Below are 144179 nucleotides of genomic sequence, written 5' to 3' on the forward strand. Positions count from 1 at the left end.
AGAATTCATGTTTTGACCTAACTTACAGGATGTTATTTTTAATGCAAAACACTGCTGTTTTCTAGAAAACCGTTTTCATTCCAGTTTGTCAAAAATGCACACAGCACTTGGTCCGTTTTTAACAACATCTGTGGAGTTGCTCACAATCCACTGTGAGTACTGCTGGAATCAAACAAGCAGGTGGAGAAAGTTTGTGCTACAGCTTAGCTGAGCTGCTTTGAGAATTCTTGTCTAGCATAGCAATGAGGAGAAAACTGAAGAGAGAAAACAATTAAAGGAGCTGACCAAAAGTGATGGAGTTAGTTAAAAAGGTAAGGACAATACTGTAAAAGTCCTGAAAGGTCAGGAGCATTTACAAGGCTAAATAATTATATTTATTGTAGTTTTGTTACTTGTGGTGTTGTTGATGATCATCTGTCTTGTCTGTGCATCAAACCAATCCTCGGCTAAAGATGGTGGCTACTTTGCCTCTACTCAGTCTGCAGAGTCAACCATTCCCAACCTCAGGAAACTTGTTTCTGTTTCCAGTCTGATTACAATACAATACAATACAATACAGTTTATTTTTGTATAGCCCAAAATCACACAGGAAGTGCCGCAATGGGCTTTAACAGGCCCTGCCTCTTGACAGCCCCCCAGCCTTGACTCTCTAAGAAGACAAGGAAAAACTGGAAGAAACTTTGGGAAAGGCAGTTCAAAGAGAGACCCCTTTCCAGGTAGGTTGGGCGTGCAGTGGGTGTCAAAAGAAGGGGGTCAATACAATACAATGCAGTACACAGAACAATTTCTCAATATAGTAAGAAATAAAAAATATAAATTTTAGAAGTACAGAGCAGAATTTAACAGTAGATGATATATCCCATAATAAGATTTGGATTTGTGTAGAGTCCTGGAGACCTCATCCTTCAAGCTGCCTACCCCATTTGGCCATTCCACGGCTGAAACAGTGCTAGGCCAGCCATCCAATGAAAGGATCCCTCTTTCCCACGATTCCTGCGATCCTCCATCTGGGATGACTTTTCCTTAGGCAGGCAAAACAACTTGGCAGGTGGGCCATGGCACCAAGTGCCACATTTGAATACCGAGAAGAAAAACAGAATAAGTGAGGGTTAGTACACAATTATAACTGTCATGTTACTTATGTTTAAGTGCTAATGACTAACAACAGAGATGCAGTCTGTACAGTTAATCAGCAGCTCTAGTCAGGATATGCTAAACTGAAGTAGTGAGTTTTCAGCCGGGATTTAAAAGCTGAGACCGAAGGGGCATCTCTTATAGTAGCAGGTAGACCATTCCACAGTTTAGGGGCCCTGTAACTAAAAGCTCGACCTCCCACTGTTATTTTATTAATCCTTGGAATCATAAGCAGACCGGCATCTTGAGATCTTAATGTGCGCTCAGGTTTGTAAGTCATGATCAGTTCAGACAAGTAAGCCAGACCTCGACCATGTAATGCTTTATATGTTAAAAGAAGGATTTTCAAATCTGCCCTAAACTTAACCGGGAGCCAGTGTAAGGATTTAAGAACTGGAGTTATGTGTTCGTATTTTCTTGTTCTTGTAATAATTCTTGCAGCCGCATTTTGGATTAACTGGAGGCTGTATAAAGAACAGTTTGAACATCCAGTGAACACCGCATTGCTGTAGTCAATCCTACTAGAGATAAGTGCATGAATTAGTTTCTCAGAATCCTGTTTATTTAAAAAGCACCTTAATTTCCTAACATTTTTAAGATGGAAGAAACATGTTTTGGACAACTTTGTAATATGCGCTTTAAATGACATGCTAGAGTCAAAGATAACTCCTAGATTGCGGGCTGATTCAGTAAAATCGACTGAGATTCCAACTGAGTTAAATGATGACAAAATATTGTTGTGATCAGCATCATTCCCTCCAACAATTAACATCTCTGTTTTATCTGTATTTAAAGACAACTAGTTCTCATTCATCCACTCCTTTAATTCACTAACACAACTAATTTAAGACAACATTCATTTGATTTAAATGAAAGGTATAACTGGGTATCATCTGCATACGAGTGAAAATTAACATTATGTTTCCTAATGAGAGATCCCAGTGGAAGCATGTACAGTGAAAACAGTAAAGGTCCTAGTACTGAGCCCTACGGGACACCATATTAAACTTCTGTGTATAATGATGGAGTACTGTCAGCACATTTCTATACATATTGGAATCGATTTGATAAGTAAGAACTAAACCAAGCGAGAACGGTGCCTGTAAGCCCAATATCATTTTCTAGCCTGTGCAGTAAAATAGAATGGTCGATGGTGTCAAATGCTGCACTTAAGTCCAACAACATAATTACAGTGGAGTTTCCTTCATCAGAGGATATCAGAATGTCATTTACAAACCGTGTTAGTGCCGTTTCTATACTATGACCAGTGCGAAAACCAGACTGGAATTTCTCAAATAAATTGTAATGCGTAAGGTGTGTCTGAAGCTGACTGACAACTACTTTTTCTAGTATTTTAGAGAGAAACGGTAAATTTGAAATAGGCCTATAATTATTTAGTATATGTGGGTCAAGGTCTGACTTTTTAAGTAATAGTTTAATGACTGACACTTTTAGTGTATCAGGTACTGTGCCATGCAATAATGAACTATTGATAATGTTTAGGATAGGCGCTGCAAGAACATCCATTGCACTTTTTACTAGTTTTGTTGACACTGGATCTAGGGAACAAGTAGTGGGCTTCATTTTAGAAATTAAACTTAAGACTTCCTGCTCAGTTACAGGATTAAAATTACTAAAGTGCTGAGTGCAATGTGAGACAGGGTCTGCTAAGCTAGTATTTGGTTTGTACTGTGATGCAGAGATCTGGGATCTTATATTTTTAATTTTCTCATTGAAGAAGTTCATAAAGTCTGTACTGCTAATGTCTCTTGGTATTTTGCACTGTTGATCTGAATTTCCATTTGTTAATTTAGCCATTGTTCTAAACAGTACCCGAGGATTTTTATTATTGCTATCTATTAATGTAGAATAATATTCTGACCGAGCTTTAAAGAGGGCTTTTTTATATTTATTAACACTCTCTGTCCATGCAATTTGAAAAACATGTAGCTTTGTTGTTCTCCATCTGCGCTCCAGTTTTCGACACTCTAATTTAAGAGCTTGAGTGTTTTCATTATACCAGGGAGAGTTTCTATGTGCTTTGATCACTTTTGTTTTAAGGGGAGCCACTGTGTCCAGAGCATCTCTCAAGGTCACATTATAATGTGATGTTAGCTGATCTAAATTGTTTTTCGTGTTTACATTTGATGTTAACTGATCTACAATTACATTCGACTTACTCAAAGTATCTATAAATTGAAGCAGAATTACAATCTAGATGTCGCACTGTCTTTGTTTTAATCTGGGAGTGTGTTGGCAGGGGCAGGACTAAATCAAATGTAATTAAGTAATGATCGGAAATAACTTCATTTAATGGAGTAATAATTAAATTTTGAATTTCAACTTTGTAAGTTATAATTAAATCTAATGTGTGGTTATGATTATGAGTTGGACCTTTGACATTCTGACAAAATCCTTCTGAATTTAACAAATAAGTAAAATATTTGCTAAAAGTGTCAGTTTCCACATCAATGTGTACATTAAAATCCCCCATCAGTACTACGTGATCATAATTTATAGCCAAGTCAGATAAAAGGTTGCTAAATTCAGACATGAACATTGAATACAGCCCTGGTGATCTATAGACTAGCACTATAATTGTGTTGGAATCTGTTTTAATATTTAAAATGAATGCTTCAAAGGATGTAAAGTTGCCTAAATTTTTAGAAGTGATTTGCATTTTGTTACAATGAATTATTCCAAGGCCCCCTCCTCGACCAGAATCTCTAGACTTATGAAGGAACGAGTATCCATCTGGTGACGCCTCAGCTAGGGGAACAGTGTCACATTTACTAAGCCAGGTTTCGGTTAGAAGACACAGATCAGATTTTGCACTTAATATAATATCATTTACCAAAACAGCTTTAGTGCCAAGAGAGCGAATGTTCAATAAGCAGCATTTAAAACTGTATGCTTCTTTCTGAATTGGTGATATACTTTTTGTTTTAATTTGTAGTAAATTTCTATTACAGATGCCCCTGGTGGAGGGTCTGGTTTTATCCCTTGGTCTAATTAAACACATTATTTTTTGGTTATCAATTAATTTAAGGTTTGTATCAAGACTAAATTTACTGGATGCCCCAAGACAAGGATTATGGGTAACAGCTTCAGGAAAGTAACAGGTGGGATAAACGTCAGCCTGTGATTTAAGATCACACAACTGCGGCCTGGATGGTGCTCTAGTCAGTCAGCCAGGAGTTTTGCTGCCATATTTCGGGATAATACATAAGATCCCCTCCAGTTAGGATGAAGACCATCTCTTCTGAAAAATCCAGGCCTTTCCCAAAAATCATCCCAATTGTTCACAAACGCTATGCTATGATTACTGCCTTCTTGGGTTACTGTAAAGTCAGATGCCTGGTTCAAATGGCTAGACTAAATCATATTGACATCCTGCAATTGACCTTTCTGAGCTTTACTTTTTCTTTTGCTTGCACTTGAGCAAAATTGAAAGTGTCAAAGGGCCTGAATACTTTAATCAACTTGACATTTCAGTTTTTTATTTTTAATAAATTTACAAACATTCTTAAAATTCTGTTTTTGCTATTGTCATTCTGGGGTACTGTGTGTTGCTTGATGCAGAAAAAATTAATTAAAAAATTTTTAGCATAAGCCTGCAACAAAACAAAATGTGACAGGAAAGCATAGTAAAAGACAATGTGTTGCTGTAGATATACAATTATTGTACACTGTTGTTGTGATCTGATGGAACACAAACCAGAGGGTAGACCTCATCCCAGGGCACCTGACCCAAACTCCATAGTCAGGCTTTGACCTGCACAAGTCCAAAAAGGAGTTTGGGTTATAATGTTAAAAGATATACTTTAAATGTTCCAGAAACATAAAAAATACACAAAAATGCAGTTCAATGGAGAGACAACCATGAAACCTCTGTCTTAAAAGGACATGGCCAAATACAGAATTTTCATAAATTATATAAATGAACAAAAAGAGGACAAAAATGGAAAAAAAGTAAAAATGAGGCAAAAGGACTCCCTAAAAGGGCAATCCAAAGCAAACAGGTCCAAAGCAAAATCCACAATCTAATTCCAAAACAACAAGAAAAAAAGACCATGACATTTCTCATAATAATCAACTTTCTCCAGCAACATCAAAGAACATCTGAGGGACTCACTCTCCAGCCTGAAATATTTAGACAGAGGGCAGCCTACAGCAATAACATTATGGTGGTGGTTACACCCACAAAAAAACAATTTACCCTTTAAGCACGGATCCACAATACATCAATTTTAAATATAACTACTGACCAAATTAACACAAAATCAAAAAACACATGAAAAATAACAAAAAAGACAATAATAAAGGAAATAAACATAAACCAAGGAACAACTGCTGGCTGTAACACAATGCTGCTTACCACCAAGTCTTCATTTTCATGCTGCATCCTCATTTAACAGTTTAAAAGATGCCTTATTAACAGGCCATGCTCACAGGCATATTTTTCTTATGGTATTAATTTTTATTGTTTTCCAAGTAATCTTATTTTCTTCTCGTTTCCACAGTAAACAATAGTCAGATATTTATTTTAATCATCTGATCCCAAGTATTCTAATCATACTGTTATTCAATTTTAAATATTAAGAATACCATACATCCCATATTATCAGAAAATATATTTAGAATCCTCATACTCCCCCTGTTTCTCACAATCTATCTGTGTTTTTAGGATTATCTTAAAAGTATTTAGTTGCCATTCTTAAAAGGGAGAGAAGGTCATTTTTGTTTAATTACCTCAAACTTAACTTCGTCTGAACCTGATGAACCTTCCCTTCATCTACTAATATTACTTTCATTATTTAACCTTCAGTTGTGCTTCTGTATTTGCCCCTTAGACAAGGTGGGCTACACCCCACCCCACAATTCAATATAATATTCCACAAAGTTCAAGTAGCATCCATCTTTCAATAATCTTTTACAATCCAACAGAGTTTTTTTTTTTTCTGATGTGTTGGCACCTGCAAATCATGTGAACAATTTATGCTGAGGACTGCAAGATTCGTCCTTGGGCAGAATACTTTTCAGTCCTGACACAACTTGATTTATTGGTTTTGGGCGAAATTATTTGCCTGAGTAGTATTAGGAGAGTTAAAGGGAAGGTATTTTCTAAAATGTATTTCGGACTGGGTCTGCAGCAAAATATAACCATGTTATTCACTCATAAAAATAAAATTTAGTCTCCTGTAGCCTTTTTTAAAGTGGTCCCTGTTTGACTATGTTAAAAGAAAAAAGACCAAATGTCTTAAAGGATTGGGGCACCACAAGGCAACCATATTTAATAACATAAGGCACTGAACTGTGTAAACTATTCTAAAAGAGTACTGAGCAGAAGAAATGTGACTTCCTCACTCCTCTGTAAAAGGCAGACACTATGATAAGGGTGCTATAGTTTTTTCATAGTAGGAGACCACAATTTGATGGATTAGAGCTAGTAATAATAATAAAATAATTCATTACATTTATATAGCGCTTTTCACAGTACTCAAAGCGCTATCCACACAGGGAGGAACTGGGAAGTGAACCCACAATCTTCCACAGTCTCCTTACTGCAAAGCAGCAGCACTACCACTGCGCCACCTGTGAGGACATAGTTGAGAATGTGTGCAGGAATATTATTACAGGATGGCTTCTCTTGAAAAAAGAGAAGTGGCTGAGTGTTTTCTGTGGTTTGAGAGTTAAAAAAACATTTTGCTCCTAAAAATGTGTTCTTGTTATTTGTATTCAAACTAGCGTAGATGAGGCAGGGTAGCAAGCAGCATCGCTGTAAGTAAATAACAGGCATTGAAGTGAGGAATAGTTATAAGTAACAGAAACAATGCATCATTAGTGGGGAAAAAAGGGCAGTGGCTGACTTCAAAGCAGTTAAGAGAAGGGCTCTGCGGCACATAGAAGACTAGTGTTAAGATGCCTAGCAGACACAATCAGCTATAGGAGTAGACAAGACAGTAAGGAATTAACTAGCAGCAGATATTCATTAAGTGAGTTTTTCTAGACTGAACAGTTCTTAGCGGTCAAGAAAGTAGAGCAGTTAAGAGGGCAACAGTGTAAGGGTTCATTAATACGAAGGAATACAAATGGAGCTCAGGGTTGTTGAACTGGAGGAGGAGTTGGCTGGCCAGGTTGTAGTAGAGAATTGGCAGACCTGGCCCAGGTGTCCTTTAGAGAGATAGAAGAGGAGATTCCAGACCAGACAGGTAGAGATATGTGAGTCACAGTCACAAGGCACAAGGTAAAAGGTGCACACTGTTTGGGGACTTCAATCCCAGAATTGGAAGTGTCAAATCATTTTCAATTCCTTGCACAGCTGAACAATATCTCTGAAGATTCTGGGGTGGTAGGCAGGGATGAGGAGCCCCAATGGGCCACCCCAAAACCAGTTGCCAGAAAGAGAGGGGTAGTGATAGTTGGGGACTCAATCATCAGGGGGACTGAAGCACAGGTTTGCCCCAGGGACAGAAAGTCTGGCACAGGTCAGAGACTGCCATAGAAGGGTTGATAGGCTCTTGACCAGAGCACTTACATCTAGTTGTCATTGTCCATGTTGGAACAAACGACATGCATATAGTTAGTATGTCAGTTCTGAGATCCAAATTTAAAGAGTTAGGTGTCAGGCTGAGGAGCAGAACTGACAAGGTAGTCTCCAAACTAATGCCTGTGCCATGCGCGAGTCCAGGTAAAATGTAGGAGATTAGAATGATTAATGCATGGCTCAAATTTTGGTGCAGGGTAGAAGGTATAGGTATAAGGGGCATTGGGTTTCATTTTGGAGCAGATGGGACCTGTTCTGCTGCAATGGCTTACATAACAACTGGAGGGATACCAAAGTGTTGGGTTGGCATATGAGTAGGTTAGTCAAGGATTGTTTAAACTGGGGTATAGGGGGGCAGGAAGTATAGGTCAGGCCAAGTTTAGAACTGCACATAGAAGAACAAACAATGATGTAAAATAAAAATGAATAGTGATGTAAATTCTAACAAAATTCTAACCTAATGTTTAAATGCAAAAGTAGTAAGACATTAAAAATAGCTTTCCTTAATGCTAGTAGTGAGTTGGAATTGTATGTAGCGGAGGCATTATTCTATTACAGCAACAACAGAAACTTGAATAACAAAGATGGGGTGATTATAATAGAGGAATAATTTTTTTTAGGAAGGACAGACAGAACAGAAAAGGAGGTGGGTTTGCTTTTTATGTTAAAAATACTTTAAATTAGAGCCCTCTTCAGTTGGATGATGAGCCCCATCTTAGTGAGGACATGTGGCTTCGCCAGGAGCACATTTGGGAAAGAGGCAGTATTTTAGGATTGTGTTATAGACCTCCCAATGCAGACAGTTACGCCTATGCACGTCTTTTTAGTGATATTAACAAAACAAGTATACAGGGGTATATTATATTCATGAAGGACTGTTAATTACCCAAATATTAACTGGGATAATCTCACAAATAGCAGAGCAGAGAGCAGGAGTTTTTAGAAGTAATCAGTGAAAGTTTTTTAACACAGTATGTTGAAGCACCAATACGAGGGGAAGCCTGACTGGATTTAATATTTTGTAATAGTCAGGATAGAATTAAAGGTGAAGAGGTGATTGAACTACTAGGGTAAAGTGACCATAATATAATACAGTTCTCAATGTTTTGGAAGAAAGTGGTTACAAAGACTAAAACTGTTAAGTTTAACTTTGGTATTGCAAATTTTGAGCAAATGTGGAAAAGTCTAAGAAGAGTAGACTGTGATAAGTTTTTAACAGTGGAGCAGGTTTAAAAATGTTTTACATGTAAAAAGTAGGAAATTAAATAAACTCTTCGGTGGGTTAATAGTTAAAAATGAAGCTGCAAAGAAAAAATAAAACAGCTGTATAAGGTTTATAAGTTCTTCTTCTTCTTCTTCTTCTTCTTTCGGCTGCTCCCGTTAGGGGTCGCCACAGTGGATCATCTTCTTCCATATCTTTCTGTCCTCTGCATCTTGTTCTGTTATACCCATCACCTGCATGTCCTCTCTCACCACATCCATAAACCTTCTCTTGGGCCTTCCTGTTTTTCTCTTGCCTGGCAGCTCTATCCTTAGCATCCTTCTCCCAATATACCCAGCATCTCTCCTCTGCACATGTCCAAACCAATGCAATCTCGCCTCTCTGACTTTGTCTCCCAACTGTCCAACTTGAGCTGACCCTCTAATGTACTCATTTCTAATCCTATCTATCCTCGTGTGATACCCCGTGTAGTGGGAAGTGGCCCCAGCCTACACTCTGGACATCTGATAGTTCATGAACCGAACATGATCAGTGGAGAGATGAGACATAGACAAAAATTGAAGAGTGAATGGTGCAAGTTTATTTACAAGAATGCTGTACAACCAAAATGCAGTAGTGTCAGGTGGGCTTTGAGACACAGTCCTTCAACACTGACACTTCTTCAGAAATAAATAAAAACAAACAAAAATGAAAAATATGGTGTATTTACAAAAACAGTGCACTCCTACAAAAACTACACACACACTCCAATAATGAAGGTTGTCTTCTTTTATCCCTGGCTCAAGATGTTCCTCCAGCAGGAAAGAAAAATGTACAAAAACAAGTGTGTGTATATACAAAAAAAAACAATTGCACCAAAATCAAAAACTATCCCAGTACCAAATAAGTATATAAACTTCCACCAAAAATAATCACTAGGAGATATATAACTCTATATACAAAAAGAACATATACAAAAGCCGCCAAAATCACAACTGCTCCTCCAAATAGCTCAGCAGTGCTTACTCCTACCTCGCTTTTATGTCCACTGACGACCCCTGTTGGCCGGTAACTCCAACTGTGAGGATGCCGGCGTGTAAAAATGAATCACATGCGGTGGTGCCCGTACTGGCTATTATACAGGCTCCACATGTGTCCAAACACGCCGCACCTCACAGCGCTCACCCGCTAGATGGCCCCGCGTTCCTGCAACAGTGTCCTCAACACACCAACGGTAAGCACACTTCCTTATAACCATATCAATGCTGCTGCTTCACTTTCAAGGCCTCTTCAACTTAAATTTGGTAATGCGCGTGCCGCGCATTGCCACACCTTGTCACCCCCAATGCAAATCTTAGCATCTTTAACTCTGCCACCTCCAGCACTGTCTCCTGCTTTCTGGTCAGTGCCACCGTCTCCAACCCATATAACATAGCTGGTCTCACTACCGTCCTGTAGACCTTCCCTTTCACTCTTGCTGATATCCGTCTGTCACAAATCACTCCTGACACTCTTCTCCGCCCATTCCACCCTGTCTGCACTCTCTTTTTCACCTCTCTTCCACAATCCCCATTACTCTGTACTGTTGATCCCAAGTTTTTAAACTCATCCACCTTCGCCAAATCTACTCCTTGCATCCTCACCATTCCACTGACCTCCCTCTCATATACACACATGTATTCTGTCTTGTTCCTACTGACCTTCATTCCTCTCCTCTCTAGAGCATATCTCCACCTCTCCAGGGTCTCCTCAACCTGCTCACTGCTATCTCTACAGATCACAATGTCATCAGCAAAATTCATAGTCCACGGGGACTCCTGTCTAATCTTGTCTGTCAACCTGTCCATCACCATTGCAAATAAGAAAGGGCTCAGAGCCGATCCCTGATGTAATCCCACCTCCACCTTGAATGCATCCGTCGCTCCTACCGCAGACCTCACCACTCCTACTGCAGACCTCACCACAGTCACACTTCCCTCGTACATATCCTGTACAACTCTTGCATACTTCTCTGTCACTCCCGACTTCCTCATACTATACCACAGCTCCTCTCGAGGCACCCTGTCATATAATAATAATAATTAATAATTCTTATGCTTTCTCCAGATCCACAAAGACGCAATGCAACTCCTTCTGGCCATCTCTATACTTCTCCATCAACACCCTCAGAGCAAACATCGAATCAGTGGTGCTCTTTCTTGGCATGAAACCATACTGCTGCTCACTAACCATCACCTCACTTCTTAACCTAGCTTCCACTACTCTTTCCCATAACTTCATGCTGTGGCTCATCAATTTTATCCCCCTGTAGTTACTACAGTCCTGCACATCCCCCTTATTCTTAAATATCGGCACCAGTACACTTCTTCTCCACTCCTCAGGCATCCTCTCACTTTCCAAGATTCCATTAAACAATCTGGTTAAAAACTCCACTGCCATCTCTCCTAAACACCTCCACGCTTCCACAGGTATGTCATCTGGACCAACGGCTTTTCCATTCTTCATCCTCTCCATAGCTGTCCTTACTTCCTCCTTGGTAATCGTTGCACTTCCTGATTCACTATCTCCACATCATCCAACCTCCTGTCTCTCGTTCTCTTCATTCATAAGCCTTTCAAAGTACTCTTTCCATCTACTCAACACACTCTCCTCGCTTGTGAGTACGTTTCCATCTTTATCCTTTATTACCCTAACCTGCTGCACATCTTTCCCAGCTCGGTCCCTCTGTCTAGGCAACCGGTACAGGTCCTTTTTTTCCCTCTTTAGTGTCCAACCTCTCACACAACTCATCATACGCCTTTTCTTTAGCCTTCGCCACCTCTCTCTGCACCTTGCACCTTATCTCCTTATACTCTTGTCTAACTTCTGCATCTCTCTGACTATCCCACTTCTTCTTTGCCCTCCTCTTCCTTTGTATACTCTCCTGTATTTCCTCATTCCACCACCAGGTTTCCTTTTCCTCCTTTCTTTGTCCAGATGTCACGCTAGCACCCTTCTTGCTGTCACCCTTACTACATTTGCTGTAGTTTCCCAACTGTCTGGTAACTCTTCACTGCTACCCAGTGCCTGTCTCACCTTCTCCCTAAACTCAACCTTGCAGTCTTCCTTTTTCAACTTCCACCATTTGATCCTTGGCTCTGCCCTCACTCTCTTCCTCTTCTTGATCTCCAGTGTCATCCTACAGACCACCATCCTATGCTGCTTAACTACACTTTCCCCTGACACCACTTTGCAGTGTTCATTTCTAATTCTCGGTTGAAAACCCTTTGCTGGCAAATACAGCCTGAAATCTTGAACTCATGGACATCACCAGATGCTGGGTTTCCTCCTTTTTAATGCTCTGCCAGGCCTTTACTGCAGCGGCTTTCAGTTGCTGTTTGTTTGTGGGCCTTTCTGTCTGAAGTTTAGTCTTCAACAAGTGAAATGCATGCTCAATTGGGTTAAGATCAGGTGACTGACTTGGCCATTCAAGAATTTTCCACTTCTTTGCTTTAATAAACTCCTGGGTTGCTTTGGCTGTATGTTTGGATCATTGTCCATCTGTATCATGAAACAGCCCAATCAGTTTGACTGCATTTAGCAGGATTTGAGCAGACAGTATGTCTCTGAACACCTCAGAATTCATTCGGCTGCTTCTGTCCTGTGTCACATTATCAATAAACACTAGTGTCCCAGTGCCACTGGCAGCCATGCACGCCAAAGCCATCACACTGCCTGCATCATGTCTTACAGATGATGTGGTACGCTTTGGATAATGAGCTGTTCCACGCCATCTCCATACTTTTTTCTTGCCATCATTCTGGTAGAGGTTGATCTTGGTTTCATCTGTCCAAAGAATGTTTTTCCAGAACTTTGCTGGCTTTTTTAGATGTTCTTTAGCAAAGTCCAATCTAGCCTTTCTATTCTTGAGGTTTATGAGTGGCTTGCACCTTGCAGTGCACCCTCTGTATTTACTTTCATGCAGTCTTCTCTTTATTGTAGACTTGGATATCGATATGCCTACCCCCTGGAGAGTGTTGTTCACTTGGTTGGCTGTTGTGAAGGGGTTTCTCTTCACCATGGAAATGATTCTGCGATCATCCACCACTGTTGTCTTCCGTGGACGTCCAGGTCTTTTTGCGTTGCTGAGTTCACCAGTGCTTGCTTTCTTTCTCAGGATGTACCAAACTGTAGATTTTGCCACTCATAATATTGTAGCAATTTCTCGGATGGGTTTTTCCTGTTTTCACAGCTTAAGGATGGCTTCTTTCACCTGCATGGAGAGCTCCTTTGACCGCATGTTGTCTGTTCACAGCAAAATCTTCCACATGCAAGCACCACACCTCAAATCAATTCCAGGCCTTTTATCTGCTTAATTTATAATGACATAACGACGGATTTGCCCACACCTGCCCATGAAATAGCCTTTGAGTCAATTGTCCAATTACTTTTGAGCCCCTGAAATGAAGAGATTGTGTTAAAAAATGCTTTAGTTGCCTCACATTTTTATGCAATCATTTTGTTTACCCCACTGAATTAAAGCTGAAAGTCTGCACTTCAACTGCATCTGAGTTCGTTTCATTTAAAATTCATTGTGGTAATGTACAGAACCAAAATTGGAAAAAAGTTGTCTCTGTCCAAATATTTATGGACCTAACTGTAAGTTAATAACTCCAATGTGAATCATAGGGTGTATGAGAACATGAGGGCAACCATTAAGAACGATATTAGAGAGGGTAAAATGCGGTTAGAAAGGAATGTAGGAGATAAGGTGAAACACCAACCAAAGAGATTTTTTCAGCATTTTACTAGTAAAAGAAAGGCCAAGGAGGAGGTGAAGTGCATCAGGAATAATAAAGGAGACTTAAAATTACAGACAGTGAATAGTGGTTAAAGGGACTACTTGAAAATTGTAAAAGGGAGAAGTGCTGATTAGATTAAATATGCAGAAATTAAACAGATCACCAGGACCAGATAATATTTACCCTCAAGTTCTTAAGGAGATTAGCAAGTACATATATAAACCCTTGATTTATATTTTTATTAAGTTATTGCGCACTGGCGATATTCCAAAAGACTGGAAAATGGTAAATATTATGCCATTATATTAAAAGGGTGACTAGGCAGATCCAAGCAACTATACCCAAGTAAGCTTAACGTGCATCACAAGTAAATTAATGGAATTAATGGAAGGAATTATTAAGAATAAGATTGAGCATCACATGGCAAAAACTAAAACTCTTTGAATTGTCTTTCCCTGTTAAGAAATTATCCTGAGGCAAGGCCAAAAACCTTTCTAAAGACACCTACACTGATTTTTAATGAAAGAAAATGCATTTAAAAGACAATTTAATTAATTCACTTACCAGCAAGAAGCGTTATCAATAATTCATCATCAGTAACAGGAACAAAAAAGAAACTGTTAAAGTAAACAAATAAGTGAATAAATTGAAAAAAGGAGCTGAGAAATAAATGGGTAGTAACAGAAAGATACTTAACAAATGAAACAAGGATCTTTCAAGAGGAAGAATTACAAAGTAAACCTTAAGCAACTTTAAAGATAGTGAACATGCAAATGTGTTTTCTATAGACATAAAACATTCAAATCAGCAGACAAAGAAAAGAACTGTGTAGAGTGTACATAAGACGGGTAAGATGCAGACACCTGTACAGCTTTAAAAAGTGAGTGGCAAGAGAAGTTGAGTTACTATCTTGGTCATGAAACTGTTATCTTTGAAATTCTTCATGGCAGTGTAGCTTATCACCCACGTTTCGCATTTTCTTCATGGGTCACTTACTTTGATATGCTGTGCTGCTTAGATAAACATGTGAACATTGGAAACACATTTTCAGGCCAGGTGTAAATGTAATCCAATTAAATTATATATAGGGACAATCTATATATGCAACACACATTAAATAGGGTCTTTGAGAAAATGATCACTGCAGGTCGGATGTAAGATTTTTCGAATGTTGATGAAGTGGGCCACCTTAAAAAGGTCCAAGGGCCAGTTCCAGTCGTCAGGCCTTAAGTTTACACCCTGTTCTAAGGAAAAAGGTGGAAGAACATTAAAAAGCCAACCAGAACAAAGTGAACTAGAGGCAGCACTAAAGCTCGAACATAAATAGTATTTTAATGGAATTTCTGCCTGTGTCTTGGCTTTTGTGAATATTAATATTTTTACCTACTTGTTTGTGTTGTGATTCTCTTTAATTTTTTTTTCTAACCTGTTGGATGTCCGCATTTGGATTTATTATGGGTTTTGGGTAATGCTAAATCCAATTTTATTATATTTTTAGGATTTGATTTTATTTTAATTATGTTGGTTTTTGCTAGCATTTTATTTTTCTTTATTTAAATTACATCATTTTGAAAATAGTCATATGACTGTGATCAATGCTACCAGTCACTTCATTAACTATTCCAGTATAATTATGACGGTGATCACACACTGCGTTATCTGTCAGAGGATAAAACTCTGTCTGAGAAAACCAAACTTTATTTACTTTAGCTTCTCAACAAAACTAGGTAACATTTTAGTTCACTGATTTTCCTCTTCATATTACTTTTGAATATTTGTAACACTCTGTTATTCTCTTCCTAGTATTAACCCTGCTTCCTCTTTACTATGTTTTGACCCACTCTCTACAAATCATCTCCTGGTCTTGCACTTCTTTTTCTCACAATCTACAATAATCTTCAGGTATTTACAAATACCCTTATGTGATGGAAACCCGGATGGCAGCAAGCCCAAACCCCAGCATGAACACAGAAGCACCATCCAATGTTCAAATAAAGGTTATTTATTAACCAAATTACCTCAAAAATGTGTCACAATAAGCATAAAATACAGGCTTTTTTTCTTTTCTTTTCTCTCTCTCTCTCTCTCTCTCTCTCTCTCTCTCTCTCTCCAGCTCCGACTTGCCTAGATAAGGGAGTGCGGTCCCTTTTATTACAGACCTGACCTGGGAGTACTTCCGGTGCCAGGGTGATAGCCCAATAGAAGCACTTCTAGGTCACACAGAAGTCCATTATAACAGGGAGCTTGTCTCCCTGCAGCGCCCTCTTGTGGCTCCCAGTGACTCCAGCAGGCCTGGACTGGCAAACTACATTTCCCGGCATGCCTTGCTGGTTTCCTATGGGGCACCGACATCCAGGGCTGCTGCTATCTTGTGTGCTGGTGGAATAAAAAGCTTCCAGCGATGCCTTTCTTTCCTAGTGAGTTTTCCGTCCATCCCTTTTGGTCCTCCCATCTGAGTAATGAACCATCCCCTCTTCTGACCAGGATGTCCATCCAGCCCATGTGGCATCTACACTTAACAGTCTGGATCTCCACTTTAAAAATAGTGCATGTTCTCCACCCTTCTCACTAAGTTTCTGTATCATGGGAGCTACTGAGGAGAAGTGATGCTGAGCTTCTGAAGATGTGGCTGGGTAGTGCTAGGATTTGTACTATGTCTCCCCTTTCATTTTACTTGGAGGTTTTTGTTTTCCTTCTCTCCCTTGTTGCTTCATTCTTTCAGGTTTTTCTTGTGTTTTTCAATGTACCAAGGTCATTTACTTTCAATTATGTCTTTGATTTGTAACAGTAAAAATAGATTGATGATCAGAACTCTCAAGTGTTGGGTTCGATTGACCTTCATTTATTTGAGAGCCCTATATATAAGAACACCTGCTTCCTTAGCCATAGTGCACTGGCATTAGCTCTTATAGTGATGTTCTTTAACCTTTTCTACAGGTTTATGAGTTTACAATCTCTTGATTATTTAGTCTTTTGGATTTTTGTAATTGTTACTTTTTAGATTAAGGGTACAGAATTTTGGATTATCTGCTTTGTTATACAGTAGTAACAATTTCATTTTTAATCTTGAGATTTCTATTTTTTAATTTTTCATGTGTTTTTCTTGATTTTGAACTTATTTAATTAAGTATTAAATGTTATCAGTTGGGAAGGAGTTTTGGCTTTCCGATTGGGACTCTAACCATGGTTATAACTAGAGTCATTGTAGCAGTGTGTATTCATGTGCCCTGCCATTGGTTGGCACACTAGCCACCCAGTCTTGTATTTTTTGGTTCATTTTTGATTTTAACTTTTTTGCACTGATGCATCACATGAGCTTGCAATGCATGTGACCGTGATTGGGTTGTCACATGATCCATTTCAAATCTGTTGGTTACAGTTGTGCTTCTGGGAACCATGCTCCCCATTGGTTAAGACACGAGCTAATATTGACTTTGTGTTATGGATCCTTTACCCAGCTGTGTAGTAGTTATCAAATAATAAAACAACTCAGTTTATTCCTTAGCCTTAGTACTGTTCTTAGTTCAGCAGCCACCTCAATGACCTGCTTTCTCCAAACAACAACATTTATTTATACTGCACATTTTCATGCAAACAACGTAGCTGACATAAAAATTCAAACTATGAGTAATGAAAGCCTTAAATAAATTGAATCATATATTGCGATAGCTAGCTTCAGCATGTAAAGAGTGTAATCAATACCATCAGGCTGTGTTAAGAGTTAAATATTAAAGGCTAATTCCCATACCTTTTCTCTAAAGTAATCTGGAAAGTCACCAATATCTACAGAAGCAAAGTTTAGGAATGAGCCAGATAAATAAGAGATTGACACTTCTGTGGCCAGAAGACAGCAATATATTTCTTGGGTCATAAGATAACAGTGGAAAGGTAATCATGTCCATTAGGAGATTATTTGAGCCCATTTAGCACAAGAAAACATTGATAGAATTTAACAGTCAGAGGGTAAGAATGGGACATGTAAATAGAAGATGGGGTTGCTCCTTTGACCAGGTGACTGATACGCCTTTTAGTTCAAGGTAAGAGTGGCCAATAATAGGGCAATTAAATCAATTATGAACTCATCAGTGTTTATTAGGCATCCGAAAATATTGATGACTGAGCAGAAATGCAGGAACGTAGGAATCAGATAATGATGAGAAAAGTATATAGAATGAGGTAATTTCATGTTAAGAAATTGTATTAAAACGAGGTACCACTTCACTGAACTGAGTCGGCTTTGTGCTCTAATAAAGGACCCCCCAAAAATAATAATAATGATAACAAAAAAAGCAATAAAGTCTAAATTCTGGTTGTTCATCCAGAAACTCTGCGTGTTTTATTCCAAGAGGGAAGAAATCTAAAGTGCTTTACAAGATGACAAAAAGAGAGTTACATGAAACAAAAAACAAATAAGATTAGGCAATAAAATTAAAGAATAAGTAACAAAAAAAAACATAAGAACAGATGGCTGGGAGAACAGAAAAAGCAAAAACAACTCCACTTATGCTGGATAAAAGAGCAAAATCCATAGAGTTTCCAAGGCTAAAAAGACTGGTAGTCCCCACTGGGCATTCTACCTAATATAAATGTTCTTAAATCAGTCCTCTTGGTTTTCAGGCTTCACATGATAGGATTTGATGACGTTGGCCTTGTGGACAGCTGGCATACCCTTCAATCCATCATCTCAGGGAGCCGGATGGTGCCTTGATCAGGTGGTGGTGGCACAGATCGCCACCACAGAAGAACCAGAAAAGACAGCAGATAATAATAGAGATTAGTACAGATTGTGAATCCCTAAAACATATGATAATTCTATACCCATATACTTTATCAGGAATACTAAAGTGTAGCTATGAAATAAAGCCACATTAAAATAATGTGATTTTAGCAGTTCTTTTAGAATGTTATCCATGGCTAGCCTGGTGAATTTCAACCGATAAAGCATTCCAGATTTTGGGTGCATAACAGCAAAAGGCTGCCTCACCAATTCCTTTAAGCTTTGCTCTTGGAATTATAAGCACATCTCCGTTTAAAAGTTTTAAGGTTATAACTTGGAGTGTAGGGGGATAAGCATTCCAAAATATAGGACAGAGCAAGATTATTTAAGGTCAGTTACGAATGATACTAAAACTGGTGAGATGTTCTCAAATTTTCATTTCCTAGTTAAGGTTAAGGCTGCTACTGCTTTCTGCATTAATTACAACTTATTGATGTACTGTATTTCTTAGGTAGTCCAGTTAGTCCAAAGTCTCAAAGAGGGTACAGTCCTACAAGAAATACAAAAGCCAGACCTGCACTACAACACAGGTATGGACCAAAAGAGCAGGCCTCACCACCTCTGGTAGCCTAGGCCCTATCTTAAAAAGCAAGCTTGCAGCCCCAAAATCAGGCAAAGGCTTTTAAATATCATAATTTCAAAATGTCCACAAAAAGGAGGAGAAGAAAACCATTAAATTTTCTATCCCAAAGTAAAAATGAAGTTACTTTAATACTGTTAAACATTCATTTTTTAAACTATGTGTTGCTGCTGGTGGGCATGAGTCACTGTTGTATTTAATGCGGATGGATTGCGTATGGTTAGTGAAGTGGGCTGTGGTGGGTTGCCGCAGGTTGATTAAGCAATCAAGATCCTTCAAAGAAGGAACAACATGATGATCGTCTGTGACTCTCTAAGGAGGACTTCCCCATTCTGACAATTATTTATGAATAGGTCTGGAAGACACTAAGAAGGGCAAGATTGAGTTGTGAAAAAATAAAGTTTAAGAAACCATGATTTGAAGAATCAAAAATATACAAGGAAAAGAAAAAGAAAACCAAATATGTTTGCCAACCAGGCAAAACCCAAAAGCAGTGAAACCCTAGTATAGTAACTTTTCTGCCTCACTCCGCACTGTCCGTGCAATGTGGCCGCAGAGAGCTTAAACAACTCAGCACATCCACATAAAAACGACAAGGGGTGAGCTTTCTTGAAGGCTTTCACTGGACGTACCTCATTGAAACTGAAATATGTACAAAATAAACATACAGGTATATTCAGGTGTACAACCAAAGACGATAAAGAATGATTTACAAAGCAATACATAGCAAAGAGTATACATTAAACAATAAAGCTTTAAAAGACACTTACAAGGCGAGTGATTTCCACAGTCCAATTGAGACAAAGAGAAGCATGTAGACAGAGGTTCAAATTGCTGCGTATCACAACTAACCAGACCCAGGGGTTTATATACCCAAAAGATACGCTTCGGACGTGACCGAAACAAGAGATAAAGGGGTGCCTACTTGAGACACATGGGGTGTATTGTATTCAAACGATTATTAGGCGACCTACATGTTTTATGTGTGTTTCATAGACATTTATGACACCACTGTGAGTGTGGGACATGACTGACAGATGTGCTAATAAATGACGAGATGAAGGGGGAGCACAGCTCAACAAATAACAGCTAACAACATGTGGGGCAGAACAACAGTAATTTATAGTGCAAACAATAACATGAAAATCCAAGAACCCCAACACAAATGCACAAGGGAAAAACACGTATGCCGTATGAATTAGTTCTGTTTCTTTAAGGTGGAGTCTGGGGGAGGAGCTGCCTGATGAGTCATCTGGTGTACTGATCCTTCCAACATAAATGGAGAAGCAGCACATTTATATTACTAGGGGCTGTACACCAGATGACTCAACAGCCAGCTCTGCCCCTCTAGAGGCCACACTAAAGACAAAAAGCAGAAAACAAATTAATGCGGCATTGAAATAATACAAAATATCAAAATAATTAATAAGTAACACAATATTAAATACATAACAATCAGAAGGAAAAAAAAACAAAGGCAGAATCAATAAAACAATATACCAAATATTTAAAAGTTAGCAAAATAATTAAAATGAACAACGACCCTGGCTGAAGATAGCTGCACTTGGGTCCCAATCCAGGTGGTTTATCACGTGGTGGGTGCGGCAGCACACTGTGATCAGCGCATGCTGCCAACCCTGGCTGAACCATAGCACTCAGGTAAAGTATGTACAGTGTTTATGCTCACAGGCAGTTCAAGCTGTCTCCTGTCAATCTTCTGCAATACACCCTTGATGAGGCTTTGCTTTCTCTCAAGAAAGGATTAACAAATGAATAACATAAAGGAAAAGGAAATTGTTGACAGTTCAGTATTACTGAATAAAAGTGCCTCAACTTTCCTTCTGCGTTTGAGTCATCATTCAAGTCTTTCTTTAATTAGTTATCCATTGCTTAGCTATCTGTCAATGAGTGTGACACCACACATGTAGCAGGCTGAATGCAAGGTTTGTAGATTTTTAGCTGTCTCAGGAGCTACATGGAAGAAGGAACCATGAATTTTTTATTTGTTCCAAGTGATTCTTCAGAAGGATGCTAGGTAGTTCTGCCAGGAAAAAATGGACAGATTCCCACCACAGTGCTGTGACTGATTAATAAATAATTATAAGAAATGTCTGATTGAGATTTTACTGCTAAAAGTTGTGCAGCCATTCACTGAATTCAAGATAACAATTGTTTCTTCAGATAGGACTTCATCTATGACATAACCTTCTTATCTACTTTACATTTAAAGATCCACAATGTTGTAGAGTCACCAAATATCTAATACATTTGCTGTGCATAAGGTCAGGCAGTGGGCAAACCTTTATTAAGTACCAACTTGTCATAAATATTGGAGGGAGCTAATTACAGGTCGATGTAAATTATTTTCTTAATACTTAACTTGAAGTGCTTTATTGCTAATGTGGAACGAGCCCCGGACACAGACAGGCAGACATGTTTTTAAGCACCACCACATGTTTATTTACACAGTTCTATTTACAATTCTTGTGCCACAAACCCCAATCTCCCCAAAGGCCAGGCCAACCACACTATGCCACTTCTTCGGACCGCCTCCTTCTCTCTCTCTCCTCTGACCTCGTCCTTCTTCCACCCGACTCCAGCCTCGAATGAAGGGAGGCGGCCCCTTTTATCTCCACCCGGATGTGCTCCAGGTGTGCACCGGCAATCTCCCACGGACACGCCCCTGTCTCCCTGGAAACACTACGGGTGTCCCCTCTCTTCTTCCCACCAGCACTTCCTGGTCTGGCGGAAGTGCTGGGGACCAGGGTCCTCCAGGCATGGGGATGCTCCCTGGCAGTAACCACGGGCCCACCAGGGGGCACCCTGTGCGTCGGGGAGCCCAGGAGATCGACGCTTCCGCCACAACTGGGAAAGTGGAGGAAGGACCTCCCAGGGAGTGCTTCCGGGTGCAAGGGCAAAACTTCCGCCACACCAGGAAGTGCTGCCGGAAGCACATCATCAAGCACCTGAAGCACATCCGGGTGGAAATAAAAGGGGCCGCCTTCCTACAGTCTGGGAGCTAGAGTTGGGAGAGGGAGCAGGACGAAGCTCCCGCGAGGAGAGGAAAGGCAGCCCACAGACACTGGGAGAGAGGCCCGTGAAGAGGGTGATTGGTGCTGGGAGCACTGTGTGCTGTGCAGGACTGTATTTTATTAATAAACCCATGTGTTTTTGTAAAGTGTTGGTGTCTGTCTGGTGGTGTTTCGGACCCGTGTTTCACAATGGCATACCAGATGGGATTCTCCACCTGTTACAAGGCGGGGACCCATTGTTAAAATAATTTGTAAAGTAGCCCGGCACAGCAGACGCACGCGGTTGCTGGGCGGGTGGAGGAATGCGCACTCCTGCGACACACACACACACATTTTGGCAAGCAGTCCTGTGGTTGGTCGCTGGACACAGCACCTCCCGATGGGCAAGAAGACAGCCAGGCATGGCCTGACGACAGCGGGTGGCCTACAGAAGCCTGTCGCCTACGAAAGGATTGGCGGGCCTACAGAACCATCCAGGCCATGGAAGCTGCCTCCGGACGTGAGGTTTCCAGAGGTAGGTACCGGACCCAGGCAAGGGTCGTCCTGGGGCGTGTATCGCGTTGTTCCGGGTACCTACCTGGTAGAGGGAAACTATCCAGAGGTGTTTGACTGGCCGGAGGACGTCGCTCCCGGAGCTGAAGACGGGGCAAAGTCAGAGGAGGACTGGAGCCCGCTGTTGTGGAGAAGATCCCGGCTTTTCAAGGTGCGCCTGGAGTCCCAGCCCATGGGGAGTGACCTGAAAGAGCAGGCTGCGGTGAAGGGCCTGGCGGTCCTTCGACACGCAGGTAAGGGGGAGGAGGGTGTGTGCCGGCCCCCTGCATGTAGTGTAAGGCAAGCAGGGGTGGTGAACCTTTTCCCATCATCAGACTACCCGACTGAGTCTGCGCAGGTAGCACAGTGTGGGTGTGGCTCATAGCCGGCAGGTAAGGGCAAGCGGTATGTGAGTCCTCTGTTGGCTAACTTTATTTCTGTGCTTGCGGCCATACGTGAGCTGGAGGAGGTCCTTCAGCCCATCCAGTTGCTTTCGCAGGTGATCCGTGGCCTCCGGGAGACCATCCAGAAGCTGGAGGAGAAGGCAGTCGCGCCTCTGGAAACGCTGCGAGAGTAGGCGGAGCAACATGGTGCTGAATTCTCCGGCAGGAGAGACGCGGTGGTACGGGTAAGTGAGACCTGTACCGTACATAAAAAAGGAGGGCAGAGCAAAGTGGGGCCGGTATCGTTTTGTTCCGGTCACCAAGTAGCCAAGTCGCCTACAGTGGATCTGGGGCGAGTGGCCAATCGTGCCGTAGGGGCAAGTTTGGTGTGGGAGTGTGCAAGGAGCCAGCTGAAGAGTGCCGGTTGTCGAAGCACACCACTAAAAAAACGGCGGCAGCCTCGCTTAGGTTCACAGGGACACAGACGGCACGGGGTCTTTTTTTATCCCATAAGGAGACCCAGATTGTCATTGTGTCCCAGAGTAGGAGGAGGAACCGGAGACAGAAGTCCAGACCTCCTGACAGGGGGCAGGCTGGGCCCGTGTGCCCACCTGCTGTCGAGAGCCGTCGAGAGCCCTGAGCCTGGTTGGGGACCAGGCGGAGCCCAGAAACCCATCCTGTTGCCATGTCCAGAGGGCACGGGGACATGGAGGGAAGCGCCGGTGCTTTAATTGTAATAAGAGTGGTCACAGGTGGAGGTGCTGCCCGTATACACTAACAGATGACGCCATGGAGTGGCCTCGTGGACACGCCTCCCTGCCCTGAGTGTGTTTGTCTTTTTCAGGGCAGAACTGTGACCCAGGACAGACAGGCGCCCCAATCTGTCGAAGGACAGCCCTCATGGGATGGGCTGCTTTGCCCTACGGGCTTCAGCTGGGGGAGGGGTAGTGTGATAGACGACCAGGAACCTTGCCCCGCCGGGATTCCTGGAGGAAGGAGGAAGTGGGAGAGCGGCGCTTCTTTTCCCTGGGCACTCGGGTCGGTCCTTGATCCCTGGGGGACAGCACTTCCGGGACACCAGAAAGTGCTGACAGACCAGGGATGGCTTATGCCCGGAGTACTTCCAGGTGCAAGGGCAGCATTTCCGCCACACGGGGGAGTGCTACCAGAAGTAGATCATCAGGCACCTGGAGTACATCCGGGACAAGATAAAAGGGGCCGCCTCATTCCAATCAGGGAGCTGGAGTCGGGTGGAAGAAGGACAGAGCTTGCAAGGCAGGAGTGGAGGCGGCCAGAAGAACCAAGGACTGCATACTTATAAATATTGTAAATAGTGGTTGCTGAATAAACGTGTGTGTTTTGGACACTGTGTTGTCGTGTCTGTCTGTGGCTGGGCTATCTTTTACAAAGGACAGTACACCATTAGAAACATCACATTTGAAATCAACAAAAAAAATACGGACATGAAAAATAATGACCCAAAACAAACAAAACCAACAATTAAACATAAAATATACATCACATTGAAGACTGAAAACTATAAATATATAATTAATTCTGTAAGGAGATCCTTTTTATTTATTTATTTTTTTTATTTGTGTGTATACCTGCTCTTACTTCCATGGTTGCAGATTAGTCCCTCGCCTGTGAGGTGCTAAATATTCTTATTTTTGTCAAACCGGGAGTAAACTGCACTGCACTGTTTTGTGTACTGATATAAGTAAGATCCAAAAAGACAATTCCTACCTAGCTTGGTTGATAATATTCACATAAAATATTTCTCATTAAACCAGAGTACAAGTGAAATGGAGAATTGCATAACATATTTAATAAGAGTAATTTTTTTTTTGCTACATTTGATTTTTTTTTTGCTTGTTAGTAATGACATTTTTGTTGTGTGGCGCATGGTGCTAATGAAAGCCATTTTGAAAATGCATAAGTAATATTATGTTGTGCTTCAGTTAACCAAAGCTCAGCGTGTCTGAAAAGAAAGATTTCTTGCTTTAGTAGCTTTAGTAATAAAATCTACAATATTTTTGTAAGATACACCAAAACAATAAAGATGTAGTTAAGATTCCTAAAAAGATCACGATGAGTTGCACTTTAAAGGGATGAGATGAAGCACGCTCCCTAAAGGAGTAACAATTTCCAAAGAGAGATTATTTCTCTATGAACCAAATGATTTTTATTTTACTACTCCAATAGATGGGTTTATAAGAATGGCTAAGTAAATTAACTGATAATCTTCAGAGGATAGTGCTGCAGGGATCGATAAAAGCTATGTTATATTTTCTCTCACCTAACTTCTCTTAGAGAAGTTTTGAATTTTTAAATGTTAAAAGATACATGAAGTAAATCCCAGTTGTTATGTAGTTCTTATAATACTGGTTGAATACTTACTATTCATTTTCTTCAAAGTTTAATAAAAGGTGAGCAAATTAGGTACCTCAAAGGAGTTGTGTAGCCATACTTTTCACCTCCAATGTTTTATTTTCACACTTTATTTTCATGTCTAAGCTGTAGTCTGAGGAATTATCATCATAGCCTAAATTACAGGGCATGTTTATATGAAGAGTGCAGGTGTGCGTGCATTTCCGTCTTTTTACAAGAGTTACCTTACATCTTGGTGTTATCCTTTGAAAGATCATTCACTAAATGCTGCTCAGGAATAATCACTTTCTCTACAGTAACTAAAATCAGGCTTTTGAATGTTAGTGTACTTTATTTGAATCACACCACCCACGCTTGGCTCTGTTTGCAGCACAGAGGTACTCTAGTGAATTGGCTGATGAGTTTAAATTCCCTTAAGAAAGATGTGATAGCACAAATCATGTGGGGCCAGGCTAAAGCAGAAATTATATTTCTCTTTCCTGGGGGAGTATAGTTATTTTATAGTTTTTCCTATGGGGAAAAAAATAAAATAACCAGAGGTTCACACATGATTATTATTCTTAATTCCTTACTGAGCAGACACCTAAACATGCAACCTCAAACTATGATATGTACAATTTGATTAATCAGAAAGTACAACATTTTCAAATAATACAGAATAAAATTAAAACTTGAGTGCAAGAAGTGTCCTACTATAATTAGTCCCAAAGCTAGTGGAAAAACAGAATTCAAACAGTATGAAACCTGCTTAATGGTAGGAAGTGTCAGTGTGGCAGCAGACACCCAGGAGGAGAAGAGAGAAGTAGAAATTATAAACTAGCCCAAGATACATTATAAAAGTGTGACTTCAAGATGGAAATTCAATAAATTGCTCTTAAATAATTATGTAGTACTAGGGTGTTGTACCGTGTTAGCCATTATGAATGTAGAGAAAAGCCAAGCAAAATTCATTTTGCTTGGCTTTTCTCTTAAATAATTAATAATTTAGTGTTCAGTTAGCTCCTAAATTGAAATAATTTTAGGAGATAAATACCAGCTCAGTGAAGGATCCAGAAATCCTCTGGGAAACTACCAAGGGCTGCACCCAAGACTTTTCTGTCTCTTTCTCTTCACTTCTTAACTGCTGTAAAAATAAATTAAAAAATAGCTGAACTTGATTATTACCTTTCTGAGGTGAAGAGGTCTCATCCCCACTTACTAAATAAAAACTAGAAATTGAAATATTAACACTTAGGGCTGAATTAAGTGCGCTCTCCCTACAATGGGCAGAATTTCAAAACCATCAGATCAGCTAAGCCCAGTAAGCTCCTGGTCCTTTGTCTTTATTTTATTGAGTCTTTTGTTACCTGCTGTTCCATCAGGGCTCAATTTGATGACAATCTGATGACATTACTAATGGACCAGAGTGAAAAAATACATTTTTTCAAATACTCCTTCTGAGTTTTCACATCTTTCTTAGATTTATTGAATTTGCACAGCCTTTCAGATAAGGAAACATTGTGCTTGGGTGCAACTCTTACTCTTAGAAAGCTGAAGGAAGCACTGGGCACTATGAATAAAGGCAAAGCCCTGAACGTTGATGACATTTAATTTCAGCCTTTTGAGAACAGTTTTCTTTACCTCTTTTCCAAATACTAAATGCAGCCATTTCCTCACAGTATTTAAATCCAAGAGTTAACAGTGCAGTCATCACTCTTCCATTAAAATAAGGCAAAGACCTTACCCAATGTCAGAGTCACAGACCAATATATTTAATTAACTCAGCTGTCAAGTTCATTGCAAAGGTCATATCATGCAGACTTCATGTTATCCATGAAGTGATTCACCCAATCAAACTGGTTTTTATTTGGGAAGGCTTTGCTTCAGATACTCTTAGAAGACTTGTTCATACAGTTGATGCAGCTCCCATCTTTCCTTTTACTTCACCTTTACTTTAAAGTCATTACATTCATTAAAATGGGCATTTTATGGGCAAAATGGGATTTTGTGCTGAGTTTATGGGCACAATTTAAACACTATAGTTTACAATACAATACAGTTTATTTTTGTATAGCCCAAAATCACACAGGAAATGCCGCAATGGGCTTTAACAAGCCCTGCCTCTTGACAGCCACCCAGCCTTGACTTTCTAAGAAGACAAGGAAAAAGACAAGGCACTAGAGTTCCACTACCTTGGCTGGGCCACTCACAAATGCAGACATGTTGTCATCTTTCCTAATTAGGAAGGATTCCAGTCAGAGCTGTCCTCTCTCCTTTCTTCTCTTTAATTTATCATTAGAGCCACTGGCTGAGGACATTCATATGTCTAAATTACTCGTTCCTACTTCATTACATAACTCTGCCCAGAAGCAAAAGGAGAAGGATTTGGAGTCAGGCTAGCAACCCATCCCTGTAAAACTGGCCTCGGAATAAGCTCATAGAAGTCGAAGATCATGCATGTGAGCCCCATGACCCTAATACGGGGAATCATATTTGGACCATGGTGGCTGGAGGAAGTGGAAAGGGTCAAGTACCTGGGTGGTGTGATCTTTCAGAATGGAGATGCGGAGGCGGATGTCCAATGCCATTTTCCAGAGGATGAACAAGATCTGGTCATCGCTGTCCATATTGCTGAAGATCAAGTTGCATTTGTTCACCTCCATCGTGGTTTCTACAGCCATCCTGGATGGTGTCGGCAAACATCAAGAAGAAGCTTGACATCTTTCAACAGTGGAAACTGTGCCAAATCCTAAAGATCCAATATTTCGACCATATTACCAATGAAGATGTGCTTAGAATGAGTTACTCATGCAAACTCCATAACATTGTTGCACGGAGAAGACTCCAACTGGCTGGCCACATCCTTTGCATGGAGAACAATCGGATCTCTAAGGTAGCAGTGAAGTTGACACCTCCTGGTGTTAAATGACCACGAATTACATGGAGAAGAACTTTTGTGCAAGAGCTGAAGGCATTGAACAGCACATGGGATGATGCCAAATCACTGCGTCCAACATCACTTGCTAGAGAATCCTTGCTGCCCGATATACAGCATAGCATGGGTGGATCTACGTCTAAGTCTAAGCAAGACATTATTACATAATGCTGATTATAGAAATCCACTTTATGCCAATGACACCCTGCTATATACAGGGAATGCTCCTAAAGACTTCTCATACATTGTAGATCTTTTTAAATTCTTTGAATGTCAGGATATAAAATTAATATGTTGAAGTCCTCCCTTCTGCTTAACACAGTTCCCCATTTTGCTTCTTACCCTAAATTTGTCCCCGTTACTGGCTGGTTCAAGTATTTGGGCAATGACATATCCTATTTCAAGCATGAAATTACTATATCAAATGATTACTGTGTCTTTACAGACAGCAAATTCTTGATCATTCTGTCTTTTCAGTCATGGCTGGACAATGAAAATGAATGTTGTCCTCAGAGTCAACTTCATCAGCTCCACGATTCCCATACTTCCTTCTCCTACTTCCTTCTCTTTTGTTTTAGTCTGAGGTTTGTTCTTTGCTCTCCATATTTATTTGGAATGGCAGTAGACCCAGATTGAAACACACTGTTCTAATCTAAGATAGATATCATATATGAGTTTTACTTTTTGCTGATAGGAAAGACAAACAGAAAGAGAAATGAAAAGTATTTTTCCAGGAAAGATGGTTGCTGGTTTCTTCCACTGAACAGTTAGTTTCCTACGGTCACAAAAGAGAGTAGCGGTTAATCAGGGCTAAGGAGGTGCAAGTTTGACAAGACATAGCAGAATAATGAGAATCAAGAGAAGAAGTAGGGGAGGCTTAGAGAATGCTGGATATGTCCACTTTGAAATCTCCTGCACAGACATGGTGCCAAATGCTACTTAGTTTAATTAAGCCATTTTCTCGTTCTGTTTGTCACTGGAATGCTTTAAGTTTGTTTGAAAAATCTGCTCGCCTGGCACGTGTGTGGGAGTTGGTGAGAAAATGAGAAGATAAATTAAAAATCCTTCACAAGGATGATGTTATTGTAAGCAAGAAACTGGTTCTTTTATGTTATTAAAAGACACGCATACCTCAGCTGTTTGATATTCAATTTTAACTGCAAATGTTCAGTATTTTTTTATTTTGTAGGGGTATTGTATATGTACAGTAAAACTATAATAAAGAAAAATCATTGACAAAAGACATGCTATCAATCATACCATGGTCAGATCCCAAATGCTGACATTTTGACTTTTACTTACTACAAATTGAAGCTGTAATGTATAATGAAAGTGGAAACACATGCACCTTCCTACTCTATTAAATTGCACATCATGCATTCAAGAATGGTTGACTGGGAAGGTCCTGACCCATTACCAGGCAGGGTTTCGACAGCAAAAACAGTATGAGCAGCTGCCTGTTTAATTTGAATTCACTCAGGTCCTGAGTGATCTATCAGTTAAAATTTAATCAGGGGTCCATTGGAGGATGCTATTGAATCTTGACATGGAGATGCTTTCCTATTGATTCTTCAGTGTGGGCTATGATTTACGATGTTCACATATAATAGGGCCTCAATCGATGTCCTTGGGTAGGGTGAAGGGTTGTACAGAAATTTATAGAAAAATCCTTTATCAAAGCTACATTGTCCTGTTTTTCCTTTCAGTCATACTCTAGATGTTAAAATAATTATGCTGCAGAGAAAAATTCAATAATATTGCAGGCATAGTAAAGAGTGTGGTAATAAAATAAAGAATTATAAGAGAGTGCACTCTAAAAATTGGATATACATATAATGATAGAATGAACAGCTTGGGGTTTTTTGAGATCAAAGATTTTGCCAAGGTCCCAACAGAAGAAGGTGGTTTTCTACAGACCCGTGCTGGCATGGACAGAGCTACATTTATCCTACTTTCAGTGGACAGGAGCCACTGTCAGCCTCAAAAGTGAAAACTTTGGTATCTGTAGTGCAAGTTAGAGTAGGGTGCTGTGTAAGGAAAGAAGTATAAGACATCCTGAATGTTAGGGGCAGAAAACGTCACAAGGGCTGAATATACAGTACATTAACATGCTGCATGAAAGGAGAGTTTGAGGCCTTGGAGGGCTACTAAGAGGCCACAAATCCTTCTGGGCAACAGCACAGTTTGGAAACAGGGACCAGGTTGTTAAACTAAGACAATTATCCTAATGCCTGATTGTTGTCTCTTTCTCTCCCTTAGTAGGAAAAATGAGTCAGTGTTGCCCCTTATGAGGAATCACCAACTGGCAATTTTCTGCAGAAATCTTGCACTCCATGGAGTACTTCACGGACACTGTAATGTGCTAGAGGAAGACTCTAATTTGGTGTCAGCCACCCATGACCCTGGAAGTGACCCAAGCGGAGATTTTCAGCCATCTCAGATCAAAGCTCATTGACTCAAAAGTTGGTAGAGGAATTAAAGCAAAGGCTCATGAGGAAGAGGATGTGCCATTGAGAAGGAAGGACACTTTAGTGCACTATTTGTGATGATGGCTATATCCTGAATTATTTTTTTAATGTAGATTATATCTGTGAACATAAATTCATGAAGAAGCCGTGTTTTTATTTTGTTACTGAATTATTTTTATTGTTATTTTTTCAGATGTCATCATGGTACCAGATGTTGTGCTTTGATAAATGTTATTTTGACCTTCCCTGATTTCCTGACCACCTGCCAGTCCTTAAACTATGTTTTAGCTGTTCATTTTTCTTATAATACTAGAAACACTACCTGTTAAAGACAGGTATTAAAATAAATGTAAACATTTTTGATATCTCTTTCCTTACATGTACTCTCAGTGTTTGTCCCACACCCTTTTTCGGTATCCGCTTATGTCTCAGCCCGCCGTGGCTTTGGCTTCCTGTCTTGATCCTATTCCCATAAAGCCTGCTTCCCAGACTGTCATTTCGAAGCACCTTATTCACCTTCCTGTCTTTAAAGGCAACTTCTACTTTAAAATTTAGTAATGCAACGTCACTAGGTACATTAAATTGCTCTGTTGTCATTTAAGTGTTCTATTTTAACTGCATTCTTTTTGTAAAAATTTTAAAAAATTATTACAATCAGGAATTGTACCTCACACCCCATCTTGGTATATGAGGGTTGTTTCATAAGTTTTGAGACCTTTTTAAATAGATCCAACATGGTTTGGTCAATTCCAAAGAAAATTTTTATTCACATAACCTCGTCATTTGGCAACACTTCAGTGTTGTTCAACATACTCTCCCCCGATTTCAATGCACTTTTTCATGCGATAAATCCAACGATCAAAACAGTGACGAAAATCAGGTTCAGTCAGTTGGTCAAGCTGCTCTTCCACCACAGAAATGAGGCTGTCCCTGTCCTCAAAATCCATTCCTTTCAGCTCCTTCTTCACCGTCAGGAACAGCCAGAAGTCACAGGGTGCTAAATCTGGTGAATAAGGGGGCGGATGAAGGACTTCAATCCCAGATTTGGCGAGGAACTCAACAGTTTTGTTTGACTTGTGAGGCGGCGTGTTGTCATGGTGAAGGATGAAGTTTTTCAAGGTGCGATTAGGGCGACCTCTAGTGAGATTTTTGAAAACTTCTGGAAGGCTCAGGGTTGTGTAGACATCAGAGTTCATCATCGTGCGTTCAGGACGTGGAACTGAAGCAATAATTTTTTTGTAGCCAAAAAAGACGGCAAACATGGTCCTCTTGGCTGACCTTTGGCGCCTGGCTTTCAGTGGAGGAAGGCAACCTTTTGGACCCCACTTCGAGCTCTTTTTCTCATCTCCATCTGTAGCTGGGTGGGCCAAAAATTTATTAGAAGATGTGAAAGGATTGTAGAACAATAGAAAAAAATTTCGTCCGCCTCCAATGACGGCAAGTTACCGAATCTCAAAACTTATGAAACAACCCTCGTACTTGTGTGTGTCAACCTCTGGTATCCAGTGCTTCCTGTCTTAATTGCATTTGACTGAGCAACTAATGCAAAACCTGAACAATCAGACCAAAGCCAAATAGACCAATCAGATTGTTTAAAGGGACTGGACACACATACAGACAGCAGCATTTTATCATATAGCAGATAGATATCTGTCTGGTTTTCTATTGTTGTTTGACTCCTGGCATTTGGCACTCTGCAAACCACCTTAACAGGTGAAGAAGATTAGCAACACCAGTAGAAACATTATGATTAAACTGGTATAGTTAGATACAGTAAAACCTTGATTACTTGTCACTTAATTAGCTATCAGTCTCTGTTAACCGTCAAGGCAAAAAAAAAATAAATGCATATGCCAGCACCTCCCTATTACTGTCCTACTACTGCCATGTGGTATGCTGCAAGCTCCATTGGAACAACTCTCCCTTGTCATGCCGCATGTTGAAATCACGGTGTCAGTTACGTACCTTCAGTTTTAATAGTGTTTAATAGCTTTTCTCTTTTATTATAATTGATTTCTTATACATTGTTATGGTTGATAAACCTGTGGTGTTGCAATTATCACAAAAAATGAAATTATTAAATGTTTACAAAAAGGCAAAAGTGCTTCAAGTATTGCTTCAATTTATGGAGTAGGAAGAGCAACAGTGAACGATATAAAGTGTGATGCCAACAAAATTGAAAAACATGTTGAAAATGGAAACCACTGACGGTAATGATAATGCATTAATGTTAATGTTCTCCTGCATTGTAATTTTCTTTTAAATTCCGTTATATTATGTTTTCTTAATCTATTGTGACATGCAGGCAGCTTGTGATGCACTGTTGGGGAGCAGAAAATGTGTAATGAATGCTGTAAGTAATGGGACTGGGTGAAAGGCTTCTGTTCTGTAAGGAGTGGACACATCTGTTAGGAGATGAGTGACGGGAGAAGTTAGGAGAAAAAGAAAGTGTTGAATAGAGAGTCAGGAGACAATATGCATGAGGGTTTGTGGTATAGAGAAAATAGGAATGTGATAAACTGATTGGTAGGGAAAATGTTCTTTTATTGTTTTGGAGGTGTGCTCTGTAACCCAGATAATGGAGTGCAAGACAGGACACCATTTGTTATGGAACAAAGACTCCAAGTAAAACATAGTACTAGGGTTTTGTACCGTGTTAGCCATTACGAATGTAGTGACAAGTCAAACAAAATGACACCTTTTATTGGGCTAACTAAAAAAATTACAATATGCAAGCTTTTGAGGCAACTCAGGCCCCTTCTTCAGGCAAGATGTAAAATAGAAACTGGATTTCTCTGTGTTTATATAGACACCAAGACAGATACAACATTGTCCAACCCGCTGAATCCGAACACAGGGGTCTACTGGAGCCAATCCCAGCCAACACAGGAACCAATCCCGGGCAGGGTGCCAACCCACCGCAGGACACACACAAACTCATCCACACACCAAGCACACACTCAGGCCAATTTAGAATCGTCAATCCACCTAACCTGCATGTCTTTGGACTGTGGGAGGAAACCCACGCAAACACGTGGGAGAACATGCAAACTCCACGCAGGGAGGATCCGGGAAGCGAACCCGGGTCTCCTAACTGCAAGGCAGCAGCGCTACCACTGCGCCACCGTGCCGCCCTCCATCTTAAGTATAAAAAATTAATACACCTCTTCAGGCTAAGATTAATTTAGCAAGAGAGGAGAACAATGTATAGTCAAGATCTTTGGATAAGATAACTGTCCAACAAAGTCTTTTGAAATTTCTGATGAGTTTTTCAATACATTGTGGGTCTGTAGACAGGTTGTCTGTGTCAGTCCGAGTGATGCAAACACTCCTCATATCTGGCCATAAAACACTTGTCTCTATTCAAACCATGTTGTAATGTGTTAAATTTTAGCATGAGTTTAACTTCCCATTCTTTTCTCTCTTGCTGTGTTTTGTGAAGTTGCCCATAAGCACTGTGACTTTAAAGTCCCTCTCTCAGTGTCCATGGCTGTTGAAGTGGGCTGCTACAGGAACATCTGTGTTTCCATGCTTGATGTGGAACCTGTGTAAATTCATTCTCTGGTGGAGTGACTAGAACATCGCATAAAGGGATCATTTTCCTGCAGATCATCTAATGTGGTCTACCTAATTCTCTGTATGAAATGTCCTGACACTGCACTCTATGTCGGAGAAACTGGACAAAACAGGTCTTGTGCAGTGTTAACTCCAGTGTTTCTCCCAGTGGAAGGTTCAGAAATTGAATGGATGGATGCTTGAGCACACACTTTATCTCGGATTTAATACCTTCAGTGGCTTTTTTGCCATTTCCAAATTACAAGTTCACATGTAATAACCATGAATCTCATCTACAAATGCATGTTAAAAAGTCTGCTAAAGGTATATTTGAATTCCCTAAGTACTAAGTATTTCTTATCTTGCTGCTTCGTTTAAAATGAGAAAACCAAATAAAATGATGATTGAATGATAGGAGGCACAATGCACTTCTGAATGACAAACATAACCTACTCTTAGTTGTTGCCATTTAACATGTTATCCTTCACTTTTGTTTAAATCTCCTTGATTTACACATTTACACATTTGGTTGCATGATGACACTCAATATTTTACCAAAGAAACTCAAAGAGGCAGACACATTTATTCTGAACTCATATTATACCATATTGATTGGAAGCAAACAGAAGATGTCACTTCACACATCTGACCTTTCAAAAAAATTCAGAACAGCTGGCTGAATATTGTCATATAAAAAGTCATTCTTACTATCTGACATTAAATAAATAAATGTGTTAAAATGGACGAGGGGATACAGAATGAATTTACTTAGAATCTTTAAGTTATTACAAATCAGTTTTTTTGATATATTAAGTTTTAGAAAACTGCATGGAGTCAAAATATAAATTCCTGTTTGAAGGATTTATGGTAGCAATCACAGCAGCTTCATGCTGCAGAAATGTCGAGAGGAGTATTATTGCAAGGCAACGAATGGATGAATATGGTAAATTGATGCTCTAAGTAAACGGTCCAAGGCATCTGCCACTCTGGCTCTTCACGCGACATCAGCATATGAACCTCTTCCATGTGAATAGCATTATGGAGTTCTTAGTCGTCTTACTGATGTTTGCTTTTCTGGTCTCTTCTCACAGGATTACTCACCTTAGAATGCGTGTCAGACATTTCTTTTTTTATGCCTAAAGTGTGGTTTTGAAAGGCTTTTTTCACTGCCGTGCTTGGTATGATGCCGCAGAATTTTGTAATAGGAGACCGGATTAGGAGTCACGATAGGAACAAGCCGGGATCAAAAGTGAGAAGATCTAGGTCTAACCAAGTGATACTTTCCAGAAGTTCAAATCCTCTAGAAAGCTTTAAAGAACACTAAGTTGCAAAAAAAAATGTTTTGGTTTGAATCCAGAACCTTATTTTGAAAACCTTACCCTTTGCTATTTTGTGAACATTCATAGCATCATGTTAATATATACAATAAATTTTTCATGGGTTAGTAATTAATTTGGGCGTGGGTTACAGTTTGAATTTCACTGTTAATATGAAAGTTGTCAGGTATGCACAGACCAACCATATCTACAGAGATGGATTACTCACTTAGTAGAACTTCCTGACACTGTCTCCCACAGTATGCACCAAAAGTAACAAACAGAGATGTAAAGAGAAGCCAGGATGAAATGGGAGAAATAACAAAATATATTTAAAGAACTCATTCCAGAAAGAGTATTCAAAATAGGCAGAAGGGATGTGAGGGGTGACTTCTCATATCTATGTACAATATGAATAACACAATTGAGTGAAATGGCAGTTGATCTTTGGAGATAACCACTATATGATGTTTACCATTGCAACACATCATCAGTTGTTTCTGAGTGTTTCGCTCTTATTCACAAGACACCCTCAACTAAGGCAGGCCCATCCCAGGGTGATCAGACCTGGGTATATGTGTCTTTTGGTCAAATTCTAACTGCTCACTTGAAAGCCCAAACAGCATCTTTTCTCTTCAGCCACAGCCAGTGACCTTATGGTGGAACTGGATAAAAAACTCCTGCAACCCACCTCAAGTGGGCGCACCTGTACTTTCCAGGCTTACCCCGTAGCTTCAGATGCTAAGCTGGCATAGCGGAAACTCTTTTGTTTGTATGCCTCCTCCATGGAATCTAACCGCAAGACTGTTAACTCGATGATGAAGACACAGCAGCAAGAGCTAGATCAGAAAATCACACCCAGTCACAAATTGATTTTCAAAATTTCAGATGAAAAGATAAGTCTCTGGTCTAAATTGACATGCATTTTCCTTTGTGTACAATGGGCTTGAAACTGGAGGTGAAATGTTAGCCCTCTGTATCTCTCCTTACTGGATGAAGGATATTATTTGTGGACACATTGTCTGGGTTTTAGGACCGTAGGCATGGCATTGGTGGTTAATCACTACTTCAGCACTTAGCAGCATTTCAGGTCAGCTGCTAAGATATACTTGTCTCCAAGTACATCTGTCTTGTATTAGTTTGACCTTATCAACCAACCAAAATGTGCTTGAGGGTTCCAGGAGTACCACACTGGGGAAAAACAGCCAAACAGATTTATGGGAGAGGACAGGACATCATATATGTCTCTGATGGTGACGCTGAACAGACTTGCTTCCATTCTCCACAACATGCTACAATTCTCCACAAGTAATTTTCCTCCTTTACACACCATCCCATTTCATCTACTTCTCTTGCTTTGCTTGGGCGATGGCTTTGGCACACATGACTGCTTCTTCTTGGTGGCGCACCTCCTCCAGAACCAGGTGCCAGCGTTCCATTGGAGTAGCATTTTGCCAGTTTCCTTGCTACCAAACAAAGTTCCTTCTGTCTTGCTGGATTTGGCCCACAATATTTTGGTGTTGGAGGGCAGATTTTGGATCCTCTATTATTGCAACTGGAGTCTGTATATTCCCTGTTGCTAGGGTTGGAGTGATGGCACTTATGATTGAGTCCTGGGAAGCTGTGAGTATCATTTCTAATCTTGCTTTTGCACATTTATATTCCCCCACTAAGCTAGTGATTATAAGTGACAGGGCTCCTTTCCCATAAAGCCCTATACTGCTTAGACAACTTGGAAGCCCAAGCCACCACCTCACTTGTGACCTCATAGATGGTAATTGGTCACATGAGTCAGGACAGTAGGCCAGATTTGGTCTGATTTGTACCATCATCTGAGAGTTTGGACTGACTTGTTCTGTACAGTTGGTATTGGCTCATCATTGAATTAGAATCTTGCATCAGACAGCTGAGCTTTAATTATTTGAATGCTGTGGGATTTACTTCAATTTTTATCTTCAGTCATGCCCATTTGAAATCTTCTGTGAGTTTGCTCAACAGGCGTCTGATGCAAACTTTTGTTGTTGTTATGGTGGTTATATCTCTCTATATATAAAATCCAATGTCTGTCTGTATGTCTGTCCACTTTTCACAAGAGAACTATTTAACAGATTTAGATCAGGTTTTTTTCTATAATTTTCTTGAACATTCCGGTTGATTTTACGAGTTCTTTCATAGTGCTAAGTATCATAGTTTGCTTGCAGGTGCGATTTATTTGCGCTAATCCGAGAGAGGAGGTGGGCCAAGGGGAGGGGGAAGCGTGATGTCAGGAGTGGGGAGCCGGGCAGGGCCCTCCTCACTCACACACCAGCCTCCGTTCAAGTTGGTCTACCTCTCACGACGTGTTGGAGCGTACCTTGCCTCCACTTGGCTAGCGATACCCATTTGTTTATTGATTTTTGAAGACTGTTCTGTTTTACTACTAAGCAGGTGGAGCTGCGGGGGACAGCTAGTCACACATATAAATGTAATTTTTTAAGAACTATTTTAATATACTTAATATATTTTGATACTATTAGCTAAACTACTATGAAGCCATTGTCGTGCCCTGTAATGGCACATATTTGCTGTTGTGAATTTGAATGATACACCTGGAATGAACTGTTATCACCTTAAAAGGAACCACAAAGTCTTTCTTTACCTGTCAATATTTAAGGAGTGACCCACTTTGTTCAGAAAACAAAAGGAAGCAGCACCAGACGAAAGATTTGCCTTTTCTCTGCAGTGTTTTGTGGATTATTTGAGATTTTTTGCTTAAAGATAAGAAAATATATGAAGCAATAAATGTTATTGTAACAGATCCATTGTGAAAGTCTGAATTTTTCTGTGACACTGAAACAGAGAAAGGAACAATATAATGAAATGAGTGTATTGGTTGTGGTAGTTTGCAATTTACAAGTAGAGTTTATTTATTTATTTATTTATGTATTTGTTTATTTATTTATTTTTATGACTTGGGCGTAAGGTAATTTCCAAGAATAGATTTCTTGAGGGTCATTGAACAGCAACTGCTAGCACAAAAAAAATGAACATTTCAGGATAAAAAATGAAGCTGACTTTGGAAGATTGTAAGTAGACTTTTGATTAATCAATACCGTTTCTAAATTGTTTTTAAATAACCTCTTGTGTGCAACAACTTTAAAAGGCACAAGAATGATTGTGAAGAGATGGGACAAATGAATGCCTTATTCAGACAATTGGCCAGAAGTTGAGATCGCCTGATAGATTTTCAGTGATTGATCTCACTAATCAGGGTTAATTCCCCAGGCTGGTACTGCAGTAATTGTGGAAAAGTCCAGGAATAATACATGATGTAAATTCAGAAGACATGTTTGTTTATTTTGGAAGATAAAATTAGTAGCAATCTTTATTCTTAATACAACTGTTTATGTAAATATTTTTTGGGTAAGGTAACACTATAATAAATCTCTACTGTCATATGAAGTAGTTCTGAGCTCTTAGGTTCAAATCCACGATTTTCCAAAAAATGACATTCAAAAAATACACAATCTTAGTGTAAGCACCAAATCCTTTAAGTTAATATTAATGGTAAATGTATCTTAGTTTTTGCTTAGTTTGAAGTTGAATATAATTTAGCTTTACAACAGGTAAGTAAATATTCAGTACCATTCCATATACTGTACATTAAAGACAATGGAGCATTCTTAATATTAGCTTTATGAGACAATAGAATAGCCCTTAGTTTGAAGTTAGGTTGCTAGAAAGAAACGTGAACTGCTAGTCTGATAAGCATTCAGATAATATAGATGTCTGACTGTTATGTACATCGGTCAAACATACAGTAGGTCCTAGTATATGTGATAACAGATAGAAATCTTAAGAAATGTAACCTTGATACTTAGGCCTCAAGCTTTATTGCTTGTATTATTACATTTTTGACTTATTCTGTGTGAACTGTTTGCTTTGAATTTTTACGAAAATCTTTTAAACAAAGACACATGGACTGTGGAGGGTTGTTTGTACAACGAGACTTGCTACTGATGGAACGCTTTCTGGTAGCTGCATTTGAACTATTTGGAAACCCCTGGCAAATGAAGCTACACTTAGTCTATAAATAGAATTAGCAAAATATTTTAGTAATACTAGTAATGTAAACTAATTTGAGCTGTGTTCTCCATTATGTAGTATTATAGTTTGTTCATTGACTGAATCTGAATATACTGTATAGTGCAGGAAATACCTATTGGTTAGGTTGAGTAGATATAGCAGATATTTGTTAGGCTGAGACACAATTCCATCTCACCCATAGAAAGTAAAAGCAATAATGAAATGTTTTAGCTGTGCCATTGTAAATCTGAGTATCAATTATGCTTCATCTTGGTAGACATCAAAGCAAATTCCATTTTCCCTCAATGTCTTGACAGTCTTATCAGCTTTGACAATTCTCTCCTGTCAATGTATCTGTCATCATGAGCACACATTCCCAGTTTTGATCGTCAATGCAGGAATCTAACACCTCTAGACTTGTTTATGTTGTATTGCTGGTGACAACAATTGATCTATTGGAATAATATATTTTTTCAGGTAATTTCTATGGAAACATTACTGTGATTTATTTAAGATTTCTTGGACTATAACTTTTTGAAGTGTTTCCACTCTTTTATTTAAGCTTTGCATTTTCTCAACCAACTTTTTCCAGTTATTTTTTTATTTTATGAATACAGTTTAATTCAGTGGTAATGTTTATAATTGATCCATTCTTCCTTAATCCCAATCAGGTTTTAATAAGATAAAGCCTATCCCAGGAACCTCATGCAGAAGACACACAACGAGTCAACAAAGAGATAACAATTAAGTTAACGTTCATGTCTTAAAAATGTGTTCAGAAACCCCAGGTATCTAAAGAAGGAAACACACATTTTTGATGATGGGCCCTATGTATAGGGCTTATTCACATTTTACTGGTTATATTCCACACTCGTATTTGATATTTTACTTACAATATACCAAACAGACAAAGTACCATACAGTTTAAAAATGTGCACTATGCTATACTAAAGGTTTGATATTTGACAGCCCCAGTGGTAAAGGACAGCACTTAAACAGACAGGGGTTCCAACAGCTTTCTCATCTACATCTTTGTGTTGAAACTACTGTACTAATTTGATTTAAAATAGTTTGTGCCCTTCACACACATTTTATTTTCCCTATGTTTGATAGATATCTCTACTAATGCTAATAAGTCAAATTTCACAATTACGTTTTGCAGATGTCCCAACCCTCAGGATGGTATTTCTGTCCCTGCCAGTTGTAAAAACTTCACTATGGTGCTATGGGGTGCTGCGTCAGATTTTTTTTAAAAAGTGTGTTTTTGTCGAGAGGTTTACTTACCTTGGCAGTGACATTCATGTCTCTGGTGACTCTTCCTATGAAGTCAGCAGATGGATTGGGAGAGCATGGGGGGTCATGAGGTCACTGAAAAGGGGTGTGTAGCCCTCCCGATATCTGTGCAAAAGAACTAAGGGCCAAGCATTAGAGTCCTGGTGCTTCCTGTCTTGCTATGTGGTTGCCAGAGATGGACGCTATCCAGTGACCTGAGACAAAGACTGGACTCCTTTGGTACACCGTCTCTCTGGAAAATCCATGGGTACCACTGGTTTGACTTTGTGTCGAATGAGCGGTTGCTCATTGAGTCCCGAATGAGGCACATTACCTACATTGAGAGGGAGCATCAGTTACGGCACTACGGCCATATGGCGCGTTTCCCAGAGGGCGATCCAGCTCACAGGATCCTCATTGTTGATGAGCCGAGTGGCTGGACCAGACCAAAGGGTCACCCATGAAACACCTTGCTGTGGCAGATTGAAGGTCATTTCCGGAGGGCAGGACTGGACTGCGTGTCTGGATGGGGGGTTGCCATACAGGATCCAGAGCTTTTTGCTCCTAAAACTTTTCTTGGTTCCCTAAAAAGGGCTTTAATAGCATTTTGTTTCCATCTGCTTAGAAAGATTGTTATATGTGAGTGGAGGGTAGATTGTTGCCAGAAAATAAGATGATGAGATGGATAGTAGCCAGAGAAGATTATAGTGTCATTTTTGTGTTAATTTAATTCATAGTAGGACAAGACACTCCATACATCTGTGGTGTACAAAAGGTAATTTTATTTAATTTGTGGAAGATAAAATCATACAGTAGCAAGGCATTCTCAAGAGAAACTGGGACTGGAGACATTAAAGCTCCCTATGCTCTACAGGAAGTTCAGACTGCAATGAATGCAAACATATGTATAACAAGTCATACTCAGGTGAGAGGCTTGTAAACGTTTAAATTGTTGCAGATGGTGATTCAAATGTAAATCGAGGCGTATGAAAGTTTAATGCCTACAACAGCACAGCAAAAGGGTATCAGAGATGAGTCACATTAAAATGGCTTTACATTTAGTTTACATTTTGGTCTTTATTTTGGCTACATGTCATATCTTATGCTAACAGCTACTTCACATTAGAAGTATTTCATTTATTGCTAACAGTTTAGTTTAGGTGCTGCAAAAATTCATCTGTTACTCATTTACTGTTAGTAACAAGCAAAGGCTTCTTTTGATCTTCATAACACTTATTAAACATCAGTAGATCGGTTATTCATCTCTGTGCAGTGTAGCATACTGACATAAAGGTAAATGTACGTAATATGAAGGATTCACAGGTCTTATACTGAGAATGTAATATCAAGAGAAACGTGTCTCAGTTAGGCCACCTCAAACCACTCCAAATTGATGTTTTATTAGTGGGTCACATTACAGAGATGAATAAACACTTTACTGATGCTATAAATGTTATAAAGACCCAACAAAGTGTCTGTTAAGGTCTTGTTACATAGTAGTAAATGAGTAATAGATGCATTTTTGCAGTGCCTAAACTAAAGTTTTATAATTAATGAGATTGATTTGTATGCTTACTGTATATGCAGTATGTCTAGCACATATTGTAAGGCTTTGTACCTATGCTTTATTATACTAGTAAGTCAGAGTAAAGTACTCAGTGAAAATGCTAAGAATAAACTGTTTTGAATTGATTTAAAGGTCATAATGAAATAAAGAAAGAAAATAATAAACATTTCTCATCCCAACAAAAAGTTACTAACGAGATTTTTGTAATGGCAGACTTGCGTAATGTTAAGATTTTTAAAGGGAAAGCCACTCTGCAAGAGGTATTCTCTCCTCCAGTATTACTGTATCACATTTGTTGAATTTGATTTAACGGTTCATCTTCTTTACAATAAAGAATTATAATATTTTATACTTTTATTCAAGTCCAGAAAGGTAGTGACAGGTGGGGTACTGCTGGGTGCAAGTACAGGACATGAAATGCACAACAACAAGGGTCTGAAATCTTCATTCCCTTCCAACATTTTGAGACTGCTACTATAGCACATCTGAAGATGGTAAGGAAGTTAAAAAAACTCTAGCAGGACATCTCTAAAGTCATAAAAGTAATTGGGATATTTTGAATGGTGGTTTAATTATTAGGGCACTTGCCATGAAAGTCTACACCAGCATCAAAAATTTAAGTATCTGTTAGTAAATCTTCTTGAAGAACTTCTTATTAGATCTAGTTAAAAAGGGATACTACCAGATTTAGAAGATAGATGTAAAGAGCTAGATAATCCTTTACTGACATCAATAGTTTAATTTATATACATGATTTTATTAAAAATAAACAAATTGATTAAAATACAAATAAAACTAAAATTAGGGACATTAATGGAGTCAAATATATCCAGAGAGCTGAAAAAAATCTAATTTGCTGTGTTCATGTGCTACTCATTTTATGATGTTTTTGAATGTATTGTGCATTTTGAACCCTGCCAAAGCAACTTGCAAAGCTAATAATTTTATTTATTTAATTTTATTAAATTAAACAAAGGACTCAAAAGTTCACATTTTAAAATATCAAAATTCAAGAAACATAAATATTGTAAAAGTCAATTTTCAAACTAGGAAAAGAAAAGAACAAACAACTGAAAATAAATATTAACTACGATATAACCAAATTAACTGCTTGAGGAATGTCCATAAATGCAAAAATCAAATAACCTAAATAGTACAGTGCTGTAAAGTTGAGTCAAAACCACGAGAAAAAATGGTTTGAGGCCATAAAAGCAGCTCAAGATTTCCACTAATCTGTCCAAAGTGGCCTCACCCCAAACCAGATAAACCCCAACTACTAGCCCCAGGCTTCTGCCAAAGCAGGCCACAAAATGAGAAACTGGCTTTTAAAATTTAAAATATATATTAAGGACCCAAAAATATCAACATGACACACTAGAGAGAGAAACCATGAAAACACTGGCTAGTGGAAACACTCCAAGATGAGAAATCTTTATAAAAGGAAATAATTATTGAACAAAAATAGAAAATCAAAAAAGGGCTCAAAAAGATCAGAAAGGGAGTTGCCTAAAAGGCAATCCCAGGTAACCAATTCAATAGAATAATTCAAAGATCAGAGCAGAAAATAGTCAAAAAATGGAAATTTAAAGAGAAACAACAATACTCAAGATGATTAAAATAAACATCAATGCACCAATAGTCAGAGGGACGTCTCAGAAATGGTGATGTCAGGGCAGCCCTGGCTCTAGGGGTATCACTCACAGAATACAGTGAACGTAAGCACATTTAAAGAGACAGTAATGAATTCTGATAGCACCAATGCTTTGCCATTAAGAGATCTTGAGTTAAACAATGCAACATTAGCTGATGAGGGTTTGTAGTGCACATATCCATAGCCAGAGATTATTGTAGCATACAGAAAATTTGGCACACTGACACACTTATTTCCAAAGCTATGAGTAGGATGGCATATTCCTGAACAAATGCTGCTGGTGTACTTTCCATTGGTTGCCTGACAGTGGTGGCGGGCTGACCCTTGATGTAAATATTTCAGGTGCCGCACAATGCCAGTGTCTTTTAGGACTTTCCAGTCCGACCGCTTGCTCTGAGCAAACTGTTTAATATGAAGTATTTTATCATGAGAGTATTTTAGCATAGTATAGAGCAATGCTTATCTGATAGTAACAGAGATGGGGCACAGCACAGTGGAGAAGGTGAGACAGATGGGATGGGATGGGTTGGTGCAGATGAGTGATGATAGTAAAGCAGCAAAAAGAAAAAAATCCAGAAGAAGCATAGTAGGAGATGTTACAAGATACAGATGAAGATAACTACCAGAATTCAGAGGTTCCAACATACAACCACATACATATATAAACGCTGGGTATTACAAGCGCGATTGCTCCAAACCCACAAGACAGATAGGTGGCTGCAAACATCAGCTCACTTCTCAGTCATTGCCACTCGAAGCACGTACAGAAGGAATCGACAGCAATCCAGCATATCTGTTATGATCAAGGAGATGGAACATCTGCAGCTCCTACATCTCCAAGGTGCAAATCAGGCATCAGGCAGGTGCAGGCAATCAAAAGCACCGTGAGCATTAGGAAAGGCACTATATAAATAAAATATGTTATTATTATTTAAAGAGACAGTACACAATTACAGAAAAAACAAAACCAACAAAAATAACATAAGTACATGGAAGACAATAATTCAGATTTGATGATAGCAATAAAACAACAAATAAATACAAACAAAGGAAAAAGCCTGACTGTAACGGAACAAACTGGTAATAGTGAAAACCAGAACAAATCCAAATAAACCAAAATCGTCAAGAGATTGTTTATTTAACAAAGGATGAAAGCAAAAGCACAAAGGGGAGCTGTAGACTACAGATGCTCACAGAGGTAACTGCAGGCTGCTGAAGACTGACACATTCGTTTAATTAGGGGTCCGCACTCCTATAATCAAAGTGCACAAAAGCTAAGGGACTGAGGGAAAAATACAAAAAAAAACAAAAAAGCAAGGAATCTGAAGAAAGCAAGGAATCTGAAGAAAACTAAAAAAAAATACTGAAGCTTTAGAGTCAGCATAATGACATTTAGTAAGTGAACTTAGAAAATGATAAAAAAAGAATAATAATGAATATATTGCTAGCAATGTCTATTGTGCAGAGATCATCTGTTTGGAGGTGTGGGTAAATGAAAGATGAAGATATACCACTGTGCCTTTCTGATTAATTTTTAGGTGTTTTTGTGAGTTTTTGGTGTTGCCAGTAGTTTTTGATGTCTTTGCTGGATTTCTTACATTGCTCTTTTTTACTTTACTAGCTACTGCTGACCTTGACTTTGAATTTCGATAATAAAGTACTTTATTTTATTACCTGTTTCACTATCTCTGCTTCAGATATGGCTGTCTTCCCAGCAATTGCCCTGATTAAAATTTTATATCCAATAATAACATGCATGTCACATACACACAACTGGCATATGCAGTGGCACTTTGAAAGTACATCTGACAAGAATGAGTGTGTCTTATTGTTTACGTCAATCAAAGAGGATGGAGTATGGGTATCCAGCCAGGTCAGATCTGTCTGTGAAACTAAACGGCCCCCTCATGGTACTGTTTGTTATTGTTTGAAGGAGATCTTTACTTACAGTCTTGCCAAGCAAATGTATACTCCAATGTCAGGCAAGGATCAGAGCACTAAAACAAGTCTTAATGTTGTAACTTCATAGATAAAACAAATGTCAAAATCACAAGTTCAGCTGAGTAGATGTTTTAAGAGGATATTTGCTAATGTATAAAAAGAATTTGCTCCTTTCAAAAAAACTTCAAATGTGCTCCATATGTAAAGATCACCCTTTTATAAAATGTCATACGCTTTTCTGCATATGCATATACACTGACTGGAAAAAATTCTTGATCACCAGTTCATTTTGTCAGTTGAATAGAAAAATTATCAGGACTCTTGCAATTAATTAAGAAATGTATTCAATTAAATTTTAATTTTAATAAAATTTACTTTAATTATTAATTAATTTAAATTTATTAAGAAATTAAGATGCCCCTGGAGCATACCATGCCAGATGTATTTTTTGCTCTGTAAATACATATATGCTCACAGTTCCTTTTGTAGATATGAATCTACAGGAGCATCTTTAGCATATAGCTGATAACATGCAAAATACATGCGAGTACATCTCTCTATTATATAAAAAAATCTTGGGATGAGACAAGACTTTTTCAGAGAGATCATTTTAAGTCCCGCGAGATGAGACTTTGTGCCATGAGATTTAACCATGCCCACGGTCCACTCACCTCTCATTTGTGTGAATGCTACTGCCAGACACAGTTCCTGTGCTCTCAGCTCTTTTTAATACAAGACATACAGTCTATTCGTTTCCTTCAATATAGTTCTTTTCTGGACAATAATTTTATACGTTTTAGATGAAAATAAAATACATTATTGTTATTATTATTATTATTATTATTATAATTGTCAAGGCAGGAAAGTCAATTTTTCACTAAAACCTGTCAGATAAATCCTCAAATCTGACGGAATCTATGTTTGCGTCAAATTTAAACATTCCCTTACTTACAAACTGCTGCTAAACTGGAAAAAACAGGCACTCCAAGTAATATTTTAAAATTTTTGTTTTCCGATACAATATCTCTCAAGTACAAGTAAGGCCAGGGCAGTTTGTTCACCTCAGAGGCATCCCCAGACATGTCAGCTATACCTGTTAAAGTCTCATGTTGATAACACAATGGAATAAATAGTTATAGCATTTGGCAACATGGGTTCTCCTTCCCATCCAAAACCTCTCCAAACGGGGATACCGGTTCAGAACATATAAAAACTCTGAACCACGTCTCCTAATACATTTTTTCCTCCCAAGTACCCCCCTACCCCACCTACACATTTACATTAAACTATTTGCATTGTTTCCTCCTGCTTCTAATAGTGTATTTTTTCATTCCGCACACCCTCACCTATGTCTCATTATGTCTATATATGGACATCTACATATTGTTGGAGACGTCACAGTCGCTACCAACCAATGATATAAAGTTTACAAGTGTGTGACCTATTAAGTAAGAGCTAAAGACCCAAAAATGTGAGGTGGTACTTGCCAATGGTGGCTTTACGACTCCTTTTATTTGGAGGATATCTCATGACTGATGCATCATACAATGATGTGCTTGGACTTGTTTTGATCAGGAGAATGTACTGTACGTACTGATATGTAGCTTGTAGACAATTGCTGCTGTTTTGTGAAGTAATTTGCAAGAGCAAATGAAAAATCAGAAGAGCAGTGTAACACTGTTTCCGGTTTTCAGCCTATAGCTTGCATTTGCTCAGTCAGTAGTTCATCACATTGGTTGAAGTCTACTGGTCAGGACTTTTTGAATGATGCATAACACTTGGGTATTCCTTATACAGAATCGTTATTATGAGTTTTTCAAATATGTTTGTGACAATTTATGAAACATCACATGTATGATTTCATACCAGATTAAAAGTCAACCGCAAATATTATAACAGTTTGATTACTAGGAGTCACTTGCAAACAAGGGTATTGTTTGTGACATTGTGTGGCATAGTTCACCTGTATGATATAGCGAAAGATTTTTAAACAATTGCTTTGCCTGGTACAGGGCCACTCAGAGGGTCTACCTCACCCAACAAGGTCTGCTCATCCAGCACAGACACACACCAACAAGTGCCATCATCCCCTATAACCATCTCTTATTCCTTTCAGCCATCCCTCGGCCTTCAGTGGCAAACCTTCAAGGCCCTGCTCCTTGCTCTTGGAGCCATCCTTCAGTCTTTAGCAGCAGCCCAATTGGAGTGGCTAGTCAGCCCTGCTCCTGTGTGCTCAGCAAGAGTTACTCAGCCCCGTGAGCACTACTGGGAATTATCTCTGACCACTTGCCTCCATACTCTCGCACCTGCTCTCCCTTGATCCTGACTGTTCCTACACTTTAAGCTCAGTCTTTTCTGTCTTTTTTTCTTCTGTTCTTTTTTGATCTTGATTCCTTTCTGTCTCTCAATGTGTCCTTCTCAGACTCCTTTAATCCTAAACCCCAGCGACGAAACTGGTTGGACCGCACACATCTACACATCAATGCAGGTCCAGCCCAATCTACAACCCAGGGCTGCTCTGCCACTCTACCAGTTGCACTGATGCCCACTCGGAGCCTGAACAGAAAGCTTTTATTTTAAAATTGCACACTGCCACAGACCCCTAAACATGCTTTACCACACGGTCCTAACATTTGCTTCAATACAGATTCACTTTAAATTAAAAACAAGGGGCACAGTGACCATGTAAGGCAAATCATTCTCTGAACGCTTTGTTTTTTTTATTACTTCTGAAGCCAGAGTGCCAAACCTGGAAGACACTCCAGAGAACACTTATCGAAAATGTTACAGAATTGAAATTTTGTAGAATTGATATACCTGCTTTTCTCCAGTGGTAACCAAAAGCGTTTTAAATCCCAGTGCTTCCTGTGACATTATAGAATCTCCTGATGTTACAGGTGAGACTCGATATACATCTGTTGTTAGGTAGGCTCCTTTAACTTTTGCTAACTGCAACAGCCCTTGCACACCCATATTTATTTGTGAGGTCCATCTATGCTGATAAGGGCTGCTTCTTTATTTATGGATTTTTCTAAATGAATCTGTGTTTTTTGAGGACTAACTGGAAGCCAGATCATGTATTGTCCTTTTCTGCCCCTGCCCTCTAACCCCACCAATCTTATTATATACTATAATGTGGTGAGTGGGAGGCAGAAGCAAAAAATGCGCACTCCCCAAAACATATGCTTAAGTATTGTGAGTCTCTGCAAAAGACATTTATGTTTAACTGCTTTAGATCTCTGAGGCTAGGGATCTGCACTGGCAATCAGAAGGTTGCTGGTTCGAATCCTGTAAATGCCAAAAGAGACTCTGCTCTGTTGGGCCCTTGAGCAAGGCCCTTAACCTGCAATTGCTGAGTGCTTTGAGTAGTGAGAAAGCGTTATAAAAATGCAAAGAATTATTATAATTATTAAAAAAATTGATGGATGTGTGTATGTCTTTTTGAATTTTGCATTTGCTTATGATTTTGGGTAATTATTATAATTTTGTATGTTTTACGGCTTTTATATGTTTGAATCTGGTGCTTGTTCCTCCACTGGCCATGGCTGTCACGTAATAAAATAATTTCTTTTCTTACCTGGATCACGACCTCTGCTGTGGCTGTGACTCTTTTCCTGTGTTTATTCTGATTCTCCATCTGAATCCAAAAGTAATATGTGGGTAAAGGGCATGTTCAAACCGTTTGGCCCAGGGGGGTCATTCAACTACCACCATACTCAGATTACTCTTGTTACAAAGTCAATTTACTGTTTAAATAAGAAAACCAACAGCAGTGTTCATTTAACAGAAGTAAACATGCTGTTCAATTCAGGACCTGAATGAGGGGCATGCTACGGACTGATGATTTCTTCAATTGCGGAAATGTAAAAAATATTTAAAAAGAAACAAAAGGTACTTTTTTATTGCCAAACCAATTTCATTTTAAAATCTGTTGTAAAAAATGAAGTCACAGAAACATACACCGCAAAAACCTTTCTACTTGGTAAATGTAAGATGACAGTAGAGCTGAAATGGCTTAAAACAGGTTTAGCTTGAATTTATGTTTTGAAATGCATACCATCTATCCATCTATCCATTTTCCGAACACAGGGTCAATCCCAGCCGACACAGGGCAGGAACCAATCCTGGGCAGGGTGCCAACCCACTGCAGGACACACACAAACACACATACACCAAGCACACACTAGGGCCATTTTAGGATCGCCAATCCACCTAACCTGCATGTCTTTGGACTGTGGGAGGAAACCGGAGCACCCGGAGGAAACCCACGCAGACACGGGGAGAACATGCCAACTCCACGCAGGGAAGACCCGGGAAGCAAACCCGGGTCTCCTAACTGCGAGGCAGCAGCGCAACCACTGCGCCACCGTGCCGCCCTGAAATGCATACAAATTTGTAAATCTTTAAATTTTCTACAAGTTTATTTGGATCTTTCTATATAAGATGTTAATTTGTCATTATAGAATAAGTTTATTAATATAGAAATCAGTAAATGTAGGAATATTTATTGTTTAGGTAACTGTATAGAGTCAAATCTTTTGTATAAGGTCAGGAAATCCTCCAATTCTTTTGCAGACTACGTCTTTCCTTTTTCTCTGACCTACGGCTACCAATGGGATGTCATTAGTGCTTCCATCAAATGAAAATCATCTTTCAAAGTGTCTCCATTTTCCATATCTCAATGAATTGTTACTTTGAAAGGAACATCTTACTCATCAGTGCCTTGGGTTAACAGAAATGCATTATGTGCAAAAGAAGACGCCATTAAATTGCAGTGCATCTGAAGTGTAAAGGATAATTATAAACATGAATCTTTAGGAACTCAAGAAATAAAGCTTCTTAAAAGGCCAGAGACAGACATTACATCACATTACAGTGTATGATGAATATGTTTATTTTTTAAACTTGGATTCTATTAAAATAATGTAATTTTAAAATTATACCCATTCATTTTCCAAATGTTCTAGACAATGAAAAGGGAAAAAAGTGTATTTTATCTTCTGACAAAAAAACTAGTGAGTCAAATAAAAGAAGGCACTTGCATCAGGATGAAGGTCAAAAAAAAGAAATGTAGCAAATAGAAAACATGAAAAATGATAATGTTATGAAATTCTTTTGAAACTGGAACTACTTAACTACCCCTATTGTTGGTGGCAGAATGGGATGCCCTATTTGGTGTCCGGAGTTGCAGCCCCAGAGCTCGGCGTAAACGTTCCGCTACCATGATGTTTTACAAATTGAAGCCGTCCTGGTGTCACAAACCTGGAAAAAACTGCCTACGATCTACGACAGCTGCACTGTACACTGAAGTTGTTCCAGACTTATGGCCCATTCCGCGCCATGCACATCATGCCATACCCTAAGGTGTTTGACAGATCTTCAGTCAGGTGATGACCCAACATCAATCCAACCTTCCTTTCTATGTATCTTAAGGGAAGCTGCAACTTCCAGCTGCCCTCTTTGCATCTCAAGTCCGCCCCATGCTGGCTGTTTCTGTCTAAAGTTTTGTAGCCCAACCGGTTACAAGCCCTGAAAAACCTGATCTACATTATCTTGTAATACAGTAGGCTTGCATCTATTTATGTAAAACTTGATTCTTTTTTTTGCAGTAACTAAAAAAAAAAACTTCCAATTAAATCTTCATTTTATATTTCTGTTTAATTCTGTTTCCTGCAGGATATGTTGTTTACATTTAAATTTTTTTTGTTTGCAACACAAGATTTTAGGTGATGGGTAAAACATTTATTCAGAAATGTTCCCCAAAATAAAGGACTATGTTTTGTAACTTTAAAAAATACTCTCTATGCAACTAATAAATAGCAGAAATGAAGATGATTTGGTTCATAATTCAAAAATGTGATATATGAGTGCAAAAGGTTAAAGCAAAATAGATTTTGAAAACCTGTAATGTATACGTTTCCAGCTGTCCACTGGGTGTCTAGCTTTGCGGCAAGTAGTTACATGGGCATGGTGCTTCATCCTGGGGAGGTAATAACCTAGGTTGTCTTCTATGAGCTGCTAAACTCTTCAGGGTCCGAGATCTTTTTTAATTCTCTGTTAAAGGGGTTTGTCTTAATTCCAAGTGATTCTACAGAGAAGAACATTGTCAAGTAAAAGTATCTCTGTGCATTTGTTCACTTTGTGCTGTTTACTGATTATACTGCATTCTGATTAACAGTAACACCAGATTGTTGCCTTTACAACAGATTTGCATAAATTAATTTAACAAAAAGAGTAATTAAAGCCAGATTCATGAAGAAATATTTTTTCAACACCCTTCCTTAACTTGTTTAACTAACAGAATTTCTTTTACTGACAATCTACAATCACACAGTACTGCCTTTTTGCCATTTCTGGCAACAAAAGTGATAATGTTTTCCCTTTTAAGTCTTCTTATTTTTAAATCCTTTAAATCAGAACTGAGCCTTTCTATATAAGGCTCATTATGCATGCTTCCTAAAGACAGTGAAAAAAGCAGACATTAGTTACCCAAGTAAAAGGTCACTGCAAAGGTCAATGTGCCGGCAGCCACTGTAATTTCAGTCCCCAGAGAATTAAGATATTAAGGATAAAATTATACACTATATAAAATTACTAGGAGAAAGAGCAGGCATTTAAATTAAATCTTCTCCATGGCCGGCCTTTACCTCTCACCCATACCACATGAGCAATATCCCCACTCCACCTCCAATCTCAGGGGTTGAGAGATGTCATTGCTTGGTCTTCTTGCGACAGTGGCTAATGGTGATATCTTACAGCTCCATGAACACACAGGTATGTAGCTTTAACATCACTCCGGGTCACAGTCTGTGCAGAGTTCTTATCTCCTTGTGTTTGTGTGGTTTTTCTTCACTCCTAACAAGGTTTAATTTCTGCTTTCTTAGGTTCCTCACAAACCTGTGTAGGCCTTTTAGTTTTATTTTTTATGCCTGTTACTTTAATTGGTTATTTCACCAGTGTTAATCTACAGGTGTCAAATCAAAGACAGAATAAAGGTGCAGATCTGTTAATCTAACTCCAAATTCTTAATATTTAAGAATGACTTTTTCTGTAAGTTATAAATTGGTTATAAATTTCTGTAATATTTGAGTTAATGTTGACTTACAAAGCTGAATGTTATATAATATAAAATATTACTACAATAATAATAATAATAATACATTTTATTTATATAGTACCTTTTCCATGCCCAAAGGGCTCTATCTAATAAGCACCTTTAAACGTTGTCACAAACGCGCGAGTAGGGGACAGTCAGTGAGCTTGATCGTGCAAGAAAGTACTGAGACATGGTATTAGCACTCTTCTCTCCTTTTCTACAGAAAGATGCCCAAATAAAAAGCCCCGCACCTCGACAAAAGCACCAATCTCCTCATCTGTCCTCACAATAAAGAAACGCTCTTTTCCGGCTTCTTGGAATCACCTCATTTCCAGTCCCGTCCTGATGACTTCAGTTCCATCCCTTACTTTCTGATGTCATCCCCGGCTCCTTCGATGTTCATCACATCCGTTAATTTTATTTGTCACTCTATAAAAGCTTTGTGATTCCATTGAAATTTTGTTAAATGTTTCTGATTTTTGTTCTGATTTTTGACCTTGTTTTTAGTTACTGGAACTTTACGACTAGTATACGGGGAGGCTCCCCAACACTTAATCTGTCTCATCTGTTTATTTTACCACAACGTAAATCTCAGGGTTTAAGTGCTCTTTAAGTAGAGTGTGCTTTATGATGAAACCTCAGGTCTAAGTAGCTATCTTAAGATGTGTTACATGAATAACATTTCACATACAGACTCAGCTAAGTGTTATTTCTTAGTGTATATTTCAGAATAAAACCTCAGAGACTAGGCAGGCAGCTTAACTTAACGTTTGTTAGTTTTAATTCAAAGTCTAACTTTTAACAAATACTCACTGATTATAAATAAATAATACATTTTTAGACTGTGAACCTCAGAGGCTACATTTTTAACATGTGTCCACAGCAAAAGGGTTATATTTTTTCAGCATTAATACCAACAATAGCAGAGTCAAAGATCATTAACAGTCATTAACAATTTATTAGCTATTAAACTAAAAATTTATATAAAGCAACAACATAATATAATACAAATAAATGGTGCAAAGTGGCTAAGAACACAGACCTGTGTTTTGGGACATTGCCCTGGAATCTTCTAAATTGTGTTCCAGTCCGCTTAAACTCTACTTAGTTGACCCGTTTTGTGTACCAAATAAAAACAAATACTGTGTGATACAATTACATAAACCTTTAAATATCAATAGTTATCAGATGGAATGAGGCATCAGTCTCTGACTCCAAGACGCGTGCTGCTGACATATTAACTGATTGTTGATGTCAGAAAACATAAAAATTGTTGGGTTGTATTTAAGCCCATTTAAGTTTGTTTATGATGAAATACTCATCATGGACCTGATCACTGATGCTTAAACAATAATTGTATTATTTCTCATGCATTGCTGTTCTTTACCATTACTTTAAAAACATAAGTAAAAAACAAAACTCATCAACAAATGAAATACAGTGACCAAAAAAAGTTATATATAAACAAACAGAAAGTGTTGTTTGTCATTTTTATTAACCATTCAAACCTCAGGACAAGAAGGATGAGCTGGTGTGTCAGCAGTTTGAAAAGTGGGTGACTACCACCATTGATTACTTTGGCAGTGGATGCAACATGCAGCCAATCTATAATGTTTATTGGCAATAGTTTAACAATTAAATGGTCAATTCTGACAAGAAAATTAGTTGCAGCAACGGGAAGGGAGTAGCAACAATGAAATGACATTCCACATTGAGGGATTGTTGTTTAGATAAATACAGGAAAAAGAAAAACGGCAGTGAAAAGTCAGACTCCGTTTTTGATTCACCCACTAGCATTTTAGTTTTTGAGAAAAAAAATGTCACAGAAGAAAAATATTGTCATGATTTCACATATATTTTATTTCTAGCATCCTGCTTGCCTATTAAAATGCATCTTTCAAAATATGATTCAATGTAAAGTGTTTTTACCCCTCTGAAATTTTATAGGCATTCTGGTTAAATTAAAAATGGAAATTTTGGTGTCATTTTGAATGGATTGTTTTTATTTCTATATTCTTCACCTTTAGTTATCTTAGGGCAGGTCTCTTGATCTTTAGTTCCTCCATTGTACTCTTTATTCTGCTCTTCTTTCATCTCTTGGTGTGATTTACCATCTTTCACATGATATAACATGTCTTATAACATAACTTAGCCTTAATTTCTTTCCCTCCAGTTTACGTTCCAGCACTATTTTCAACAGTCCTTCTCCTCTTTGTCATGTCCCATCCAGTTCTGCTGCCTTCTTCTCACTGTTTCCAGCATGCTCCTTTCTTGATCAGTCCTTTCCTGCACTTTTTAATAAATAATGTATCCGTCCAACTGATCTTTTCCATCTTTCTCCATAGCCACAGTTCAAATCTATTTTAGGCCCTTTCTTCATCATTCATGTCTTTGCTGCATACAATGCAACACACCAGCTTACTAATTTTATTAATCTTTTTTTTCAGTGTTCAATCCATCTATTTGTTAGCAATTTTTGCTTTGCATTGAAGGCTGCCTTCCCTTTCTAAACATTTACACACAAGTATGAAGTGCAAAAACTAATGAAGAAATTAGATAAGACCTGTAACAGTCACACATGTGTTAGAGGGGGGCATTCTCAGGGCTTGGACTCTGACTGTAATACTACTCCAGTACGTGAGAGGGCGCTGTCATTCACATCTTCTCCTGTTTTATCTACAGACCAGAGGATCCAAGAGTCGAAGGTCTGTGAAGATACGCCTTCTTCCGCAAGAAGCCACTCCCATTCCAGGAAAAAAACCCTCATAATGGCCAAAACTATTACAGAAGCTCAGTCTCATTAATAGACTTGGGTCTAGAAAGCCTTTGCTACTTTGATTTTTTGTATTGTGCAATTTTCCACAATATATGAGGATCACCATCAGATGTGACAACCCTTTACCTGTGTTGTGACTTATCTTTCACAGAAGCATGGAATGAAAATCAAATTAAAGAAAACAAAAGTGAATAGAACTGGTAATAATAAAAATTGGAGACCATATCTTGGAAGAAGTAAGACAGCTAAAAATATTTATGAAGTATGTTGCCAAGGGATGAAAGAAGTGAAAAAGAAATTTAGAAAAGTGAAAAAGAATTTTAAATACGTATTTCTAAATTACATGTGCATTAAAACTATAGTCAAATGTTAATCAGCAGCAGCAGTTAAAAGGAGTTAGCCATGGGTAGAATATTATTCCATAACAAGGCTTACTGAATAAATAAGAGTACAGGGAGACACTGACCCAGAAACTAAACAATTGTCCCTTAAACTGTGAAACTGGTATGCTCAGCACTGCCCAACACCTCATAAAAATACAGTTAATGATCCATTTTGTATCTCTGTTTTATTCATTTCAGGATTGCGCCTGTTCTGGCATTATGAAGTACAAAACATCAACAGATAAAATGGCATGCCTTTATTTATATTTTTTAAACTATTTTTTTTCCAACACATAACATAACATTCTCAAACCCACTTAATCCACTTCAAGGTCACATACCAAACCATATCCCAGCAATTTTTAGAGCACAGGGTCACTGCAGAGCCCAGTCATGCACACATCCACTCATGAGGCCAATTTAGAGCTGCCAGTTAACCTAATACACACACCTTTTTAGAATAGCAAAATTAAAACTGGAGCAGACGCAGACAAGAAGAAAAAAAGTGTTAAATCAGGGATTTTCTGGTATGTTATAGCCACTGCTTTCTTTTTTATTGTTGTTTTGGTTATTTTTGAAGTATTTCAAATGTTTCTATGTAATTTCTATTAATAGTGTATGTGTATTTAATTTAATACTAGCCGAAGTACCTGGCATTGCTATGAATGGTTAAGGTAAGACAGAAAATATTTCTGTATGTTTTAAATGTGTTGATCAAAAACCATCCAGTTGTACCAAACCAGCTGCAATTATACACAGATCCAAACTAAGGAACAGTTCATATTAAGTACTAAAGTACTACAGGTTTACAAATACCCAACCTCCACTTCAAAAAAGATCTTTACTTGAGCACAAATACTTCCAACATTATTTAACTTCAACAACAACATTTATTTATATAGCACATTTTCATACAAAAAATGTAGCTCAAAGTGCTTTACATAATGAAGAAAAGAAAAATAAAAGACAAAGTAAGAAATTAAAATAAGACAACATTAATTAACATAAAATAAGAGTAAGGTCCGATGGCCAGGGAGAACAGAAAAAACAAAAAAAAACTCCAGACAGCTGGAGAAAAAAATTAAATCTGCAGGGGTTCCAGGCCACGAGACCACCCAGTCCCCTCTGGGCATTCTACCTCTGGGTTCCCACAGAAGGACTTGATGATGATGATCATGCAGACTTCTGGCTTTTAATCCATCAATAGAAGCACAAAGGCTTCTAACATGCTAAACCTTTTTTAAAAATGGGCAGGTTAGGCAAAAAAATCCTTAATTACATGTTGTAAGTAACAACGTCTAGAGGGGCAATAACACCATAATATCCAGAGTATCTTCTTCTTTCAGCCTTCTTCAATGAATATTCATGCTGTTGTCCATCAAGGTGACGTGTTTTTGGACTCTACGCCTTCATCAGTGCCAGACAAGCTGAGAACTAAAGATAAATAAATTGCAAATCTCATTAAGACATTATGTTATTCATATAAACTCATTCTCTGGAAGTAGTATCTACTATATAATAAAACACTAAGGTCAGTGTTTCCAGTCCCTCAGAGCAGTGTCATTGGTCAGTTTAACATTGGTGGCATGGATCGCCCATGTCAGTAATTGATGATGGAAGCTACTAATCGACGCACTGTGCCACATCCCCATTATAAATAGGAGGAGTGCAAGTGCGTAGGGGAGTTTGAAAAAAACAGCTGAGGTTAGAAGAGTGAGAGAAGAAGGCAGGATGTGGCAGCGGGAGCAAGCGAGCAAGACTCACAGTAGTAATGGCAGGAAGTTGGGAAGTGAGCCGTACCAGGGTGTTTGGCTGGCACTTGGGTGTGGATGGATTGGGTCACTCCTGCTGAGTTTTTCAGAGGAGCAGTAGTGACCAGGATCGAGGATGGCTTACCGCAGGAAGGTAGCAGGAGTCAGTGAAGCTTGGGAGAGTGAGCCCCAGCGTGAGCACCCTGGTCACTGGGGAGCCTGAGTCTCAGTCTGGAGGGAGCTGTATGAAGCCAGGTGTCAGAAAGCTACCAGACCAGTGGAGAAGACAGCTGCTCCTGCAGGTGGGGCGACTCCCCTGTTGCAGGATCTGGATGGGAGAGGCAGGGGAACCACCAGCTAAAAGAAGGCACCGCGCTTTTAAAGGGGAACTGCTTCCAGCCATTGTTGTTTTTAACCTCGTTTTAATGGATTTATTTATTTGGGATTATTATAACCTCCACTTCAATTCACCCTGTTTTTATGGATTATTTATTTATGGACATTTTTGAAACACTGCACTGTTTTGAACACATTTTGGTTTTGACTGTTTTTAATAAAAGCACTTGCACCTTTATGCACCATCCTCTTGCTTCGTTTGGTGTCCTTATGTCCAGCTCATCCAGTTACATTACTGACAGTGTTGGGTTCAAGAGGCTCCCAAAAGAGAGATGGAAGCATGGAGCAGAACCTGCATCGTCACAGAGTACCTTACAGCCCAAGGAAAGGCAATTTATTTGTTTCATTGAAAAGAATAACAGATTCCAAAGGTGTCAATGCCATTGAAGGTTTTTTAAATAAGTAATTACATTTAAGCAAATCTAATTAAGGAGAAGCAAAAAGAGCTAACAATTAGGACACTTAAACTATAGCTGCAGAAAATGGAACTTTGAAGTCATATGTGATTAATAAATCAAAAATCCTTCATTTCAAGCAGCAATAACCATTAGAAACATTAGGAATGTTTTGACTGAATTTTTAAATTTATTTAACGATATCTTAATAAAAAAGTATCAATTTGCTTAGAAATTCTATCAAAAAACATGAACATTTCTGGGTGATTCCACATTTTTGAATGCTAGTGCATGTAGTTTGGGACATGTTAGCTATGGTTTAACCTTTAAAAGACTGCTTTCCATTTGAGGCCTGTGCAGGCCAAATCCTGCCTGTGTGAAGTTGGGACTGGGCTACTTGAAGCGAGGTATTTCGGAGCCCTTCAACCTTTTTGTTATTTGGAATGTACTAATTTCATAACATTTTCATTGTGTTTCTGAGTTTTTAATATCTAGATAACCATGAAACATGGTTTTAAAATGAAATGAAGGAGAGAAACAATTTAAAATATTGAAAGACATAGGGTTAAATAGAAATCCTTTAGAATATGGGAAAAAATAGTACTATTATGAAATTAATAAATTGCAAACCAGACTGCACTCCGATGATCATGTGGGCATTTGACACTATGCAAGAACACCATACAGAGTAAAAGATTACAGTTATATTTGGATTACATCCCACTCATACATGACAAACCCACACACACACCACTTAATAGAACTTTCTGCAATACAAAATGATCACAACATACATTAAAATGAAAACATCAGATAAAATGCTTTGCCTGAAAATTGGACCTGCTCCTTGACCTGTGGTAACCTGCTTCATGCACAGCCCAACATCCTGCCACACAATTTAATCACAGAGCAGCCAAATTAGCTTAAGTAAGAGAATCAATCTCTCTCCGTGTGTATCTCTTACATGCACCTCAGCTAAACAAATTAAAAAAAAACAAAACAAACGTCCATTCACAGTGGATATATTGTATTTGAGGAATAAACTAATTGTAAGCCAGATGACTCCATTACAGAGGAGACAGGCAGGCAGCCTTTTTATCAGCCTTGATTTAGTATTTTCAACTGAATGATTGCTTCCTGCGGTTATGGTGATTCTGTTAGAGGTTCAGCATGGCTAGAGCACATTTACTGTACCTGACAAGAGCTCAATATCGCAGAAGCTGCCATGACTCCTGTGCAGAAAGCACACACACTGCACACTCACATTGCTAAGCTCCATTTGCATTCAGATAAAATAATAATGCCCACAGTTTCATTTACGCTGGAGCCGCTTCAGCATCTGTGTCACATTAGGTCATTTTCACATTCAGAGTAATTTCCTTTCGGATTTCTCCTGCAAACAATTTGATTTTGTTTCATAGATCATGTTTGATAAAAACTGAAGGATTGCATTACTGTTACTTGAATTGTGCCCATTTGTTCCTGCTTCTTCCCTTCCCCAGCTAGCTTTGGAAACCTCAACCTCCAAGAGAGGCAGATTACAAAGAAAATGCAATGTTCATCTCCATAAACCTGTCTGTTTGTACCTCCTCATGCAGTGGAAGGGAAATTAAGTCCTTTTTGTTGAAGAAACTGTAACATAACTTTGCATAACACTGCCAGATCCACTACATCCAAATTCACAATTTAAAAAAAGAAAAACAGCCTATGTCTGAAATTCCTCTCTTCCCTATTTGAAAGTCTAATCTTTTAATGTTAGTAAGATGTGAATAAGATACAACAAAAATATTTTTTGCCCTTGTATATCATCTCAAACAACCTATGTAACATTTGTCTGATATTTTCCTTGTTCATTGACTTAACGATGATTTCAAATGAATGACCAATGTGGACAGCGATACGGGTGACTTTTAAATAAATGTTCTGAAGTCACCAAATTCAACCGATCTACTGGAGGAGCAGCAAGTGAACTTTCTGTTCTACTTTCACCATTCTTGCCATACAAAGACATTCCTACATTTATATAGACATAGATAATAAAGACAGTTAAAAAGTTATAAATCATCCTACTGACTGTGTGAAGTTACCAGTAAAGTTAGAAACTTTAAAGTTCACAATTTATCAGATTATCCTAACGATGCCATGCTTTAGGTGAGGCTAAAGGAAATTCTTTATTCTGTGATAGTAATATAGGTTATATAAAAAGGCCAGGATCCTACAAACTATTGAAATCATCAGAAAAAAAATTGAACTGCAGAGATGTCAGGTTATTGAAATAACTACTCTGGGCGTCTCTCTCTTATGAGGTTTCGTGTTGCCGACGTGCTCACATCGTTTGTGCATTAGCAGCTAAGCGACTGTCTTTCTTCTGAGGTTTCCTTTTGCCAGTGTGCTCGCCTCACTTGTGTATTAGCAGCGCAAGGAAAAGTAAAAGGGACACCGTTTTGCCGATATGCTCACCTCGCTTCTGTATTAGCCGCTAAGCAAGTGACTCTTTCTTCAGAGATTTCGCTTTGCCAATGTGCTGGCCTCGCTTGTGCATCCTCAGAGGTGTAGCCCTTACCCCGACTTCACCTCTCACTTCCGGGCCGGACAGACACACACACACACACACTTCCACACATAGATGTTTATATATACAGTAAGATATATATAGTACTGTATATTGTATATACAGTGGAACCTCGGTTCACAAACGTCTCGGTACACGTACAAATCGGTTTACGACCAAAAAGTTCTCCAAACTTTTGCCTCGGTTCATGATTCACGGTTCGGTTGGTAGCGCTATAGCGCGAACTATTGCAGTTAGTTTTCTCTGTTGTTCAAGGTTTTCTCAGTGCTACTCAATGTTTTTATATTTAGTTTACTATTATGCTGTGCATTCTATGGTTTAATTAACTATATTTGTGCTTAAAAACATATATTTACATACAGTTCGTATGGTCTGGAACGGATTAATTGTATTTACATACAATCCTATGGGGAGAAATTGCTTCGGTTCACAACCAAATCGGTTTACGACCAGAGTTTTGGAACGAATTATGGTTGTGAACCGAGGTTCCACTGTATATATATTGTATATTGTATACAGGAGGGATAAATAAACCTCACAAGCAAGTGGTTGTGGCAATCCAGAAGAAAGTTTTTCTAATCTTCTGCCTTAATTTAACAAACAGATTTACAACACACAGTGCCTGAACAGAGAAAACAACCACGTGTCCATCACCCACAAAACTAGTCCACCAACTTCTCTTTTTGCTTAATGCACTTCCCCAACAACCTCCGCCTATCAAACTGGCATCCTTCAGTTGCAAGTGGCAGATGGAACTCCTCTGCCCGCCACTCTCCAGAGTACTCTGAAAACCCCCATTTGCATGGCTTTTAGGACACACTGCCTTCCAGACTGTTGCTATATATACAGTATATATATCTAGAGAGTGAGAGAGAGAGTGAGAAGAGGGTCAGACACATTGTTCAGTTGTTAGAATGCCAGCCCAACAATCCCCTTTAGATTTTAACAAATGAAAAAGAAAATATATTTAATGGAAACAACAGATTTTATGCAACAGTAACTACTGAGTCATTGAACCTCGTCCCTCTCTTGGAGCCAGGTTCCTAAAATGAACACCTGCTTCTATCCAGATTCTTAAATATGTAGGAAATGTCCCAGAAGGGGCGGGGCTTGGGTCAAAAGCCAGGGTGTGGTCAGAGATCATCTAGAGCCTGCCATTTGGAGCCACAGATGAAAATGAAGGAGTTGTTTAGCGATCACACCCCATTTTGTCTTGGGGTGGAATTGCACACCTTGGCAGAACCCTGAAGTTGTCCCCTAAGTACATGTGTGTGACAACATAAATATATAAATACTGTATAGAGAAAGATGTATATACAGTATATATAAAAACATGAATAATTTTCTTCACCACAGTCAAAGAAATATGAATTCTTTAAACACCTAAAGGAACAGAATGATTTACCGCCAAATCATATCACCTTTTCCTGTATCTACTCCATTGTTGTTTGCATCATGTACATTTACCTGTAATAAAAATGATTAAATGCAACTTTTAAAAAAATGTTTATCATTCACAATTCCAATGTTCTCATATGTTTATGAAAATATCTTTTTAATCTTATATATTGTGTTTTTTTAATATTATAAATTATATTTTTATATTGTTATATTTATAGCTGAAACACCAAGAAAAATTCCTAGCAATTATGTTGCTTGACAGTGAAATTCTAGTTCAAATAAAAACAAATAATAAAAAATTCTTGACCATCTTTGTACAGTGCTCAGTACTAGTGCCTCGTAACTCCAAATATCCTGGCTTTAAATCCTGGCCTGGCAACTGTCTATGTGGAGTCTGCTTGTTCTCCTTGTGTCTATTTGAATTTTTCCCCACGTCACAAACAAGAGAATAATAGGCACTTTATGAATGTACCCAGTGATTGATTGGCTTAATCATTTGGTTAATGATGCCAGGATAATCTCCAGCCCCTGAGACCATGAACTTGATTAGGTTGGTGTGAATAATGGTTTGATAAATGAATGGATGATGAATGGGCAGTATGGTAGCATTGTGAGCTACTTCTTCACAGAGCTTCCCACTATTCTGGGTCACCTTTGCATGTTCATCTAGATTTGCTCTGGAGATGTCAGATGAGTTGAATGGCATGTTCTCATCATAGTTGTTATAATTTCTAAAAAACAGTGATGCATGTTAAGTGTGAATCACTGTAACAGAGACGTTTGCATCACTGTCTCACAGAATTAGTCTGAAGTGAGTACCACTCATCTGTGAAAAGCACAGGGTGCCAGTGGTGGACCTACCACTTCTGGTATTCTGTGGCAAATGCCAATCGAGCTCCATGGTGCCGGGCAGTGAGCACAGTGCCCACTAGAGGACGTCGGGCCCTCAGGCCACCCTAATGAAGTCTGTTTCTGATTGTTTGCTCAGAGACATTCACACCAGTGGCCTGCTGGAGGTTATTTTGTAGGGCTCTGGCAGTGCTCATCCTGTTCCTCCTTGCCCCAATATGCAGATACTGGTACTGCTGATAGGTTAAGGACCCTCTATTGCCCTTTCCAGCTCTCCTAGAGTAACTGTCTGTCTCCTGGAATCTCCTCCATGCTGGGAGACACAGCAAACCTTCTGGCAATGGCAAGTACAGTAGAACCTCTGGTCACGAATGTTTCCGAACATGTACAAATCGGGTTACGATCAAAAAGTTTACCAAAGTTTTGCATCTGTTTACGACCACATGCTCTGGTGGCAAACAAAAACACTGGCGGCCAGTTTCCCTATACACGTTCGTACGTACCAATGATTTGCCATTCTCCGTTTCCCATTTTCTTTTGTTTGCGTATACAGGGCCTAACAAAGCAGCTGATGTTGCAAAAGGAGTTATAATGTTAACCAAGCAGAGGCTTCAAATGCTGGAAGAGGTGGAAAAACTGTTGCTAGTGTGGTTGAACGAGAAGCAACTTGCAGGGGATAGCGTAAGCGAGTCGATCATATGCGAGAAAGCCAGGAAGATTCATGGCGATTTGCTGAAAAAAAAATCCTTCTTTGAGTGCGAAGGTGAAGAATTTAAAGCCAGTAGAGGATCGTTTGAAAAGTTTTGCAAGAGAACTGGCATTTTATTTTTTTTTCCCTGTGCTTAAAACTCATAAAAAAAGTGTTTACAGCGAGCGGTTCGTAAGGGTCTAGCGCAAACTCTTACAATGTTAGTTTTCTGTGTTGTACAAGGTTATCTCAGTGTTATTCAATGTTTTTACATTTAGTTTACTATTATACTGTGCATTCTATGGCATAATTAACTTTTTTTGTGCTTAAAAAAAAATATATCTACATACAGTTCGTACAGTCTGGAACGGATTAACTATATTTACATACAATTTTATGGGGGAATAACGTTTGGGTCGCGACCAAATTGGGTTGCGTCCAGAGTTTTGGAATGAATTACGGTCGTGACCAGAGGTACCACTGTATTGATGTGCCATCCTGGAGAAGTTGGACTACCTGTGCAACCTCTGTAGGGTCCAGGTATTGCTTCATGCTACCAGTAGTGACACTAAATTGTAACCAAATGCAAAACTAGTGAAAAAACAGTCACAAAAGATGAGAAGGGAAAAATGTCAGTGGGCTCCAACTGTTAAACCATCCTGTTTTGGGGGTCGTCTCATTGTTGCCCCTCTAGTGCACCTGTTGTTAATTTCATTAACACCAAAGAAGCTGAAACTCATTAACAATCCCCTCTGCTACTGAACTGACCAGATCAATATCCCAGAAGTTTCATTGACTTGATGCTATACTCTGATTAAAAAGTGTTCCTTTAATTTTTTTGTGCAGTATATATAAACACAAATAGCCATAGCAGCATGTCCTCATGTCCATGGAAAGAAGGCGGTAATGTTGGACAGGTGCACAGTGATCACAGCTGTAAGCACTAAAGAAGAAGGAGAAACCAGATGAATATCTTGTACGCTTACATGTTTCTATGTATACAAGTGACTTGTATGCTTAAATGCCTGTTGTATATATACTGGTGAGCTCACACAACCCCTTATTAAATAGCATATTTAAACAAAAACTTTTTCCTTATACACAATGTTTTGAGTAAAAAGTCTGTCTTCATTAGGAATTATTTTGTCTCCCTTTTCCGTATCATGAACATTTATTCCGTATCATGAACTGTTTGCTCTCGAGGTTGCTGTATGCCAAGTAACACATGCTTTGCTAAGTGTAGAATATGTCGACAATAAATAAATAACAAAAATATCTAAAGTTTGCTGAGCAATAGAGATAGAGTAAATGGCATTGTTTTTTTTCTTTTTTACACCCAATTGAATATTAAAAGGCTTTCTTTGCTCCCATCGCAATCTGTAATTTTCCTCATCAATCTGTGCCTGATTTAATTTACTGAATCTGAGGACTTGACTGAGAAGTGGGGTGGTCAATATCCATTGTTCTTCTCACTCTACTTGATTCATTGTCATTTCACCGTGAGCAAACAGCTAAGCATGTAAGATAATACACTTTTTTCTAAAGAGACCAGATTTACCTATTTAATACAAATAAGATGCGTAATTGCTGTAAAGAAAAGCAAATGGAAAACATGCAACATATCTGAACAACAAAGCCTTTTGCTTCCTCTCGGGAGGGGTGAGGGTGGCAAGAGAAGATAGCTAAGAGGAGCAAACCATTCTTTATCACAAGCATAGCAAGAATCAATTCTGGGAAGATTTCACACTTTCTTTTTATGTCAGTTTAGAAGTCACACTATGTAATGCCCTAGGCAGGCACATTTCCATAGCAGAAATAGAAACAGTAGCAGCACACTCAATAAAGAAAACGAGACCTATGACTTTTCTAATTTTTTTTCCGACCCGCTTGTTAGTTTTAACACTATAGCCTTTATGTGGAGATAATGCCGGATTTCTTGTCCATTCGTCTCCTTTCACTGCTACTTGCAGTACACTTCTCTTCTTGCTCCACAGTAATCCTGTTAAATCCTGTCATGCTCCGTGCTCACATCTCAAAAGTGTGTAGAATTAGTTGTTGACCTTAGCTGTTCAATAAGGTGCACCAGCAGTGAGGATTAAGCACGTTGCTTAGCACAATCAGTCTATAATGATCCATCTCTGAGGTACACTGAATGCTTCACATTTCATAATCCTTCCATCTGTTGACTCAATGTACAATCATTTTTAACTGTCCAAGGCTGTTCTATAAGTTTTTAACATTGACAGACTAAATGCTTTCTCATACAAGCAAACTGCCAGTAACTGAAAGAATTTCATTGGCTGCCAGAATTAATGTTTCTATTTAAAATTGCAGCAAAACAACACATTTGTTTGTAACAGTTAATTAAATAGCTTAGCCAAAAGACTAAAAGGCAGATGGTAAACAAAATAAAGAGCAACAGTCGTTTTAACACCAATTTTTCAGGCTTCACGTGGGGCCAGTTGAAATTCTCCAGCTGTAACACAATATATCGTATAGTATCGGTGTGCCAAAGTGTCTCCTATTGGCTCTACCCAGAATCCTTTAGCTAACTCCTCTACCTTTCAGTCATTTCACTTTGTTTTCAAAGGGCCACATTCTGTAATATCAAGAAACCATAAAGGAACAAAAAGACGCCACCAGTCCTGAAGGGCCTCCATTGTTGGGTTGTGTTTGGAGGCATCAGTTGGTCTTCATCTGACCCTGAGAGTGACACAGTGACATACCCATCTTTCTTTTCACCCTCAGCTAGGAACAGAGTATGGAAGATTACCAGCAACTCCATTTCCAGCTGCTTGAACTTCTAATCTGCCCAACTCAAAACAGCACAGGAACAGAAATTAGTTGTCACGTGACAGACCACTGAGAAAAAGGATGAATTGCTCCACTAAGCTAAACTAGATGTTTTTTATTTTTACAAGAAGCCACAACTACTGTATGCCAAGAGCACCAGAGTATTGGAGTAGCCGATCTGCTTGTCCACCATAGTTTACAATGTCATCCCAAAACGCTCAAGGAACCCAGTGATCTCTTAACACACTCATGGCACTTCCAGGCTGTTGTGGTTATTTATACTCAATACCAAAAATCATGTCAGGGTAAGGTAAAGGGTCACCCTACAAAGCAAAATTGCCAATATTAAATTAACTTTTATAGTGTTAAAACTACCACTAAAGGGGTAGAACTGGAAATGCTGTTTTCTTATACACAGAACACCCAAAGTGTGAGATTACTACAGGCAATTTTGTTATTTCAGTCTGTCTGCCCAAATTTTGGCCTTGACTCTGCACCATCACCATTCTAGCCATCTTATCATTTGTTTTTTTTCTTTTAGATAAATCAACAAGGATGAGAAAGGAAAGGCATATCTTAATAGATTTCAAAGCAAAAGTTTGATAAATTACCTGCACGCCCCTGGGACATAATATACAGTACATAATCACCTTACCTCGAGGATGGCTGCCAGCCAGACATATAAACTGAAGGTGAACATCGAAGTCCTTCCATAAACAATTCAAGGATGCCTGTCAGACCTTTCAGGCTTCTACTCAATACAAGAAATGTTATCTCTTCCATCTTAATATTAATCACACCATCATAATTCTTTACTGTCTGATTTATGTTATCCATATTATTGTAAAACCCAATTTCGGCACTTGTTAGCAGTTCTACTTACTGTACATTTATAAATTGTCCTTCAGCATTTTTTATTTTCCTTTTCTCTTCTTCAAGTGTTATGAACAGACTAAGTAATGAGAAATGCTTTATTCTTGGTCCCAGCTCTCCTGTCACTGAAATCTCGATTTCCCAGTAATGCAGATGGAACATTTAATCAGAACTCTAGTTCATTCTCTGGACATTCTGTTTTCTTCTTAATTGTAACCTTACTGCTTCGCAAATCTCTGTGTTAACATTAAGAAAGATGGTTTTATAAATTCTGGCCTGGGTGGTTACATAATTTTTCCTATAGCTTAATCTCTAGTTTAACAGTCCATATTTATAAATAACAAAACCAATATCAGTGCTTGGTTGAAACAAATATGGCATACATGTGAGTTAAATGAGGGCGAACGAAGTGGGTTATCACAAAGTGAATGTGTCTTCAAGCTGGTGATTTAATTATTTGTTCCATTGCTAAAATTTAAATGCAAATGAGGATTTAGGGAAAAATGATTTTTTAGAAGTACCGTAGACATTCTATATCCAGCCACTTTCATTTGAAAAATACTTTTGTGCTAAATAAAAAATAACAACATATTGAACATGGAAAGAAAAGCGAGATTTTCCAGACAAGATTCAAAGTAGACTCCAAGAAGAGTGAGGTGTAAGTTTGAAGCACATCTTAAAGGTTGAGGAGCCAACCTATCGAGGTCTTCCAAATTAGTAAATTCTTGACCTTCTAATTCTCTTTTATCTGAAACATCTTTTTTCAAAAAGAATTTTTATTCAGTAAAATTGAGCTCATTTTAATAATAATAATAATAATAATAATAATTCATTACATTTATATTTGGTGAATGTAAGACACTGTATGGTAAACAGTCAGTCCATTCACATCTTAAGCATGTCAAAAAAATAGGAATGAACAAACATAGAGAGAGAGAGACAGACATTATGTCTAAAAAGGTCAAATTGTGTTCTGAGGAGACAAAAGTAGTAAATCCTTAGACAACTCAAAGTCGAGATTTTCACCCCATAACCAAGATAAATCCACTTCCAAGTAAAGAGTTCAAAATCAAGTTCATACTCTTGGCTGATTTTCAATAATGTACGTGGTACTAAAATGCCAATTAACAATTTTGTTTTTCCTTTATTTTGCAGCATTTCTATTTTAAACAAGCTGGAGCTGGATATTGAAGAAAGCTGCAGCTTGTCGAAGCAGATTAAACCCCCAGTTTTCTTAACCTGGCCACAGAAGAGTTGCTAATCAATATAAGAATACATGTTTGGAAGCAAAGATGGAAAGCAAAAAGAAACTTTCCAGGTGAGATTCAAACTATACTCCGAGTACAGTGAGGTGTGAGGTCGAAGCGCACCTTAAGGTTTAGGGGCCAACCTACCTACATCTTCCTATTTAGCAAATGCTGGTTGAAAGCAGACTGAGAAACGCTAGCTATTGATAGCTTAGCAAGTTGCTCACTCTGTTCTCTGCCAACTAGGCACCAAACTGCTGCTCTGTTCTTCCCTCCTGTTTAATTTATATCAGGGAAATGCTGACTCACAACTTTTCTGCGGCAAAAACTGAGCTACTGGACTGCAACACTGTCTGCCATATGAAGCAAAGCTACTGTCTCTATGTGGATCTAGAATGGGGCACTGATCTGGACGGGCAGACAAGACAGACGCCATGTATCTGTTCTACTTAAACTCTGTAATCCAAATAACAATATATAAAGGCAGACAGAAAGTTTTAAATGTTTTGCTCAGATGACATCATTCAATCAAATAGGGCATAATGCAACAGAAAAGGCCACACAACAGTTGAAAGGTTTCCAAGTAGGCAGAAAATAACAAGTAAATCAAAGAACAGGCAGAGAACCAAATATTTAAAATCCCCTTGATATTTAAAAAGAGTTTTCTATCAGTGCTCAAGCACAGTCCTTCAACAAACTCTCTTTTATTCACCCTGATTAAGGTTACAGTATAACAGACACTGACAAAATGGGCCAAGGGCAGACACAAGGAAGCAGATGTGGTGGCAGGTGTTTATAGTTGCTATTAAAAAGAAAAGGTTTGAGTTAAATAGAACATCAGCGTCTTCCAGGGTACCTTTAGCTGCATTGTCTTTAAGTCTCTCCTAGCCTGCAGACGGCCTTAAATTCACCAATAAAGTCCAGTTCTGCCTCAGAGCTGCCTCCACAGTCGGGGCAGCATTATGTTTACCATTGGGGCACCAGGCTACTCCATGCAATGGTGTCTCTCCACACACTGTCTTTGTGGAGTTTCTCCCTGTGTTTATAGGAGTTTATCCAGCACCCCCAGTTTTTATCCTGCATTTCACAGAAATACAAGATAGGTTAATTGGTAAATTGAAACTGGCCCAATATTTGTGAGTGTGGTGTGTGTGCATCAGTGTACAGTTAGTCTGGCACCCTGTACAAGGTAGGTTTTTTGATTTGCATATGATGCTTCTAAAATATAAGTAGATTTGAAAATGGATGGACAAGGAAGAGAAGAGAATACCAAAGAAGCAGAGTTTCTTCATATTTCATATAGATCTGATTTAGATTTTCAAAATCCTCAAAGTTCCTTTCAGTGAAATCATGAAAAGTACAGGCAAGAAAAAACAGGGAGTCAGTCAAGGGCAAAGAGCATTAGACATAGAAAGCTCCAGTAGCCTGTATGACTTAGCATTAGAAATACATGAATAAAAACATCCAAAGAGCAAATGGATGTGCCAGGTTGTGGAAAAGAAGAGTGTGGATATGTTCGATAATAAGTGATAATTGTGCCCTGAATGAAGAGCTGAGTGCTGGTGGGGGTAACAGCTCCATAAAATGCAAAACGTGTCCCAGTGAAAGTTCTAACTGGATCTAGAAGTTAAGCAAACTTGGGTCTGACTCTGTAGGGGAACTAGTGCAGACCAGTTGACAGAATCCATGTTATTACAGGTTCACACTCCTTAACTCTTCCACCGGCAACAACACTCAAGAAGATGATATGGGAGAAGCAAAGAACAGCCTGCCAAAATCCTAAACTTGAATTATATATATATTAACCACTAAGGGATGCCCCAGAGTCCCTAGACACAAGGGCACAAATACAGTCAAGGGTTCAAATATACTATTATACAAAATTTCCTTTTCCAGGTTCTTCCTTCAAAACAAATCCTATTATTGTATCTCTCACCACAGTCCTCCAGGCAAGTCTTGTCACCTACCTTCCGACTCCAACTCCCCAGCCTTGGGACTACTTCCAGTCCTACAGCACCATATGGTGGAAGCATTTCTGGGCCATTTGGAAGCCCCACAAAACAAAGAGGTCTTTTCCCAGCAACACCTTCTAGTGGTACCCAAGGACACCAACAGGGTCTTTCTTTTAAACTCCAGATCCCTTGCAACTCGGCAGGTTCCCAACTTGGATTATACTACAGGTGCACTGCTACCTATTGTATTAGGAGACATCCATCTCTAATACGTTTTCCCCTAACCCATCCACACAACCATTATATCCCCAACTGGGATGAACAGAAGGAACCATCCTGACCAGAAGCATTTTCATCCACTACATCCACCCATTATGGCCTCCTGGCCAAGCAAGGTATCACTCAATCTGAGTCAACATTCACTATATGCAGTATATATATATATATATATATACATATAAAGGTTAAGGTTTCTTTATTTAGTCATGTTTACACAAGAAAACATGAAATTTGCCTTCTCAGTTGCATCTAATAACAGACAGAATGAAATAAAACAGACAAATAGAAACAAGAAAGGTTAAGGTAAGGCAGTTAGATAATACATATTTACACCAAAAAAATAAAGAAAAAAAAGGTTACAGGATATATATCAAAACCTTAATCATCCATCCATCCATCCATTTTCCAACCCGTTGAATCCGAACAAAGGGTCACGTGGGTCTGCTGGAGCCAATCCCAGCCAACACAGGGCACAAGGCAGGAACCAATCCTGGGCAGGGTGCCAACCCACCGCAGGACACACACAAACACACCCACACACCAAGCACACACTAGGGCCAATTTAGAATTGCCAATCCGCCTAACCAGCATGTCTTTGGACTGTGGGAGGAAACCAGAGCGCCCTGAGGAAACCCACGCAGACACGGGGAGAACATGCAAACTCCACGCAGGGAGGACCCACTGCACCACCGTGCTGCCACCTTAATCATTATCTCCGATATTTCTTATTGAAAAGTCGTATGGCACTAGGAAGAAAGGAGTTTCTGGAGCGATTTGTGTGGGTTTTCAAAGCTACTATCCTTCCTGATTTACTGAACTTTAGTTCTACATGTAATGGATGTCTGTCATCAGTTGAGATGATTTCCAGTTTCTTTAACATTGCCCTCTGACACACACTAGTCAAATCATCTACATCAGCCCCAATAACTTTAGCTGCATACTTCGTAATCTGCTGGAGGTTTTTTGAGTTTTGGTTTGTCAGACTATTAAACCAGGCAATGAAACTGAAAGTGATCACAGACTGGATCATACTGCGATAGAAGGACACCATGAGGTCCTTGTCTACTTTAAATAGTTTAAGTTTATGGAGAAATAAGCACTGGTTGCATTTAGAGAATAGTTTTTTTTTGTATTTGTATTCCAGTTAAGATTGTTATCTAGTGTGGGATATGGCCGGCCGTTCATCCCGGCCAATACCCGCAGGCCGCCAGATGGAGCCCTCCCTGCAACATGGAGGTGCCCCGAATTCCAACAGGACCTCATGGAAAGTGGAGTTTTAATGCACAGCCCTGCTGGATACCATGGGGGCCGCCAGGAGTCGCTGCGGGGAGGCCCAGGGATTTATATTTTCCGTATAGCCCGGAAGAAAAAAAGAAGTTTATACCTGACCTGGAAGTGCTGGATAATCACATGGACTGAGGGCTCAGAAGCACTTCCGGGTCGAGGACTATAAAAGACTGTGGGAAATCCCAGACGGACGACTTGAGTTGGGAGGCAGGGTGGCTAAGCGTCTGGGAGATTGGAGGATTGTTTATTGAGTATAGTGGAGTGGTGGTGCTTTGTGCACTTTATTTATAATAATAAATACTGTATTATTATTGGACTTTTATCTGGTGTCTGACGTCTGGTCTGAGGGTTCAAGGGGTCGACAGTGCCTCTATTATCATACTAAGTAAGTTCCTAAGTTTTTATATTCAGTCACTATTTCTACCTCCTCTCCCAGAACTACAATAGGTGAACATACAGATTTCTGTCTCTTAAAATCAAATATCATTTCTTTGGTCTTTTTTACATTCAGAGTGAGAGAGTTTTTATTGCACCAGTTTACCATACAGTCCACTTGATTTAGATAGTGGCTTTCATCCTCCCCAGATATGCATCCTATGAGCATGGAGTCATCCGCATACTTGATAATGGAGCAGTGGTCATTGTTCTGTCTCCGGTCACTTGTGTACAGAGTAAACAGTAATGGTGATAAGACACACCCCTGTGGACTTCCTGTGTCTGAATAAATGGCTATTGAAAAAGTGTCCTGTACTTTAACTGTCTGTGAACGATTTAAAAGAAAGTTCTGAATCCATAGTGTAATAAATGGGTTTACATTCATACTGTTCAATTTCCCAATCAGTATATGAGGCTGTATGGTATTGAACGCTGAAGAAAAATCCAAAAATAGTGCTCTGACATATGAACCAGGCTGATCAAGAAAGGTGTTGATTTGATGTAAGATATTTATACATATATAATGCAGTAATTAGTCTACGTCACCAGGGACCTGGGTTCAGTTCCCTATACCCCACTGTCTATATAGAGTTCTAAAGTTCTCCCCGTGTGGCTTTCCTTTAGTCTACTTCCCACATCCTAATAACATCTGTTAACTAGCCTGGTCTAAGTGCATGTGCACTGCAACGAACTGGTGTTCAATCCAAGGCCATTTCCTGGGCTACAACTAATCCTGACAAAGTGCTGTGGCTCCATGCTAACCTCTAAGCAAAAAAAAATCAGGTCAAGAAAATGGATAGCTGGATGGGCTGATGTTATGTGATTGGGACTTACAGTTCTCTGCCAGGAGCAAACAGCCATGGTGCAAATGTAAAAAGTATGAGACCATGAGTGTTTTTGTGTATACAAACAACTGGATGCATATTCAAGCCTTTACTAATGCAGGTTTGCTGAAAATTCTGATTACAGAAGGTGTCCAAGTACATTAAGAGATCACTTAAGTGTTGAAGTCCATAATCCTTTGTGCAATGCCAATTCATCTGCCTAAGAAGCTTTGCTAATAAATGCAGTTTTTAATACTACAGAGTCAACACTAAAAGAGACAACAATCCAAAAAGACATCTTAACCAGCTAAGAAGTGTGACTGGGTGAAATCATCACCTAGAAGCTACATTTATTGCCAATTGCAATTTTTTTTTGCTTTAAATTGTAGGAACCACCAGAACTGGGGGTCAGTTCCATTTCCCAATAGGTCACACTGTGGCAGTTTTTATGATGTCTTCTGTAAAGGTGTCAAAACTTTTTTATGATTATCCGCTTCTTTTTTCTACACTATACTATTGGCAGCAAATAACTGTCATTTAGAGTAACTGAAACTCAAAACCTTGAAGTATATAACTGCTAAAATCAAGTGTTTTTACAGTTGGTGAGAGAGTTGCACAAACCCTGTTAAAGATTAGAGAGTTTAAAAACAAGAAAATCAACTCAGGCAAGAAAGAACAAAATTGCCCTTTTTTATAGAGTTGCAGTTTGTGAAGAGTTTTGTTGCATATAAATTGGGTTAAGATTATAACATCCATCCATTTTCCAGGACTTACATAGTTAAGATGAACCAAATCATATTATGTGATATCATCTACTGTTAAATTATGCTCTGTACTTGTAATATTTTTATTTTACTATTATATTGCATTGAGGATTACTTGCGTTCTGTTCTGTGTATGGTATTGTATTGACCCCTCTTCTTTTTGACACCCACTGCATGCCCAACCTACCTGGAAAGGGGTCTCCATTTAAACTGCCTTTTCCAAGGTTTCTTCCATTTTTTTTCCCTACAAGGGTTTTTTTGGGAGTTTTTCCTTCTCCTCTTAGAGAGTCAAGGCTGGGGGGCTGTCAAAAGGCAGGCCCTGGTAAAGCCAATTACAGCACTTCTTGTGTGATTTTGGGCTATATAAAAATAAATTGTACTGTATTGTATTGTATTGTATTGTAAGATGAAGACTACCTAGGCACCTTAATGCATAAGACAGGAATAAACCCTCAACAGGGTGCCCTTCCTTAAAGAGCGCAGACACTATGCAATAAAATTAAGAGTGTCCAATTAATATAAATGTCTTGGGGGTGAGGGAAGAAAACTAACGCACCTATGAACATGGGGGAACATGCGAACTCCACACAGATAGTTCCTGTAGTTTAAATGAAGTCTCCTGGAGCTCTAATGCAGATATGATATTTAGTACATTCTGCAGATCTTGAGTTATGTCATTCTGTTAAGGGTGTTAGGAGAAATGCTGAGCTCATGCCTGGTCAGAGGAAACTTTTCTTAGGGGAACTACAGGCTGTTGGCATCAGAGGTAACTTGCAAAAATGGATCTGAAGTTGGTTAACCAGCAGGAAACAAGGAGTACAGATAGGGGAGAATGCTCCACGTGGAGTGAGGTCATCAGTGGAGTCCCTCAGGGGTCTGTCCTGGGAATTTTTCTGATTTATCTTATTGACATAAATTTTGGCCTCGTTAGTAAACTTGTGAAATTTGCAGATGATACTGAAATTGGAATAATTGCAAACACTGAGATGAGAGCAAAAGCAATTCAGAAAGACCTGGAGAAGCTTCAAAAATGGGTGATCACTTGGAAAATGCAATTTAATGTAGAAAAGTTCAAAGTGCTATACGTGGGGTAAGGAAACAGTCAATTATAAATACAACATGGCAGACACTGTTCTACCTCTGAAAATGATTTAGGGGTTTATGTTGATACAACATTCTCATCATTTAAGCAATGTGAAGAGAAAGACAAATAAAATGTTAGGTTATATCATAAAAATTGTTAATTATAAACCAAGGGATGTAATGCTCAGACTACATAATGCATTGGTAAGACCACATCTGGAGTATTGTGTGCAGTTCTGGTCACCACACTGACATAAAGACATAGCAACACTTGAAGTTGTGCAGAGGAGAGCAACCAAATTCATGCCAGGACTTAAGGACCTGTGCTACTCTGACAGACTCAAAGAATTAAAATTTTTAGGACACTGCATGGGGACCTAGTCGAGGTCATCAAAATTTTCAAAGGCATTGATAAAGTAGATCCATCAGAATTCTTTCAACTTAACAGTGAATCACATACTTGAGGATATCTGTGGAAACTAAGAAGAGGTGCATTTAGTACTGAACCCCAGAAGAAATTTACTTAAAGAGTTGTGGGAATCTGGAAAAAACTACCGAGACATGTAGTTGAAGAAGAAACCTTAGCAACCTTTAAAAAGTGTCTGGATAAGATATTGAGTAAACTTAGCTATTGGCTAATCAAACAATCTTGATGGACTGAACGGTCTCCACTTGTTTGTCAAATTTCTCATGTGTGATGAGGTGGGGCCTAAGTGATTGCCTTCCACACTTTACTCACATTCATGAAAACCCACAGAAAAGATATGCTTATATTCCTTCGATGTATCAAATAATATTACAGTTTGCCTTACCTGTGAGAAAGACCTAGAAATTCTGTCTCCCTACACCTAACCTCCCTCCAGTCAATTTCTTCCCATCATTACTGGACAGTTGTACAAAAAATTTGTTAGCCCAGTGAATGTTGTTTCTCCTGAATATTGAGAACAACTTTGGAAAAATCAATCATTTTAGTGATCTTCTGTTTAAAATAGTGGTGTCTATGATGCTTTAAAACTTCGAAAAACTTTCATCACCAGCCAATCATTGCAACTCTTCATTCTTATTGTTACCTGTGAACTCTGATATTCAGAGACCATGAAGCTTTCATCTGACTTTATGGGAAATTCTAACAAAGTCTGGAGCCATAAGAAATCAAATCTGCTTTGAGACGTTTTTGCATAGATTAAAAATGGCAACATAGTAATAATTTGGTAGGTGAACAACTGTATTTACTATCTTAAGATGCTAATAATCCTAAATCCATTTAAGGTAATTCAGATTTACAGGAAGCCATAGCTTATCGCCGTGATATCGGCCACAAAACAGTAGATAGCCCTCTATTCTGATTACAATTGATTTCATAGATCCAGGAAGCTGTGCTTAATTTCATGACTAATTGATTCTTCAAATAACTGTGTGTGAGTTCTAAAGGTAAAACATTTTACTCCCATATCACAAGAACATGCAAACAAGGTTTATTGGTCTCTAAGCTGTCCTATGGTAATGAGCATGATTGCATACGAGAGACTGGCCTCCTGTTTACAGTTGGTTTCTGAATTGATACCCAGTGCTTTCTAGTCTTTGGCTCCCCATCACCTTCTAACAAGATAAGTGGACTTAGAATGGATGGGTTGGGTAATGACTTTGACTTCTAGGCATATCTGCTTTGTGGTACACTCTTTGACTATGCTTACTGGATTTATCAGATCAAGAGTGATTGATCTGAATGTTCTTTTAAGGATAGAAAACTTAATTTTTCATACAGTTTACACCTTGCATTGTAAAATAAATATACAAGCATTTAGCAATTAAATTGCAGCTTTGTTACAACATTTTTTACAGCTTTGTCACAGTGATAGAATATGATTTTCAGCCGAGTTCCTGTTAAAGCCTCAAAATGTGGAGACATCATCTTTCATGTACTGTCATTAACCTTCTCCACAAACTCAGTAAATGAGAATTTGAAAGCAATAATTATGTATTTAAGCATTGCCTTTCTTTGGAATCATGCTTTTACTATTACAACTATATTGATTTTCCCACTGTAGCTATGTTGCATCCCTAATAATAAAGATAAGCATTTAAAGGGGCAAAGCAGTGAACTTGCTATCAAAATGAGATCAGATTTTCTCAGCAGTATGTGAGCTGCCTTTAGACTATGCTATCTTAAACTGTTAGTTATTCTTCTCATTTCACAAATGTTTATATTTCCCTTTACACACATCTGATACAATAAAGTTACTATTGTCAATTTTTCAACGCTTCTTGACTACAACCAATAGTAGATATGCCCTCAGTACCCACTGTGAAAGCATCATTTGTATTTTTTGTAAATGTTTCTTTTCTTTGAAGCTGACTTAGGTTACACCTCTTTACAGTCATATGAAAAAGTTTGGGAACCCCACTCAGCCTGCATATTAATTTACTCTACTTCAACAAAAAAGATAACAGTGGTCTGTCTTTCATTTCCTAGGAACATCTGAGTACTGGGGTGTTTTCCAAACAAAGATTTTTAGTGAAGCAGTATTTAGTTGTATTAAATTAAATCAAATGTGAAAAACAGGCTGTGCACAAATTTGGCTGATTTGAATGCATGTAACTGCTCAATACTGATTACTTGCAACACCAAATTGGTTGGATTAGCTCATTAAGCCTTGAACTTCATAGACTGGTGTGTCCAATCATGAGAAAAGGTATTTAAGGTGGTCAATTGCAAGTTGTGCTTCCCTTTGATTCTCCTCTGAAGAGTGACAGCATGGGATCCTCAAAGCAACTCTCAAAAGATCTGAAAACAAAGATTGTTGAGTCTCATGGTTTAGGGGAAGGCTACAAAAAGCTATCTCAGAGGTTTCAACTGTCAGTTTGAACTGTAAGGAATGTAATCAGGAAATGGAAGGCCACAGGCACAGTTGCTGTTAAACCCAGGTCTGGCAGGCCAAGAAAAATACAGGAGCGGCACATGCGCATGATTGTGAGAATGGTTACAGACAACCCACAGATCACCTCCAAAGACCTGCAAGAACATCTTGCTGCTGATGGTGTATCTGTACATCGTTCTACAATTCAGTGCAATTTGCACAAAGAACATCTGTATGGCAGGGTGATGAGAAAGAACCCTTTCTGCACTCATTCCACAAACAGTCACTTGTTGTATGCAAATGCTCATTTAGACAAGCCAGATTCATTTTGGAAAAAAGTGCTTTGGACTGATGAGTCAAAAATCAAGTTATTTGGTCATAACAAAAAGAGCTTTGCATGGTGGAAGAAGAACACCACATTCCAAGAAAAACATCTGCTATCTACTGTCAAATTTGGTGGAGGTTCCATCATGCTGTGGGACTGTGTGACTAGTTCAGGGACTGTGGCCCTTGTTAAAGTCGAGGGTCGGATGAATTCAACCCAATATTAACAAATTCTTCAGGATAATGTTCAAGCATCAGTCACAAAGTTGAAATTATGCAGGGGTGGATATTCCAACAAGACAATGACCCAAAACACAGTTCAAAATCTGCAAAGGCATTCATGCAGAAGGAGAAGTACAATGTTCTGGAATGGCCGTCACAGTCCCCTGACTTGAATATCATCGAAAATCTAAAATACCTCCATCCAGAATCCAGACACTCATCAAAGGCTATAGGAGGCGTCTAGAGTCTGTTATATTTGCAAAAGGAGGCTCAACTATGTATTGATGTAATATCTCTGTTGCGGTGCCCACATTTATGCACCTGTCTAATTTTGTTATGATGCATATTGCATATTTTCTGTTAACACTAGAATTACCAGAGCCTACTAAAAAAATTTGTAGATCTGTCCCACCTTAAATCGCTTCTTAAATCCGTTCACAGCTCTCTGCCAGCATCTTTTGTCTTCTAAATGTGCAGATAAAGACAAGCTGCAAGCAGCCGGCTATTCCATCCCCCCACCGATTTAGAACGTGTACAAACTTCTCCCAGCTTATGCCTTGATTGATTATCTGGGATTGAAATGGAGTTTTAGAGTGGAAATAATAGATCGTTATTTGGAACACACGCATTTCACGTGTGTTCCGTTTCTACAGTAATCTGTGTAAACACATTTTTAAACCAGAAACGTTTTTCATATTCTAGTAGTAAATGACAAAATGTAGGCATAAGCTATATAATGTATGAAGCCTGAAGTCCAAATATCAAAGAAACACTTTCACAAAAGGTACAAATATAACAAAACAAGTGTGCTTTTATTCAAAAATATAACTGCAGGAAAAAAAGCCACCTTAGCATGTGACACTGACACATATCTACTATAACTGCCGCCATGGTGCAACAGTATCAGTTGCTGACTGGGAATCTTTTGAGAAGTGAACTGCTCTTATTCTTACTAGTTTAGAATAAAAACACATGTTTGATTTCAGTCTGTAACAGCCGGTGTAATTTATGATACTTGTAAAGGTTAGCTTTTTTTTATTCACTTTTCATTCTCTCAGTCGCGTTCAGGATCCTTCCTAAATTCCCCCCCAAAGCCCATCTGACACTGCTGTTTTCACATAAAGACATGCTATAGCTCTGCAGTGTATCACGATACATACTACTGCTGTTTCTTTTGTACTCCAGGACATGCTGAGGAAAGCATAGTAAAGAGCAGTAACTTCAGTGCTATATGCAATCATCAGACACTCCCCATCTGACATTGCTGTTTTCACATAAAGACGCACTATAATGCAATATTATTTGTTAAATGAACAGCGTCAGATTGGGTGTGAATTTATACTGGCACTGTTAGAGTCAGATCAGAAGCTGAATAAGCTCCTGTTCTGACTCTAAGTAAAAAGCATGAATTAATCAACAGAAATAACTGCGATCGACATTTTAAACTTAACGATTTACAGTGCATACCAATTTATAAATTTTATGTCCGTATGAGGTTAAAAAGAAAAAAAATAACACTTTCTCCCTAGCTGGGAATCGAACTCGCGTCACTGCAGGGTTGCTGCACTCTGAGTCAGCAAATCTTAGCGTTACACCACAGAAGGTGTTGTATTGTTCTTGAACCTTTTGTGAAAGTGTTTATTTGATCTTTGGACTTCAGGATTCACACATTCTATAGTTTATACCTACATTTTGTAACATTTATTACTAAAATATGAAAAAGTTTCTGTTTTAACAATATGTTTACACAGATTACTGTAGAAACGGAACACACATGAAATGCGTGTGTTCCAAATAACGATCTATTATTTCCAGTCTAAAACTCCAGCAGTTCAGTCACTCCCAGATAATCAAACAAGGCATGAGCTGGGAAAACTTAGTGAACATTCTGCAACGGTGGGGGATGGAATAGTCGGCTGCTTGCTGCTCGTTTTAATCGGCACATTTAGAAGACAAAAAATGCTGGTGGAGAGGTGAGAACGGTTTTAAGGTTGGCCAGATCTACGAGTTTTTTCGTAGACTCTGGTAATTCTAGTGTTAATCCAATAAACTTAATGTCTATAAGGCATGTCATACTGTATATTAAAAGGAAGTTGCTACTTTGAAAGCTCAGCCAATGATAAACAAAAATCCAAAGAATTAAGAGGGGTTCCCAAACTTTTTCATATGACTGTAGTATTTAGTTACCCAATGTCATTTGTTGCATTATATTTGTTGTTGTTGAAATGCTTCATTTGAACTCCTTTTGAACTTTACACCTCTAAAGTATCACATCATCATCCCTATCACTGCATCACCACAGCCAAACTGACCAATCAGATTACTCGGATAGACCAGACACACACACACATACACACAGACAGTAGTGTTTTATTATATAGTAGATATGACATCTTCTATCTTCGAGCATAGCATTCCTCCATTTTGTTGTCAAAGGCTGATAACTGATTGGTTGAAAGTTTATGACGGTTCTGGAACAACAATCCTGATTTTTATGCTTCAGCCAGGTTGGGTTTCTTGGTTTCTCTTGATTCTCCTCTTTCATATCATTGTGATTTATTTTAAACTATTTTTCATATCTTTATTGTAATTATTTATTTTTGTTAATATTGTTATTTTTATTTATTAATTATTTTCTCTGTGCAAAATGTTTGAGGTAGAAATTTAACATATTATTACAGAAAGAAACATTGTCTAACGGGACAAATCATTATCAGGCAGGAGAAAAGCTGTTCATTGTATCTTTTAATTACTCCTCAGCAAAAATGCCTTGGAGGGAGCATTCTTCAAAAGCAGTCTGTTACAGTATGGTCAGAATGGTCAGAAAAAATAAATAGAGGTTCATTTTATAAACTGTTGAATTATGTACAGTGTCAATCAATCATACATTTACTCTGGTTGGTTCATTGGTTTACACCCAAATGACTTATATAAAATAAAAGTTTATTATATTATATTCGTATACCTTTCAGTTGAGCCACCACCCTTGAAATTTCAGTGCATATAACAACTGTCCTTTCTGGTTCTTTACAGGACATCTGCTGATTTCTTAGTCATCTCTTAGTTATCTTTCAGTACATTTTGTTGTTCACTTGACCATTATCTGGTTTCCGATATGCCTGCAAAGGTTTCTGACATTTATTAACCCTTTATGCCATTTTGTTAAGATTAAAGCTATTTTACCCTACAATTATTCTTCCACATGTTCTGTTATGTCCTTTGTGTAGTTTGGACAGGGTCAACCTGACGTCACCACAGCTGAGATCTCCTTCTGGCTATATATTGAGCTAGGGAAGGGACCTGAGTAGTGGTGCATTGTATTTGGAAGGGGTCATTATGAGTTTTGATTTTTTTTTCATTTGGATTTTCTGCTATCCTCTGCTCTGGTTTCTGGATACTAACTGCAGATTGTGTTTTGGAACTTGTTCTCTGTGGATTAGCCTTTAGGCAACTCCTTTTTCACTCTTTTGAGCATTTTGAAAGTTCTTTTCAAGTTTTGAATCAATTTTCTTATTCATGTAGATACTTAGGTTCGGATTGTCTCTTAAAGCCAAATAAATTTTTGTAATGTTTCCTTTTCCTTGATATATTTTGGAACTTTATTGAATATTGGTATTTTCAGGGTTAAAAGCTATTTTCCCCATTTTTGGGCCTGGCTAGGCTGAAGCCTGCAGGAAGTAGTATTTGGGGGCTGCCTGGTTTGGAGTGCGGCTATTTTTGCTCTGGTGGATGATTTGAAGGCCTCACAGCCTTTTTGCTGTGGTGTTGACTCCTAATAAAAACACTGTTCTGTCTAAAGACAGTTATTTGTTGTAGGAACCCCAAACTCAATGTGACCTCAACATGAATGGTGATAATGTATGTGTTTCCATCTTTGTGTATGTTTTGCATCAGTAACACACAACTCATGAACAATGTAAATGCTTAAGGTGTGAAATTTAGCAAGTTTAGCACAATCTTAAAACAGTAGGTTTTGATTGATTTTAAACAAAATTGTTTTAAAAGAACTTCTGAACTATTTTTTTACAGTGCCTTGAAAGGTATTGTTATGATCATGCTTTTGTTTATTTTTTCAGTCATGCAAGATCTATTTTGACATTTATTTGTATGGTGAATCCATTGGCATGAATAAATCTGTGCTACGTGTAATAGGTTTTTTTTTATTTTATTAATAATTTTTAATTTTTATTATTTCAAGAAAACAACATTCTATACAATCCTGTCACTGTTTTATTATTGAAATAATTTGACATTTTGTGGGATGTCCTATTGTTTTTATAATGGATGTCATCATTCAGTTGTTGTTTCTACTAAGCTGTTTAGCTAGGATACTGGAAGTGTGCAACACAAGACGCCAACAGCATGACAGTGTAAAGTGGTTTGTGCTTCCTGGTATCTGAGGTTGTGGACATTACAAACAAAAAAACATTGGTGCATGTATTTTTGTGAAAATTTCTTTGGTCTTTGCCCCCTGTGTAATACTCTCAACTTTGATTTAGCAGTTAGAGTTTTGAACCTTAGACAAAAATAGAGCTGATATTCACGTAACGACCATTAGCTTTGTTTTACATGAATCCTCTGGTCGCTATTATTTATAACTTCATCCACCTCCCTCGTGGTATCAGAATAGTAACCTTTTCAAAAAATGTTTCAGTCAGAACAGGTAGGCAATTTAAAAGGCAACAAATATCGTGCATTAAATGGATATTTACACCTTTGTTATTTCTGCCAAGTAAGCAGTAATGTTAATTTTATTATGTAAATTTAGATCATGGAGCTTGGCTACGCCTGCAGTGAGGAAAATCAGAATATAGAGAAAGCTATGTGACCCCCGTGGACCAATTTTTTTCTTTTTTATTGTGCAGCTTGTAATCTTCCGACTTGAAGTCTACTGTTAATACATTATTCAGGCTCTCTCAAGCTGCATGGCTCCTGTTCAAAGTTGTTTGTAATGATCATGTCCTCTGTTTGCTTTAATCTTATTTTGGTGATTTTTTTATTAAGTACCTACTTTGTGTCTAAGCCAACATTTACACAGAATTCAATGTGAGTCAAAGGCCTTCCCTGATGCCCAAGTTCTGTCCTCTTTGGCAAATACTGTTTTGCTGTCTTTTAAATGATGGCAAGTTTCACTTGGCTCTCATTTTGGACTGGGTTCACATTTAAATTGGTGGAGGCTGTGCTTCACTCACAAATAGCAATAAATCTAAGAAAGTCACTCCAGCTGATCCAGCTGGAGGGCTGTACTAAAAGGTAACATTTCGGTCAGGCTTATTTTTGTATATTGCTTTTGACTGGAATCATTTAAGATTGTGGTAAACCGGTGGAAAACCATCAGATGCTGAAATGAGCAAAGCAGCTAAGCTTATCAGCCCCAGCCTGAGCTTTGGCTAACTGGTGTATCCCTCACTTGAGAGGTAGTCTGTATGAAAAATGTATATAAAAAAATCAAAGAATGGCTGATAGCTTTCTATTCCCAAGCTCTTTTTGGGAAATCAGCACCACAGTATGCAGTTAAGGAGAAGTGTTACCATAAATATGGGCTCTAACTTGTATTGAAACCCTGCTTTCACATAGGCAATAAGTGTGTGCTGCCTGTCAATGAGCTCAATTGTGATGTGTTTTCACACCCACGTTCTCCCAAAAAGCATCAAAGGATTTCTTTTCCCTTGCAGCACCTTCCACAAAATTTATCTTATTAGAAAATTAACAGACTAAAAAGGAGAACATTGAGTCCAATAAGCTTGTTTGATCAATTAATTATATCTCATCTAGCTAAAAGTAGTGAAGATTTTGGCTTCAACTCCATGTATTTCTAGTTTGTTACAAATTTGTGTAAATTTATATGTAATTCCCAATCCAAAACATAGTTTTTCTAATTTAAAAATGTTGGAAAATTAAGGCATTTTCTAAATATGCTAAATATGTACAATATTAAAAAATTAATTAATGCATTTATTTCTATAGTAGGTTTGACTACTACAATGGGGTGTTCACTGGTTGCTCTTTCTTCAGTTCTTAGTTAATTCAAAATGCTGCTGCTAGAATTATTACGAGAACAAGAAAATACAAACACATAACTCCAGTTCTTAAATCCTTACACTGGCTCCCAGTTAAGTTTAGGGCAGATTTCAAAATCCTTCTTTTAATGTACAGTACAAAGCCTTAAATGGCCAAGGCCCCACTTATTTATCTGAACTTATCATCTATACTAATAAAAGGCAAAGCCCTCACTCACTCACTCACTCACTCATCACTAATTCTCCAACTTCCCGTGTAGGTGGAAGGCTGAAATTTGGCAGGCTCATTCCTTACAGCTTACTTACAAAAGTTAGGCAGGTTTCATTTCGAAATTCAAAGCGTAACGGTCATAACTGGAACCTCTTTTTTGTCCATATGCAGTAATGGACTGCAGCTCGTTGGCCGTGGGAGGCGGAGTTGCGTATCGCGTCATCACGCCTCCCACGTAATCACGTGAACTGACTGTGAAGGAGAAAGGACGGCCTTATATGGCGTTCGTTTATAAAACAGCGGACAGGCTGTGTAAAGGCAGCTTCACAAAAAAACAGATCCTTAACAAATTGTTATTGGTATATTTTCCCTCAATTTAAAAAGGTTTTCTTTTCTTCTTAATTAAAATTTAAAAGCAATACTTCACCGCTGCGAAGCCCCTCTAGCGCTGACGTCCGAGGTTCGATTCCCATAAGGGAGTGCAGTGAGTGTGTACGCCTGATGAGCCAAGAATTATGGTGAAACACGTGTCTCGTACTCTTTGCATTATTTGACTGTAAACTATTTTCAACCATTCTATGATCTGCTTCTCACAACTGAAGGCACCGTGGCTGATGTTAGCTGACTTGCTGGCCAACCATAAGCGTTACCTGGTAGGTAACCACCCATACAATCAGATTGTGATTCAGACTACAAATGGCGTGAATGTAATTACCCCGATCTACATGCTGTCAAATAAATGAACCACACGCCGTGGCGCAATGTTAGGGGCTTCACCTCTAGCGCTGACGTCCGAGGTTCAATTCCCGTAAGGGAGTGCAGTGAGTGTGTACACCTGATGAGCCAAGAATTACGGTGAAACAGGTGTCGCGTACTCTTTGCATTGTTTGACAGTAAACTATTTTCAACCATTCTATGATCTGCTTCTCACAACTGAAGGCAAAGTGGCTGATGTTAGCTGACTTGCTGGCCAACCATAAGTGTTACCTGGTAGGTAACCACCCATACAATCAGATTGTGATTCAGACTACGAATGCCGTGAATGTAATTACCCCAATCTACATGCTAGAGAAAACCTCAATGAAGAAGAAACAGTGTGTAAGCATACATATTAACACATGTGCAATTAAACATGTGCATTTACGGGGTGATTTCTCAGGCTTAAAAGCTCGCCTTTTTTTAAAAAGGTAAATGCAAACTGTTTTCATTCTGAAGGGCACAAACCACGTTGGATTTCAGCCATTAAACGCGCAAAAATGTCGGTACACCAGATAAATAAGCGCAACATATTATCAGTTGTATGCTTACAATACATATAGAAATGTGTTAATCGTTAACTAATAGTATGGGATGGTGTTTTTCGACTCAGCTACAGATGCCGATGGAGACCAGAACTGCTTTGGAAAAATATGAATGCCTTGGGGCCGATCTGGAAGAAGGTAGCGCAGCGCCTTGATTTAAACGATTCCATGTCTTGGTGGGTTTGCTTAGCTTATTGTCAATATCTTTACACCTGTTTTTAAGACTTATTGAGTGAAACTAGCTTTCACGAAAAAAGTTAGGGCTTTGCTACAGGATACACCCTCCACAAGTTAAGGAAGTAAAAATAAAGGTATATATTTCTGTTTTTTTAAACCTTTTAAGTTTGTATGCATAGCCCAATTTGGCTGTTTTAGTTTTTTTTTTTTTTCTTTCTTCAGTAATATTTAATCTCCTTAAAGAAAAACAACATATGCATTTTACTTTTTTGTATCTCTTTAGTAATATTTTAGTGTAAAAGGATAACCAGCATTTAAACCTTTTATGTTACTTTATAAAGTTATTTTACACAATGTTGAAAAATTAATAAGAAAGCTACATATTTTGGCAGCTGCTGCTTTAATTTTCAATGAAATGAAAAAAGCTCTCCAAGAGAAAACCTCAATGAAGAAGAAACAGTTTGCACTATCTAAAAAGGAGAAACCCTCATTTATAAAGGTTTGCTGCAGATGACTTAACTAAAAATAAATGAATAGTTCCTATGTGTATAATACATATTTATCTATTTGACTTATGCCTTTATTCCAGCAACTTGCAACATCTGAGGTACAATTTGTTACATTACTTTTGTTTTTTGCAGCACAGGCAGGTGAAGTGACTTCCTCAGGGTCACACAGTGGTGTCAGTACCAGGATTTGAACTGACATGCTCCGGGTTTGCTGAAATATTACTGAAGAAAGAAAAAAAACGAAAACGGGCAAATGGGGATATGCATACAAATGTCCATCCATCCATTATCCAACCCGCTATATCCTAAATACAAGAGCCAATCCCTGCCAACACAGGGCACAAGGCAGGAAACAAACCCCGGGCAAAGAGCCAGCCCACCGCAGGGCGCACACACCCACACACACCCACAACACCAGGGACAATTTAGAATCGGCAATGCACCTAACCTGCATGTCTTTGGACTGTGGGAGGAAACCAGAGTACCCGGAGGAAACCCAGACAGACACGGGGAAACCCAGACAGTACCCAGGTCTCCTAACTGGCACCTTTCACTGCGCCACCATGCCGCCCGCATACAAACTTAAAAGGTTTAAATAAAACAGAAATATATACCTTTATTTTTACTTCCTTAACTTGTGGAGGGTGTATCCTGTAGCAAAGCACTAACTTTTTTCATGAAAGCCCCTTTCAGTCAATAAGCGTTAAAAACAGGTGTAAAGCTAAACTTGCAGCACCGCTATTCAATTACATTTGCCTAATGCCTCTCCTAAGGGGAGATACTGTGGGATCTGGGCATCAGTCAAAGCACCAATCACAGGCCCGATTAGAAAGCGGGAAGCTGTGATTTGTCGTCTCCCTCCCATATAACAATCACAGCCCATGTTACAACGCACTATGTATGTATGTGTATATATATATATGTATATGTGTGTGTGTGTGTATGTGTGTATATGTATGTGTATATATATGTTGATATGTGTATATATATATGTATATATATGTGGATGTGTATATGTATATGTATATATATATATGTATATATATGTATATGTAGATATGTGTATATGTAGATATGTATATATGTATATGTATATATATGTTTAGATAACCTCTTTAACACACTACTTCTCCGCTGCGAAGCGCGGGTATTTTGCTAGTTACTTATAAACCAGAGCACACTTTAAGATCTCAAGATGCTAGCCTGCTTATGATTCAAGGATTAACAAAATAACAGTGGGAGGTCGAGCTTTTAGTTACAGGACCCCGAAGATGTGGAATGGTCTGCCTCACAGGCTCAGTCGAGGTATGTAGTGAGCCACTGAGACAAGAGGGGATGCTTCTGCTAATATCTCCTTCTTTCCCCACAGTGACCCCATCCAGTCCCAGAGTGACTTCCATTCCAGCCACCAAAAAACACCAGGAGCCCCAGAAGGAGGCATCATTACTGGCTCAAGAAACCCGCCAGACAGAGCTCAACGAGCAGCGACTGTAACCCTGCGAATCTACCTTTGTTCAATTTCCGCACTTATGACAAGAGTATTATTTTTTTTTGTTCATTTTTGTTTGTCTACGGACAATAAAAGGTTCTACATGGTTAGCGCCCCAAAATTTCTTTAGCTGTCTGGAGACCTGTCATTCCCACACCCAGCCACTATATTAGTAAAGACATTTTTACCTCCCACTGTATGTATTTTTGAATGGAAGTAATCCGTAATTGTGGGTGCTCATTTTTTCAATACTGTCTTTGTGCTCATTTTTTTACTTTTTTTAATGATTTTTTTTTTTTTTGTCCATCCTTCCCGAACTGCTTGTGGAAGAAGAACAAGAAGAAGAAGAAAGAAGAAAAGTCATTTTGTTTTTGCTGAATTTTTCTCATCGCCTTTTTGATTTTGAGCCACTGTAATTATTGTAAACAGCACCTGCACTTATTTTTGTGGTTGTTGTTAATGTTCTTGCATTGAACTGTGTATATTTTTGAAAGAATTAATTATAAATTGTTTTTGTATCATCTGGAATAAACCTTTAATTCTAGTTTTAGACAGTCATCATTACCTGTGTTTCAATTCTCCCATCTCCTGGTGGCTCAGGTATGCTTCTAGGTGCCCCGAGTCTAAAACTGTGAAACTGCGCCATTGCACGATGGTCCACATCAATCTGAAACAAGCATAAAGCAAGAAACCAACATCAGTTTTGGCACCATTATGTTGCAAAGGAATATTGACAAGGCACACACACTCAAATTCAAGACCAGTTTAGAATTGCATGCCAAGCTAACCTAGGAGGAAAAGTAGGAAAATCCAAAAAGTCCACACAATAAACTGAAGTCAATAAGGTGGGATTGTTTTCCCCCAGTGGGATTACTGACCCTGGTAAAAGTGTATGTTCAGCCAGGGGTGGTGGTCCATATTCTTTGAAAAAGTATCTGTGTAACATTGCACATGAAATACAAAAGGTGCAGCTGTTACATGCAATACATGTAAAGCAATTTCATTCAACACTCTATGGTTTGGCCGCTATATATTTTCACCATCCTCTATGGCAGCAAAAAAGCTACAGCTGGCCCTGTGCACAGCTGAATACATCTTTATTCATAGGCTCATCATACATTTTAAAGTGTAAGTTATCATTTGCTAAGAGGTTTCTGACCCTGTTTAATTCACACTCCCCTGACAGCACAATTCACTCTGCCCATGTTCATGTAGTTTTATAAATGTTGTAAAGGACTGCACGCATAGACTGGTATTCTGACAGGGATGGGTTCCATTCCTTTAACCAGCCAGGACAATGTAATAACGATCGGGGGAGGCTTCGTTTCAAAACTGTATGCCTCCCCGACCTGCTAGATGGCAGCATCCCATCTGGATACCTGCAGAGACTCTTGGGAGTTGTGCAGTCAGTCAGTCCTGCTGGAGTCCACGGATACTGCCAGAGGGAGCCACAGGGAGTTACGCTCCCTACTTTAGGGGACTTACGATTGGCCTGGAAGTACTTCCATTGGGCTATACCTGGCACCCAAAGTACTCCCGGGTCCAGGATAAAAGGAGCCACTCAACCTCATTCAGTAAGTCAGAGTCGGGAGGAAAAGGACAACACTTGCGGAAGGAAGAGGAGTATGAGGAAGAAGAGATAATTCATTGTCCATTGTGATTGTCTAGTTGTGAAAAGGTATTTGCAAGAATAAACATCTTTTATTTGAAACCCTTGACTGTGTGCATGTCAGTTGTGTCTGGGGTTTGGGGCTTGAGAGAGACCCCTTTCTTCCACAATGTATTTCCAGACATTATCTCAGTTGTTGATGTTGCTATCATGGCATGCCAACACACAATTACTGATCTGAACACTTGCTACAGTTTTGAAGGGAAAAAAAATACATTTCTTTGCTTTGTGCTGGAAATCACTGCATCATGTCATCTGCACTCACTTCCACATTTATTATTTTGCATTACAGGGCTCAGATTGATTCCTCTAATACTATTTTCCTTTGCTGTTTTGATGTACTCTAAGTTCCACATTCATTTTTTTCAGTTTACCACTACAAATTTTCTTCTCATTCAGTTTCCTAATATTCTCTAAATCGTCAAATGATTCATACTTCAGACTCACCTGAGTAAAAATAATATTATTCTGCCATATGTAATTGTATCATCAGTATTCAGTGCTTTTATATATATATATATATATATATATATATATATATTTGGAGAGCTGCATGGGAAATTGGGCTCTGTGGCCTTCTTGGATATGTCTAGCAATCAATGAGTCATAGGGACAAGTTGTTCTTCCAAATACTTAGCCATTACTGCTGTTTTTCTGAATATCTCTCATGCATATGAGTACAAGTTGTGCCAGTGCCTATGAGAATGGCAGCTGGCATCACTAAACCCAGTATCACATCTAACTATGCATAATAGACTGAGACAACATCTTTGAAATTACCTCGGCTCCAACTGCATCCAGACAGGGCTGTTAAAGTCAAAGAAAGTGCGAAATAAAGATGGCATCTGTGCTGAAAAGGTTGCAAAGCTAGAAATGAAGAACGGAAACATGAGGTGTCACATTTGCAGAGGTGACATTGCCTGTTCTGGATGCAGCTGGCATTTTGGAAGGACCTGCTCAGTGAAGAATATGCAGCAGGAGATACCACAGAATGGCACATCTTTTTATTGCATTGAGTTCATTTTACACATAGCTATGGATTAACCCTTTAAACTCAGCCCCACTGTTTTGGACCCACCTGTGGGGCTGAACATCATTAACATCGTGCTTAAAATCATTAATTAAAGTACAGTGTTTTCCCATTAAAATGCCATATCATATATACTCTGATACTCTGCAAAGATGGCCGAATTGCTGTTTCACAACACCTGTCCCCAACCTCCCATGGCTTTCTTGAACATCCTGATTTAATTTTGTACAATTTGATAGCCAAACTAGTATCTTCTAAATATGAGGGTGTGTTTCAGCTTTCACATGACACCATATTCCATTTGCTATGTTTTCCATACACATCTGCTTACACCAACACCTACTTAAGAGCACTGAAAAGAGCAAGAAACATCTTATTTAGGAATTGCAGGTTTGTATTTGTTGTATTACTATGGAAGCCTAATACCAGTGTCTCCCTGGGTAGAGGTAGGCTGGTCTGTATCGAGGCAGTTTCACTCTGCCCCTGAAAATACAGAACTGATTTTACATTTTTTATTTCATAGGAAACACAAAGCAGCTTACCTGATTTCCATGTCCATAACACAGTGGCAGTGTTGTAAAAGGAGCAAAAGAAAAGTTAAGTATATCATAAAATAAGCTGGATACATTAATTTATAATAAGACTATAGCAATGGAATTCTGCAGATCAGTGCTTCCCAGACTCGGTTCTGGGGACCCCCTGTGGCTGCAGGTTTTTGGTCCAACCATCTTCTGTTTTTACTTGGACTCCTGGGCTAATTAAGTGAACTGATATTTCCCAAGGTGTGTGTTGTGGGAACAATACAGAAATTAGAAAATTAAGTTTGGTAAAAAAGAAAAAAATATATTAAAATGTATCAACCAGTTATATGGGAATAATGTATTTTGTTCTTTTTAACAATATTTACATCTTGATTTTCATTCTACTTTTCCAGGTGTTCTAATTGTTTAATTAATCCATTATTTACTAATTAGTGGGTCTGACACTAAAGTAGTTGCAGCCTTCACGATTCAGTATTGTTTGCCTGAGTGTCTTCTCTGCTATTATTAAGATACAATGAAATGAGCAAACTGCATAGAGAAAAAGCAAAATATAATGAAATCAATAAAAAGGGGTTAAGCATTTACATCTCTAGCAAAATCAGAAATACTTGTAAATGTTTTATAAATGTAAAAATCATGCTGCTGTGCTTTTCTGATTGTAGAATAAAAAAAAATACCAGCTAATTAAATGAGATCAGTGCTATCAGGTGTTGTCACTGATTATGAATCTATTTGGAACAAAAACCTGCAGCCACAGTGTGCCCCCAGGACCGAGTTTGAGAACCCCTGCTGTAGACCAACCCTAAAGTGACATCAGGCTTTAGCAACTATTTCATAGGCAGAGACTTCCTCCACAATGTAAAGCCATAAAGGGGGTAAGCATGTACCTGGTGATTCCTGGAAACTGTACAATGTTTGCCATGCAGGCATATGTGGCCATTTTGGCTGGGACAAACAAATGATGCTCTAACACGTAACGGAGACCAGAGGACTCTGTAAAATTCAGTAAAAACGAGGGCACTAACCTCTCAACCACCATGCTATACCAGAATACGCAATATCCTGTTTTTCAACCCAAACTATAATATTCATGAATTTGAAAACTTGTATAAGATAGTTCAGTCCCAAAGTACATGTATATACACTGTATGTTTGCCTACAATGGGGACCTCAAGTACAAAGGATTTTCTGTAGTGCAGGACAGGAGTTTCAACTGTTCGATGCCCTGGAGGTGAATGTTAGATGCCCTCCTATGACCAAACTTCGTACAATGGGTGACCGAGCTTTTGCAGTTGCTGCTCCACGGCTCTAAAATGCCCTACCAGAGAACCTGAGAACACAGCAGATTGTGGGCTGTTTTAAAAAAACAGTTAAAGACTTTTCTATTTAGGAAAGCAAATTAACAAAATTGCCTCTAATAATTGTTTTACCTTTGTTTTTATCTTGTTGTGTCTTTGTTTAAATTTTTTTTATGTAGCCCTTTAAGGTTTACTACAAATGTAAAGTGCCTTATAAATAAAATGAATTATTATTATTATTATTATAATGTACTGGTTACGATTACATTGGCACAAAACCTCCATTAAGAGGAGATACTATGCCCTGGTGCAAATCTAATGGCGTAGGAGAGTGTTTGTCTGCCTTTGTGGTGTCACTTTCCAGTTTTTCACATGCCAGTTTGTTTGTGATACACCTTCCCAAAATCATTTAGCACAATTGTCAAGGCAGTAGCATCAATCATCAATGCTTTTCCTCCTTGATAAATCGATGATTATCAAAGGCAGGGTTGGGAAGGTTATCCAGGATCAGCTCAACAAGATCAACCTGTGATGCTGCCACTGTAAAATGAGCACAGTCATTGGAATGGTGGATGGTTGGTGCCAGGGTTTTGTCCAGGGTCAGCTAGTCCACAGGTTAGCAAACACTGGCTTAATAGATAGTTAAGCCTTGGGCACAACCCCATACAGAGGGATATAAAGATTTCCTCACTTAGACAGGTGGTAGCAGTAAGGCTCACTTACCTGCATGGCCTACTGCTACTTTATAAATAGGACAGGTGACCTGGAATTTGCCTAGTCATTTAAGAGACAGGTGGGGCCAGCGCTGCAAGAATACCTAGAGCTGTCAAGGGCATATTAGCAGATCAGTCCTAGCAGTTCCCTCTGCCCTTCTTGACCCTGGAAGTGGTTCCCAGGCAAGTCTTAGAACTCATTCCTGGCTGGCATTAAAAGCCCCACTCAACCAAGTAAGCCTATTGAGGCAGCTTTGGCCATATGGTAGGAACCAATCCCAACAGGAGAAATAATACATCTCAGGAAGGAAAGTAAGTTTCCAAAGAAAAACCCACACAGGCATGGAGAAAATATGATAAGGGGAGAACTCTGTAAAATTCAGTAAAAAAAGGGGGCACTAACCTCTGAACCACCATGCTATACCAGAACACTGAATATCTTGTTTTTCAACCCAAACTATTATATTCATGACTTTGAAAACTTGTATAAGGCTTTCAATAGAACTCTTTCAATTTTGTTTGGCACCATATTCCAAGCAATGCTTAACATGGAGGTTCAGTGAGGCCTGGTAACTTTAGCAACCCTTCAGCACAGTGTTCACCATTCTGATTAACTTCACGCAGCCAGCTCCACTGGTGTGTTCTCATTTATCACTCACAATGTGCTTTATTCAAATGGAAAAGGTCTGCACACTGCAGGGTTCACTCTGTAAATGATACAGTATTCGTTTTGACAAACCATTTACTATCCACACTAATATCTTAATTTTTGAAATATTTAAAGCAGTTTTCTGTATCATTCATTTTTATATTTTACTTTCATTTCTCTAATTTCTGTTTTCTTTCATATGTTTTTTTCAGGTTATGTTTAGATAGAGTAGGGGACACTTTAGTGCTTGGAGCAGGTTATGAGAGCTTCGGAGGGATAATGAGCAGTTATACAATTAAACACAATTAAATGTGACCCCCATGTTTAATCCTTACTTTGTGCGTTTGCACTCCTTCCTTTGTTAAACCTTAATGAAAAGACAGGAACTAAGGATATAAAAGGATCCATGCCATTTACCTAAATGACGACTATTAATGTAATTAGCTTTCAGAAAGTAGCCTGTGCCACTTAACCCACGCATACTGCATGTTTTCCAGACTCTGAGTTTATGAAAATTAGATTGGAAAGGAAAGTGGGAGGAAAAACAGCGGCACCTCAAGTGTGTTTCAGTTAAGAGATACCCAAATTCTCACCACCTTTCATTTTTAAATCACAGCTTCTAGAAATATTATTGTAATTCTTTCCCAAAGAAATACTAGGTTCCAGTAACTTAAAATGACAGTGATGACACATTATAAATACTGTAAGAAACTATTATGATATAAAAGAAAGTCGTACTCAAAGAAGCAAGATAATGGAAATAAGGAAAAAGACCGGGGAGAAATTCACACAACCAAAAGGTCTCATTCTTAATGCATGTACTTCTTATAATGCAAAAATGCAGTTTTTGAGTTTTGTTTTCTGCTTTAAAAATATCCCAGAATAATCCATATTCTTAGTGCTACTGTCTTACAGCTTCACAGACCTGTGTTTACTTCAGCGTCAATGTTTGTGAGGCGTCAGCATGTTCTTTCCGGGTCTGTGTGGATTTTCCTTGTCTAATCCAGTTTTTTTCTCACGTCCTAAGTCTTTGTTTGTTAGGATAACAGATGTGTCTAAACTGACCCCTGTCAGTGAGTTTTAGTGTGTACATGAACAGGAACTGCAAAGGGCATCTTCTCCAAGGGTGGTTTTTGCCTAGCGCTCAGTGCTGCAAGGACAGGCTTTGGCTTCAATGGCTATGCACCGTCCACAGCAGGGAATCCATTATGAAAAAAAATTCCAAAACTAGCTCAAATAAAGCAACTTCTGTCCACATTTTTAATGAACAATTAGCACAAACCCCATACCTCTAAACTCGAAGAGATTTACATTTTATTGGCCAACGGGTAGAATATACCTCACTGGAGGTGAAAGGTGACAGTCTGCTGTACATACGCTGTTGTAATCATCAGGTGGCGTATGGCACACATATGTTCTTTTTCAGAAAGTTCATATCTTCCTTAAAGAGAGGTAATCAAAGGCTGAAGACTATAGAGAGTAGTGGCCATCAAACCATATGTTCTCACATACTGTATGCACTCACACAGGCAGACGCTCTGTGAACAAGGAGGCTCTCTTTTTTAATAACTGCATGGCCATCGCTGCAGTACATTTCATTAAATCAAGATTTTATTTTTGATTCGTGACTATGTTCAGTGAAACTGATCTTCCCTATCATTTTTCCAGTGTGTTAGAATTTGCACACTAATGCTACTGTCATGTCATAGAAGGTGGAAGGGAAGTAAAACATGGACTACTACCATCATGTTCTTTTCTAGCCTTTGTAAAAGCTATTCGATCTACTGTTTTGTTAGTGTTTTTGGGTTCATCCTTTTAACATGGTTGTCCTGATAAATCCATATTGGATGGTCACAAATGGCAAAAAAACTATACTCTGCCTAATTAAACATTCAAAACTCAAAAATACAAAATTTTAAACAAAAGGAAATTAAAAAAATAACTGAAGTTAATACAAAACTGCATCAGAATTAACTCCTAAGTCAAAAGTCTAGGAAGCCAGAACTGAAGTCAAAAATCACAACAATCACAAAACAAGAAATTCATCAAAAAAGAACACGTATCTTACAAACAGAGAAGAATCGCAATAGCAGACCAATGCAACAGCAAAATAGCTGTGACCAGCAGGGGCCTTAAATAGCCATCTCAGGTAACTGCAGTCCTAATGGCCATAGCACTTGGGAAATTAAATTTAATTAGAGGCCACATTCTTGCAAACACACAAAAATGGCATGAAATTGAGATCAAATTAAAAAAAAAGAAAAACATAAAGAAGGTCAACTTAAGGGAGCAGGGGAAAATGATAAACATGGAAAAAACATATGCAATATTCTGTTACAGAGTAATTAGGAGTTTTGAGGCAGGGACCAGAAGAATTATTGTAAGTTTAAAGCCAAGACTACTTCTTTAAGTGAAAGTGCAACTGATCTGACATTAGGCCCAAAAACAAAACTCTAAAATTATAGTCAAAAATTGGAAGTAATAAATTCTTTAACCTGAAAATCAGAAAACACTAGCTGTCCTGACAGCACTATACAGCAGCAGCTTGAAATGAGATTGGAATCAAGAGATGGAAGTTAGTAAAATTAACTAGCCTATGGTCAACCAGGGAGAGACCAAGGGTCCAGTTCAGAATGAAAAAACAAAATCATTGGTAAGGGGCAAAGAAATACAGTTGAATAACAGTAAGGTGCTTCTTGAGCTGAGCCAAGACATAAATCAAAGGACTAGCCAAAGACAAAACAAAAACCTTTTGCAACCAGAAATCAATGGAAAAACTCAAAGAAAATGAAGTGGAAGGTTTTAAAGTGTATCCAGAAACTTGGACAACCAGGAGGTGCACAACACTGACCTTTATACCCACCTCTTGGTGATTTTATGTCCTACACACTTCTGTTTGACTTTATCTAACAATGACATAGCAACCATCAACAAAAAGGTCTCAGAATGGCGTTTCAGATAGACGTGGTAATGCAAGGTGCCAAATCTTTATGGTTTCACAATGGTGACATCAGGTGCCATGCACGATAAAATTGTTTTTCTACTGACACTGGAGTAGCAACCTCACCACACCACAAAATATTAACAATCGTGAAAAACAAGATGTTGTTTAGAACATTATGAAAACAATATTATAACATAAAACTAATGTCATAAATGAATTCAGTGATCCAAAATAGCATAAGAACAAATACTGTAGATTTTATTGTAAGTGCTCCACCAGAAAGGAATTAACAACTAAAAAAGCACCAAACATTCACAACAAACAGGTGCGAAGCAAAGCAAAAATCCTGTCAGATTTTATTTGGAAATCCCTGTGTGGCCTCCACCTGGTTTTTAAATTTGTTTTTGGACTGCAATTATTAGTAAAATGTTTGCTTTTGCTTAACCTGCAATTGTTTCATCCTGGGTATGACGTTAATCTGCATCCAGCCCTGCAAGCAGGTCCTCCAGTTTATTGGGAAAACTTAGGGGTTGGTGGCAGGATTGGCACTCCAGCCACCATAAAAAAACCTCACACTCTTCCAGTGTGGTGCTGAGGTGTTCCCCACTGCTCTTGGGTCCCAATCCAGGTGGTTGGGTGCAGCAACGTGCATGCTCCAAATCTCTCTCTCTCTCTTTACCTTACATGTTATATTTACTTATTTGGCTGATACCTTTATCCAAGGTGACTTAGAACATTTGAGATACAACTGTTTACATTTCTTTTGATTTTCCAATTAGGGTCACATGGTGTAAGTAGCGAAATTTAAACCCACAATCTCGGGGTGTGAAGTCCAAAACTGTAACCAGAACACCGCACACAGAATCATCTCCTGCTCCTATTGTCTACCTCTGGAAATAAACATAAGATACAACAATATCAAGCTTTTGTATAAAATTATTCCATGTGTGGTTCAACAGTTTCCTGGTTTGGGGCCTGCATATGGAACTAACTGCTAGAGAGTGACCACATAGCATCATTTTGCTAAACGGAAGTAAATGTATTCCTATTGTCAAAATAAATGAGTACCTCATATAGCACAGGTAGATAACTTTTTGCATGAATTTCTACTAAACATTAATTAATGATTAAAAAAGGATATACTAAAAATTAATACACCCAAATACTGCCAGTGGCTGGGATATCTTAGTAAAATGGGCAATGCAGATTTCTTTTAAAATATTTTTAATTAAGCAGAAAATAAGAAACAGCATTTAAAAAGTTAAAACAATGTACCTATGATGACAAAAAGTACAATAATTAGCACTAGAAATCGGAGCACGCACATAGCCACCCACAATATCTCTTACTCTCATAATCAATCTGCCTTGTAGAATTTACAACCTGTATGAATTTGACGGTCTACGCAGTGCTGTGACCTTGACGATCGGGCACTATACAAGAACATGTTTAATTCAGCTGAAGCAGGTAACATCCTGTTATATCTGTTCTACCAAAACTTGTTAGCCGCAAGTCACAAGGACTGCATATGTAACAACAGAGGACCAGGGGCTTCATTTATAAAGCTTGCATACTCACAAAATGTTTCTTGAAATGTGTGTACACAACTTCCCACTTGATAGGGAAACATGTATATGTATTTGTCCAAGTAGGGAAATGCAGCCAAATCAATAAAATCATGACTTGTCTTCCTTATTATGCTATAGCATAATTACAATATAATATATTACAGTAACAGTATTATTATATAATAATTCATCTCACCAAGTCATTATTATAATTTGTGTTAACATGTTAAACATATTAAACCGGAAGAGTGATGGATATCATGTACAGATTACATTTCAATTCCCTTCTAAGAGGGCCAATGCTGTGCATTTTCAGTGAAGAACTTTTGTGGTTTATACCGGCTATCTGTTGTCACATCTCAGAGTTGTGGTTGACAGGTTAGGAGTATCTCAGCCAAGCTTCACTCCATTGTGCCCGCTGAGCTGAAAGCCATTAGCTGACTGAGGAGGCGCTACGTCCAGTTTTTGTATGGTCTGGGTGCACTACATAACATATTTTTGTCAACGTAAAGTGGAAGTCAGCACCAGTATCCAGTTCTCCTAACATAATCAGATCACTTTACTATACTAATATTGCAATAAGACCATGTAGCGAGAATGAAGCTGTTCTTTTCAATTGAAAACTGTAACTTACATTGACGCACAACTCATTTGTGATCAAACTGACAAACATAACGACTCCGTGGCCTGGGTAAACTCGTGATTCATTTATTTTGTGGTAAACTAATGGTGCTGTTCATGATGACTGGCTTGCTGGTATAGTAACTGGCTGAATCCTCAGTGTTTCATATGGCCTTACTATTCATTGTATCAGCAATCGTGTCATTACATGTGCCAGGCATTAGCGGCTCAGGCGCTGGCACCTTACGCCTTTCCTGAACCTCCTAGAACAATGAGAAGTGCTATAAAAGTACACATGATCTGTATTCTCAGTTGCAGAGATGCTCTTGAATGGAGTGGAAGGATGAAGGCAGCTCATCCAGCCAATGAACATCTGCAGCGTCGTAACTGCATATGAATGAGGTTGATTAGCATCGAGGTGTGTTCACAAACGCACATTTACAGGTTGATTGTGATTAATAATGGATAAGTTGTGTAGAAATGTGCATACATCAGGCTTTATAAATCTGATTTTTCTTTTTTTTTTTTGGTATATGCATTTTTTTGTTTTTTGGCGAGTGCTTATTTTTGCTCTTGAGTCCATGCTAAATTTTATAATTGAGGCCCCAGGAGATTAAATATTGGTGGTAAACAGAAAAATAAATCAAAACCAGAAAGAGTAGGTATATGTGTGCCAAACCGTAAAACACTAAAATAGCTTGTAGTGAAAAGAAACAGTGATACGAGATTTGTTAATATTTTTTGTGACAATGTACACATTGCATCTTTTGATCCTAGACTCATTTTGGGGGTTTTCTGAGCCAAAGAATTCTATTTCTGGTCTCTATTTTTTATACTCCTAATGTTTTAGGAATTGTATATTTTTTCTGCCATTTTGAATTCCTAATGATCGCCATAATATTCCTAACCTGTAGCTCTGTTCACATCCATGTTGAGAATTGTGGCCTCAGAAATTTCCCTTTTGCTGATCAGTGCAACCATTTAAAAGGTCCCTTTAGGTGCTCTGCCTCATACAATCCTCTATCAAATCTTTCCTAAAATTCTTTCTTGTTTTTTGCTTTTTCAGTACAGACTTTTGCTTCGGTTTTCACCTCAGCTTTCTTTCTCCATATAGTTTATTTGCTGTACTTTTGATCTCCTAGTTTTAAACCCTTTATGTCTGATTGAATCTCCTGGTTCTCTCAAGAGTTAATTTTGTCAATTCACTGAGAGAACACAGATCAGTTGTCTAGAATCCTGACTCAAAACAAGAGCTGAATTTTAGTCTTTTATCCACATTCTTAGATGCAGTATACAACACGCTTACGTGACAGAAAAAATTTATGAAATTCGATTCTGGCAACCCAAACCTATGTCTTGGCAATGGGACATTGTTCAGAAAAATTCAATATGATGTAATGAAAAAAAATTAATTCTAGCAATTAAACTAAAACTTAAACAGTTATACTACAATTCAGTGAATAAGAAAAAATATTACTAATACTGAAATTAGAATACTAAAACAAAATATAGGAAAACCAGACAAACATTCGTTAAACTTGATAAAAAAAAGAACCATAACAATATCTTAGCAGCCACAAGTTAAAGTAATTCGCATGCCTTAAGGGGTAAACCCCAATGTACAGGCTCCAAGTTGGGGGGCAATAAGTATACCCACACCTGCTCGGCGCCTCTCACCGGGGGCAACTCCAGAGTGGTAGAGAGTCCAGCCCCTCTCAAGGAGATTGGTTCCAGAGTCCAAGCTGTGCGTCGAGGTGAGTCCGACTATATCTAGCCGGAACCTCTCAACTTCGCACACTAGCTCAGGCTCCTTCCCCTTCAGAGAGGTGACATTCCACGTCCCAAGAGCCAGTTTCTGTAGCCGAGGATCGGACCGCCAAGGTCCCCGCCTTCGGCCACCACCCAACTCACACTGCACCCGACCTCCTTGGCCCCTCCCATAGGTGGTGAGCTCATGGGAAGGGGGACCCACGTTGCCTCTTCGGGCTGTGCCCGGCCGAGCCCCATGGGTGCAGGCCCAGCCACCAGGCGCTCGCCATCGAGCCCCACCTCCAGGCCTGGCTCCAGAGTGGGGCCCCGGTGACCCGCATCCGGGCAAGGGAAAACGCCGTCCAAAATTGTTTTTCTTCATAGGAGGTTTGTTTAACCGCTCTTTGTCTCATCCCTCACCTAGGACCAGTTTGCCTTGGGTGGCCCTACCAGGGGCATAAAGCCCCGGACAACAGAGCTCCTAGGATCATTGGGACACGCAAACCCCTCCACCACGATAAGGTGACGGTTAAAGGAGGGGAGGTGACAGTTAAAGGAGGGGAGTGGACGAGAGGGTAGCCTCCCTTCGCCTTCGGGTGGGGGGACGGGTCCTAACTGTTGTTTGTGCGTATGCACCGAACAGCAGTTCGGAGTACCCACCCTTTTTGGAGTCCCTGGAGGGGGTGCTAGAGGGCATACCTTCTGGGGACTCCCTCGTTCTGCTGGGAGACTTCAATGCTCACGTGGGCAATGACAGTGAGACCTGGAAGGGCGTGATTGGGAGGAATGGCCCCCCTGATCTGAACCCGAGCGGTGTTTTGTTATTGGACTTCTGTGCTCGTCACGGATTGTCCATAACGAACACCATGTTCAAGCATAGGGGTGTTCATATGTGCACTTGGCACCAGGACACCCTAGGCCTCAGTTCAATGATCGACTTTGTGGTCGTGTCGTCGGACTTGCGGCCACATGTCTTGGACACTCGGGTGAAGAGAGGGGCGGAGCTGTCAACTGATCACCACCTGGTGGTGAGTTGGCTTCGATGGTGGGGGAGGATGCCGGTCAGGCGTGGTAGGCCCAAACGTGTTGTGAGGATCTGCTGGGAACGTCTGGCAGAGCCCCCTGTCAGAAGTAGCTTCAACTCCCACCTCCAGCAGAACTTCGACCACATCCCGAGGGAGGTGGGGGACATTGAGTCCGAATGGGCCATGTTCCGTGCCTCTATTGTTGAGGCAGCTGACCGGAGCTGTGGCCGTAAGGTGGTCGGTGCCTGTCGTGGCGGCAATCCCCGAACCCGCTGGTGGACACCGGCGGTGAAGGATGCCGTCAAGCTGAAGGAGGAGTCCTACAGGACCCTTTTGTCCTGTGGGACCCCGGAGGCAGCTGATAGGTACCGGCAGGCCAAGCGGAATGCGGCTTTGGTGATTGCTGAGGCAAAAACTCGGGCGTGGGAGGAGTTTGGGGGAGGCCATGGAGAACGACTTTCGGACGGCTTCGAGGAGATTCTGGTCCACCATCTGGTGTCTCAGGAAGGGGAAGCAGTGCAGTGTCAACACTGTATATGGTGGGGATGGTGCGCTGCTGACCTCGACTCGGGACATTGTGGATCGGTGGGGGGAATACTTCGAAGACCTCCTCAATCCCATTAACATGCCTTCCAATGAGGAAGCAGAGCCTGGGGACTCAGAGGTGGGCTCCCCCATCTCTGGGACTGAGGTCACCGAGGTGGTCAAAAAACTCCTTGGTGGCAGGGCCCCGGGGGTGGATGAGATACGCACGGAGTTCCTCAAGGCTCTGGATGTTGTAGGACTGTCTTGGCTGACACGCCTCTGCAACATCGCATGGACATCAGGGACAGTGCCTCTGGATTGGCAGACCGGGGTGGTGGTCCCCCTCTTTAAGAAGGGGGATCGGAGGGTGTGTTCCAACTACAGAGGGATCACACTCCTCAGCCTCCCTGGAAAAGTCTATTCAGGGGTCCTGGAGAGGAGGGTCCGTCGGATAGTCGAGCCTCGGATTCAGGAGGAACAGTGTGGTTTTCGTCCTGGTCGCGGAACAGTGGACCAGCTCTATACCCTTAGCAGGGTCCTGGAGGGTGCATGGGAGTTTGCCCAACCAGTCTACATGTGTTTTGTGGACTTAGAAAAGGCATTCGACCGTGTCCCTCGGGGAATCCTGTGGGGGGTACTCCGAGAGTATGGGGTACCGGCCCCCCTGATAAGGGCTGTTCAGTCCCTGTACGATCGGTGCCAGAGCTTGGTCCGCATTGCCGGCAGTAAGTCGAACCCGTTTCCAGTGAGAGTTGGACTCCGCCAGGGCTGCCCTTTGTCACCGATTCTGTTCATAACTTTTATGGACAGAATTTCTAGGCGCAGCCAGGGTGTTGAGGGGGTCCGGTTTGGTGGGCTCAGGATTGGGTCACTGCTTTTTGCAGATGATGTTGTCCTGTTTGCTTCATCAAGCCGTGATCTTCAGCTCTCTCTGGATCGGTTCGCAGCTGAGTGTGAAGCGGCTGGGATGAGAATCAGCACCTCCAAATCCGAGACCATGGTCCTCAGCCGGAAAAGGGTGGAGTGCCCTCTCAGGGTTGGTAGCGAGATCCTGCCCCAAGTGGAGGAGTTCAAGTATCTCGGGGTCTTGTTCACGAGTGAGGGAAGAATGGAGCGTGAGATCGACAGGCGGATCGGTGCGGCATCCGCAGTAATGCGGGCGTTGCATCGGTCTGTCGTAGTGAAAAAGGAGCTGAATCGTAAGGCAAAGCTCTCAATTTACCAGTCGATCTATGTTCCTACTCTCACCTATGGTCATGAGCTATGGGTAGTGACCGAAAGAACGAGATCGCGAATACAAGCGGCTGAAATGAGTTTCCTCCGCAGGGTGTCTGGGCTTTCCCTTAAAGATAGGGTGAGAAGCTCAGTCATCCGGGAGGGGCTCAGAGTAGAGCCGCTGCTCCTCCGCATCGAGAGGAGTCAGATGAGGTGGCTCGGGCATCTGATCAGGATGCCTCCTGGACGCCTCCCTGGTGAGGTGTTCCGGGCACGTCCAACCGGGAGGAGGCCCCGGGGAAGACCCAGGACACGCTGGAGGGACTATGTCTCTCGACTGGCCTGGGAACCCTTGGGATTCTCCCGGAAGAGCTAGAAGAAGTGGCCGGGGAGAGGGAAGTCTGGGCATCTCTGCTCAAGCTGCTGCCCCCGCGACCCGACCTCGGATAAGCGGGAGACAATGGATGGATGGATGGATGGATGGATGGATGGATGGATGGATGGATGGATGGATGGATGGCATGCCTTAAGGATCATCCTGGGAGCCTTCCTGGATTTTACCCTAGGCAGTGATTTTGGAGCTTCTCCTTCCTGTACATTTCTGGCCACATAATCCAATATTCAAGAATATACCCTGAAATGAGAGCATTTAAATTTAAGGTAAATTTGGAAACTACATCAGTTCTCTCTATCTATTGCCAGATACACCTATTTCTAGCGGCATTGAAGGGGTGAGGTAGGAATCATCCTTAAATGGCGTGCCAGTCCATTGCAGGCCACACTCTTGAACACACTCCTAGTCACTCATATGGGGGCAATTTTTGGGCATTCAATTAACTTATTTGATGGGCAGCCGGCAACTCATCCCAGCTGACACATCCAGGCTGCTTGATGGCGTCTCCCATACAAAATAGAAGTACCCAGGATTCCTGCAGGGCACCATGGGAGATGGAGTTCGGTTTCACAGCCCTGTTGGGGACCCTGGGGACCACCATGGGACGCTGCAGAAAGACAAGGGATTTTTATTTCGCGTATAGCCCGGAAGTACTCCCAAGTCACGGGGATGAAAGAACTGAAGTACTTCCGGGCTGAAGAAAAATATAACTCTTTATCTGACCCGGAAGTGCTATGGAATCACATGGACTGAAGGACAAGAAGCACATCTGCGTAACGGACTATTTAAAGGACTGGTGGAGACCAGCAAGGAAAGCCGGAGTTGGGAGGAAGAGTGACAGAGCTGCTGGGTCGAGTGGAGGATTGATTATTGTTGATTTATTGTTGTTGATTATTGAGTATTGTGGACGTGGAGTTGCTTTGTGCACATTATTATAATAATTAAAAATATTACTGGGACTTATACCTGGTGTTTGGACGTGTTGTCTGTGGGTTTTACGGGGCAACAGCGACCCCTAGTGTCACACCTAACATGCAGGTCTTTGGGATACAAATCCTCAGAAGAAAAGAATTTCGGAAAATTAACTGCAGTAAGTAAGGGTCCTTGAGGATCATCACAAATATAAAAAATGTTAAGGATGCCCTCAAGGTCATACAATGCATTGACCAGAGTAAGATTTGAATCTTATTTTTTTTTTGTTTGTTTGTTTGTCTTGTTTTACTTCCCCGCTAAACCAAAGTCTGCCTTTCTCATCCAGTGCCACTTCCTGATTTGCACTTGATATAGTTTGGCCCTTTGTAACAGTCACACTATAAAGTCAGTAAAGATGACTGACGCACTAATAGATGTTGTTATCACACTCACTTCAGAGACAGACTTTCTCATGGCCATGATCCAGGCTTTGTGTTATTATTGATATTGAGTATTTGGCACCTTCATCCCTGGTGACTTGCAAGATTACAATGCAGTACAATTGTTGACATGCATTGTTTTACAATAAGAGTGCAGGTAGGCTAAGTGAATTGCACAGGGTCACACAAGGAGGTGGGAGCTAAACCAGCAGCTTTGTGTTTTGGAGTCCAGCACCATGCTGCCTGCCTAACATCTGAAGAGGAATTATGCTTAAGGCACATTTTTCACTTAGATTATATTTCCGAGAGAGAGAGAGATTTTCAGGCAGGTTCAAATGTTTATGCTTATGAAAATGAAAAATGGCTTCAATTATAGGCTGTATGTATTTATTAATAAAGTTAAGCATTCTGTTTTTTTTCTAAACTACTAATTATTTTGCTAAGTTAGATGCTAGTCATAAATCTCATTTAAATTCAAAGACTCCCTGTCTCCCAATAAATAATACTCAACTGGGAAAAACATTTGTGACCTTTCTTTGTTTTCCTTCCAGTGACCCAGGTTCATTGTAAAAAGCATCTCATCAATTTTGATGGGGTGCTGCATCTGGCTGGGAATATCAGAGCTGCCAGCAATTCCCAGACTAAAGCAATTTTGTTAATGCATCCCTTTTTTTCAGTTGTACTTTGTTAGTGTCAGGTTGACTTAGCATGTCATGGCCGCCTTGCAGTGACTAATTGTAATGAAACATAGGTAAAGCGCCTGAGCATTGTTCGTCTAGGAACATCGTCTAGAGGAGGGACATTCAAAAAGAGGACATCAAAAGAGCAAGAAATTTATTAAACTTTTTTTCGATTTGAAAACAAAATATTATAATGGCATTCTACCTCAATAAAACATATAATAATAATAACAGATTCAAATGCTTAAAATAAATTCAAAAACAAAAGAGGAAAAATCAAAGGAAATTAAAGAAATTAAAGAAAACAAAACAAAACAAAAAAACAAGATTCAGCCCCACCCAAAATAAAAAGAAAAAGAACAACAACAAATGCAAAAAGAAAAAAACACATCTATTTTTTTAAAATGACAAAACAGTTATTAACATGAAGGAGTGAATCACCGGCGCAACATGCATATTCTAAAGTAAATTAATGAATTCTTGCCATGTTTTGAAAAGGTGTTGAATATCTTCTCTTTAAGAGAATAAGATTTTTTCTAATTTGAGATAATATGAAACATATCTTATCCGCTGAAGGTGGATTAGGGTTCTTCCAGTTAAGTGGGATACGTCTGCATGCTAGTAATGTGGTATAAGATATCACAATTGATTTCTTCCTAAGCACTTTAATGACATTGTCAAGAAACCAGACCACCCTGGTCCACTAACGAAAGCTTGGACTGAAAACTGAATCGGGACAGAAATGGACTGGATAGACTCAGATGATAAAATACATGCGAAAGTATCTGCCAGTTTGAAAAATTTAAAAATTGAACAAAAAGCTGAGCATGAGAATTACAATGTCAATTAGAATCCACCGTTTGTGAAGCATTGCACAAAGAACTGACATTTTAAACTACAGTTGTTCTTTTTAAATCCTTTGTCAAATACAGCACATGACGATAATGCTTTTAGCTGTTACATTTTGAAATACCTAACTGAATATATACTCATAATAATGAAGTTAGATAATATTAAATATGAAGCATAGGAAAAATTGAAAAATATTACCCATACAAAGGAAATCATTCTTTAATTACATGTTATGGCTATGAAAAGAAACTCTTCCTTTAAAAAGAAGTATTACACCATCTCAAAAGGGAAAGTCCAAGGTGGGACAAAAGTTAACTAAGATTAGTGTTGATCAGCGGATATGCTGTGTTTGCTAGTGATCTTGTTCTCTAGATATTTTCCTTGGGCCAGCTTACGTGAACATTTTTTCCCAGCACCCCATGATAGTTTACGAGGCCAGTGTGACATGACAGAGCTATAGCAGCCATGTGCAGAATTTTCACACAGGCCTATTGTAAGATCATTGCTGTCATGATCAGTACTCCAGACAGATTTCCATCCCACATGTGTTTAAAAAAACACCTTACAGCATTAACCACTTTTGGGTCATAGGTTGTCAACAGTAGGTCCAAGGTTGGTGTTGTTGGTTCACGAATGGGTTGTGGTGGGTCCCCTAAGCCATCAGCAATACTGTGCAATGTTTCCCAGTTTCTAAGTGAGCTTCTTTCATGGAAGGGGACCCCTCTTCCCCATTTTACACATCACTCTCATTTGTTTGCACTGCCTGCTAGTAGGTTGCCAATGATTTTAAATAGGCAAGACTGGGTAGCAGGACCATAATGGTTGAGAAAAACATTGCATTAGCTGACCATAATTAGAATATTCTGTGAACTGCCACCAGATATATAACACTGATATCTGTGTGCTGGCAGCACAGCCCTGCATAGCTAAATTTCATGCATAATTAGCCATGTGCCCAGCAACAATCTCAGAACAAGCCTTAAAGGATCCCTCCCCCTTTCACTGCCTTTGACAGAATGAGACCTTATTAAATATTTATAACAATTTGATGGAAGGAAAAAAATGTGTAGTATCTGTACAGTTACACGGAAAGCTGCACACAGAGAGCTACAAATTCAAACAGTGAAACAAGCTAGTCCCACACTGCTACTTTGTGACACGACCAATGTATGCCCCAAGATTGGCACTCTGTGAATGCCAAGATTTATTTTTTATTTACTTATTGCTAGTTTGTGGCCGTTTGTTGTATTTTGTTTGTGGTATTCATTCTGTCTATGTCTTTTGTTGTTTTGAGGCATGGTGGTGCAGTGGTTTGCACTGCTTCCTCACAGGGCAGATTGCATGTTTTGGCCCCAATAATCAGTCCAGCATAGTTTGTTAGCCCTCAGTGACACTTAAAACACCATTAAACAATTATCATCCACTCAAAAAGTACTGCAGTTCCTCCTTCCCTATTGACATCAATGCATCTCATGGAGTTCGAAGGTAAAGAGGTAGATTTAAATCTGTGTCCTCTTTGCTGGACTGTTGCAAAAATATTTATTTGTATTATTTCTTATATTTTGCATGCAATGTTTTATCTTTGTTTTTAGATTTGTGTGGCTTAATAAATACTAAATGTCACCTTAGGGGTTTCATTGAAAAGCTAAGCAAGTTTAAGGCAGATCTCTGAAACAATGCCCATCAATGGGTAACCAAACTTGTTAAAGTCTCAACCCCAGATGCTAGGGCCATAGATCAGGAACTGTACGGTGAACTTTAAAGGTCCTAAGGTCACCGTTGCTTCCATATCTCTCACCCCTTAGCCTGGGAAAGAGAGATGGATAACTTGTGTATCTCTCCAGGCCATGATCAAGATACCATCCGGGAGTACACTAAATAGCACAGATAATGGATTAAGAGTGATTGTAACACAAAGACTGTTTCAAAAGTATGTAAAGATTTTGGTCCAAAATTATGTTAATTTACTTCAGAAAGTAAATTCCCAGGACTTATGGCCTAGTGATGCCAAAGTGAGATAGCAGTGCTCACAGGTTGGGTCAGCCGTTGGACAATTTTATACAACTTTAAACAAGATAAGCTGTGATCACTGAATGTTTTGAGTTAAATGATGAAATTCTTGGAAGATATTGAACTAGAGTGTATTTTATGTACTGTATGGCTGAGTTCCACTCTTTTTCTGAAATGCTAATTGAAAATTCCCTTTCCCACCATTCCCTAGGATCTTTGAAGGGTACCTTTAACTAATACAAAAGTGAGCAGAGGAGATATCTTTAAAAGAGCATGATCAATGATCTAATATGCTAATTTATAGTGCACTTACAATAGATGGCCTTGGAAGTAAAGAAAATGGTAGCATAAACAGTCTTTCACAATGAAAAATTAAAGAATGCTCAGCACGGCCCGGTGCTACATTGTCTGGAACATGAGAACCAATCCTAGTCAGAACACTACTCTATCTGAGGGCATGTCCAAGCCCACTCAAGTAGGGCATAGATGTATGTCTTTGGCGTGTAGGAGGTAACCTGTAAAAACCCATTGTGGTGTTGTGGGTCCACAGCTCTCTTAGCAAAGACCAGTTGTTTTAAATAAATAATCACCGTGCTCGCAGTGTTGCTAGGGGGCATGGTAGTGTGGCTGAAGCAGTTTCCGGGTGGATTTGTGCTGTGGATGTGTCTGACCTAAATGCACAGGTGAGGGACGGTCCGCAGCATAATTGTACCCGGGAACTGTTGATTGCCACAGCTGCCAAGTCCATTATATAGAGAAGCCCAAGACGGTTATGGGAGGGGAACAATGAACAAGAAAAGAAGGAAACGGAGGTTGCAGGAGGGAGCAGGAAGTGAGCGAGCGAGCGAGCCGGTGCAGGAGAACGAGCAAGCAAAGGCTCACATGCAGCTGTGCAGGCAGCCTGGGTGTTAGGCTGACACCCAGGGCATAGTAGTTGTGGTTGCTCCTGCAGAGTTTGTTTTTATGAAGGACGGAAGTGACCGGAGGCGGGTGACTCTCCGCTTAAGGCCGCGGGAGGCAGCAGGAGTTGGGACTTGGGACGTGGTGACCCCAGCATGGGAGCCTTGGTTGTTGGGGAGTCCCAAGTCGCTGTCCGGAGGATCCTACCGGAGCCAAGGATAGGTATGGCGACTGACAGCAGAAGCAGTAGTAAAGGAAGGTCAGCTGCAGAGAGAGCGTCTCGTCTGCTGCAGGGCCATAGCGGGAGAAGCAGGTGAGACGCTAGTTTAGAAGAAGCACCAGGCTTGACATTGGGTTTTTTAGAAGACTGCTTCCTGCGTTATGTTTTAACCTCTGTTTTAAAGGATTGTTTTTGTATTTTTTTAAACCTCCACATTTCTTTTAAGGATTATTTATTTAATGACTTTTGAATGCAATGCCGCACTTGTTTATTGGAACACTTTTGTTTTGTTGTTGGATTTTAAATGAAAGCACCTTTGCACATTTGTACCATCCCCTTGCTATTGTTGCCTCACTGTCTAGCTCATCAGTAACATTACCGACGGTGTTGGGTTCAAGGGCTCCCGAACGGCAGATGGGAGTATGGAGCCGAACCCGCATCGTCACACCCATACAAGACATAAACAGGGAAAGAACATGGCAACTGGTCAGGGATTTGCACCAAGGTACCCAGACCTATGAAGCAGCAATGCTAAAAACTGCACTAGCAAGCTACCGTTTGGGGCTGGGAAGATAGAAAGTATTACAATCTTATTTCCATCTATGATCAAGTTGTAAATGTCATAAAAATAAATTTCAGGGAGAGGTGTTAAACTCCAAAACCAACCCCTTCTAGCCTCAACTATGATAACAACTTTAAAAATGTTCAAATAAAGTACTTAATTAAGGTTGTTCCAAAGCTGCCGGAAAGGACCAGATGCCAAGATCAAGGCCGGCAAATGTAGTTTTTTTTTTGTTGTTTTTGTTTTTTAAATATTAAAAAAGAGACCATGCCTGGATCATGCTTCCTAGCTCAGCCAGCTCTGGATGTCAGTGAATGGCAGGATTATTGTTGACATGGAGGAAGAGAAGCTCACAATCAGAAGTCAGAGGGTGCATCTGTGCCTTCAGATTTCTGGGTGAGGTGTTGCCCCCATCATTAACTGAAACTGAAACAGCATTGACAGCTCGGCAATTTGGCCGTCTCCAGTATCTAAAGATGGAAGCTGTGAATAATCTGCTGTTCCAATTTCAAAATGAGTTACCTTTTACATTTATACTGTCCACTTACTTCCCTTATTTTGACTTGTGCCAATATAATATCGAACCAAGCAGTTTGTATGATATTGCAAGTTGCTTATTTTTCTGTTATTGATGTTACTTTTTTGTTTCTTTTTAAATTGTTCCAGTAATGTACAGAGGAGAGATGCTGGATATTTTGGGAGAAGGATATTAAGGATGGCGCTGACATGCAAGAGGAAAAGAGGAAGGCATAAGAGAAGGTTTATGGATGTGGTGGGAGAGGACATGCAGGTGATGGGTGTAACAGAGCAAGATGCAGAGGACAGAAAGATATGGAAGAAGATGATCCGCTGTGGCAACCCCTAACGGGAGCAGCCAAAAGAAGAAGAAAAGCAATGCAAGTAAAGTTTACTTAAATTATAGATATTTGCTCAAAAAAAGAGAAGTGAAAAAATGAAAGGAATGGAAAGTTTATGAATGTGTTAAGTTTCTTACACTTGACTAAATGTGCTACATTTCCTCCTATGACTGCAGCTTATTTAATGTCTAACTATTTAGTTGCAGCGCCATATTTCTGAGATTATCATTGCTTAATTCAGCCTCTTGGGTTCCAACAAATATCTTTACATTTATCAATTAACAGTTAACAAAATTACAAATAAATTCAGTAGAAATTGGATTACCCAAAGAAGTGGGCATCAGGGACTGTTCAGATAGAGAGAGAGAGGTTTGCAGCATGAGCTGATAACACGTCACCGCACCCACCACACGATGAACCGCCTGGATTGGGACCTGAATGGATTTGTAAAATAATACTGAATTTAGGTTAAAATAGATAATTTATAAACTTAGAATTAATCTTTTTTTTTTGCTAATTAGAAAACTGACTCTCAACTGTGCTTGAGACAGGAAAGCAGCTGCAACTTGTGTCCTTCCCCGAGGCACCACCAGCCTTAGTACTGGGATGGGCATCTGTGACACCCAGCAACTCCATGCTTAGATCAAAGCAGTCTGACAAAAGATGGATGATCAAATAATTATTTATTATCAGTCATAAATGCAGGGGGAGGGCCGTATGTGTAGGAATTATACAACAATTTGTAAAGACAACAAAACAAAGATGTGCTTCTGTTTGATAAGCCATAAGTTAAATATTTCTGATTGAATTTTCAGTTAATGGTAGGAAAGGTAATTTCACTGCCAAAGTGGCTATTGATTTGCATGGATTACCTTTTATCTTGTAAGCAAATTATTTTTTAACTGGTGCTATTTTTCAGTTCCACTCATTACAAGTTTGTTTGTTTCCCACTTTCCTATCAGACTTTGTACTGTATATATTGCATGTATGCTCAGATTAACTAGCTTATTTTAAAAACCTTTATTATTTATGTATTGAATAATAATGATGGACGGCATTAGAGTTATGTTTTTGTATTGTTTATTCTGCCCTTTTGTTAACTCCATTTATTAATAACTCTCTTTTGGCTGCTTTATTTATTACAAAGTCCCCTTTTCTGTATTACTATGGACTCAATAGTATTTATCCTAGGCTTGAGGACAGCACAACAACATTCATTGTTTTCCATCCATCTATCCATCCATTATCCAATCCACTATATCCTATCTACAGGGTCACGGGGGTCTGCTGGAGCCAATCCCAGCCAACACAGGGCACAAGGCAGGAAACAAACCCCGGGCAGGGCACCAGCCCACCGCAGGGCGCGTCATTGTTTTCCACAATATTGTAACAAGCACCAGGATAGCAGCAGTGACAGATGCACACAGCCACCAGATGCTGTTAAAATTAAACTGGGCCTCTTAATTTCTAATCAACAATGCTCTAACCTAACACATCTACTAAACCCATCTGTTGTTTTGGCCACAGAAAATGCCTGCCAAAATAACCGACTTGAATAGCAGTGATGTCGCATTCTCTGCCTATGTTGCTCCTTCAGAAGACTCTCACCTCCATGCTGTCTCCTACTTACCCCTTTTGGGTTGCAGGCTCTACCCACCCTCCATCGTGTTTCCAGAGGTTCTCATCTGTCTGTCTCCAGTCCTACCCCTCCTCTCAGTTAACATGTACTATATGTTCATTACATGCATGATCACAACAGCATTCCAGTACTCTAATGAGGTCATACTGATGCTAATATGTATGTTAATAATTCACCATTTCACTTATTTCTTGTGTTCTCGTTAAAGGCTTCCATGGAGTGCTATTTATATGCATTTGTGCTTAACACAGAAACGGTAAGCAGCTGCCTTTCCCAACAGCACATTAATTTTACTCTGTTCTGGCTGTTCTTATTCCCAGTATGTTTTCTTCATTGTAGGACTTTTAAACTTCATAAACATTTTTCCCATATCAATTTTCTTCTGGTATTTTCTTTCCATGTGCTGTTTTGTCAGTTCCCTGGTCTGTGTATCAATTGATATTTTGTACCCACTGTTTTAGCTTACTCCCTTTGCTCCGTCTCTTGCAGTTGAGTAGTTTAAAAAGGCTAGATGAGAAAGAAATGAATAGTATATCCCCCTAAAATACCTAAGCACCGAGAAACGGATTCAGATGAAATATGCATAAACGGCTATTCCCCTAGTAACCACCCCAAGTGCAATACTTGAGCTTTCCAATTAAGACTTGCATCAGTCAGTCAATGAACCATTAGGAGAAAGTGGAAGCCGTAACATCAGATGACAGAGAATTAGTGAAGCTGAATCAATAACACAAAATTCCACATGGAATATTTATCCTAATGAATTAAAAAATTTTAATTAAGGAACAAGATAAATGGATGAACTATCGGGACTAAAAACGAACAGGTTCAATCCAGGTCTTGGTATACATCTCATCTCATAAAAAAGAAAGGAAATGTTGTGATCTTTAAGAATATTACCTTTGTGAAGCCATTCAGCCCCAGGAAACTATTGACTAACACATTGATTGTCATCTCCTCATTTACAGTTTATAATATTTTGATGTAAACTGCTTCTCATCATCTCACTTTTCATTCACATATGCATCTCATTCTGCAGCTCCAGATTGAAATATCATCTCATCTTTTCTGCAGTTCTTTTCATCAGATGCAATTTAAAACATTCTTTTTTCTGTAGTTCTTTATACTTCAATATCTGTTACACTGAAACTTAAAAAATGAAGTTAAAAAATGAATATTTTTTATTAACAGAGGATATTTTTTTCAAAAATCCTGGTTCCAAACATGATCACAAGCAGAATCTATCCATGTTACCATGCTTTTCTTCATTCCTGCTGTGAAACTGATGTTAGTGTTTATGCTGACACCACATTACCATTTTCAAGGCAGATTGTGGACAAAATACAAAACAGGCTAATAAAATACTATGCTAACTTCTAAAAATGTTTGAACACAAATCAAGGGACATTATTTGTAGTTCAGCACTTGAAGTGGAAGGAGCAACCTGGAGCATCCCTGTCCTACTCTGACAAGCTTAAATAATCAGGGGAATAGTAATCAGACTGGCGGTTCTTACACATGCACTTTAAATATCTACCTGTAAAATGAAAAATGCTGATTTCACACATGTGTGATAACGCTAGTGTTGCGCTCTACATAAATCAATTTGCTTGTTTCTGCAAATCCATTCGTAAGCCGCCCGCCCTCAGATATGCACCTAGTAGCGTATTGATTTGCAGTACATTTGTTACACTTGTTAGGCTACTACTACTACTTGGACAAGCTTGTAGAATCAAACCTCTTTGGTACTGAACACAGAAGGCTATATAGACAACTACCGTATATACTCGCAGATAAGTTCTCCCACAGATAAGTCGGGACTTGATTTGACCATATAATCTGTAGTATTTTATAATGTCAGTTGTATATGTCGAATTTGGAAAACTCATGCTATTGGTCCAAGAGATTATGATATGCTAAAGCCCACCTGAGAGAGTAACCACGGAGCACACGGCCTTTTTTTCTATGTATTGTGCCTACGTGACCACATGGTAATACCCGAACTATTCCAAAGCAATGTTTGCACTGATTTGTGTTTTTTGTATCTCACACCCTCATACACCTTTATTGTAAGAGCATCCCTTATCTAGGATGGAGCGTCCGATCAGAAGAAAATATAAAGCTGGTTTTAAATTGAAAGTCGTTGAAGTAGTGAAAGTAATTGTTAACTGCGCTGCTGTAACAAAATTCGATGCATCTGAGAAACTGATGTGAGATTGGAGGAGGCAAGAAGATGTAAAAAAAAAAATTTAAGTGTCGCATTTTTGAACGGGCGTATAAGTCAGGGTCTGATTTTATGATCGTTTTTTCTGGTTTCAAGACCCGACTTATACACAAGTAAATACGGTAATTATAAATTTCAAAGCCACTGATTAAGTTAATCTAGCAATATTTTTTCGGTTGGCACATATAAAGTTCATGTTCGTGATGCTTGCCTACAGAGTAGTCCATAGCCGGTGGGACTGCATCTCTGTATGGAGATACTCTTAGTGTTCTAGGCACTTTCTCAGGTCTGCTGCTGAATTGCATTTGGTGATGTCACCTCTGCATGGTATCAAATCTCAGTCCAGACTCTTTTCTTGTGTAGCTCCTGGCTGGTGGAACAAGCTTCCCACCTCCATTCAAAATTCTGACCATCACAATTTGTTTAATAAGTATTTGAAGACTCTTTTATTTGTTGAATTTCTGTCTAACTGATATCAACTTTGTTAGGAATTGTAACTCATTTGTATTTTGCTCTAAGCTCTTCACTTGTGATGATCAATTTTGTAAACTTGCTCCCAAACAGTCCCCCAGACTGATGTATACTCGATTATGTTGACCTTGTCTACTGAGAAAATAAATGTAGAAAAAACTTGAGGGACCTTCAAAACTAGACTTGATGTAATTTTGGAACAATTAAGTGGATAGGACTGAGAAACTTTGTTAGGTTCTCATCTAGATTGTTCTCATGTTCCAAAATGTAAATGGTTAAACAGTGAATCGCATACTCGAGGGTACCTGTGGAATTTAAGGCAAAGAGCATTTCAAGTCAATTTAGACCAAACTATTGAGCTGCATACTTTAGCAGGAGACCAGAACAGCTTCTTAAAAAAACACCTGGGTAAGATATGAAACAATTTAGATGATAGCTACTAAATGAAGTGTTTGCTCGTGTGTGAAAAATTCTCATTTGCAGTTCACTTATAGAAACACTGGGGGATAGGGAAGGAACAAACTCTGAACCATAAATCCAAAAATCATATACTGTACCTATTATTGGGTGGCCACTTTAAAGTTACAAGATAATATAAAATGTATATCTTTGGGGAGTGGGAGGAAACAAAAGTAGAAGGAAATAACCTACGTAGACTCAGGAAGAAGGAGACACAAGACACTGACAATGAATCGATCCAAGGGTCATGGAACTGTGAGGCTATGTTGCTATTCACTGTGCCACTGAGTGTCCTGACATTAAAGCTAACTTTCTTATTTTAAAGACAAAAGGATTTTTTTTAACTGACTCACTGTTAAGTTATTTCTACTTAAACACCTAACTATAAATCTGACTAAGTTTGGCTCCTCTGGGCATTTTAAAAATATCCAGTTATTGTATATTTTACAGAATGTGTCCCTAATTTGTAGGCATAAGAGATAGAGGGCTCCTAGACTCAGGTTTGAACACTTATAGCATCTGTATTTATTTTTGTATTTTGATTTTTGGTTTCTGCAAATTTAACTTTATTTTTTAATTTTGTTTATGTGTTTTGCTCATTTCCTTCAGTGATGCCGTCACTTCCAGATGATTGTAGTCACTTCATCCATGCACATTTGCATAGGCTTACAATTCTTGTCTGAACTTTAACAGGGGAAAAATAAGTAACCCTTGGTTTGCATTTTGACTTGATGTTTAGTTTCACTCCAGACTTGACTCGTTTGGCCATGACCCCAGCCTTCAGGCTGTAAAAGTTGCCCATTTTTCTAAAAAATCATTTTTTCCACCTTATCCTCAACCCTTCTTATAGCCTCTTCCACTAAGTGATTTATTGCACTGATGTTCATTATTTCTGGAAGGTGAAGGGTTTGTGAAAGATGAAACGTGCTGAACCTTCAATATGAATGATCTTTTTTTTTCTATTTGACTTCAACACTTTGTTGTTTCACATGTTGTAGTTCTGCCTAATGTGTGAAGTAGAGAGTAAGTCACGTTATACCTACTAAACACATCTGCACCAGATTAGAGGGTCTAAAAACATAACAGAAGGATAGTGGACATAATGGAGATTGCTTAACCAACATGCATCAGAATATTTAGTAACAAAACAGGCAACAGTAATCTTCTGACTCACCGAATGTAAGCGATTACCCAAACAGCCCACTGGCCCTGCCATTATAAATGCTGTAATTCACATACAGAGGCCTTCAATTAAGGGTTTTGTGCTCCATCTGAAAATGCACACTGTCTGTTCTGCCCATAGGATAAGACTAAATTTAATCTATTTGATGGACATGCTTTTCTTTTACCCATTTTTTACAGGACAGTTCCCAATTTAGTCCAAATTAAAGGAAGATCTAATATTGGAAAAGATGTATAAAATAAAGGAATGCAACAGAACTACAGGATCAGAAAGAAACACAATAAACTGAAAACGTGATTAAAACAATGTTTTACTGTGTTCATTTTTCACATTACTCCCAATGAGTTTTACAAAAACATTAAATGAAAAAGTATGGCAAGCAGAAAACTGTGTAATGTAAGTGCAGGTATTTTTATCTTGCAGATAAACAAAATATTGAAAGAACAGATATTGTCTACATACAGTATTGACATTATTATTAACCTTATTAAAAGGTATCACTAGACATTCGCTTATTAGCACAGTAAGGCTTTGAGAAAAGAAAAAATATTTTTCTTATTTAATTTTTAATTTAAATTAGTCTCATCCATTCATTATTTTTTATAAACTTAATAAATCCACACTAAGGTGCACAGAGGCCTGGGGTTTATCTCAGAAGCATTGGATGCAAGATAGGAACTAAATCTTGACAAAGAGCCACTTATAACAGAAAGTACAATTTGTAATTTAACAAAAGTTCCAGATTGGGTGGTCATTATAATAACTGTTGCAAAGACATCCATTGAATGCTGCCTCAATGACTGCTGTACGGACCTGTCAACTGTAGTGCCTGGAGGAAATGGCTTGCCACAAGGAAAACATTTAGAAAGAAAAGTTCATGAAATGAAAGTCTATCTTTTGGGATTCTCCAGAGATCCAACAATTGAAATAGGCCAAAGTCAAAACTAAAATAATTATCAGAAAATGAAACATCAAGCAAGGCTCCTTATTCTATTCTATGCCCTTTACCAAAATAGCTAAACAATTAGACGTGCTTTTAATTGGAAAGCCAAAGATTTGGACATGTGGCAATGCATGTTGCCTTCTTAAATAGCAGTGATGTGATGACATTCCACCAGTGCAGGATTTACGTATAAGCTACACAAGCTATAGCTTAGGGCCCCCGCCTTCTTGGGGGCCCCCAAAACAAATTGTCCGAGTGAGCAATTGTCATATATACTTAAATATACTACAGCATTATTTGTCCCAATCAGGCCCGGCCTTAGGCATAGGCGAAGTAGGCGACCGCCTAGGGCCCTGGCGTTTGGGGGGCCCCGGATCGACTCCCTGGTCTAATTTTCACGCATTTCACAGAGCTTCCAGGGTGGCTCCGCCCCCCTCAGTGGGTCCCTGGACCCCCCTTTCGCCTAGGGCCCCATAATACCTAAGACCGGGCCTGCATTCCACATCCTTCACACATCATACACCTCCAAACTGGCAATGGATAGCATTACTTTAAACAAAATGGCAGTGCCCATGACTAAACATTACATACAGAACCCACATTTTATTTTATTTTCTAGTTTATTATTTTTGGGCAAGTTCAAAATGATTTTGTGACTCCTTTTTGTGTTTGAGAGTTGCCATTTTGTGCCATTCCTGAATCTTTAGTTGTTGGTTATAGCTCCTGTTGTCATTATGGGTATCCTGGAAGTGTCAATTCATGTGTTTATTGCATTGACAGTATTTAAGATGGTGATGCGCTATTGCCAATTGTCCATGTTTGTGGATAAATCTAAAATTAATTCCACAGTGCTAGGTGGGGTTTTCCTTTGGGTAAATAGGCTTTCTCTACGGAAGTCGTTCCTGTTAATGGTTTTTGGTTGGGCTGTTTTGTGCTTTGTTGATTTCTTGGTTGTGATTCTATGGATTTGAGCTCAGCCTATTTCTGACAATAGCTTCTCTCATCTAAGAGCCCACTTCTGTTCACATTCAGGTGGCCAGGTTTTTCCACCTGCGCAGAATGAGATCTATGTGACTGGATGTACTGTATATGGATTCCTGAATTTTATGAACATGATTACTTATATGTACTTACTTATTTTTCTTATTTGCATATAGGCATAGCAACAATAATTATTCATGGCTTGTGCACAGATATTCAGGATGTTGGAGTAAAGTCAAAGTACTCAAAGTACAATCTCATAGAAAAGACAATGGCCAGGGCAGGATTCAAAACTGGAGTGCAGAAATTGTTAGGTAATAATTGCCTAAATTAGCTATCCTATTAGGCTTTTTTATAATTCATACTTTTAGTACCAAGCTGTTGTATTTTCCACTTTTGTGTAATAATTGCAATTCCCAAGGCCTTTTTATCAAGAAATTGTTTTACCTACTTTTAGTATTTGTTTCCGTTCAAATATTGGTGCCGCCTTTAAACTTCTCAGCATTGATTTCAATTTTTATACTCATGATTGCTGTATCTTCTTCCACTTCTTTCAGCTACTCCTGTTATGGGTCACCACAGCAGATCATCTTTTTCCATATCTTCCAATCCTCTACATGTTGCTCTGTCACACCCACCACCCACATGTCCTCTCTCACTACATCCATAACCCTTCACTTAGGTCTTCCTCTTTTCCTCTTGCCTGGGAGTTCCATCCTTAACATCCATTTCCCAATATACTCAGCATCTCTCCTCTGCACATGTCCAAACCAACGCAATCACACCTCTGACTTTGTCTCCCAACCTTCCAACCTGAGCTGACCCTCTAATGTACTCATTTCTAATCCTGTCCATCCTCGTCAGACCAGTGCAAATCTTATCATCTTTAACTCTGCTACCTCCAGCTCTGTCTCCTGCTTTCTGGTCAGTGCCACCGTCTCCAACCCATATAACATAGCTGGTGTCACTACTGTCCTGTAGACCTTCCCTTTCACTCTTGCTGATACCTGTCTGTCACATATCATCCCTGACACTGTTCTCCACCTATTCCACCCTCCCTGCACTCTCTTTTTTGCCTCTCTTCCACAGTTCCTGTTACTCTGTACTGTTGATCCCAAGTATTTGAACTCATCCACCTTCGCCAACTCTATTCCCTGAATCCCCACCATCCCACTGACCTCCCTCTCATTCACACACATGTATTCTGTCTTGCACCATTGCAAATAAGAAAGGGCTCAGAGCCAATCCCTGATGTAATCCCTCCTCCACGTTGAATGCATCCATCACTCCTACTGCAGACCTCACCACCGTCACACTTCTCTCGTACATATCCTGTACAACTCTTACATACTCCCGACTTCCTCATACAATACCACAACTCCACTTGATGCACCCTGCCATATGCTTTCTCCAGGTCCACAAAGACACAACAGCAGCTCCTTCTGGCATTCCCTATACTTCTCCATCAACATCCTCAGAGCAAACATTGCATCTGTGGTGCTCTTTCTTGGCATGAAACCATACTGCTGCTCACTAATCATCACCCCCCATCTTAACTTAGCTTCTACTACTCTTTCCCATAACTTCATGCTGTGGCTCATCAATTCTATCCCCCTGTAGTTACTACAGCTCTGCACATCCCCCTTATTCTTAAATATCGGCACCAGTACACTTCTTCTCCACTCCTCAGGCATCCTCTCACTTTCCAAGATTCCATTAAACAATCTAGTTTAAAAATCCACTGCCATCTCTCCTAAACACCTCCATGCTTCCACAGGTATGTCATCTGAACCAACAGCCTTTCCATTCTTCATCTTCTTCATAGCTGTCCTTACTTCCTCCTTGCTAATCCATTGCACTTCCTGATTCACTACTTTCACATCATCCAACCTTCTCTCTCTCTCGTTCTCTTCATTCATCAGCTTCTCAAAGTACTCTTTCCATCTTCTCAACACACTCTCCTTGCTTGTGAGTACATTTCCATCTTTATCCTTTATCACCCTAACCTGCTGCACATCTTTCCCAGCTCTGTCCCTCTGTCTAGCCAATTGGTACAGGTCCTTTTCTCCCTCTTTAGTGTCCAACCTCTCATACAACTCATCATACTCCTTTTCTTTGGCCTTCGCCACTTGTCTCTTCACCTTGCGCCTTCTCTCCTTGTACTCTTGTCTACTTTCTTCATCTCTCTGACTATCCCACTTCTTTTTCACCATTCTCTTCCTCTGTATACTCCCCTGTACTTCCCCATTCCACCATCAGGTTTCATTTTCCTCCTTCCTCTGTCCAGATGTCACACCAAGCACCCTTCTTGCTGTCACCCTTACTACATCTGCTGTAGTTGCCCAACTGTCTGATAACTCTTCACTGCCACCCAGTGCCTGTCTCACCACCTCCCTAAACTCAACCTTGCAGTCTTCCTTTTTCAACTTCCACCATTTGATTCTTGGCTCTGCCCTCACTCTCCTCCTCTTCTTGATCTCCAACGTCATCCTACAGGGTCTGATTTTATGATCGGTTTTTCTGGTTTCAAGACCCGACTTATACACAAGTAAATACGGTAATTATAAATTTCAAAGCCACTGATTAAGTTAATCTAGCAATATTTTTTCGGTTGGCACATATAAAGTTCATGTTCGTGATGCTTGCCTACAGAGTAGGCAGTTTCCCCTGCCACTACTTTGCAGTCTTTAATCTCCTTCAGATTGACTCTTCTGCATAGGATATAATCTAACTGTGTGTATCTTCCTCCACTCTTGTACGTCACCCTAATTTCCTCCCTTTTCTTCAAATACATATTCACCACAGCCATGCCTATCCTTTTCACAAAATCCACTATCATCTGACTTTTTTCATTCCTCTCCTTGACACCATACCTACCCATCACTTCCTCGTCTCCTCTGTTCGCTTCACCAACATGTCCATTGAAATCCGCTCCTATCACCACTTTCTGTCCCTTGGGTACACTATTCATCACTTTATCCAGCTCACTCCAAAAATCTTCTTTCTCATCCATCGTACACCCAACTTGTGGGGCATATGCACTAACAACATTCATCATCACACCTCCAATTTCCAGCTTCATAATCATTTCTCTGTCTGACACTCTTTTCACCTCCAAAACACTCTTGACCTACTGTTCCTTCAGAATAACTCCTACCCCATTTCTCCTCCCATCCACACCATGATAGAACAATTTGAATCCACCTCCGATCCACCTGGCCTTACTCCCCTTCCATTTAGTCTCATATATATCAACCTTCCTTCTCTCCATCATATCTGCTAACTATCTCCCCTTACCTGTCATATTGCCAACATTCAAAGCTCCTACCCTCAGTTCCACTCTCTTTACCTTCCTCCTCTTCTCTTTCCTCCAGACATGTCTCCCCCCTCTTCTTCGGCCAACAGTAGCCCAATTTCCGCCAGCACCCTGTTAGCGGAATATTGGGTCGAGTGGAGTGATAATAATGCTGAGGAGAGGAGATTGTATGTGGCTCACCATCTGACTCTCACAAAATGTCTACTGTCATATATTATGAAAAAATAAGCAGGTATGTTCATATACTGTAAATATTTGGGTGTAATGATAGATCACCTGTTATCCCAGAAAGATCACATCACATTTGTCTGCAAAAAGACAAAGCAAAGGATATATTTTCTCCTTCAGCTTAGGTCTTTGGAGGCAAGTACAAAGATTCTTTTGTGATTATAAATGTTTTACAATATTGTAACACTATATGATTTAAGTGTTTGTCCATTACTTTAAAGTCAAAACTGTCTCACAAGATAAAGATCTGTACAAAGATTGTCGGCCAACTCCTAGAGAAACTTTATGAATCAGCCTATCATGGGAACATATTAAGGCTGGTAAACAACATTGCCTCTGATCCTAACCATCCCCTGAACGGTGAATATAATTTGTTACCATCAAATCGAAGATACTGGGTTCCACGATTTAGTAGGGTTAAACTGAGGAACTCCTTCATGCATTAATCAATCCTTAAACTAAACTTGGAACTAAATTCCAGTTCAAATGTACATTAAATATTATGTCTTCTGATGGAAAGTGTCATGTTAAATGTACTGTAAATGTTAAATGTATTTTTCAGTTTAATTTGAGTAATTTGCAGATGGAGCTTCTGTGATGCAAGAGAAATGTCAGACGTGTCTGACAATAAAATATTATTACCATTATTATTATACTGTACCTAAATTTACTGAAACAAGATTAATGTTCCTCTGGTTAACACTCTTTTCTAAACTGTACTCTGTAATTCTTCCCCATTGACAAGCTGCAATCCAATTTAAAAGATTGCGAATCATACTGCTCTATGATATTTGTGGTTTAGGACTGATCATCGGGTTGAATCACTCAGCTACTCACATGAATGGAGGCCTTAATTAAAGTGAGGTGCAATATTTTATGTCCTTTTTGAGATCATTGTGTCATTCTCTTCACTGTCTGATCTGTCTTGTATTTCCAGTATTTTTCATAACTAATTCTTCCATTTGTGCTTTAGTTTATAGGTCATGTGCCACTTATCTTTTCAAAATGTCCAGTGAACCCTTATAAATGAAACACATTGAAACGCCCTTATTTGTAAAGAACACAAAAAAATAAAGGGTTTTCTCAATCAGTCAGTTTTTCAGGACCACTAATTTTAATTCGGGTTTCCCCTGGCAGAACAGGACACTAAGAAGAATCCAACTTTGGGCAGTGTTCCAGTCCATCACAGAGCAAACACACTTAGAAAAGTCGGATCCAGAGCTACCCATCAGCCTAACTTTAGGATTTAAGTGGAAAAGCAGGGATACTAAAGTAAATGAAGCCATTAGGAGACCAAACAACCTCCTCGGTCTCCTTAGGCACTATTAACTAACCACTGCTCCACCGTGCCTCTCTAAACAGGTAGAGAGATGCAACATAAATAAGAAGTAATTTGTTTTATATTTTATTCATGTCTACAGTATGTGTCAAAGCCAACTATGTTTTCTTCAATAGGAAACTTGACACCATGGATTCTCGCACTGTGACTGTCATATTTGCCTTGTAGCTAAAATGATTGCTTTAATGAATCATTTGTATGTTTGCTAATAAACTGTGATATGTGTTTGAAATTTCCTTTCAAATTCTGTGCAATTTAATTAATGTCAGGAAAAGGCAGACTCACAATGATATTTCAAAAGAAGAAGTGTGACAATTACTTTGCTGTCCTGCATTTCTTTCTTTTGTGTAAGTGCTTCAATAAAATTTTACTTAATTTCAAAGGACTGACATGTTTCTAAACTCACATTTTCCACTTACACAACCCCCAAAATATGACCGACCCTGAAATAAACCTGACACAAAGCCCCAGCTGCTTGAAGCCACACAATCATCTGGCAAATACTTGGACAAGCCTCATCCTGCGATCCCATATGTTTTGTTGACTGTCCAAATGCTACCAGCTGCATAGTTGTCTTCCAGGATTAACTACATAGAAGGAAAATGTAGACTTTGAGTCCAAAAATCAATCACTCAGTCTCTGATCATGTTTGAAACTGTTTTATTGTATATCCGAGAGCAATCTAGCCTGCTTTATTTGTTCTTGTATCTCCATGCAGTGTTTGTACAGGTTACAGCAATGTGTAATTAATAGTGTGATATGTTCATTTTGTGAATTGGAATACTGTAAATATTTAACAGCTGTATCCTCAGACATCTAAAGGTGAGAAAAGTTACCATCATATGCTATTTCTGGACCTTTTTTTCCATTATGGCCATTACAATAATTCTATTGTTTTCATTAATACTTAGGATGTTGACCTTTATCCAAGAATTAGTAATAACAAATTAAAAAACTTGTTAGACATTCTTTAGTAAAGCACTTATGATCAATGTGTTTTAAAAGTCCAACTAGTGCCAATGAGAGAGTATCATACATTTTGATGAAGTAATGTAGCAGTTGCCCAAATGTACTATTTTAACATCAGGAAATGCTACATGTTTAAATTCCAAGTCTTTACCTGTGGGTAAGTGAAGCAGTAAGGCAGAAGTTCAAGTTCAGGCTTTATTTAGCACAGGAAATAATCCATCCATCATTCCATTTTATAAATCCAATTCAGAATTGTGCCCAGCTGCCTATCCCAGGAGCACTGCAAGGCACATTCACAACGGGCCTGTTCAGAGTCACCAAATGACGGGGAAGGAAACCAGGAAGACACATGAGAACCTTGATCATTCTACTCACATCCCTGATAAGAGTAAAAGAAAGTAAAATGTTACCTTAATGATAATGGTAATGAATAACTAATAATGTTATTCTTAAAGTGGTCTCCCATATTACCTTATAATGACCTTGTGGCTGTCCAGGTTTCTGGTGAGTGCGCCCGTCCATTAGCACTGAATGCAAGCTGGAGCTCCATGAACATACAGTGCCTATAAAGAGGATTCACCCCTTGTAAGTGTTCACATTTTACTATTGTACAATATTAAATTACAGTGGATTTATTTCAGATTTTTTGACTCTGGTCAACAGAAGCAAGACTCTTTAATGTCAAAGTGAAAACATATCTCTGCAAAGCAGTCTAAATTAAGTTCAAATATAAAACGCAAAATAATTGCTTGCATAAGCATTCACCCCCTGAAGGACAGATTAAGACCCACACAGGCCCCTGGATGACTTAGCTCTTTAACAGAGAGTTGATCTTACGTTTCACAATGCAGCCTGTGGACACCAGGTCATTTAATGCCATGTGGTATTTCTCACTCTTGATTGTGGTGTGTATACTCCATCACTTCATCATGCAGAGGGGACATTTTGGTGGTGTGCAGATACTCCTTTGGTTCATCGTATTGTGGGGGATTGGAAAAAAGGCTTCTTACCGCCCTAATTGCAGATCTGCCACTGCAATTCCTTCAAGTCGGTATTTAATAGCTGTGCCCTTAGCAGCCATGACAGCCTTCATTCTGTACACACAGGTCTCTATCAGCTTTATGCATCTGGACACTGCCATTTTCTTCCATTCTTCTTTGCATTGAGATTGTAAGTGAACAGCCTTCTTCAAATCCAGCCACACATTCTCAGTTGAATTGAGATCTGCACTCAGCCACTGCTGGGCACAAACATTATTGTTTTTAAACCATTCCCGTGTGAGCTTTGGCTTTAATTGTCTTGCTAGTCTTCTTCTTGCACAATCACTCAGTTCATAAAATGTGAAAACTTCCAAGGGGTGAATATTTTTTATGGAGACTATAAGCCTGATGGGCACCCAGGTACTCTCCAAGAGATCATGTGCCATCAACTTGAAAACACATTTGCATTGGCCTCAGCAGAATGATATGCAGACTGGGCAGCATCCAAATGGGCAACAGTCACAGACATAATGTTAGGCTTTGCCAGCTACTCTGGGACTTATATTACAAGAAATGCTCATGTAATTGTCCTAGGGGTTTTGAAAAGGGGAGGTTTGTCTGCTTTGAGTAATATACACAGGGAACCATAGACACTTGGAATAAGCTACCAAGTAGCATGGTAGACATTAACACTTTTGGGACTTTCAAAACTCAACTTGATGTTTTTCTAGAAGAGTTAAGTGGATTGGACTGGCAAGCTTTGTTGGATTGAATGGCCTGTTCTTGTTTAGATTGTTCTAATGTTCTAATAATAATGAAAGCTGAGCAGGATTCACCACTGGTCAAGTGAACACTAGAACAGCCATCTAGGACAGAGATGAAGGGACATGTCCTAGTTGCTCTGGAGGCCTTACCTCTGCATCTAACATTAAATTCTAGCACCTTCTACCTTCTACCAAGCTCCTTACATCCACTTCATATAATACAGTACATACATTTACTGAACAAATTCTTAGGAACACTGTGCTAATACTGGGAATGACCTCCTTTTGTTCTCAAAAAAGCCTCAATTCTTTGTGCCATTGATTCCACAAGATGTTGGAAAAAGTCCCTTGAGATTCTTGTCCATGTTGGTGTGATTGCATTACACAATTTCTGCAGATTTGTCAGCTGCACATTCATGCTTGCAATCTCCCGTTCTACCACCTTCTAAAGGTGTTCTGTTGGATTCAGATCAGGTGACTGGGAAGGCCATTGAAGATCAATGAACTCAATGGCATGTACATTAAACCAGTTCAAGATGACTTTTGCTTTGTGACATGGTGCATTATCATTCTGAAAGTAACCATTAGAATATGGGTGAATTGTGTCCATGAAGGGATAGACATGGTCTGCAACAATTGTCAAAAAAGCTGTGGCATACAAGTGATGATTGTTTGGTATTAATGGGCACAAAGGGTGCTAAGAAATATTCCCCACACCATTAAACCACCATCACCAGCTGGAACTGTTGACACATGGAAGGTTGGGTGCATGGATTCAAGCTGTTCGGACCCCTACCATCTGTGTGCCTTGGCAGAATTCGAGATTTAGCAGACCAGATGTTTTTCCAGTCTTGAACTTGTGAGTTTTCTGAACTTTTTTAGGACCCCCATAACAGAATGACACTCAGAAGTGCCGACTGTCACATCTGTGGAGGACTGCTTGTCCATTGCCGAGGCAACCACATATTTGCAGAGCAACAGCATAGTGCCACTGAAACATCTACGACCCGATCAAGATTCCACTATACACAACTGCCGCTGATGGGTGATGCAAGAAACATTATAAATGCAGGGAACAGTATAACTCGACCCCTGATCTGGCCCCAACTATGCCCATTTGCTTTGTCTGTGTATAGGAGAGTGGTAGCTCTCGCTGTAATAAATAACCGTGCTGTTCCTGTTTCAAGTTGAATAAAGCTGGTTTTACTAAAGTATTGAGACTCAGCCTCGTATTTTGGGGTGCAAGACAGGGGCACAAATGTCACAAACTGTTCATTTTCTGCGAGCCTGTGCCCACTACTGCCTCAGTTTTCTGTTATAAGGTGACAGGAGTGTAACCCAGTGTGACCTTCAGTTGTTTTAGTCCATTCACCTAAAAGTTCAACGTGTTGTGCATTATGAGAAGCTTTTCTGCTCACCACAGCTGAGTGCTTATCTGAGTTACTGTAGCTCTGCTAGTACTTTGAACAAGTCTGGTCATTCTCTTCTGACCTCTCTCATCAACAAGGTGTTTCTGTCTGCAGTACTGCTGCTCACTAAAAGTTTTCTGTTTTTCGCATCATTTTGAGTAAACTCTGGAGACTGTTGTGAGTGAAAATGCAAGGACTTTAGCAGCTACTGAAATACTTAAACCAGTCTGTCTAGCACTAACAATCATGCCATAGTTGAAGTCACTGAGATCACATTTTTTTCCCCATTCTGGTGTTTGAGGTGAATGTTAACTGAAGCTCCTGACCTGTATCTGCATGGTTTTATGCACTGCACTGCTGTCACATGATTGGCAGGTTAGATAATTGAATGAATAAGTAGGTTGTCACACACGTGTGAATAGGAGGCAGCTAAAGGGCTTGGAGAATCATGGTAACACATCTACCCTGGGAGTGTCAGGATACACTATCGCTCTTTCTAAGTTCCCTGCAGACCTTTCCCAGGAAATCCCACCAGGAGCCACTGTCTCAACTCGGGACATGCTACTTCCGGTCCCGGCCCCGAGGAGGACATCACTTCCCTTCCCGGCCCCAAGGGCGACATCACTTCCAGTCCCAGCCCCGAGGATGACATCACTTTCCCCAGACTTCCTATAAAGCCTCACTGCCTTCCTCTGGAACTCAGTTCTGTTTTGGACTCTGTCTTGTAAACTTGACTTGCACTCAGACTTTTACTTTTTGCAGCCAGGATACAGATTATACGGGTGGCTGCCCAAAACCTTTGCCATGTCTCATGTCTCTTCTTATCACAAGGTATACAGGTGTTCTGAATAATGTGCTCAATGAGTTGTGGAAACCAGGGGCGGTCCAGCGTCCCCAACCCTGACACAATAGACACAGACCAAATTGCAACACAACACAAGCCTTTATTATTAGAGTGGGAAATGCTTTTCACTCATAGCCACCTGCAGTGCTCAGTACACAGCTCAGTGAAACACAGTCCAATGCACACAGTATTTTGTCTTCCTTCTCTCTCTGACTCCTTCTGCCTTCACTCCTCCTGGCAAACTTCATCGTCTTCCTCCCAACTCTGGCTCCTTGAATGGAGTGAGGCAGCTCCTTTTAAGCTGGTCCAGGGAGTGTTCCAGTTGGATTGTTAATCAGACCTGGAATCACTCCCAGGTGTGGTGAAAGCCCAATGTAGGTCTCTGCAGCTCCCCCTGACGGCCCCCACGGAACCTAGCAGGGCTTTACCAAACTCCAACTCTCAGCGTGCCCTGCCACCCATGAGAGATTCCCTCTAGCAACCTGGGGAAGGTAGTGCCTTGTAGATGCTCTCTCCCCCCATCCTTCCATCCAGCTGGTAATGGCCGTGGCCAGTCATCACAGAGTGTATACTGTACATGTGAACCATCGATAGTCATGTACCAAGATGAGCCAGGCAAATGAGGACAAATATATTCTGCAAGGGGTTGGTGCAGAAAGTGTCAGTGCTTTTATTTAACACCAGAGGAAAAAGTGCAAATACTGCAGTGGATCAAATTGTCCCAATAAATAATCCATAAAATCTGTGCAAAATATGTAGGTTGAAAGTCATCAAATAGTTAAATTAAAAACAAGGTTAAAATCCAAGGACAAACATTTTCTTCTAAAACCACAAGCCTTGGTGCTGCTTTCTTAAATCCAGCTTCTCTGCAGCTTACCCTCTTGGGATTCCGCAGCATGAGGTGATGTCCATCAGCAGATGCAGACAACACTTTGATCTAGCATGTTCAACTGTTGCCAGTCCGTCAACATGTAGGGCGCTGCACAGAGTTTACTCCCTCCAACTCCTGTTGCCATTCTTTGGTCGTCCTGGGAGTCGTCCTGGTGTAGTTAGTCGCTCCAGCTCCCAGGAGCAATCCTCAGCCGCATCTTGAGCATTAGCCAAATGCTGCTTCCCTGGGGCTCACTTTCCTGCCCGCCTGCTACCCCTCTCTGTTGCACTTAGCAAAAGCAGCAAAGCCATTTGGTAAAAAAAAGACTCACATAGACAACTTAAGCATAACATATACAATATATACTGTATAGGATAGGAAAACAAAAAATAATCTTACATAATGGGCCCTTTGGGAAGCAGTTGCAAAAATGGCACAATCAATACTGCCATCCTTCTTTATTTGTTCATTACTCCCTGTAATACATATGAAAAGTTTGGGAACCCCTCTCAGCCTGCATAATAATTTACTCTACTTTCAACAAAAAAGATATCAGTGGTATGTCTTTCATTTCCTAGGAACACCTGAGTACTGGGGTGTTTTCCAAACAAAGATTTTTAGTGAAGCAGCATTTACTTGTATGAAATTAAATCAAATGTGAAAAACTGGCTATGAAAAAATTTAGGTACCCGTGTAATTTTGCTGATTTGAATGCATGTAACTGCTCAATACTGATTACTTACAACACCAAATTGGTTGGATTAGCTCGTTAAGCCTTGAACTTCATAGACAGGTGTGTCCAATCATGAGAAAAGGAATTTAAGGTGGTCATTTGCAAGTTGTGCTTCCCTTTGACTCTCCTCTGAAAAGTGACAGCATGGGATCCTCAAAGCAACTTTCAAAAGATCTGAAAACAAAGATTGTTCAGTATCACAGTTTAGGGGAAGGCTACAAAAAAGCTACCTCAGAGGTTTAAACTGTCAATTTCAACTGTAAGGAATGTAATCAGTAAATGGAAGGCCACATGCACAGTTCCTGTTAAACCCAGGTCTGGCAGGCCAAGAAAAATACAGGAGCGGCACATCTGCAGGATTGTGAGAATGGTTACAGACAACCCACAGATCACCTCCAAAGACCTGCAAGAACATCTTGCTGCAGATGGTATATCTGTACATCCTTCTACAATTCAGCACAATTTGCACAAAGAACATCTGTATGGCAGGGTGATGAGAAAGAAGCCCTTTCTGCACTCTCGCCACAAACAGTTACTTGTTGTATGCAAATGCTCATTTAGACAAGCCAGATTAATTTTAGAACAAAGTGCTTTGGAATGATGAGACAAAAATTGAGTTATTTGGTCATAACAAAAAGCACTTTGCATGGCGGAAGAAGAACACCGCATTCCAAGAAAAACACCTGCTACCTACTGTCAAATTTGGTAGAGGTTCCATCATTCTGTGGAGCTTTGTGGCTAGTTCAGGGACTGGGGCCCTTGTTAAAGTCAAGGGTCAGATGAATTCAACCCAATATCAACAAATTCTTCAAGATAATGTTCAAGCATCAGTCACAAAGTTGGACTTACGCAGGGGTTCGATATTCCAACAAGACAATGACCCAAAACACAGTTCGAAATCTACAAAGGCATTCATGCAGAGGGAGAAGTACAATGTTCTGGAATGGCCGTCACAGTCCCCTAACTTGAATATCATCGAAAATCTACAGAATGATTTGAAGCAGGCTGTCCATGCTCGGCAGCCATCAAATTTAACTGAACTGGAGAGATTTTGTATGGAAGAATGGTCAAAAATACCTCCATCCAGAATCCAGACACTCATCAAAGGCTATAGGAGGCGTCTAGAGGATGTTATATTTGCAAAAGGAGGCTCAACTAAGTATTGATGTAATATCTCTGTTGGGGTGCCCAAATTTATGCACCTGTCTAATTTTGTTATGATGCATATTGCATATTTTCTGTTACTATAATAAACTTAATGTCACTGCTAAAATACTACTGTTTCCATAAGGCATGTTGTATATTAAAAGGAAGTTGCTACTTTGAAAGCTCAGCCAATGATAAACAAAAATCCAAAGAATTAAGAGGGGTTCCCAAACTTTTTCATATGGATGTATATTGTATATACTGTATATTTTTATTACTTAATTTATAAACCATGCATAAAGACTGAAGGTCTTATGAACTGAGGGTGCTTTCAAGCATAATGTGAAACTAAATAATGTCAAGGAGGCCAAAATAAATAAAAAATACATTGATTAGAAAAAAATACATTACAGATGGAAGGGTACAGGGTTATTGCCATGATATACAAATAATGAATGAAAAAACAATAAACCTAAAGTCACTTTGGGCCCAATAACACAGGACCTGAACTATGTACTTTTGGGTAACGTCTGCATTTGCTCACGTCGCCGTATCTCCACATACTGTGTCTTCCCCTGTTCACTCCTTTATTTTCATTCTTCTCTCTCCTTTTACCCTTCTTCACCCCTCCAGTTGTTCTCTTGTCACAAAAGTGCCTGTTATTTCCAAGTACAACTGGCATATGGCCAGAACATTCTGATATGGAATTGCTTCTGTGGAAACCCAGCTACCACCTCTAGTATCATGAAAGGGATAGTGAACCACCGGAGGTCATCTTATCAGAAGTCCTGTTGCATTCCTCAACCCCAGCCTTTAGTTACAGGGCCCCCCAGGTCGATAGCTGTTCATCATAATGGGAAACAGGGAGACATATACAAGATAACGAGTCTCCCTGCTATCACAACATTGCATGGGGTGCTCCAGTCATGCTTCTCCTTGTTATGCGCTGAGCTGTACTTACATTGGTGCAGCAAAACTAACGATCTCCATACACAGAATTAAGGCGTGGTAACGCTTATTGCTGTGGCCTGCTACCTGGTCACCTTACAGCCCTACTCCTGCCCTGCACTGCCGCACAGCTGTTACAATTATCATTCCTAGTGGGCCCGCTTAGCAGTGCATACTCATCTTTATGTGCTACGTGACAAATGTTACAAAAATTCATTCACTTTGGCACCACTTTAAAACTAGTCAAGTTCATAGGGGTCCTGAATCTGTCTTATGAGTATCCACTGTGCCATATACTCCAAGACTCACACACCCACACTCCCTTAGACTGGACCAGTTCAGAGTTGCCAACTAACCTAACACTCACACCCCTGTATTTACAAGAAAAACACCCAAGGACATGAATGAACATGATAACTCCATGCAGACATTGAGTGGGTCACGATTTGAATCCAGTCTCCTTAGGCTATGAAGCAGCTGTGCTAACCACTATGGCACAGTACAAGAATATTTAAATAAATACAGAAAATGTTGAGATCACCATTTTGAGGTAAACACAAGGTACTGTAAATGTATAATAATATTCACCTTGTTCATGCACAACAAAAATATTTTTAAAAGTCTTTTAAGAAATTGAATGTATTTAACACAAAGCCCCTAATCTGCCATTCTGCGGCAAAAGTAATTTTGTTCCATGGCCTCAAATGGGTGAAATAATGAACCAGGGATTGATCATTTAAGCTATGGAGCATGAAATGTCACCGAATTAGAACGTAAATCATAGTTTAAGGCTGAGATGCCCATATTCACTCGTACACAGGCTGCTTAATATCTCAAAGCTTTTCTAATTTTTAGCTTGGCTTGTGTAAAATTTAACATGAGTAATTTTGAGCAAAAAAAAATCTCCCACATGAAAACCAGAGGTTTAGATGTAACTTCTCAGAATGATATCATGAAGGAATAGCTGGAAATTCAAGAATGAAGATTACTTGTTTAGCAAAATTATTCTGATATGAAGGACAGCAGACATCCCAATAGATATTTCTATTCCTATCACTAGGATATGCTGTGACTTTACCATTCCGTCCTTTATGAAGCCTAAGTACTTCTCATTTGAGTATCTGATGGTGTCAGGCGGTCTACAGATTGCAGATTACAGAAAGAAGAATTTACATTTGTTATGAATTAGCAATATCTTTTTTTCAGAGCTATGGTATTGTAAGAAGTTTTTTTATTATACAGAAGTGATTGTTACAATTAACTTTTTACAGTTGACTTCATTTTAACTTACTTAAAAATTTTGCCTGCAGGCCTCAGACTCACAAAAGGTCAGACAGAGGCCTTGCCTCCTAAATTTAGCTCCAGGCTTGTCTGAGACCTACAATTCAAAATGTGCTTTACCCCCAAATTGTAAAGCAAAACAGAGAAGCTCAGCCATAACAAAATACAATACAATAATATTTTTTTTGTAAAGGCTAAAATCACACAAGAAGTGCTACAATGGGCTTTAAGAAGACCTGCCTTTTGACAGTCCCCAGCCTTGACTCTCTAAGAAGGCAAGGGAAAACTCCCAAAAAAACCCTTGTAGGGGAAAAAAATGGAAGAAACCTTGGGAAAGGCAGTTCAAAGAGAGACCCCTTTCCAGGTATGTTGGGCGTGCAGTGGATGTCAAAAAAAGAGGTCAATACAATACAATACACAGAACAAAACACAAGTAATCCTTAATACAATATAATAGTGCAATAAAAATATTACACGTACAGAGCAGAATTCAACAGTAGATGATATCACATAATACGATTTGGATTTGTTCAAAGTCCTGGAGACCTCGGCCATCAAGCTGCCTCCCCCAATTGGCCACTGCACAGCTGAGTCAGTGCTGGGCCAGCCAATCTGATGAAAGGACCCCTCTACCTCGACGATTCCTGTGATCCTCATTCAGAGATGACTTTACCTTAATCAGGCAAAACAACTTGGCAGGTGGGCAGTGGCAGAAGTGCCACATTTGTATATCAAGAAGAGAAATAGAATAGGCGAAGGTTAGTAACAAATTATAACTATCATATTACTTATGTTTTAGTGCTAATGACTAACAACAGAGATGCAATCTGTACAGTTAATCAGCAGCTCTAGTCAAGATATGCTAAACTGAAGTAGGCCTATTGAGTCTTCAGCTGGGATTTGAAAGCTGACACTGAAGGGGCATCTCTTATAGTAGCAGGCAGACCATTCCACAGTTTAGGGGCCCTGTAACTAAAAGTTCGACCTCCCATTGTTATTTTATTAATCTTTGGAATCATAAGCAGACGGCATCTTGAGATCTTAATGTGCGCTGTGGTTTGTAAGACATGATAAGTTCAGCCAAGTAAGCTGGACCTTGGCCATTTAAGGCTTTATATGTTAAAAGGAGGATTTTTGAAATCCTAAACTTAACTGGGAACCAGTGTAAGGATTTAAGAACTGGAATTACGTGTTTGTATTTTCTTGTTCTTGTAATAATTCTTGCAGCAGTATTTTGGATTAACTGGAGGCTGTATAGAGAACAGTTTGAACATCCAGTGAACACCGCATTGCAGTAGTAAATCCTACTAGAAATAAATGCATGAATTAATTTCTCAGTATCCTGTTTATTTAGAAAGCGCCTTAATTTCCCAACATTTTTAAGATGGAAGAAACATGATTTGGACAACTTTGTAATGTGCGCTTTAAATGACATGCTAAAATCAAACATAACGTCTAGATTGCAGGCTGATTCAGTAAAATTGCGGGCTGATTCCGTAAAAAAAATCATTAATAATCTTAAAGGAATATTTGTGAAGAAATATTCCAACTTTGAAATTTGTATATTGAAGCTTATAATAAAAAATATATATATACACTGTATATTTCAAAAACAAAAAATCAAAAAGATAGGCAAAAGGGAATACCTAAAATGGCCAATTCATCTTATCAGAATGTTGGAAAATCTAAGGAATGTGAAGTGGGATATATGAAATATTCCCGTACTCAGCCAGTGGCAGTGTGATCACCAGCACCTAAGGAGCCATCTCACACCTAACCAGAGGAGCAGCTCATCCTAGGATGGCAAGGGTAAAAATCTGAAGCAAGGATAAAAATAAAGTAACTGGCCAATGGCTACAAAGGGAGGAATGTTCGGCCGCTTTTTGAGTTGAAAGAACTGTCACATCAAATGGGGAGTTATGGCAAGTTCAGGTGCTATGCCATTTTTTTCGCTGCAGTGAACTAACTTAACCTCCTATTTTTGTTGAAGGTAATTATTCTTCTCTCTACTAATCTTGAGTGTGTGTACTTCCTATAACACTGGTTGTCAGATATTGTGTCTTGGCTTATTTTCTTGTTTCTGTGTAACAATGCCTTATGTTTTGTACTTTCCTGCTGCAACCAAATTTCTCTCTGAGATAATAAAGTCTACATAATCTAACATGTAGAAACAAAATCACACATAAAAATTATAAAATACATAATTAGATAAATAATAAATAGGACACTAATAATAGAAATAATTGAAACCAATGAACAAAAAAGACATGCAAACATAAACCAGGGTAAGAACCTGGGTTAAAACATATTAGTTCTGGAGGTCCTGCTCCAGAGCCCAGAAAATATAAACAGTAGGCGCTTCTTCAGGTTCTACCTCATAGTGGCCCCGTCCCCTCAAGCCTCTACATAAAGGGAATAGGGCCAATAACTAAATAAAATAAAATGTAAATAAAAATATATAGGCAAAATAATTATAAACACAAAACAAAATTCAAAACATAACATATCTGGAGACCATAAACACAATATGCAACATAGCTATTAAAAAAACAACAAAAGGATAGGAAAACAAAAAATAATCTTACATAATGGGCCCTTTGGGAAGCAGTTGCAAAAATGGCACAAGTGATACTGCCACCCTTCTTTATTTGTTCATTACTCCCTGTAATACACTGCTTCATGAGACAATCCCACATTACAAAAACATGGCTGGTCTGATGAACCACTGTTGTGGGGATGGTGACCTAACATATTCTGAATCATTAAGAGTCTGCACTATTGAATGCATTACAATATTTGTGTTTGTTTATAGCATGGAGTAAAAAGCAATACAATAAACTGTAAATTTGACTCCATATTTTCGGAGCCTATAACGTCTGAAATCACCATTTATGGCTTTTACTGGAACTCAAAACAAATGGATATTGGGTGGTGTTTAATTGGTAAGTGGAAATTAAAGGGCCATATGGTGATTAAAGAAACAACATGAAGAATCACTTAATAAATCTCAGTAGATCTTTTACTGCTGGTAAACATGTTAAGCATGCTTATGAGATATTTAATACAAAGGAAAATACTTAACTGGATTTTGCTAAAGCGCAGTGATTTTACTTACACTATTTGATTATAACTCTTACAGTTCAAGAGACACAAACATGACTGAGGACTAGAAAAAAATAATTTTCATCCTGTGGCCAGGCGCTGTGGGTAGTTTTTCAATAAGCTCATTAAGGACTGTCTGGCCAAGCCAGTGACCGGAGAACCAGACCACCCCAAACTGCCACCTACCAAGTTTAATTGAGGCACTTGGACAAACTGCACATGCTGGCGTCCTCCTGTGCTACGTTCAGTACACAGCAGTTGTTACTTATAGTAAAGAGTCAAATCCCTGCCTTTAGATATCATTTACCAGTGTCTGCTCCCAACTTCCAAAATTATGCCTTCACAGACACTTGACTTTGTTTTCGAGTTTCCTATTCTCTGTACTGCAGAAAATGATTCAGGTTGCATTTTTTCATTACTCTGTTTTTATATTACTTGACATTGTCAAATGTAAAAAGCTTTAAATTATTTAATAACTTATATTAAGTTGTCCAAAATATTTTTACTGATAAAATAACCCAGTTCCCAGTTGTCGTCTAAGTACATTTTAAAACTTGTCCTAATGCCACATGTTGTATTAGCCAAAACTTAAGTTATCATCAGTGCAGTAATATACAGTGGGGGAAATAAGCATTGAACGCATCAACATTTTTTTCGCTAAATCTATTTCCAATGAGGCTATTCACATGAAATTCTCACCAGACATTGGTATTAACTCAAGAAATATGGAGATATAAAGAATTTAGAACATTAAAGGCTGTAAATGAAGGTATGTGCCATAAAGAGGAATGACACAGGAAAAAAGTATTGAACACACTTATTTAATACTTGATGGAGAAGCCTTTGTTTGTAATGACAGCTTCAAGACATTTCCTGTATGAAGAAACTAATCGACTGCAGTGCTCAGGTGTGATTTTCACGCATTCTTCTAAAGTGATTGCCTTTAAATCTTGAAAATTCTGGGGGTCCCTCTTGTGATCCCTGACCTTTAGTTCCTTCCACAAATGTTTAATTAGATTTAATTCAAGTGTTTGACTGGGCTGTTCTAACAACTCTGTTTTCTTTCTCTAAAACCAGTTGAGAGTTCCCTTTGCTATATTTTTTCCATCATTGTCCTGCTGGATGGTCCTCACACGTCTCATCCTTATTATCCTGGTAAATGGCTGCAGTTTCATTACAAGAATCTTTTGGTACATGGCCCCATTCATTGTTCCTTCAATTACATGAAGTCTGCCAGCCAGTACCATGAGATAAGAAACAGTCCCACACCATGATGCTTCCATCTCCAAATTTCACTGCTGGTATAGTGTTTTTCAGGTGATGTGCAGTGCCATTTCTCCTCCAAACATGGTTAGTAGTATGATAGCCAAAAAGTTCAACTTTGGACTTGTCTGACCAGATGGATGCTTCCAGATTGAACTGGATGGATGTATAATTTACATCATTAACCTGCTCCACCATCTTGTCTGCCTTATGAGATCTAAATAATAATGCCTTCATATGATGCATGTATTTTTACAATTCTCACTGTCTTAAGAAAGGATATTAATTCTCCATGCTTCATAAAGTAACGAATCAGTGAGCATGACGTTTAAGGCTTTGGACTTCAGTCCCTGAGGTTATGGGTTTAAATTCCACTACTGATATTGTGTGACCATGAGCAAGTCACTTGACCTGCCTGTGCTTCAATTGGAAAACCAAAAGAAATTTAACCAATTGTATCATAAATGTTGTAAGTCGCCTTAGATAAAGGGATCAGCCAAATAAGTAAATGAATCAATTGTTATTTTAAATATTTTTGTAGGTTGTGTTGCTGTTTTCTTACAGGACTGAATGCTTTTGCAGAGAACCTTCTCAAAGTCTGTAAAGGGCCACTCAGCCAGTAAGTGCCAGGATTCTGAAGGCTCTGTTCTTGTTTTAACATCCATTTTCTCTTATGATTTTTGTAGGTTTTTGGAATTTGTTTACTTTCTTTATTTTATGCTTTGGTCCTAGCTGCATCATACATTAACTAGCTGTACCCTGTGGCTGCGCACACATGGTATTGAAACAGGACAAACTTTAAAAATAAATAGACGCTGGCACTATATCTGATCGTGTTCAGCTCTGACAGGAGAGTGTTCCCCATGTGGTGAGAAAAGCACATGGCTGTGATATCTCTGTCAATCAGCAGCTACCTTCTAAAACAGATGGAGCTCTGATCTCTCTCTCAAAAATGTCAAATGTTACTCCTTAACAATCTGTAGATGATAATGTCTGTTGAACAAACAGGTATTGCTAGCTAAGTGAAGGCAAGGTGCACTCCAACACGTGGCGAGACGTAGACCCACTCGAACAGAGGCTAGCAAGTGAAGGCCCCACCCCCCTGCTCTCAGCTCACAGCCACTCTCTTGGATTTGCATAAATACATCAGTACCGCAAGTGAACTATGGTACTTGGCGCGATTAGAGAAGTCGCAAAATCAACCAGAAAGTTCAAGCAAATCATAGAAAACAACCAGATCTAAATCCGTTAAGTAATTCTCTCGTTAAAATCAGACAGACATACAGACAGAATGGACCACGAAATTTTTAAAACCGTATCTTAGCAAGCGCCTATGGGCCAAAGGTAACCTACATTCCAAATTTCAAGTCCCAAGTCCTCATGGTTTGGGAGATTTCATGATGAGTGAGTCAGTGGTATTTGCCTTTTATATATATATAGATTGTGCTATGACTGTTGCCATGCTGCAAATGCACCCTCCATACATCCCCTGCACACAAGCCATTACTATCAATGCTTCTAGCAAACTGGGCATTGTTAAAGGAGCTTTGACCGATGAGAGCTGGCGAAGATGCTTCACCACACAAAACAAATTGAGAAAATAACTGCTTTTGTCTTTGCTCAGGAAAAAAACAATAAGTAAAAATGAAAAGCTATTTCAACCAAAAAATGTAATGGAAAGTTTACATTTCTCCATCTATTGTCACCTACGTAAGTAAAGTCTGTCGGGGATCTGATGGAAAGTATACATGGGGGAAGGAGCTATGGGTTGCATACCAGCCGACCTATTCTGTACTTCCAGCTGTGTTACTTCATCACAGCTCTGCCTCCCTCCATATCTTCCAGTCCTTATTCAGTTTCTAAGAACATGGACATAGGAAGTCACCACCATTTTCAACCAGGCACAAGAAATAGACACACTTACTGTATGTCAACATTACCTGAGCTCTACCACTTTCCAAAGTAAAACTTTAATCGTTAAACAGGTTTGCCCATTTTTCCTCAAGCCCAACCCTTAGTTCGGGATTCTTTCAGTCCTAAATCATCCATTTTAATTCATTTGAGAGCTGTATATAAGTGTATAAGACTAGTAACTCCAGTGCTAACAGTAGGGCATGAGATCAATAGTTGAAAAAATATTAGGAAATCTAAAAGACAGTTGGAGAGAAATATTGCAGAAAAAGTGAAAGATAACCCAAAGCGATTTTTTCAATATTTTAATACTAAAAGAACAGTTAAGGAATAGTGAAAAGTATTAGGAATGGTAAAGGTAAGCTAGAATATACAGACAGTGAAATAGCAATTGCCTTGCACTTGCATATTATTGAAGTTTATACAGTATGTGTGAAGGAGTCAATAACCTTCCAAAATTAAAAAAAAAGACTACTAAAGAGGCACTTTTTTATTCAGAAATTGTAGAGAGAGAAGTACTGCTTGGATTAAATAGGCTAAAATCTAATAAATCACCAGGACCAGATATAATTTATTCTCACATGCATAAGGAAGTTACTGAGTACATATATAAACCACTGGCACATATTTCTCAAAAATCTCCACACACTGAGGAAATTCCTAAACTGAAGGCAAGCGAATATTATCCCATTGTTTAAAAAGAATGATTGGGCTGATCCAAGTAACTTCAGGTTAGTAAGCTTAACTTACATCCCAAGGAAATTAATTAAATCTATTTTTAAAGAGAAGATTGAGCAGCACATGTGTAGAACAGGAGTATTGGCAAATAGTCAACATGGGCTCAGACAAGGAAGGGCGTGTTTCACTAATATGTTGAAATACAATTGGAAAGCCACAAAAGCATACAATATGAACAGTGCCATTGTGGCTATGGAGCTGTGCCGGTATCCGGAAGGTTTCCGGTTCAAATCTCATTACTGCCAGAAGGGATCCTACTCCATTGGGCCCTGAAAACCTGAAAATTGCTCCAAGAACAGTGTATAATGGCTGACCCTGCGGTCTGATGCCCAAAGGTCATGAGAAAAGACAATTTCCCCTCAGGGATTAATAAAGTATATCAAATCATATCAAATACAAACCCAAATTAGGAAAGTGCATATAGTAGTATTTATCTTGATTTTCAGAAAGGCATTTGATAAGGTACAACTTGAAAGGTTGGTGATCAAACTAAAAGAAGTCAGAATTCAGGGCACAGTGAGTAAGTGGATACAAATTTGGCTCAAACACAGGATGGAAAGGTTTATGGTGAGGGAATGTATTCAGAATTCAGTGATATTAAAAGTGGTGTACATCAGGGGTCAGTGCTGGGGCTGCTGCTCTTTTTAATAGCTATAAGAGATGTGGACAGGAATATGATCAATAAACTGGTTAACTTTGCAGATGATACCAAACTAGATGTAAGGACAGATAATGTAAAATCAGCTAACTTGTTACAGAGGGACTTGGATGGCATTCAGACTTGGCCAGATATCTGGCAGATGAAGTTTTTGGAAGTAAATGCAAAGCATCACATGTAAGAAGGAAAAAATGTTAGATATGAATACACAATGGAATGTCTGAAACTTATGACAAGGTCCTGGGAGTAGTAGTTGATTCATCACCATTTAGACAGTGTATACAAATGATGAAGAAAGATAATAAAGCTGTTTAGCTATATACTGTATCATAATGCATGGAGTACAAGTCAAATGAGGTTATGATGAACCAAAGAGGCCTCGTCTGGAGTACTGTGTAGAGTGTTGGTGTCCACATTACAAAAACAGGACTAAAGAAAGTCGAGATGAAAGTGACCATGCCGGTTCCAATACTAAGAGATATGAGCTATGAGGAGAAACTTTTCAATCTAAGAAAACAGAGATTAAGAGGGACATGATTGACGTGTTTAAAATTATGAAAGAAATGAATCCAGTAGACCCTAGTTGTTACTTTAAAATAAATTCTGCAACAAGAGCATAGGAACACAGTTGAAAACTTGGTAAGGGCAGATTTTGTATAAATGTTTTTCTTTACCTGAAGAACCTGGCAAGCAGGAATTTAGGGATCTTCAAATCTCAACTTGGTGTTATTTTGGATGATCTATATAAATAGGACAGACGAGCTTGGATGGGCCGAATGGCTTGTTCTCATTACATTTTTTTCTGTTTGTCTAATATATTCTAATGTATATAGGAGTGACACATTATTACTGATTATTGACTCATTTGACCACTTTTTAGAGACTGGAGTCAAGTTCAATTTGTACATTTTTTAAGAACTGCCTGATCCAACTGGTTATTTCTCAGAAGGCTATCTTAAATTATAGTGATGACTTTTTCAAGGGTGAATCAGGTTTGGGGTTATTGTTCACCTTTGATGTGGAAGTAAACAGTAAGGATGTCCTTCTGGTTTTAGACCCTGCTCATACTGTATATGTTCACTTTCATTTAGTCTTTGTAAAGACAGCAGTATTGTTGCATTCATGACACCCCCACTTATAAAATGTGAAGGTCAAGGAGAGCTGCAGGATCAGGACAAGGCACAATCCAACCAGAGGAACATGCCAGTCACAATCAGTTACATTTGACGAGTTTAAAGTAATGGATCAACCTAACCACGGAAGTGGGAGGAAATCAAGTGGACCTAGACAAAATCTAAGGGAGTATGGCAAAAATGTGCAGTCTCCACTTTTTCTAAGTTAGA

This window comes from Erpetoichthys calabaricus, chromosome 4 (genome assembly GCF_900747795.2).
Source record: "Erpetoichthys calabaricus chromosome 4, fErpCal1.3, whole genome shotgun sequence".
Lineage (NCBI taxonomy): Eukaryota > Metazoa > Chordata > Cladistia > Polypteriformes > Polypteridae > Erpetoichthys > Erpetoichthys calabaricus.